The 116,975-nt window shown below is 29.8% G+C and overlaps 3 protein-coding genes and 1 long non-coding RNA gene across 4 annotated transcripts; all 4 read right to left on the reverse strand.

The window, feature by feature from the left end:
• Positions 1–1,335: 1,335 nt before the first annotated feature.
• Positions 1,336–36,584, reverse strand: LOC129962801 (uncharacterized). The gene is made up of 13 exons (XM_056076797.1): positions 36,473–36,584; positions 22,726–23,022; positions 17,976–18,081; positions 15,680–15,777; positions 14,928–15,070; positions 12,109–12,278; positions 10,527–10,625; positions 8,489–8,588; positions 7,723–7,798; positions 6,545–6,593; positions 6,408–6,436; positions 4,806–4,881; positions 1,336–1,509 (listed from the first exon to the last, which is right to left on the reverse strand). The coding sequence occupies exons 2-13, from the start codon at positions 23,010–23,012 to the stop codon at positions 1,336–1,338; spliced, it is 1,407 nt and encodes a 468-aa protein (XP_055932772.1). The 5' UTR covers positions 23,013–23,022; positions 36,473–36,584.
• Positions 36,585–42,792: 6,208 nt separating this feature from the next.
• LOC129962994 (uncharacterized) lies at positions 42,793–47,338 on the reverse strand. The gene is made up of 4 exons (XR_008783944.1): positions 47,298–47,338; positions 45,741–45,789; positions 44,027–44,055; positions 42,793–42,868 (listed from the first exon to the last, which is right to left on the reverse strand). It is a non-coding gene; the product is annotated as an uncharacterized LOC129962994 (long non-coding RNA).
• Positions 47,339–48,733: 1,395 nt separating this feature from the next.
• On the reverse strand, positions 48,734–61,431 carry LOC129962802 (uncharacterized). Its single transcript, XM_056076798.1, has 7 exons — positions 61,151–61,431; positions 59,475–59,580; positions 56,520–56,617; positions 53,192–53,334; positions 51,410–51,579; positions 50,548–50,646; positions 48,734–48,919 (listed from the first exon to the last, which is right to left on the reverse strand). Exons 1-7 carry the CDS (start codon positions 61,429–61,431, stop codon positions 48,734–48,736), a joined length of 1,083 nt encoding a protein of 360 aa, XP_055932773.1.
• Positions 61,432–70,212: 8,781 nt separating this feature from the next.
• Positions 70,213–104,068, reverse strand: LOC129963808 (glycerophosphocholine cholinephosphodiesterase ENPP6-like). Its single transcript, XM_056078375.1, has 7 exons — positions 103,521–104,068; positions 91,370–91,753; positions 84,037–84,146; positions 81,939–82,094; positions 80,163–80,306; positions 76,199–76,286; positions 70,213–73,112 (listed from the first exon to the last, which is right to left on the reverse strand). Exons 1-7 carry the CDS (start codon positions 103,756–103,758, stop codon positions 72,847–72,849), a joined length of 1,386 nt encoding a protein of 461 aa, XP_055934350.1. The 5' UTR covers positions 103,759–104,068; the 3' UTR covers positions 70,213–72,846.
• Between the last annotated feature and the right edge of the window lie 12,907 nt (positions 104,069–116,975).

Genomic DNA, 116,975 nt, shown 5'->3' on the forward strand with positions numbered 1-116,975 from the left:
GATCACTTCCTGTCTGTTTGAATTATAAAACATATCTATCGGAATAGAAAGACAAAAAAGAAATTCGAGTGTGGTACCTGGCTAACAACCATTTTCATTTCTTTATCGCTTTTTCTTACTCTTTTAACATTTCTTTTAAAAGCAAGAAATTAAAAATCATTCCAAAATCATTATATCTTCATTTATGAATAGCCTCCTTTGGTGACCAACTAGTTCGCTAAGGCATAACAAAGTGTTAGCGTAAGAAATTCAGGAACATTAGATTTGATATATGCTAAAGTTGCATAATTTTAATAGCATTTTATCTGTTTTGTTTATTCTATACACGAACCTTCCAAAGAGAGTCAAGTTTTAGATATCATAACTTCATATAAATTCAAATTTAAATGTCTCGTTAATTTACTTCATATTCTTTTTGCTTCGTTTGTAATATAATTAATTTCCCTCTCCGATTCGTCATGTAAATACAAACAAATATACATACAGATAATAAGCGAAACTTATTTATCTTGGCTTTCAAACCTCCGGGGGGGGGCACACCTCGAAATGAGGATGAGATGCTTCCGGCATGGTGGTTGGATCTCGCCACCCTGGAGGGTACACTAATAGGTGGGGGATCTGACTCCTCCCATCGATGACGGGAAGTACTTCCTTCGGGGAGGGTTGTACCGTGGCCGGTGGCGGCCCTTAGGACTCAACCACAGTTCCCGCCAATGTTGCTGTTGCGGCGGTCCGGTCATTCAGTTTTATGGTTTAAATCCATGTGTCTTCGGGCTGGTCGGAGAGTTAGATGGTTGACTTATCTTGGCTTTCAACAATAAAACAAAATTATAAGTTTAAATGTGAAATTCAGGAAAATTTTCAAGACAATTAAATTGGTATAATTAAAAATTCATTTTTTTAAATTTTGAAATGATGTCAAAATCTGGTTCCTGTATTAATATTTTCACCAATTATAGATGGAAGAAAAGCCCAAATCTCGCTTAATTTTTAATTAATAAAAGCTCTGTTTTAAATTTTAAAAAATGCGGAAGAGTGTATTTTCCAAGTGTCAGTTCTGTACGTGTCACACACACACACACACACACACACACACACACACACACACACACACACACACACACACACACACACACACACACACACACAAGACATGAAATGTTACGAGACAGTTTTAGAGAGACCACAGCCACTGGTTTAATTTATTAAATCGTTTAATAGCTAATTTACTACGAAAGTCTGAAAATTAATTAAACAAGCTATTCGATAAAATTGTTTTTGGTGTAACTGAAATAAAAAATTTAAGCATAAGCGTACTATAATAATTTATTATGATCAATTATTGGCGAAGTTTCGATGAATCTTTGCCTCAAATTTGGATTTCTTTCTTGATTCGTAGATAAACTTCAAAATGCGAGCCAAGGTCTCGATGAAATCCGTCAACTGTATTAAAGAAATCCCCAGCCAAATTCCAATGAAACCGCCTACTGTACTGAATGTTTCAACGTACTGAAAAGAAAAGAAAAAATAAAATAAACACAAATAGAAATTCTTATAAAATTACATTCCACGCATGCGTAGGAAAAAAAAAACCGTTCGACTTTCTAAAATGCACATTCATCTGTTTGATGAAAAGAGTTTGCTACGATTGAAATTAGTTTGCTTTCCGTTAAGGAGTTTTTATTTCTTTTCCAAAAGATATTGAACACAAAATGGTGACAGAGAATATTTGTGAAAATTGTTGTAAATCGTTGCGGCATATACTATAATGTTATATCTTTTCTTTCTTCTTGTGCGACGTAGATAGAAAGAAGTATTGTTATCGTAAATGCAGAATCCTGAAGTTTCGATGAATGTTAGACTATTAGACCTCAATCAAAATAGCACTTTTGGAATCATGTCTAGTCTTCTGTTATAATTGAAAGCTGATTAACCATAAACTGGATTAATTGTTGTAAATCATTGCGACATATAGGGTAATGTTATTTTTTTTCTTTCTTCTTGTGCGACGTAGATAGAAAGAAGTATTGTAACCGTAAATATAAGATCTCGTAGTTTCGATGATTGTCAGAGTATTAGACCTCAAGCCAAAAAGATAGCATCTTCGGAATCATGTCTGGCTGTCTATTCACAAGATGATTGAAAATTCTATATTATTTCACTAAAATTCTTCACTTGCATCGAAATTCTTTAGATATCTATCCAATACTGAGTGAAATGGGTTTATGAGAAACTATATGTATTGTTGAATATAGTTGCAGATGAACACAAGAACTTAGATGAATTTTTATTGCTAAAATTCTTAATATATTTTAGATCTTGTGCTGTAACTATGACTGTCTGACGTATTGCTTTTTCATGTGTATCTGATTGCATTTGTTTAGAAACAAAACAAGCTAAATGGATGGAAATTTGGTCAATGAATTAAAAATATAGAATATTGCTGTGTGTAGAAACTTGATCTAAATCAATCCAATGATAGGTTGTCAGTTGTTTCTCTTAGATGAACACGAGAACCTAAAAATATTGCAAATAAGACGAAATAAATTTAATATATGGACTTGAGACCAAAATTATAATCGATATCTGTTTTTTTGGGCATAATCGAAAAGGAAAATTCCAAAATGCATATACCCTTTTATGAGCCATCGTCGCTTAAGAATCTACACCATCTATTTGATTTTTCCTAAATAGTAGATCATCTAAATAATTTTATGCAACCAATGAAGAATAGTTCTAACTGTTTTTAGAAATATACTTTCTCATATGTATATATATATATACGAGAAAGTCATAAAAGATAAGTTCCGCACAAACGGAAAGAACGTAGCTTATAAAACTCCGTTTTTATAAACAGATCTCGCTTATGACCGTAACGAATTCAAGATACAATTTCGAAGAAATTTTTAAAGATTGCTATGAAAATGTCTTAAAAATCAAAATTACTTAAAGAATTTAAATATCATTTTCTCTCCAAATTATCTTAGAATAATACTATTGCATTAAAAAAATTCTAGATCTTTTTAAATGCTTTCCATATATAAACGAGACACGCTATTTCCGCTAAACAAAAGAAGAGTTACATATGACTGAATAACCAGGACCGCCCTCTTAAATTTCCTGTTAAAACATGTGTTAAATTTCCTGTAAAAACATCGCACTCCAGCACTGCGACGACCAGTTTATTATTATTATTTTTTCATTTCTACCCATCAGCGTTCTTCTTGAATTAAGAATTTGTTTAAAGGACAACGATTTTCAAGTTCCGAAGAAGAGTAATGAAAACGACGAAGACACTGGTGAATGCGATAAAAAGCGGTTTGCAACAAGTATTGGCATCTTTATATGAAGAAGAAAAAAAATTTGCAATAGCACAGAGTCGGAAGTACTTCGGAAGATACACCAAACAAATAGATTCCATCTATATTCATTCTTCAATAGCAAAATAAATAAAAACATTTTAACTAGTCCTGAAAATACTTCCCTAGCAAATTTTCATGGGCGGAAAAGAAAATGTTTTGTCTTTAAGTGAATCAAGTTCTGATTTAGAAAATTTCAAAGTTTGTTTAGATGGGTTTCAGCGTAAGGAAAGGACTTTCATTCAATAAAAATATATTGTTACGGAATCACTACTTCCTTTTGGGGTTCTTTTAAGATTTGATGGTCGATGCAGAAAGAAACAGTCATTTAGTAGAAAACAACGACGGCGTTTATTTAACACGATGACACTACACAGAGACGACGAATACACAGACGACAAATATATACAGCCGAGACGAACATAGGACAGCACACAGCAGCAAACTATAGCATACAGTAGCTTACAAGTCGTAAACGGTAGTAATAACAGTCACAGCACACAGAGCGGCCAGATAGAATTCAGCAGGAGAGGGAATCTTTGTAGATTCCCTCTACACTCACGTAGGTCTCTCCAAACGGCTGCAATTCTCCAATGTATCCTCGCTTTAGCTGTATCCAGCTGCCGGCACACTACTACAAGACTGGCTACTCCTCAGAGGATTCGATGTTGCTTCCGCAATAAACACAAGGACTCGGCACACAGCTCAGTTCAACACTCGCTTGAGATCTACAAAACGCTAGCACTTTGCCGGACTATACCGTCGATGCTTCGCTATCCTCTCGATGACTCATTACTTGTTTATGACTCCAAATCCGATTCCGGTTCCAATTCCAATTCAATCCGGCTTGAGAATGCCGACCTTTTATAGTTCCCGGGGAGCGGGCCAAGAAGGTTTTCGGACCAATCAGGCGTATCTCAGCTCCTATTGGATGCATCGATAAATTTGTCGACAAGCTCTTAGATTACTGATACGGCACCCGACCAGCACCTATAGGTCTGATCGTAGAACAGTCTTTCTTACAATGACACTATTCGTGACGGAAAGCACGAATTGTGCACGAATTACCGGTTTGTAACAATATTTATAATTTTGGTTATATATTGGCGATGACTGATGATTTTGAATGGAATAAATTTTTAAAACACTTGCTTTGGTTTAAAAATTCAATAACTACTGAAGAGACGTTAATTTTCTCTAAATGTTTGAAAAAAGTAACAATTTTTAATACTTCCTCCTCCATTCTCCTTTCACAAATTTTTTTCTGAGTCTGAAAACGTAAACAGTCTCCTATAAAATGTCCTCAGAATACAGGAACTGCTTAATATTAAGATCTGGCGAAGTCAGACTGTAATTTTATAATTAGAAAAAGGGAGTAAGGGAAATGGAGACAAATTAAGGGAAACAAATTCAGATTATTCTTAGAACGAAAAATAACATGTTTACCAGATATCGAGGTCGATGACGAAATGTGACAACTTCAGAATCTTTCAGATAGATTTCTACTTTAATCAATTTCTTTCTGAAATAGAAAAAAAAGCATACATCGTTATGCATTTTTATATATAAAATAAATAAATAAAAACTTCTTATTTTTTGATGAATTAAAGAATGTTTCTAGTATTTGTTTTTTCTTCCAAATCAGTTGTAATATTTGATTTTAAATACAGAACTATACTATTAAAGCGATCCATTTGATCATAAATTTTTGCAAGAACTTACAAAAGTATTCAGTAGCTAAATCACTAAGATGAAAAGAAGTTGTAATAGCCGGTTTCGGAATCGGAGGGTTTGTGATTCGATTCACCGAGGGACCGTCATATTATTGTGTCTGGTGCATGTTAAATCCGTCGGGGTCAAACTCGCTCCTCCCCCCCTCCCTGATGTGATACGGAAGCTTGTAGGGGATGGGGATGCCAGCTCAGTGTCGTTGTCATCATCTAACCGCGATTCAAAATTAAGAGGTGCATTCAAAAATAGTTCTAATGTTGCTTTAAAATGGGGCGTTAATATAACTGAACTGAAATCCAGAATGAAAAGGATTAATTTTAAATAAGATTTTTAAAATAAGATATTTTTATTTTTATTTATTCATTTATTTTTACAGTCACAGCTTCATATCAGACTTAAAAATTGTCTCGGTCCTAACTGCTAATGGTTCATGGTCCTAATAAATCGGAAAACAAAGTGACCAATTTATCATTAATTAACAAAATCAAACGATTTTTAATTTTATTTATTTAGAAAACATTTACGAAATGTATTAAATCAAGTTGAAACGTATCGAACATTATTATTACAGAGTAAAACTTGACTGAAGTTTCTATTTTCAAATGTTTCATGACAATAAAATTCACATAGACAGCTTGATTTGAAGTTGGTGGTTCATAGTTAAAAAAAATCTTCACTTGAAGTTCTTAAGAAATTATTAAGTGATTTAGATATTTTGCGGCATCAGGCAATGCATATTATGAGATTTCTTTTTTTAATAAGATGATCAATTTAGTTTCACATTTCAACATATTTTTGACATGCCAATTATTTATTTTATGTTAATATTTTTTTACATTAAATTTACGAATGTGTATCAGTTTTTGTTTCTCTATTATGATGTAGATTGCCGTTTCCACGTTTATGCATAATGCAATTAAAACAAATGTCCGCTTTTCTAAATATTCCAATGAACGAAATTAAATGAACGCAATGAAATAAATAGGAACTTGACAAATTATATTTGTTTACGTGTTAGTATTATTCTACTATTTTATCATTCGTAGTAGTTGTATTTTTTTTTTTTTTTTTTTGCAAACGTATTTATTTGGTAACCAAAAAAATAAAATTTCTTAATTGACCTGTGCACGGCCCCTTCTCAGCCTCGCAATTCTAAACAATTGCCTAATTGGAAACTTGCCATTGAAATTACTTAAAGAAATGAGCAAATTAAAATAGTTTTTGTATCATGTTTTACTTTTTTCAATATAAATTTTTTTAATAATTTAAAAAAATAATTAATGATGATGTTAGACATACAATAATGTGCATACTTACGCATGCTCATACTCTTCTTCATTTCGGGTCTGAAAATAATTAAAATATTCTAATAATAAATGGAACAAATATTTATTAATTGATGTCCATACTAAATTCACGAAATATGTAAATGTATTTATATTAAATGTGCTTACAAGTTCGCTAATGAATTGCTTCTTGACAACTTCAAGGTACTTTGTTTTGCTGAAAAAAGAAGGAAAAAAATATTAGAATATAATATAAAAAAAAGGTTATACACCGTTGAACATTGAACCGCCATCATGCGATGCATTTCTGTTTTTATTTAAAACTGTCATTTTGAATGTTGTAAATGTTCTTTTATGCGCGAAAATTATTTTAGGTATACTGATGTGAACAATTTAATCAAATTTGAGCCGTTTTTTATTTTTTTATTTTACGAACAAAATTATCATTTTCTTTTTCAGTGGGTCATCATATTAATTCTACATTATTGAAAATTAGAGAATCTATGAACAAATTTTCTTAACAACGTGTCAAACAATGTTCGCTTTTATAATATTCAATCAGATCAAATGTTTCATGCAATCGTGAAGTTTTACAACTGCCTTAGACGAAAAAGTGAATTTTAGACTTACGAAAAAGTGAAAAAGTGAAGTATTGCCATTACAAACTTTGAAAACTCTCTAAAATATAAGTAAATTTAAAGAATATGAATAGATTTTAATTTTTAAAAGGTTCGTTTAAAGAATTTAAAGGGACTCTACAAACATGGATTAAATAATTTAAAATGGTGTCTAAAGAATTTTGTTTGCTCGAGTATCAGAATTCTCACATACCCTTAGTTAGTCATTTGGATGCTTTACAAATTGATTTGACATTTGATGTTCACTCATTTAATGAAATTCACATCATTCATATCAATTTAAAGTTTTAAAAAATTATTTGTTTGAGAGAAAAATACATTTATTTGCATAAAAGATATTTTATAAATTCAGAAAAAAAAAATAACAATTTGAGCAAGTAAAGCCAGTAATTTGAATAGTAATGCAGAATTTCGAACTAAGTATAAGATAAAAATTCTTTTAAAAAAGGGAAAATTCCCCCCTTTTTCTAATTTTTTTAAATAAATGTTTAGTGAAGTCAGTAAGCATACGAATTACATACTGATGTACTTTTTTAGGTGTACTGCTGCTTACACCTATATTGATCTTTGTCTCTAAAGCAATAGTGATAGCTTTATTGTTTTAATGAACGATTGTAAGTACAAGATAGAAATAGAAAAAATTATTTTCATAAATAACAAAATATTCAAAAAAATATTTAAAGTAGCAATTAAGCTGTAAATACTTACGCACAATCATCTTTACAATTCTGAACACAAGGGTAACCATATTTCAAAAGAATCTCCATATTATTTTCTATTTCTTCTGCAAAGAAACCCATTCAAAAAAATATTTTTAGTTGATTTGAATTTTGATCGCTTCATTGTTTCATTTATTAATTGTATCAGGAATCGAATAATAGATTCGTATTTATCAGGAATCGAATAATTAGAAAATCGAATAATAGATTCGTATTCATCAGGAATTGAATAATCGTATATATCAGGAATCGAATAATAGAAAAATAGATTCGTATTTATCAGGAATTGAATAATCGTATATATCAGGAATCGAATAATCAAAAAGTCGAATAATAAATTCAGTAAAAATGTTAGATTCAAGCCAAAGTTCAAGATTTTTAGAAACTGCTCACCAATGCTGTATTCGCGGCCTTACCGAGGGCCCTCAATTTTATCAAGAGAAAAAGGGAAAATACCTTCATTAGAGAGTTTTCAAAAAATATCTTTGGGAAAATCCCTCCCGCTGTTTCTTAAAATCTGTTGCCGAATTTAAGAATCTCATATGAATAGTGGATAATAACTACAATAATTACTCAAGGATGTGAGAATATTTAACACTTTTATATCTTAAAATATATTCCTTTAGAATTTCATATTGATTTCATTAAATTCCAAAGTATTTTTACACATTTTATAGCATATGTTTTGGATGAATATTATTGAATTAAAATTGACAGAAAGTAATTCGAACACTCCAATATAACGGCTAACTTACCGTGACTACATATTCTGAGATTATGCGGATAGAGGCCAAATATCGATGAGCAATTCAGAAACTTGGAATCAGTGTCCAATATGCACTTATGTTGGCACATCTAAAAAATAGTTACGTAAAAAAAAGCAAAATTATTGAAATAAATATTTAATCTTTCATCCATGATTACACAACTGATAATATTTCATTTGTTTATAATTGCATTATAAGTATAAATGTATTTAATAATATTGACAAAACTAATAATTCTTCTAGCCATAAAATAAATTGAACTTCAATTCTTTTAGTAATGAATCAGTTGCATAAGTCACTGGAATTATCCGTTGAGTGTACAATGAATGAGGTCCAATAAACTGTACAGGAAAAAACCATACTTTATTCCACCAAAAATAGAGGAAGCTTGAAGTACGAATAAAAACAGTTCAGCCAAGATGTTCACTCACTAATTACAAAACAATAATAGCGCTCAGTGTAAATTGCTCATTTTGAGAACACAATATCAGAGAGAGCTGCTCGTCGCCTCCAATCTTATAAATTTTTGACTAAGAATGACGTTGCATGAATTTCTCCAGAAGAATTTTAAATTCTTGGTTACTAATAGAAATAAATCTATAATTCTTGCATTTCCAAGAGCCTATATTTTTGTAGCTAAGTAGTCAAATGGTGGTCAAACTTGCCTCCATAGTTGGGATTCGTTCATGCGGCATCCATTAAAAATAATCTATCCTTATGTCTGTATCTTTATATATATATATAATAATAATTCTTGATAACGAGGCAGGGAAACGGTATTATAGATTCGTAAAAATAGGATGCAAGGAAATTCAGATTACCTGCACAGAACACGCAGTTTTGATGATTAAAGAAAAAAAAATAGCACTGAAATTCGTTTATGGGAGAAACTCGGGAATGTAATATGTGAGATAATATATAGATAGACGGTCCTAGAAATATGTGATAACGGTTGCTGAAGATTTTGTGGAACATAGTCTTAACCTCTGATGTTATTACTGACTTTTTATTCATAATTTTCCATAAATAAATTTCTGAGATACCTGAAGTAGTATTTCAAAAACTTTTCTAGCCGTTAGCTTTACAAATTTCAATGTAATGGAATTCTTTTTCACTTGATTATACTTGAGTAAAACAGTAAAAATATAATCGCTTCGGATCCTTCCTCGATTTTCAAGTGTTTTACGCGACCAGAATTCCATTAATAAAATTCATGTACATGAGAAATGGAAGTGGTGTAATGCAACTGAAATAGCTGCTTATCAAAACATTTTAAATGTGTGGTTTTCTCATCTATTAAATTAAATGGACATCCTTTGCTTCGGAAGATGATATTGCACTGGTTCAACATAAATTTCATGGAATATCTGAGACTTATGATTTGGAAGATTTTGTTTATTCAAATCGCAAGTGTCATTCAAGTACCACTATTTAGTATTTAAATTTGTAACTCGATTAAAGTTTCTTAAATACTCTGTTAAGCAAGTATACATTTATTAATAAGAGATTTAAATGAAGCTTAGTGAAATAAAACTAATAATGCCAATGAGCAAGCTTGTCTGCAAACGCCACTAATTATCTAATAAATTTGCATGCATTATTGAAAAGTTTTACATTTGTAGTTTCATATAGTAACAAAGTATACACTCACATATTATATATGCAGGATCAAAATTTACATATGGTGACCATGTTATTATTTTATTACAATAAATTTACGTATTTTGTTAAATACTCATAGATTTTGTTCAACCAAAATCTATATATTTTACGCATTTTTGAAACTGCAACTATAGCTCCAATGTACAGGTACTCCCAAATATATATTGTACTTATTTCAAAAATTATCTTCTAAAAAACACTGAAATCTTAGCATCATTTTGTATTCACTCTGTATATACCAGTGAGTTTTCCTTTGTTTTTCATTTTTGCTTTTCAAACTGAAACTATTAGCGTTTAAATTTAGCTAGATTTGCGCTAATAAATATTAAATAAAATATTTAAAAAACACATAAAGAGCTCTTACTTCTTGTATTCTGGGACCAGTTCTGTTATTATTTAACCACAATTCCGTGTAATTCGTGCAGTTGGTTTGATATGGCTCAGGTAGCAATATTTCCTTTTCCTAAAATCATAAAGCATGTCCAAAGAAATTTCATATTATAGATATTAAAGAACCAGCGGAAATAGAGCAATTCAGAAAGAGGCACATATAGTATTACAGCGATTCTTCCATTCTGTGTTAAAATAATATAATTTTAATCTCACTGATAAAAAAAATTACATATTTTTTCCTTATTAAATGTTTAAGTATAAAATAGTATTTTTAATCCTCAATTCTCACTCCTTACGCAATGCTGAGGAATATTAGACACTTTTTCATAAACCTGCTGCAACAGAAAAAACATCTTTAAAGATACAATTCCCATATTTCAGCGAAAAAATGAAATTATACAATAATCTCCAAAAATTCAAATTTTATAAATATTCATGCACTTTATCGAAATAGTATGATTATTCTTATAAAACACAAGAGTATTATTAAAGAACAATTTTAATATTTACAAATTTTCCCTAACCAAAATCCATGCTTTATGAATTTGCAGTCCATTAAATTTGTGTGCATTATTCAAATGAGTCATAAGATGCGAAACAATCTAACCTGTTTTCAAACAAGTGGCTGATCTTTGGTATTGACCTACAGCGAGCTTTTGGAACATATTGACCACATTACTATTTCACTCGATCCTCCTCTCCCTCACCTCCAAGGGGAGTTCTTGAAAAATGAGGATGGTGGTTGGAAATCGCCTCCCTGGTGGGTGCTGAAATGGCGTGGGATCGGCTACTCTCTACCGTCAACCGGAATTGCCTTCTACGACAGGGTTGTACCATGGCAAGTGACGGAAATTAGGATTCAACCATAATTCTCGCCTGTGCAATAGTAATGTTCCAGCCATTGAGATTTTTCCAAATGTTGGAAAAGCCAGTTATGGTTACCGTTTAACTCTTGTGGAAGACGAAGACAGCATGTATTTTATTTTATATAAAACTAAACTATAAGCAGATATAATATTCTTTCGGAAGAATACCCCTTTGTCTCTTTTGTGGAATATATACTCCTGAACATTAGGAGAAGAAATATGACATCTGTTAACGCGGCCTTATTTTAAGAAATGCTAAAGATTGCGATGCCCAATGATAGATTTAACCATTGAAATATAATAACCATTGTATATATTTTCATGTAGTCTCAAAGTAAATAAGCCTTCATCTAAAGAGGAAAGAACCATAATGGTTGTCAGACTAGCAGAGACACAGTCCGGACTGGATGTAATTCAGAGAGGATTACTGATACTCAGCCATGCGACCTCTTTCCGTCTTAAACTTTAAATAAATAAATCTCATTAATGTGAACTGTATATATTTACAATGTATATATTTAAAATTAAACATTTATTCTTAATTTAATGACTGTGGATCTTTTTTAATTCATATTTGCTTCTCGTAGCTTACATACTTCCGCACATGCATGCGCAAAAGAATGTGTTTTTGTTCGCAAAGATTAAAACGTTTATAATTATGTGTTAAATAATGTGAAGAATTCTTACCATAGAAATGTGCATCTTGTAAACTCTTCCAGGTTTAAAAAAATGTCCATTTTCATAGGGATTATCATCAACAAATGGAGAATGGACAGAAAAGTAAATGCCAGCCTTTTGTCCAGGAATGAACTGGTCGTCGTTACTCAAATCGAAGGTTAATTTGGCAACTGGCTCATCTAAAATTCAATAAAAAATTAGTGGAATTTATTTTCTAGTTAAAAGTCATGTTGCAGAGTATATTTGAAAGCGCCTTTGCCAATACAAAGAGTAAATTATTAAAATCAATCCTAAATAAGAAAGAAATTCTAAGCTACACATTATTTATTTAGTCATATTTTATTACTTTAAATAGATATGTGTTTATTTTTATCAAACCGAGCATCTGAATGTTTTCACTAAACTATGTCAGATCTTAGTTAGTTCTCTATTTAATTATCTGTGGGCACTCTTTTCGAATCACGAATAATCACTGCTTCCGTTACTGGTTCTGACAAATATTGAATATTGCGATTATTTTTCTTTAAATATTTTAAAATGTGTAATACAGATAGTAATGCAAAAATTGAAATTTCATTTCTTCTACATTCATATATAAATCCTTTGATAGCACTAACGTATTCACCCTGAATTCATTTTGGAAGTTGTTAATCCTTCATCTCCCTTCTGAAATTCACATAATTGCCAAAATCTTATACTCTAAATATTGTGGCAAATAAATATTCATTGCTTCCTTCAGGTTTTGCCTTGGATGATGAGTTTAATTATATCAAAAGAATTTTAATAAACATTTTATGCTATTTTAAATAGTTTAAATCATTAAAAAACGTGAAATTTTACATAAATCGATAAAGGGGAAGATGTCGTCAATGATCCTAAAACGACCTGACAAGGCTGAACCAATTCCATAAATAATCAAAAAAAATCTTTAAATAAAAAAGTATTTATTATTGCATCATACAATAAGCAAGAATAAATCGAAGAAGATGCTAAACTGAATTAGCATGAGTTGAAAATATTAGGTCAAAATTCGAAATGTAAGGAATTTAATTCTATTGCTTTGAAAGCAAAGAAAAGTTGTTGTCTTTTGCAAAGATAAAAAACAACATGAAGAAGAAATCTGTCCTGGTTATATCAAGACCTTAGGGCAATCCAGATTTCGTTTTTTACATTCTTTTAAAGGAAAACTTTTTTATAAATGGTATTTGAATCGGTATAATTTGATTCAGTAAAAATGTCTTGCCTTTAGTGACTGCAATTTCATTTTTTTCCAAATCAGTCCGAGAAGGACTTTATTGCCAAAATATTGTTATGAATTTGTAATATTACTCGCCTTGTAGGTCTCCTGGTAAATAAAATTATTTTTATAGATCTCTCTGAGGAAGGCTGAATGGATGCCGAATCAATTACATCCTGCTTTGGCAACATTGGAGGCAAAATATAAGATTCCAGAAACTACAAGAGACTTGGTGATAGTACCACTGAGACTGGCTTTAAGTAGTTTATTCTAAAAGATTCTGTGCATTGTTTCTTAAACTATAAAATAATGAGAGAGACTTTAATTGTCAATCAGTTGATTTATTGTCAGTTCAGTTTTAGTTCAATTGAGAGTAGCAGACAGGTCGAAAGACTCGAATAGTTGAATGAAGTCTCTCTCCAGCGAATTCTTTCCTAGTTCTTTGTTCGGTTACAATTGTTTCTTATCTATTTGCCGCTTTTGTGCTATTGTTTACAGCAAGTTCCACTTTCACATCATAGTGTGTCGTAAGAAAGCAAAATGGGTAAATGAACGGATCTTAATTGTTATATTAACTTGTTACAAATTTCAAACAATAATACATGAATCTATTCAATAGTGACATTGCTTGACATCCATGCATTTAGCAAAAAACATATTTCTATTGATCTTAGATGTTAGCGAAACAAGAACATTTCTTTATAGCTTTATCTATTCTCTTTTAATTGTTCATTATGAACATAAAGTTTTCATACATAGAAATTTTAACCTGTAATTACTTCCATTAATACATCAAACATAGATACATTTTCTGTATTACAGTAGTGACCAAGGTTTGAATCTATTAATACCGGAAATATCCACCAAAGGTCTTGCAAAGAAGTCGAAGAATGGTGAAGAAAATGCTAGATATGTTTAAAAAAATTAGCTGATCTAGATAATTGCCATTATTAAAACTATATTTTGTTAGTAAGTCTTTCATTTCTTTCTAAATCCACTGAACGCTATGGGGAATTCCAAATTTTATTAAAATGATCCGTTTACTAAAAATTTTATTTCAGACTTTTAGCAGCGACGTATTTCGATGAAATAGTTAAAAGCCAACATTACTTTAAAACAAGAAAGAGTTTAATTAAAAACCATGCAACTATTTATATTATATGGCTTTCTAGGTGAATCATAGCTTGTTTACTTAACCTTTAAAGGGTCATTTTTTTTCTAGTCATATTATGTTAAAATATTTTTAGGCTTGAAATTAGAATAAGAAAAGGGATTCATTTAGCTTATTAGATAAATTTAATTTGATTAATTAATTAATATAGTTAATTAATAATTAAGTAACAAATCAAGACACGTCATTTTGTCTGAGATAAAGAACTGAAGCATCTAAGTTTCTGACTTACTAAAAAAATTTGTCAAAACTTATGCCAATCTACATAATTTCATACAAAGATTGATAAATTTGGTGGGAAGCATACTTCCCAGGCCCTAGAAAGAGTTAAAGGACTTTAAAAAACTGTATCATATTTATCTCAAATTGTAGAAATACTTAAAATAATATCCCCATATATCCATTTTCTGAGACACCTACGTATTACTGAAGTTCTGTTGATCATGTAAGGATCATCAGGAGTGTCAACGACAGTTAACCAGCTGTAGCATCCCATTCTTCCGTATCCTTCGATTGTTTTTGCTCTGATAAATGGCCCTTTTAGATCTGTATCATTGAAACCACTGAAAGGAAGCAGAAGTACTCTTTAGAAAAAAGAAGGAAAAAAAAAAAAGAAAGAAAGAAAGAAAAGAAGAAGGAAAAGAAGGGAAAAAAAACGGAGAGAGAGGGACAGTTGTCGATTGAAGAAATTCAAGAGCATAATTAATAGCATAAAATTTTTTAATGTAATTAGAAAGGATATGTCATTTAAAAAATTATTTTTATACAGTATTGTTATTATACATATGAGTATGCACGCTTGGATGTAATTTTGACTTGTATATTCTATTCGTAGAAGTGCTGTAACTGATGATAAAATATATTGCGTAACGATGCATTTCTAGAATTTACTTCGGCTTTTTTAATTAATTTTGAATAAGTTAATAATTAATAAACAAAAATTAATACTTAGATTTTTATTTATTACATGAGAATTTTTAATAAAGAATATTAATCAAGCAATTATTAATTTATATTTAATTTCAATTAAAGTTTTGTATTCAAAATGAATGTTTTCAGTTATTTTTTTCTGAATTTTCTATTGAATTTTTCGAAAACAATAAATTTTATTATGTTAAAACACTTTTCACAAAATAGTAATTCCGAACAATGAGCAGGATCGTGCCATTTACCTGAGCTTCCGGAATGATAATTCCACTTTATTGCCAACTTCCAAAAATTCTTCTAAAGTCATTTCGTCTATCTTGCTGAAAGATGAATTTTTGGGAACCTAGGAAATTAAAGAAAGAATGTAAAGAAAACCTTATATAATTTCTTTTCTAAGATCTAGACTTCATGTCCTAGACATTGTCTACTTTGCCTATTTGTAATTCTGCTCTGCATACAGAGTTTTGAAGGAGTCTGGTAAAAAGGACTGGTAAAAAGAAATAAACAATCCCAAATAATAAATTTTAATAATTTCTAAGATGCAATTGGTTTGATATTGTTACGGAACTACGAATTGAATACGATTTATAATATTGCTCGCCTGAGCAGTTACTTCCCTAATAAGGAAATGAATTTTAGACATCTTTAATGGATGCCGGGTCAATGACCCCCAGTCTTGGCGACGAATTTGGTCTATAAAAATGATGGATAGAGAATAATCTAGAATCTTGGAGGTAGATCCATTAAGGCTCGAGTTCTAGAATAATCTATACCTTGTCTTGAGAACTATGAAAAAAGAAGACAGTAGTCGAGTCGAGAGATTCAAATAGTCGTGCGAATTCTTTCTTTGCATTGTTGATTTTCAGCAAGTTCTCTCTGTGCGCTTTGTGCTGTTGTGACTGTTTAAGAACGATTTCTGCTTGTGTGTTACTGATTTTTGCAATTTTGTTTTGTGAGCTCTTTGTAAATATTGTGTTATATATTTCGTATTTTCATGTAGAATAGTGGGCATTATTGATTGCTGACCCTGTTAGACCGTACAATCCATTGGTGGACATTGGATTTTTTCCCCGTGTTTCAAACTTTTCCCGTGTATTCAGATTTTGTATAACTTTGTTATCACATTGTATATCAATTATACTGGTAATAATTCAGAAACTGTTTAAAAAAGACTTCTTCTCAAGGAAAAATCCTCATGTGTTTATGGCTTATCTAAATGAAAAGTAAACACACGTGGCAATGTCATAATTGAAGCAGACAGCAACGCCTTTATTCAGGGTTGCAATAGAATATTCGAGGAGTTCATATCATTCCTTAAATTGAAAATTGACATTTAAAACAAATTTAACATATGGTTAAGACGGATGTATTTGTAAGGAACACACATAGTATTACAAATGGATTACTCTGACCCACCTTGAGTCAAAAGGCAAAAATAAAATTGACCGGACCACCACTACAGCATTGGTGGGAACTAAGGTTGAATCCTAAGGGCTTCACCACCCACGATACAACCCTTCCCGTGGGAGGTAAGTCCTGTCATCGGTAGTGGGTAACACACATATTATAGTTTTTGTAGTGACTCACGAACTCTGTACAGAGTTGAGTTTGAGTAACAGAATGGTGCGATTGATCATCTGCAAATATGTTAGTGCAATGGATTCCAAACTGTGCTTTCATAATTTTTTGTCGAATAGAGTTTTGCTTCCATTACCCAGCGCTTTGGATTTTCCACTGTATACCTTTTCTTCACCGTGATCTGGGACCCGGGTTCGAGTCACGGTTCGGACATGGTTGTCAATCTTCTTCTGTGTTATATCTGAGGTGTGTGAATGTGCCCCACCCCCTGTAAAAAGGGGTTGTGCAAGCGAATGCGTCGCATGAAGTAGCTAAGTCATACTCTTGGCCCTAGTTGGCGCTGCTGAAAAAACAAGAGACGCTCAATCGGCTTAAATCACTGACAGATAACTGTCAGCGGGCTCGTAAAGAGTCATAAGTCACAACACAACCTTTCGGACAAATTTTTCCTTAAAAATATTAAAAAACATCAATCATTATGAAAAGTTTGAAAATCATATTGAAGTTGTGATTGAAAAGAATCTGGTCTTAGTGCTGGTAGGAACCCTCCCCCTCCCCCCTCCGAAAGAAAAGTAAAGGAACCATTTGCATCATGGGATGATTATCGTTCAATTTGTCTATGGAAAAATTTTACATGTCACGTAAAACTTTATTGCCTTTATGGACATCATTGACAAAAAAGGAAAAATTAACTTACAATTGATTTAAAAAATATGGTGGAAAGAATTTTATTCTTTTATAATAATTTCTGATGAAACGATGCAATTGAGAATAACAAAAAAAATTCGAGCTACATTTTGCTTTGCTTCCTGAAACTAATGATGTCGGCATAAAGATTATATCAAATTATACAAAAAAAGCGTCTGTATCTACTTTGCAATTCACAGTTATTTCTATTGATCTATCTGTCAATAAAATCTTAATATTTCAATGTAGATACTCTATCTTGTGAGTAACTCTTACCAAAGTTTTGTTTGCCTTGCAATATGAAGGATATTTGCTGCACAGGGATTTGCTTGCTAAGTGGCATTCCTCTGGATAAACAGAGCAGAATTTCGTTTTGTTGATTCTGAAAAAGAACAACGTTCAAAATTTAAAAAAAAAATTAAATAAATTTATTTCAAAAGAATCAAATTACCAGAAGCTCTTATAGTAAAACTTATCGGATTACTAGGTTATTATAAATCTATTAAAATAATATCAATATTGGTACGAAAGGTGCGTGTAATATTACTTCCTACAATGTTAGTATTATTATATGGAAGAAAGATTTATAAATATTCTTAATGGGAGCTGAATATATGATTCAGTGATCCTTCGATTTTGATTATATGACTTGGTGTCAAAAAAGGAATGCTTTTGAAAATTAAAGAATTATGATCTTGTCTCTATTAGGAAATGAGATCTAGAGTATCATGGTACGGCTAATCAAACGAACTCATAAATGATGGTTTTCTCTAATATTATGAATTCTCTCTTCGAATTTTATTGATCGCTAAGAAAGCTCTCTTGTTTAATATAGAGAATTATTAGTGTTTCCTATTTAGCAATTTTCTGTTGTTTTGTGTTGTTAGTGTTTGCAAGGGCTGTTCTCTGTTTGAATATTGGCTATGTTTTGGTATCGCTGTTTCCTGTTTTCTTGTGGAATAAAATGCCATTTTCAATACCCAGAGTATTGGATAATTTTCATATTACACTGCCAGGAAATCTACCCTAATAGTATTGTTACAGAACTACAATTCCACTAAGTCCGTAAAGTCACTGGATTCGCTAGTAGTGGGTGTATGGTGTGAAAACAATCAGCAGGCCTCAATAACAATAGACGGCGTCTATTAAACACGAAGACAATAATACAAAGACAACAAATGTACGGTTGAACACAGACAACACACCGCAGCACACTCCAGAAAACAGTAGCCCACAAGCAGTAATCGATCACAGCACGCAAAGCGGCTAGACAGAATTCAGCAGAAGGAGGGAATTCACGTAGCTTCACTCTACAGCCTCTCCAAACATCTTCAACTCTCCACTGTCTTCTCTCTTTAGTTGTATCCAACTGCCGAAACACTACTGTCTACTCCACACACAACTCGAGGCTGCTTTCAAAATAAAAATCTGGACTTGGCACACAGCTCAATTGAGCATTCACTTGAGCTCCACACAGCGCTAGTTTTCGCTGGACTATATCGCCGTTGCTTCGCTATCCTCTCAACGACTCGATGCTTGTCTACGACTACGACTACAATACTCGCGACCGATGGAGAAGTTTAAGGAGAGCCCGCTTCCGTAGAAGCTATCTCCTGTAGATGGCAGGAAGTTGTGGAAATTAACCTAGCTTTAATAAATGCCATGGACTTTTTACATCGAGAGGAGCGGTCCGAAGGACCGTCCTCTCTCGTTGCAAGAAAGAAATGAAGCCTTGGAAGGTGGGAACCGGTGAAGCAGGAAAGGCAAGGGGAGTAGGTGCGGCGGTGACCAATCAGGAACGGCTAGCTGGGGGAGTGCGGGTGAGGGTGTTGTTGACAGTTTCTAGACAGTTTTCGGAGCCAGGTGGTGGATAATCCATTGTTTGAGAAGAGCGAATCAGGAACTTGGTTATTGGGGGTGGGCGGGTAGGTCTGGACTTAGCCGAGGAGTGCATTGAGGAGGATCAGTTTTCTTTCATCTTTGGATGAAGTTTCCTTTAATTTAGCTGCAACTGTTAATAGGCCGGGAAATTCTTTCAAGAGATTCCTTATTTCTCTAAATACTTCAAATAGATCTTTCATCTCCTGGATGTTTATTTGAGGGCTGTGGGCTTCTAAAGTCGGGGTAGCATTAGGTGCCTGTTGTTGGTGCTGGGGTCTCTGTCTGGGTGCAGGTGGGTTTTGGGCTGTTTCGGTGGCTTTTTCAGAGTTACTATTTCTGTTTCCAAGGATGTCTGCATATGATCTTCTATTTCTCGACGTTGGGGCTGTTGTAGGATAGGCAGGGCATCCTTTCCAGGAGGCCAGGTGACCTGTGTTTTTGCAATTAATGCATATAGGCTCTTGGATTTTTTCCTTCAGTTGGCATTCGATGGTCATGTGATCCCCGTTGCATTTTATACAGCGCGGATTGCATCTGCAATTCCTAGCGCTGTGGTGAAATCCAGCACATCTAAAGCACATCGTGGCCTTTGCCGGTCTCCTGTATGTTTCAATTTTAATTCTGATGTAGGATAGGTGGGTGATGTTATAAACGTTATTGAAGTTCCCAGTTTTCTTGATTTCCACGAGGAAGATGGGGTAGAAGGTCTTGTTTCTGTAATTTTTTAGCTGGGAGATGCGTCCAATTTTAAATTGTAGAGCTTCTAATTCTTGTTTTAGATCATTTATGTCGTGATTTATTGGCAGTCCCTTGACGATGATTTTCAGGGGTCTTTCGATAGGGTCTTCAGTCAGTACGTACTCAAGCTTCTTTTCGCTAAGGATTTCCAGGATTCCTGATCTTTCTGATTCTGTGTTGGGGGCGATTTTGATGAATCCGTTACTATAAATATTGTCGGTGTTTGGGTATTTTCTCTTTATTTCCTGTAGCACCAGGTTATATCCTTCTGTTAGCTTCATGTGTATGGGGAGAATTTCTTTCTTAGGTTGAGGGGTTTCCTCCTCTAGGATTTGAAATTTGTTACAGGTGGATACATCAGGGTTTTCAACAGAGTTTTTCCTTTTGGCCGTGTGTCTTTTGTCAACAGGTTGGAAAGGCGATTCAGATTCGATATCCATTTGAGCGGGCTGATCTTCGTCCTTATTATTCTTTTCTGGTGTGTTACCGGTATCCATGACTGTAATTTCTCTCACCATTGTGTGCTCTAGGTTTTCTGTTAGTAGGGGCTGTCTTACGTTGTCAGGGGTATGCCTTTCGCAGTTATCAACAGAGCAGGGGGTTACGTCATCTAGTTCGTTTGCAATTTGCCTGATCTCCGCTTGTATTTTCTTCAGTTGGGCGAAATCATCAGTACTACGACTACAATTGATATTGCCGGTCTTTTATAGCTCCCGGGAGGCGGTCTGGACCAATCAGGCGTATCTCGATTCCTATTGGCTGAATGGCTAAAATTCTCGAAGTTTCCAGTAATATCTATTTTGCCGCCAAATTGGTCGCTAAGCTCTGGGATCACTGACTAGGCACACGAGTAGCTGATCGTCAAACTGTCTTTCCAGCAATCGAACTAACTGTAATGGAAAGAAGCATTACAGGTTTGTAACAATATTAAATTTTACAATAATGTTCCTTTGATAAATTAATCATTCTATTCTTATTTTCTCTTTCATTTATACTGAAAGCATCCTGGCTGGCTGTTTCTCTTTTAATAGTAAAGCATTCAGCAATTTTAAAATATCTCAAATTAGATCTTAGGAATAAATAAAATGATATTTGTTTTTTATTCATGAAAAATAAAAACACATTGGGAGAATATCATTGATTACAACTAGAAATTCAAGTATAGATGACACTTTTTAAAAATAATTCTTGACATTTTCCATTTCTTAAGTGAAATTGATAAAAAAAAAGCGATGTGATTGATATGAAAATGACTAAGAAAGAAATGGATTCCAGATACCCCAGATAAATACACTCTATATTATATCTGCTAACGAAACAAAAAAAAAATGCATGGAATAAATTAAGCTTCGAGATATTTTTCAGAACAAACGATAATTTAATAAATTTTTGTAGCAAATGAAATGCTATTACAGATTGTATCTTCAAATTAAAAATCAACTTATAAATTAAATAACTATCAAATTCGTTCAAAATAGATAAATAACAATGCATCTAATAGCGAACATATCCAGTTTATTAAAAATTATCCTTTGGTATAGGGGAAACTGGAGAAAACTGATGATTCTGTCAATTGATCATTTTTAATAATTCAATTTTTGATGAAAAGCTCCTTTCTTTGCATATATTATTAGAATAATCTTTTATCGTTGAATAAATTTTTATTTTAATATCATTTTGCTATTTAAAAAATAATGTTAAAATATTTTCTTGCTTCAATAAAATAGCAAATTCAGTATGATCGGAAATCCTCGATCGGAAATCTTTAAAAAAAATCATTGATTTTTTTTTGGTAGAGTTGAATAAATGAAGATTTAAATAAATATTGACTGTGAAAAGCGAATTGTCTAAAATAATCGTATATAACAACGAATAACCATGTTTCTTCGTTGCTAGTGTAGGAAATCTTACGTTGAGGATCGTGAAAATTGCAACATGTCAGGTAAAATAAATTAACTTTATCTAAAGGTGCGTTGATACGGGGCTAGCCACTGCGTACAATAATTGTCTTTCTGCTGTTGTCTCGGTATTACCCTAATGTGAACAGTTGAGACAAAATGATCGGGACAGTGGCAAATAGTTGCCCTTATGAGATAACTATTTTCTATTGCCCCATTGGGGTCATGTGATCTTCCTGATGTAAGCGTAGCATTCTAATACGCTGTAATAGTTGGCCTCATGGGAACACTGCTTAACAAACAACGAAGTGTAGGTAGTAGCTCCACAGTGCGAATTTATAGTGGTATAGAATGCTAGATATATATACATACGGATTATCAAATTTAAATTAAAATGAAATAAATTAAGTCTTCCCTTATTTTGCTCCGATCTCTTCTATTTCTTTTCTTCTCGCAACTTTGTTATTTAAGAAAAAAATTATGAAATTTTTGAACAAAATAAAATTTACCCATTTGTGTTACAAAAGGTAATTCCTGGCATTTCAGTATAATGAGGCTTTTCTATGTAAGTATCCACAGAAGTAGGATACTCGTAGTAGTAGGAGAAGAATGTGACAGATTGGAAGAGGAATCCCACCAAGCAAAACAGCAGGACAAGTACTTTGAATACTTTTTCGGAGGTGCCTTTTGTCGACGCGATGCTGGAGACTGCTGTGAGTGAAGTCTTTCTCAACATTTGTATGGACTGCTTCCGAGTCCATTGGCGTTCAAGTTGTGACTTCGTCCGACTTTCCATCTTATAAAACCTGAAGAAACAACATGAAAAGAAACATTAATTGAAAAAAAATAATCAAAGAATTTATTTTTGTTTTTACTACGAAGTTAATATACCAAGAGAAATTGTTGTTTGTCAAAAAAAGAATCGAACTCCAGTTTTTGAAGAATCTTTATAATTTAACCCACCTCCACTCCCGAAATTTTTAAGTTTCGAAACACTTTGAGTTCTAAAAACAAATGTTAGGAATTATGTTTAACTGTATTACGATAACTCAAAGCCATACGTATGAAAATGATATACGATCTTAGTATCAAATTTGCAAATTTTTATTAAATTTTGAATGAAGTTCATTCACAGAAAGTTTGTCCCAATAGTTTCCCAAGTACAAATGAACATGATAACTACAAAACATAAAAATCCAGGTGGATAAAATTTGAAACATAGGCTAATTAGAAGAGAGTGTAGTTCTAACTTGAAATGTAAACTGCATGGTCAATATTAGAACTAAGGCAGTTTGTCGATCTGTACATTCGCATGTATGTAAGAAGCTTGGTAGTTCAAAAACACTTCAACTTAATTGAACTTTAGAAGGTAATCTCAATGTTAAAATTTTAATTGCGCGTCAAATTTCGATTTTAATTAATCGGGACAATAAAGGCGACTGAAATATATATTCGGTTTTATGTTAGTTATGTATTAACCACATATTAGTGATTAATTACCGAATAAAATGGCCAAGGATTATTATTTGATATATATATGGTTCCGAAAAAGACATGCAATTAATATACAAGGACCGATTTTCTTAACTGTAGTACGAGGCACAAAACTCTCGTGTGTGGGACTGAAAATAAAAATCTGAGCCTCAAATGTGGATTTTGTATTCCTTTTTCCAATCGAATGGAATCAAAATTGAAAACAGAGCAATAATTGTAGCCACAAAATAACATAATACTAAATTTCATAAATTTAAGTCATTGCGTTTTTGAGTCGCAGCATTTACATTCTTGTGAAAGAACGGACTGACAGACGGTCAACCTCTTTATGGAGTTGGTTCCAAATTTGTTACTTATCTATACTTTGAATGTGAAAACTTTGTGTCAACTTTTATACATCTAGCTTTCTTCGTTTTGTAGTTATTGTGTTAACTTATATTTGGACGGCCGGGCAAATAAACTTCGTCTGTCTGGATTTTGCTCAAAATTTGACAGAAATCTAAAAATTCAGTTCTAAGACAATATACCAAATTTTGTCCTTCTAGATGAAAGTGTTGTTGAGATATCGTATTCACAAATAGACAAATAGACGGAGACGCAGACATAATTTCAAAAACGTATTTTTCGGATTCAAGGGGTTCTGATACGTAAAGATGATTTTTCTAAAGATCATTTTTCTTTGTATACTTTGTATATAAGAAAGTAAAAATGTTTTTTCTGCAGGTGAATTTATTCTCTGATAATAATAAAGGACAATGTATATGTGTTTGCTCAACGCGTTAATTTTTTTAATTTCAATAAATTAAAAATTCTGAATGTTACAAACGATAAATAAATAAAATACATGAATGAATACATAAAAATAATTTTTATGCTGTTTTAAAATAAAAAAAAATATTAAATAATACTAATTTCATTGCAATGATATTTTTTCTTGAACCATTTTGACGATTTTTTCTTAAAAATTCTTATTTTAGGTTGGTCTTCCTTATCTATCAAAAAACGGAGAGGTCTGTACAAAAATAGCTTTCATGTGCCTCCAAAACAAGACACTAATCTAACTAATTAATCTATCTGTATCTCATGTACCCGAAAGTAAACACGTGCTCTAAGAAAATACCAGATACTGATTTCAAGTGATTTGCTGATATCGTCTAACTTCTGTTTGTACAATGATAATAAAATTACATAAAATTTATCTTCACTATTTTTATGTAGTATTTTGTTAGCTTAGAACAATAAATCTTGAAGTCGCAAACGTAATACTGATTGGAAAATATATGAGGAGGAATTTGAAATATTTGTCGAGAAACAAGCACTATACTCTTATTTTATATGTGTGGTATGTTATAACTTCAATGCAAAATATAGAAATTTTCGATAATATTCTATTATATCAGATGAAAATCGATATAGATCTTTGAAAATTTTAATCAATTCTAAAGACTATTTCCTCTAATGAAAAACATGGTCTAATCAAAGAGATAATGATCATATCATCTAAAAGCTATGTACGCAAATTCAGTTAATTATTTTTAAATTTTAAAATACTTATTTTCAATTTATATAACTAACTATGCAACTTTGAGCTCTAATTTTTTCATCGGGCATTGCCAGCAGGAAAGAACAAACATTTACGAAACAACAGAAAGAAAAGCCATGGACTTCGAAATTGAATGAGGTGTTCACGTGTTGAATATCATGTTGTGATTCGATCACGTGATGCTGTTGATTATGACTGTTTCATGTTGGCACAATTAAAGCCAATTAACAAATAAATTCATTTTGTGCTTTCTCTAGAGTTACAAGATCCGAGTACTTGAACATACTCAAATTTAAATCTCGTGTCGTTTCATTTCCACAACATTAATATTAGCATTTTTTCCCTTTCTTTTCAATTCTTTGGTTAAATTGCAAATCGAAAACTGTAGCAACTTTGTATTTAAGAATTTCGAATTTTTTTTTCAGAAATTTTGTATTTTTTTAATATTTTGTTTAAAATATTTGCTGTGAGAGGGCATTAGTTCAGCTTCGTCTTCATCATTTAACCCTTAACTGGGGACGTGCGGTCTGTGAGACCGCTAGCGATGGATTTTCGTTTACCCCTATTCTATTTTTAGCTCAATTGAATGGATTGACCCTGTAACTTCCTGTTTTGTGACCTTCAATACACATGCACTTTTTCAACCGATTTCAGCAGATGCTTTTTAAAATAATTCAGTTATTTCTTTGGGCGCGGTCTCTAAAACCGCTCCTCCCTGTTAGTGTTTCAGTAATAAACCAGGCTTAGCAGATGGCGCTAAAGCTTGGGCTCCGAAATATTATCCAGTTTACTAGTCCTATTATGAAGCAGTGCTCCAGACACTTTTAAATGAAGCAGAAAGTTATTTGAATGATAAGAATAATTATACAGAAGGTTTTTCGATGAAAGTTCGCATTCAACTGATTCTGTTATGTATGTTCAAAAATAATTCATTTTTCAAGTGATAATGTATTTTGAAAAATTTATAAAATATATTAATATACCAAGAGATATACATACATAATTTATAGGTGGATTTTTATATTAGTTCTTAACCTGTATGTTTAAAATGCGCTAGAAAACGTGCTATGAAAATCACACAAACAGGTAAAAAAAAGGGCCAATTTTACCCATTGTCAATTTTTTTATTTTTCATATAATTGTTGAATTTTACATTATATGGTCTTCTATATACCTTCATATACTGTAAAAATAAATATGGTTTAAAAAGTTAAAAGTAATATGTTTTTTCAAGAATATTATTTATTGTAACATGTAATTTGTGTAGAAAATGTATATTCCAACGCATTTACTTTTTTCAATGATAATATATTTTGAACAATTTCTAAAACATATCTATATATCAAGAAAAATATCTGTAAAATATATTGGCAGCTTTTCATACTAATGCATTCATTAGAAAATTGAATTTAAGTGTAAATGAAATGCAGTCTCGTAGACCGCACCTCCCCAGTTAAGTCCTAAAATTTCACCTCCTCAGTTAAGGGTTAACAGAATCCACACCCAAAATAACCCAAAGAACAAAACGTTAAAGTAACTAATAAAACAACTTTAACTAGCACACTTTAGTGCAAGCAAAGTGTTTTAGGAAAATACGGTTGCAATATTGACTCCAAGAGTGATAGGCTTACAGTGTTACCTTTTGTGTATTTGCTGAATGTGTGTGCGCGTATTTGTGTTTGCACTCTACAGGTCAGATTGTTTGACCTACAGTTACCAAATTTGACACATGTATATCTTGGAGGTCGGGAATGTGCATCTCGAAGTGATTTTTTAACATCTTAATTCGAATTTTAAATAATCAAAAATTAAACGAAATTTCGGCTTTTTTCTTGATAACTTCCAAAAATATTATCGCACAAAATTAAATTTTACACTCTTTAAAAATTTAAAAAATTATAATTTAATAGTAATGCGTCTTTTTTTCTTAAATTATGGCAATTTTTAAAAATATTATTTTTTGTTTAATTTCCAACAATAAGTTAGGTAATTGTCCTTAAGTTAAAATCATTTTCTTTGTTCCATTTCTAACAGATTGCGAAATTTCTGTTCCATTGTTGAAAGCTAAAGAAGAAATATTTTGTATAATATCTATGGAATTTACGAGCCGGACAAAAAGAGGAAGTTACATCAATGCGAAATTTAGCAGACTAACAAAACGGACGTTTACGCTTTTAATAGAGTCATGATGTCACCGGACTGATCTCTATTCACAATAAACAGAGCACATATAAGAAACAATTAAAACGAAACGAGTTTAATGTATTATACACTCATGTCCATAAATTAAGGATAATTGAGAGTCATGCGGAAATCGAACTCTAAAATACATATATCCTCCGTAAAATGACTACATACATCTTCAAAAATCATATGCAAATTGCAGGAAGCCACCAGATGACACCGATAGTACATCACAATGACGAGAGTGTAAGAGAATGATGTATAAGGAATACAGGCAAAGAAGAAAGATTGTTCGCAAGTGCTTTATAAGCCTTTCAGTGTAATACCGCATAAATATAACACAAAGGACGCATTTGGATGATTTTTTTTTTTTACGTGGTAGAATTATCGGCCATAATGTATCTGGAATAAGGGCGTACCCAGCTGGAAGTATCCGAGAAACTTGGAATCGCCCAGAGTGTCATCTCCCAGGCCTTGGCAACTATCCTAAGATGATGGTAATGTGAGTAGACGTTACAGCACAGGTCGCCTCTGAGTTACAACGCCGAATGAGAACCGGTATTTGTCAGTTGCTGCCAAAAGAAACAGACGGAGCACAGCATGAGACCTGTCTCGTCAGCTCTCTTCGGCCACTGGTACGACAGTTTCCAGGCAGACCATGAACAGACGCTTAGGGCAGATTGGTCTATATGCTCGTAGGTCTGTCAGATGTGTTCCACTTACTGCAACTCACTTTCGCCTGCGGTTAGCCTGGAGTAGAGAACATGCATTGTGGACACCGCAACAGTGGGCTTATGTGATGTTTTCCGACGAGTCCAGGTTTAGCTAGCAGTCTGATTCTCGCCGGACTTTCATATGGAGAGCGCCAGGTACTCGATAGCACATCATCATTGAACGACACCGTTACGGTAGTGCAGGATTGCTCGTTTGGGGAGGAATTATTCTGGGTTCCAGAACTTACCTGCATGTTCAAATTGGAACCATGACAGGCCAAATCTATCGGGGCGTCATTCTGGAACAACATGTATGTTTGTTCCGGAGCACCATGGGCGCAGAATTCCTGTTTAAGGATGACAACGCCCGTCCTCGTAAACGAATCATCTTCATCGTAAACGAATACTCTTCGATCAGAGGATATCACCCGTATGGACAGGCCAGCATTCTCACCGCCGGACTTAAATCCAATACAGCATGTGTGGGACATGCTTGGTCGGCGAGTTGCAGTCCGTCAACCTCCTCCTACATGTCTACCAAAACTTCGGAGAGCATTGCTTGATGAGTGGTGTAATATTCCCAAAATCAGATCGATAATTTGATACTCAGCATGCCTAGGCATTGTACGGACTGTATTGCATTGTCTGGGAGACATACTATGTATTAACCATCATACCAACCATGTAATTTTGGTTTCTGTAAATAGATTTTTTTTTTTCTAATTTTCTCCAGGGAGCAAAAAATCGCATTTCTTAATAATGATATCAAACCTATAGCATCTTTTTTGCTCTTTACCTTTTGTTTAATAAATAGACTTTACAAATAAGTCACATTTTGTTTTGCTTCTGATTCTTTCTTTTCCTTAATTTATGGACATGAGTGTAATTTGGCGAAATCATGGACATGAAATTATATATACACATTTAAAGAAAATTAAATAAGTAAGTATTCCCAGTAAACCAGTTAGTCGCCAAAGGCAAAAAGTTTTAAATAAAGATAAAAACTTAAATTATTGCGTCTAAAATTGAGTGAGTTATGAAAATTTTAATATTTCTATTTTATAAAAACGTGCGATTTTCGACCCATTGACCTTTGAAAAAAACGCTCAGTGTTTCCTCAAGGCTTTTTAGTCTAACATTATAAAAACTTTAATTGTTCTGAAATTGCAATCTTCAGAACTTCATAATTCGGTCATATTTGGCCACAAAAGCCAAATATTTTTTTTTATTTAAATGTTGTTGTGTTAATAAGGTTTCTCTGAATATGATTCTTCACAATAAAAAAATGTATAAAATTTAGACTTCAGAATTTTTTCTGAACTGAAACAAAATAAAATATTATTATTTAGATAATTTAAAACTTTTAAAAGCAAAGCGAAAAACTGAACTTTATGAAGAAATAGATAAATTCTTATTGAACAATACTTTAAGATATTGCATAAATTATTTTCGGCAGTAGTGCACATAAGACTTCAAATCCGAGAGATTCTGTTTCCTGTACTCATATTTTTAAAATACATCACTTGGATTCAGCAAAAAATGCCTTTGTGTTAAGTGAAGTTTAATCACTCCCATTTTAATTTCAAATTGAAATTTTAAGGGAAACAGAAAATTAGAAAGAGATACATATTACAATGAACAGAACGGCTTCAGATCTCCATTATAGTATGAATAAATTATAATGATTGAAAATATAAGGTAAATGGATGAATAAATTGCAAAGTACTTCAAATTATTTTGCTGAAGAAGTTATTAAATGACTATGTTACTTAAAATATTTAATTGAAAATTATAGCTAGCATTAATTTCTGCGAACTATTTGATCGTTAAAGACAACTAGTATATGCATAGTTGGCGTCCTAGCATAGGGGTAGAGCGTCTTCCCCGTGATCTGGGCCTTCGGACATGGTTGTTCTTCCGTGTTCTACCGGTGAGGTGTGTGAATGTGCCTTCCTGTAAAAAAGGGTTGTGCAAGCGAATGTGACGCATGAAGTAGCTAAGTCGTAGTCTTGGCCCTAGTTGGCGCTATTGAAAAAACAAGAGAAGCTCACTCTGCTTAAATCACTGACAGACAACTGTCAACGGGTTTGTAAAGTACCAAAGGCGCAACACAACACAGTACATGCATAGAATTTAGCGTTGCTATTTTTATATACTACTTAGTTTACTTAAGATGTTAAGCTTAAAAGATTTAGTTCATAGAAATCGCACCTAGCATTAAATGTGGTCACTGAGCTCTTAGCTAAGAAAGTAAAAAAAAAAAAAAAAAAGATTGAAATCTCAAAATACAATTATCTAAATGTGTCATCTCATGTGTGATTCCTTTATCATTAATGATAAATATATTAAAATATTCATTATACAGGTGGTTAACAAAATAATGGAAACCCCTGTGAATAAAAGTGACATTTTTTAATGCACTTCGTAAGTATTAAAATATAATAATAGCCACAAGTTCTTTTATAAATAGAAATGTATATATTTTGGTAGTATGTGTTATTTTTATTGAAATTCTGTAATTCTTCGATTTTTTTTTTTCTTTTTCAAAAGCGTAAATTGTAGAACCTCTCAGATTTTCAGAGATGCCAAATTGTAGGAGCCCGTTTAGCTGGAGCAAGTGTCACCGAAATATCCCAACTTTTAGGCGTTTCTAGAGGTATGGTTTTCGAAATTCAAGACAGTATACACACAGCGCGGCAAGACAGGCTCGGTAAAGCAAAACAGTGGTATGAAAGAGAAGCTCAGTGAAACGGGTATTGAAGAAGATTGTAATGTCTAAAAAGCGAATAACTACAGCAAAAATGACCTCAGAGCTCAATGCCATCTGGATTCACCATTGTCCAGTCCAAGGATCACTGGAAAGAAGTATAGAGAAATTTTAGCTGATCAGGTCCATCCTATGATGTAAACCTTGTTTCCTGCAAAAGATGGAATTTTCCAGGATGATAATGCACCTATCCGAAACTTGTCCATAACACACGTGGATAAAGTTAAACATCTGCTTTGGCTCGCACAGTCACCCGACCTCAATATAATTGAATTATTATGGTCTATTTTAGAGCGTTCAATATGGAATAGATGTCCTCCACCGTCGTCTCTCCCAGAACTTTCACAATATCTTCAGGAATAATGGTACAACGTTCCTCTAAATACTATTCAACACTAGTATGAATCGATTCCTATTCGAATCCAAGCTGTGTTACATGCCAAACAGGGTCCTACACTGCACTAATAAAGGATTCTTTATAAATCTAAGATGTTTCCATTATAATGATAACCACCTGCATATATATATATATATATATATATATATATATATATATATATATATATATATATATATATATATATATATATATATATAGTCGCTGAATATGACACCGCCGACGCCAAACGGAACATATTATCTTTATAAAAAATAATGTATATGAACCTTATGAAAAAAGTTGGAGTATCAGGAAACTGCGAAGGAAAGCACGGGATGATGAAGCTTGTTCAAGTGGTTCTAGTAACTTTCAGATCAATAAATTTCTATTAATATTTGACAACATTAAATCAGAATTTGGGAAAAGGATAATTGCTTACTATATTATATGCTTCGCAAAAGATCTAATGTCATTACAAAATTCTAGATGCTATCTTCTCTTAAGAAGAGAGAAGAATCCTACTTTTGGTTTTCGAAGATCGTCAAGAGTTCATTCCAGCGATACACTTATCCATCTGAAATCAAGTATAAATTACTGCAATAAAGAATCAAATAATAAAGATCATAACAATCTAGAAATATTATCCCAGAGAAAGCCATGCATAGCACTGGCGTTCAATAGTTGCGAAATACTTATTTTCGGCTTGAATTTAATAATTTTATTGAATCTATCGTGTCATCTTTGGCGAGGTTTTTGCATTTAATCTCTGATTATTGCATAAGTATATTTAAAATAATAATAAGTATATTTGCATCTGCTTTTATTATTATAATTTTGCTGGGTTTTTTTGTGATAAGATGTAGGACAACAAAACTGATTGAAATTTGATTGACATGAATAAATTTATCTTAACTTAATTTCGATAAATATAAAAACGAAAGAAATAACTATTTTCGATTATAATTGTAAGAAAATAAAAGATCATTCTGATTGATAAGCTAGACATGCAAATTGGCGAAAATCAGTTCAGTTGTTGAAATTGGAGCTTCTGTTTAAGATTTATTTTGTAATACCTCTTGGATATGGAAGAAGATGAGGCAAATGACTCATGGTGACATATTTAGGAATCCTGAATTTTTATATAAAATAAAAATTGTATAAATCTATTCATTAGTTATTTTATTTTGTGGCCGTGATTACGAGCTCTATCATAGTTTCTTGCCATAGAGAATGGACAATAAAGAACATTTTTACAATATTTCTCAAAAATAAACAGTAGTTCAGAGTAGTGTACTTTTGATGATATATTTATATCTTAGCAGATTTCATATAAATTAAAAATGGGGGAAATCGGTACTGTGATTATAGCCTTGAGAAATGCATCCAGTTGTTTTAAATTAATGGATGGTGGACAAAAAGTTGTTTGTCGAAGTCAGCTAATGGTAATTTAAAATTTACTCATCAAATTTCCTTAAAAAAATTGAATACACAATTGTGAGTTTTAGGCTAGGGCGAAGAACTGTGTTAATTTAGCTCTATTTTATCATCAATATTTTTTGCATGCATTAAAAAGAAACATAGTTGCATATCTTGAAACAAACGTTGTTGCACTTTTCGAAATAAAGTTCGCAACAGTGCTCATATTGCATTACTAGCTCGAACTATAAACTGTCTAATGCAGAAATATCGAAAATAGATTCTGAAAAAACATTAAATATTATTTCAATATTTTCTTTAAATTAAGCAGTCTACAACATTCAGTAGAAAGTAATTATTTTCATTTATTTGGTATTTAACTATAAAAAGGAACTATACAGAAAAATTTTGAAGAAAAAGTTTCATTTCAACACTTTCGGTTTTAAATATTAACCTCTTAGAATGAGTCGTTGATTTGTGTAAGTATTTTGTTAATTAAAGTATAAAGTTAAATTAAAGTACAAAATAAGCAATTAAAGTATATTTGTTATTTAAATTTATAGTAAATCAAAGCATAGATTTAGAAGTCTGTCCCTTTTTTACTCTTTTGGCCTCAGATGCCCTTAAAATATTTTTTATACATGGAGAGAAAAAATGCGTCCTCTAAATAAGTTATATAACAAGTTATATAAAATCATAATTCAGGAAGTAAAATAACTACTATAGTAAAGATTATTTGAACTTATGCTAGTAATTTTGAATTAACTTCTTACATGAAGAATTTATTTTTATTGTATAACTAGCCGCCTTTGGCGACCAGCCGGTTCGCCAATCTTAATGTTAGTTAAAATTTTAATAATTAAATATTTTATGCAATTCCTACTTTAATAGCTTCTTCATCAAAATATTTTAAAACTTCAAATTTTAATTGTCATATAATTCATTCATAATATTATAAAGGCCTTCAGTCATAACGTAATATGTATCTCTCTAATTTTCTGTTAGCACCCATAGAATTTATGCTTTAAATTAAAGTGGAAAGAATTAATCTTCAATTAATATAATAATATTTTTTACTGAAACAAAGCATTTTTTTTTATAATCTGATTACTGAAAATAGAGTCACTCAGCGTTTAAACTTTATGGGCACTAAAGAATATCTTTTTTAATTTATGTAATATCTCAAGAGTTTGTCAACAAAATTTTCTTAGATTCATTATGAGCAGATCGATTAATTAACAATGTTTAATTTTAAATGCATCAAACATTAAGAAAATAAACAGAATCGTTTGAAATAATCCGCCGAAAAATGTTAACCCTAACCTCATTACTGTTGGGAGAAAAAAAAACTGAAGCCTTACTCATTTGGCGGTGGGGAAAATGGAAGATTTTTTTGGCGGGAAAGTTAGTTTTTAATTAGTAATTAAAATTCTAATTAAAAATTCGAAAAAAGGAACCCCAGGTGCACATTCCCAACTTCCAAGGTATACATGTACCAAATTTGGTAGCTGTAGGTCAAACGGTCTGGCCTGTAGAGTGCCAACACACACACACACACACACACACACATTGAGCTTTATTATAAGTATAGATTAATCAAAATACTTTTCTTATTAAAACAAAAAAAGATTGTTATTTTTTTTTTGAATAACAATTTATTAGTTATTTTCAAAAGTCTCAACCTTCGTTGATGGGACTTTTTTCTATTATAAATAATTCTTAACAGATTAAATTTTCTAACAAAAATAATTAAATTAAAAAAAAATGTTACCGATAAAACAAGTTAACAATGGCACATATTTTAATTTTGTCAAATATAACACTGTCGTGTATACTTCTACGTATCATACTTATTTTCTCCAAAATTGTTTAAAAGAAAGATTGCAAATCATTTTTAAAAAAGAGACCACATTCATTATTTATTGAATATGCTATTTTCAGCAAAAAAAAGCTATTATTTTTATATTTTTGAAATTTGTTAAATATTAGCAGTTGCGATGAAAATCAGATGTAGAAACTGTCTGATAGAAGTCGCATTTATTTTCTCAGTAACTAAAATTTCAAGATAATTTATTTCCGTATGAAATGAAATATGAGAATTTTTCAATCCCAGCTGTAGTAAGAAAATTTTGAAATAAATGTGAGGATAGAAATATAATGCTTGTGAGAAAGGAAATTGTAACTATATAATTTGACGAAGTTGCGATCACACTCTTTTTGATATGATAGCTATACAGGGTATCCTCAAAAATTCGAACAAGCATGTATTTCCATGAATATTGTGCCCAGATGCTATACTTCCTATTGAAAGTTTTTAAAATAAAATGGGGAATCGTATGAAAAAATTCAGATTTCTGTGGAGGTTGAAAACAAAATATGAAAAATGAAATTTTTACACAACACTCATATTACGTGAAATGTCAATTGGTAAAATGTTTCTCCTACATTCGCCCATGAACACACACATTTTCATGCTTATATCTACATGATATTCAGAGTTTTGCTGATTTCAAAGTTAAAGGAATTTATCACAAATGTGAACGAAAAGCTTTATTTTAGAAATGCAAATTTATTCATAAATTGGAAACCAAGAATTTTAATCAAGAATATAAATTCTAAATACGGTCAAACAGTACATTAAAAGAAAAAAATCTGCTAATTCCGCTTGTCGTTGATCACTTTGATTTGTCGAAAGTCGCAATTTTTTAAGAAGTTGAAAGAAACTTTAGAAATCCAACATTTAAGATATGTCAGAGAAGTAATGTAATTCCGAAAAAGAAAAGAAAATTCTTTGCCCGCAGTTGTACATGTGATATTACGATTTCTTAAAAATTGATGCATTTAATTTATTTTTAAATGCCGATTATTTAAGCTATAAACACTCGTAAAGCACGTGTAATGCAAGTATAGTTAGAAGAATTGCAGATTTCTAAACGCATAAAAAACGTTTATTTTTAACGCGTTTTGTAAACTTATAATCTAATGTACTGTTCATCCATTTTTAAACTTAATAAGAGTGAATAAGTGCATTATTATTTTCTGATCACGCCCTTTTGATAACCTGTTTTGATGTGTGTATTATCCCTGAGATATACACTGAGATTCTTTTAACTGCCTTTAATACTGTTTTTGGCGCATTTTGTAGATAGAAGAGTTAAACCTTGTATGGGTATAAAAGAATAAAAAAAAAATTTACAAATTGGTAATTTTGCATTAAGAGGGTTGTATAAAAAATTTTTCTTAATTTTTTAATAAGCCAAAGTATATTCATACAATTTTCCATTGTATGACTTGTATAAGTCAATACTGTTTGCAAATTGAAAAAATAATTATAACAACCGTTCGAAGCGCTTTAAAGTATAGACTGTTGAACCCTACATCTGCTAAATTTATCACGCAATTGTTCATTATGAAAAAATTTCTCAAATTTTTAATTAGATTTCTAAAAGAAAATCAATCGAATCCATTTTTTTCTCAATAAATTTGAAAAATCATTACAAAATAAACTTTCATTTCTTCTTAATAGCTTTTCGCTGAAATCAATGATTTCCGCTCAATTTTCACTTTAATTTTACCAAATTCTCAAAAATATTTTATATATATATCGCAATATTATTTCATATTGTTAAAGTGATTCTGTTTATGCATAAGCTGCTTTACGGCAATATTAAATGCATTTTTTGTGTACCCGTAACTGTTGAATAAATATTATTATTATAGAAGGCTTAGAACAGGGACTTTAAATTTTTAAGAAACTTACCAATGAATGTTCTAATAACACAAGTTATATAACTTCTCGTCAAACGCTGCCAGCAGCAAACATTAAATTGTTGATAAACAAATGGTAAGAAAAGAAATGACTTCCGAAACTAAACGAAGTTGTCTTGAATTAAATATCCCGATAGTGGCGCTATGTTGTTATTGTTGTTAGCACAAGTGGCCAAGATTAGTAAGCAGATAATTTAATCTTGTTCTATCGTTTGTTTAGCTGGGAATCGAATATATTCAAATTACAATTCGGTGTTTAAATTCTAGTACATAGTTGTTAGATTTCTTTTTTCATATTTTCAAATTCGCTTGCAGATCAATGTAGTTCAGTATATTTTTTTATCATGTGAGGACATGATGTTGTTTTGGTTTGGGGTTTTTGAAATCACAAAATGCCCGGGCAGAAAACTGCCGATTTATTGCTTTTAAAGCATCAATTTTTCGCTTTCAGGATTATTATAAAATGATAAAGAAGGTTGACACATTTGGCGACTTATCGCCAACAAAATGTTACAATTTGGCAACTTGTTTAAACCGGTTTAAACTGGTTTTTCAGGAAAAAAATCTCTGGCTTCCAGAAAAAAACTCGCTTGATTTTAAGGTGGTCAAGAACCATTGTTTTTCTAAATGCTGGTGATTGATGAGTCATGTGAGAACATGATATTTTTCGGTCGGATTGATACCACATGACTTTAAAAAAAAAGTTTCGCATATGATAACTTGAAATTTGCGATAGCAGATTTCAATTTTTTTTTTTTTTTTTTTTTTAGTTCTCTGGAAGAGGCAATAATTAGATCAACGTTTTATTTCAGTATTTTATCGTGTTAAGAAGAGTTTGTACTTTTATACCTTTTTATTTGAAATTATACTTAAAATTTCTCAGACTCAAGCTACTGAAATCACAGCTTACTGTTTGCTTGCTTGAAATAATCAATTATTTAATTTGTTATTTATTAATTATTTTTTTATTCATTAATTTAATTTTAATTGTTAATATTTGTTTTTATAATTAAATCTATATCCTTTTGTTTTCTTTATGAAAGCATTATTTTAATATATCTTTACAACTGATATTATTTATCATCTTTATATTTTCTGTATCATAAATAGCAAATTTAAATTTGTAGAATGAATAATTTAGCTTCTATCATCGTCGCTGTTAATTCAATAAAAAGTGAAATATAAATTTATATAATTGCGTTATTAAAATATTATTAAATTGTATTCATTTTTTATTTTCTTAAGATATTATATTTTCTACTAGTCGCCTTTTTTAACTAGATGAGAATATTGCTGAATATTGCAGTGTTGAATTCCAATTAAATCCGTTATGGATAATTTAATGCTTATGATTCCTTTAAAAATATTTTTAAGCGAAAAATTGTGTAATATAAAGCTGCTTTCAATACTCTTACATTTATTCTATTCTTTTGTGTAAACGAATCTTTCTAATACTAACAAGTTCCATGACAGCATAGTTCTATCAAAACTTACTGTTCGGTTAATTTGCCCTCTAATTGTACATTATGCTTTGTTACATCGTAAACTGACTTTCTTAGCTCTCATATCAATTTAACAAATAGTAATCAGATTCTTTCTTAAGCTTTCATCAGCTGATCAAAATTTCGATAATTTGATAAACAACGAAAACTGTTTGAATTCCAATTTAATAATGATATATATTATTAAAATTGGTGTAAAAATATTTTTTTAACTGTCGAAATTTTTTTAAAAAAATGCAGAATATATAAATTAATATAAGCAAAACTAACTTTGGGAATTGGAAACAACAAATCTTATTTAATTTTTAATCAACGAAGTTAATAATTGCAGTTTCAAAAAAAATCGACTTTGGGTGTACATTTTCAGTTTCCAAAATATATTGATTTAAATAAATAATTCTTAATAAAACGATCAGCCTGTAGGATGTCAACAAACACACAGATAACACACAAAATAAATTTAAAAAGCACGCATTCTTATTTCACTTCGAATATGCTGGAGAAAATAGTGTTAACAGTATTGAAAGCCACAGTGAAGTTTCATTTTTCTTAGAAAAGTTGAAGAATTTATTGAAAGTGACATTCTGCCAATCAGTATAAGCACAAAAATATCACGAGTAATGCGCTGAATGAGTCGATTCACGCAATTTCAAAGTGAATCACGTACATAATCAATGCACATATAATCGAATATTTATACATTGTTTTACTGTGTGCAATTCACATATAGGGTAATTCAAAATGAATATAGCAATTACAAACGACTATAACCGTTTAATGAAAAAGAATTTATCGACAAGATTAACGCATAATGTAAACAGAACTTCCAAATTTTGTATACATACGTCATAGATGTTTAATGGGATTTCCCTTGGTCACACGAACAATATCTCTTCGGTAGTCCATTTCACGCCATACATTTGAAGCATGTCTGCAATCACCGACGCAAGCGCATTGCAAAAGTGTACTTTGAGTTATTCAATTATTTTAAGCATGGGAAGCACATAACCCTATCTACATTCTGTGTTAATCTTATCGATAAATTCTTTTTCGTTAAATAATTATAGTCGTTTGTAATCGCTATTTTCATTTTGAATTACCCTATATAATCCGTGCACAAGTAATTGATTATATGTGCAATTACTTTTATCAAAATAATTGCACATATAATCAAATACTTATAATTTTTTTTACAATTTTTAATGATATAGTATCAGTATTTAGCATTATTGCATAGAAATGTTTTACGCTTATCCTGATACTTTTAAGCATAACATGTTTAAAAATATTTGCATGGGTATTTAAATTCTTCATGAATTTGTCGAAAGAAGGCATCAATTAAAGTTTAATCTCCCATTCAGCTACAGTTAAAGAAAAATATCTCATAACAAAATTCCGAAGAAAAAATTATTTATTTTCAGAAATCCTTATTTAAGTGTATATACACATGAGCTGAATATCAATGAAAAAAATCAACAGTTTTCCTTCGTCTTAACATTTTATTTTAAAAAATTGCAATACTTATCTTCTTTTTGAAGAATAGTTGCTTCCATTCTTGTTTGGAACAGATTATATTTATTTGTACTGGGAAGCTATAAGATTTCTTAAATAAAAAATAACATTTAATACTTACGCAAATAAATTTAGAGAAACTATGAACACAAAAAATTCTGTGAATACAGCAGAATAATTTAACGTTTCATTTCAATTAAATTCATACATAATTAGGAAAGTTATTTGTTACATTTTCCATGTTTTCAATTAAGAATGTCCTTAAATTTTCAATACGTTTGTAAAATTTTGAATTCCCAAGACATTAATTTCCTTAGAAAACAGTGTTTAAGTGCTGACTATATACGTTAGGGATCACATATTCTATGTTAATTCGATGAAATTGGTTTTTGCATTTGAACTGAACTTTTGTATTTTGTACTGAAACAATTTTTTAAATGAAAGTAAGGGAATAATATAAATAACAATAATCCTCAATCAAATTCTTGGCTGATTTCTGCTTTAAATTTGACATCCTTTTTTGATGTGCAAGAAAACCTCAAAATTCGAATCAAGGTTTCGATGAAATCCGTCAGTTGTATCAAAGAAATTCCCAGCCATATTCCAATGAAACCGCCGATTGTACTGAAGGATTCAATGTACTGTAAAGTAAAGAAGAAAATTTGCATTAGTAACAATAAAAAATTTTTAAATTTTTAATTCTACGTATGATGAAGAAAAGAAATAAAATTGTTAAAGAAGAATTTCGAAAATTAAAATTTATTTGTGTATTTATGCGAAAAGTGATTGCAATAATAAGTTTGTTTACCGCGATAGGAAAGAGAAGATTTTAATTTTTTTTTCAAGGGAATATGAAAAAGAAAAAATAACAAACTATGAAAAATGATATGTATGTTGTAGACAATTAAATCTCTATTGATAATAATGAATGCGTATGTGTTTGAGCATGTTTTTGGCACTCTACAATTCAGATCGTTTTTACTAAAGTTAACCAAATTTGGTACATATATATACCTTGAAGGTTGAGGGATGTACATCTTGGAGCGAATTTCTTGAAACTGTAATTAGAATTTTAATTAATTGAAAATTAAGCTGAATTTTTGGGATTATCCGCAATAATTTCCAAAATTATTATTGCAAAGAAATAAATTTCACAAGATTACAAAATTTAAAAAATTATCTTTTTAATGATACCAATTTAATAATCATGCACATTTTTCCCGACTAATTTTTTGATTAATTTCCAACAATAGATTACATTGCTGCCCTGAAATTCAAACATTTTTTATCGTTTCATCAAATATTTGATCACGGGATTTTATACCATAGTTAAAACGTACGGGAGAAAGATTCTATATAATGTCTGTGTAGTTTACAAGATAAGAAAGTCAATTTGTGGTTAAATATAGAGAATTAAGAAAGTTAAGAATTAAAAAATAGGAACGGACAATGGACCTTTTAATGGTATTATATCTCCGGACTTTTTTTCTTTAGTAGACCTCACGCAAAAAAAAAAAAAAAAAATTATAGTTAATGTTTCAAAAATTACATATATTTAGTCATTTTTCCTATTATGTACCTATTATAAGAATAAAAATATTTTCACAAAGTAACTAAAGTAAAAAATTAAATTAAAATTTATTTTATTGCGTTAATTAAGTACAAAAAAATGTGCTGAAATCTGAACTAAATTGACTATTAAAGCAGAATACTCATAATACACAGTCATGGGAGCTGCAATATACCTAGATTCACTTATCAATCAATGGAAAATGTGTATATTCTCCTACTCCTACTGATTATCTGAAAAAATAACACATTTAAAATTCATCAGACATCACTAATAAATCAGTTCACTTATTTGAACACAAAGACTGCAACACAGAACTTCTAAAAAAACATCCATACATTACTGTCAAGAAACCATCATACCACAACATTCTAAAAATAAGTATTATTGTTTACACTTTTCAATAATAAGAGTGTGTGGCTGCTTTTACATAATTACATCATATTGTTACGAATCTGTAATGCTGCTTCCCAGCATAGTTGGTTCCATCATCAGTCAGAAAGTCTGTTTTACAGTCATCGGTATTAGACGGAGTCCGGGTGTCGCGTCGGAGGTACTAGAGATTGGCGACAAACTAGGCGACCATTTGGCGAATTTGGCGACTTTGGTGCCAAAATAAATTATACCCGAAACATCGAGAATTTTCCCGATCCGTCCATTGGGAACCGAGATACACCTCGAAAGTTCCTGATTGATTGAGAGGCTTCTAGCCCCGCTTCCTGATACCTACAAAAGGAGGCAGTCTGCAGCTGCCGGGAGTAGTCGGAATCGACGGTGAAGAACGAGTCTTCCAGAGATTATCAGAGCGGCGACGGAGTCAAGCTAGTGCTGAGCTAAGCTGTGCGCTACTGTCTGCAGTAGAGTCTTGTTGTGTGCACGTCTCGGCTGAAAATAATTGTCTTCTCTATGCTGTATATAGTTGTCGTCTTTGTGCTGTCCTGTGTGTTTTCGTGTAAATAAACGTCGTTGTTTTATTTTCTACTGCTGCCTGCTGATTGAGCGTTCTCCACACCATATAACTTCAACTATCCAAACGAACCCGGAAATTTCGTAACAATATGACAGTTTGTTAAAATTCATTGCTGAAAACTTCTGTATGAGGATTCGGATCTTGAATTTTCCGAAAAATGTAACATTATACCGAAGTTTCTCAGCATGCCTTTATCTAGTGTGAAAAAGATTCCCAATAAATAAAATGTCAGTGCCTCGTTATGTGATTTGGTATAATAAATTGAAAGCGCACAGAACTTTATAATAATGAATTGATTTTAATGTTGCTAAAAAGCTTTCTTTTGTTGCCAGATTTTATTAGTTTTAGAAACTGAAAGAAACTCGGTTCAGTTAATAAAAAGACAAAATCTTTGTCAAGAAAGGGTGATATTAAATTCCATACGTTTTTAGAATATAATTGTTGCTTAACAATTTTCAATCCCAAAGAAGAAATTTTATTTTTCTGCAGAAATTTAGCCATCAATTTTACAAGTTATTTTTTTTCTGATTTCTTTTCTGGTATTAAAAATTGAAATAATCCTAGCAAATTGCTTAATATTAAAAATTAGTAACGCTTGACTATCGTTTCATAAGACACAAAAAAAAACGAAAAATATGTATTTTGAATTTTTTTTAAGAAAGAAGACAAACCTCAATTTAAGTCAGCAATTTATGTTTAAATAATTAATCAGACATTTTAGCGAAATCTGAGAAAGTAAATTCAAAATATTCACTTACCAGATATTGAGGGCGATGACGGAATGTTACAACTTCAGAATCTTCAAGATAGATTTCTACTTTAATCAAATGGCTTCTGAAACGAACAAAAAAAAAACCCGCAAATTGTTATTAAGATGAAGCAGTTGAAAATACACTAAAATATTCCCCCCCCCCAAACTGAAAAAAAAGAGAGAGAGAAAATGTTCGTAGTATCCATACTTTGTATTCAAACTCAACAATTTTGTTTAAAGTATTACTTTAAATCTCATGCTTTTCATTTTGCAATGTCTTTCCAGCATACGTATATAATAATATTCGACAAAATCAAGAAATTAAAATAAAAAAAAATTTAATCGGAGTTTTTAAATCTTTCTAATCTTGATCTCGCATCTTTCCTAATTTTTTTTTCCTTCAGCCCAAATAAATTTGTTTATAAAAAGCATTTAAGCATAATAATAATTCCATGATAACAAACTTTAACTACATTTTTTTTAATAAACTTGTTTAGTATGTAACTATAATGCTGTTATTTCCGAATATGAGATCCGATTGAGAGTCGGTGATAATTTAAATTTATAATTTAAAGGTTTTACCTTCATCTTAATAAATAGGAATTCTAGTAAGCAAAAAATAGTTCTTGTAGCTTGTTTACTTTCTATATGTTCTTAGGAATCTGTAATTTTGCTTCCCTGAACAATTAAGTTTATGCAAAGAAGAGACTTTTACTAATATTTTATCGGATTCTAAATAGATGCCATGTTGATGATCTACTAGACGATCATTTGGTAACTTTGGTAATAAAAAAAGATATCGATTATTCAAGAAACTTGGATATATCCCTTGGATATAGGACTCCTGTTCAGGTATTTGTTCTAACACACTGCCCTATCTTAGGAGCTATAAAAAGTGGAGGTGTATAGCAGAGATAGGCAATACTTTTATGAAAGAATAATTTAATGAAGTCTCTCATTAAAATGTTAGTCATCAGCAAGTTCTCTCTGAGCGCTTTGTGCCATTGCGATTATTGTTTAATAGTGATTTTCTACTAGTGTGCCACTATTTACTGCAAATGAAGTACTTGCGTACCTTGCGACTGTGTTTTCTACTACGTATTCGTGTTTTGCCTAGAATAAAACGTCATTATCCCTTACTGAGCTTGTTTAATTTTTTCACCGTTCACCCACAGTAACAATATGACTAAATTTTATAATGATTGCAATGATACAAGATATGCTTTGAAATTTATACTTACTCGCGTTCGTAATCTCCTTCATTTCGAGTCTGAAAATTAAAAGATACAAATTATGAGTGAGGTATGTTGTAATGTTTCATTAGCTGAAGTCATTATTATATCAGCTGAAGAATTAATAGTATGCTTATAGATTTCCCTAAATTGAAAAAATTACAACCCCCTCCCCCCAAAAAAATAGATAAATTCCTTGTTTGTATTTAAAATAATGCATAAAATTAAATTAGACTTCTTATGGTTTTTACGTTACAAATCTGAGTTTTTATAAAGTTTAAACAACAAGCATACTTAAAATTTTATCTAATAGACCTCAAATTCGACTGCAAATAATTATGATAGCAAAACATTATCAAGAACAATTAAACGTCGTTTAGATGAGAAGCTCTAAATGAATTTGTTAATATTTTCAGGTAAATAATAGAAATACTGCATTTCAGTATAAACTACTTGAGATACGACTACAGATCCTGAGCTACAGAATACGAAATATATTCATTTAGAAATATTTTATAGTTGTTTTAATTCTTCAGAATGCCAAAAAAATTCAAAAATTTCGTGTTATTTTATCAGTTGAAACCCAATATTTAAGGAATGGATAAAAATAGGCTTATTATTTAGTTCAGAAACTAGATCATATATTTCCTAAGCTATCTACAAGATTTTAAATCCTTTGATAAATCTTTAAACTAGAAGAATTTTGCTTTATACCTCTTTTTAGACAAAAAAGCCCTTTTTCCCATTTTTTTTTTTTTAATTTCCTTCATAAATAGTATATTTTGGTTTCAAAAATTTTTTCAACCCTTTTTCATGCAAATAATTCTTAAAAACATAAGTATTTTCAAACGTTTTTCAAAAAAATTTATCCTGATCGTAGTCACATACCTTAAGGTAGGTGAGAAGGGAAATTCCTTGTCTTTATTTGACACTGGCGTTAAAATTCAAGATAATTAGTTTTTAAATACGTTATTAATACCTGATTTAATCAGTATTTTATTCAGATCAGTATATTTTCAGCGTTTAAAAATATGAAGATTTTACATAAAAAAATATTTTTTTAATTAATGGCAAAGAACGGCATTTATTTAATATTTATGGCCTAATAGAAATCTGTCTCAGTTCCAATTCTTAAGCCAATTTAGGAATTTAATTATTTACAAATGACTAGACAAGCATCACTTGTAAAATTGATTATTCTTGCTGTACATTTTTAAGAATGTGTAATAAAATGTAATATTGTCTAAAATCTTAACAGTTCCTGCTCTATTTATTTCATTTTCTTCCCTTTTTCAAGAATGCGATTATTTTCTAAAAATTTTCTTGTGATTTTTTTTTCTTCTCGTTTTTGTGAGACCAGTGTTTTTACGTAAAAATCTATTTTCTGCCTTCTATTAAAGGAAATAAATGCCAGCTCGAAATCCATTAATTTTCTAATGATTTATACATTTATTTAGGTTATATTTCATCTACTTGAAATAAAATGCATGTTACACCCATAACCTATTTTAGAATTTATAATGAAATTATAATACCAAGAAATACTTAGACAAAATTACAATTATTTATTGATATATTTTTTGAGGAAATTAGTAGGCTTAAAAATATGCTTTATATAATTAAATAATATAATAACATATAAATTTAAATCGAGTTGAACATGTAGTAAATAGAATGCAAATAATTTAAATAATCTTTGAATGGTTGTATTAGTAGTACTTACAAGTTCGCTTATGAATCTCCTTTTTACAACTTCAATATATTTCGTTTTGCTAAAAGAAAGCAAAAAGTTATTCATTGCTGAGCAGAGAAACATCGATGATGATATCATGGGATACATTCTGTTATTCATTTAAAAACAAACAGTGATTCGATTTATGTTACACCTATGACTTTATTGAAAATTATTTTGAATATATCATGCAATTAAAAATGCTTGAATGTTGTAATTGGTGTCTATTTGTTTATTATTTTTATTATTACGATAATTTGTTTAGATTATAATGGATTGTTAGTTGTGATCAAATTATTATATCTGAGCTATTTGTTTGACTGATTTTCTAAATAAAGTTGTCATTAGGTGTTTTGATTTATATTACTCTAATAAAAACCAGCAAACCTATAAAAAACCTTTCATTAATTTATTCAATTATCCAGTATGATCGAATTAATTCCATTTCTTAACGTTCATTCAGAGCATATGAATAATGCATTCAATGCAAACATTTTCATACATTTCGTAAAATCTCTTAAAATGTAAGCATTTTTTTTTTATTGTTTGAGTTTCTTTTACCTTCTCTAGGTGTTTTGATTTTGAAGAATAGCAAGACGTTCTCCATGTCCATCCAAATCCATTTTGATATTTGTAATTAATGCATTTTGTAGCATTTGTTGAAAAATTATTTAAAAAATTATTTGCAATTAAATTTTTTAAATAAAAATAGATATGCCTATATAATTTTATAAAAATATATGCCTATATTATATAGAATAGATATTATATGCCTATATTATATAAAATAGCTATTATATGTCTATATTGTATACCTATATTATATAGAATAGATATTATAATAGAAATTTCTACGTAATTTTATTGATAAAGAATGTTAATTTATTTGAGAGAAAAACACGTTTGTTTGCTTAAAATTTATATTCCTTGTTTATTTTCAGAAAAAATATTGAACTTCGAACCAATTTATCATTTCTTTTTCATTTAAAACATGAAAAAACAAATTATAAAGTTTTTTAGGATATGTAATTAAAATATTTCATTACGTCATCAAGCATGCAAATAAGAGTTTAATTTCATAGAAGTTATTATTTTTTATATAAAATTTATTATTTTTTTACATTTGCATTACTTTTTATACTTAAATTAGTAGAACCTTCAAGAATTTTTTTTAAATGCTTTTATTCTCTTACAAAAATTTCTGAGGTTTAAACAAATAAATAATTTAAAGTTGTTGTTGGTGTTTTGTTTTTTTTAGTTCATTTGAAACATTTATAAGCTAAAAATTAAAGGAACATACTTGCTCATTTTAATTCGAAATGTACGGAAAAAAAACACCCATTATTATAGAAATAAACACCAAATTTTGTTTAAAATTGCTTCAAAAAGTTTTTTAAATATTCATTTTTATAATAAGAATTCCAGATTATTAAGCTTTTCACGGTAATATTGCTTTAAATAAAGTCTTTGATTGTTAAATCTATAAAAAGATAATCTCATTAACAACAAAATTTTCAATTTTTTTTAAATTAATTAATTAATACTTACGCACAATCATCTTTGCAATTCTGAACACAAGGATACCCATGGTCCCAGAGCGTGTCCAAATTTCTTATTACTTCTTCTGCAATAAAATGAGTTAGGAAGAAAAAAAAAGCATAACCTGAGCTTATTTGAATTTCAGTACTATAATAAAATCAAAAACTCATTTTCTAACATCAGCTATTTAATATAGTATTAGTATACTAAATAGCTATTCATAACTGTCAAATTCAGTATTTTCCTGGTTCATTTTAAGGAAGCCCAGTGTGTGAAAAGTAGCAATTATTGCTTTTCAATAAAAAAAAATAGATAAAATTTCTATTTAAATTCAGTTACATTGAGTAGGTTAAAAATTCGCAATAGCGAGCGGAATTCCATGACCTCTGCATCTTATCTTCTCTTTAATCTAATAACTACTATTATAATTTTTTTAAATTAATTATTGCTTTGACGGGTAAGGGTTCCTTTATACAAGTAGCATATAATGATAACTAATTTTAAAAATTTCTAGAATTCTTATTTAAAAAATGTGAAAATGTTATTCGAAAGAAATACATAATATTTTCATATTCTAATTTTGACATTTTTTTTTTAAATATTTGAAAATTTTTATTTTGACTAATTCATAAATCAAACACTCAGAATACAGCCATAATAAATAATCATAAATTATTTAATTTTAAACTGATTGAATCAAATACTCTTTCTTTCTAAAAATAAAGCAAGCTTTCTTTCTAAAAAATAAGCAATATCACCATTTTTCGAGGAATAAAAAAACACAAACGGTCAGTAATGGGGAAATTATTATTTCAAAAATAATTCTTTTTATTATAGATAATTCATAAAAAGTATTTTTATGTGAAAATATTATCAGTTTTATTTCATTTCTTTTATTTTTTCCCCTTCTTTTGAAAAGAAAAATGTATCGAAAAATTTTATCTTCAAGTAAATAGTTATGACAGACATTACAAAAATATTTATTGATAGTTATCCAGTTTTTAATATTGATTTAATTATAATTTTAACAATGATTCGAGAATTAAAAAGTTTTTTTAATATTACGTGTGTTTTTTTCCTTGTCTGAATCGCAAGACAGATAAACAAAATTTCAAAATGAACATCAACATTGAATAAAATAATTGGATTGTTTCACTTTCGAAGAGAATCTTTTTATAATTAAAAAATTATGTCATTGGCATGAATTAAAGTAGTACAGAGACATCAATGAGAGATGTAATTCAATATTTTTGTTTCTACGTATCTTTTGCCTTTTTAAAAAAACCTACCAATGAAATTGACATCTCACTTCAATTATAAATAGATAAACATAATATTTACTTACAGAAAAAAACAGATGATGCGAAAAATGTATTTCTTAAAATATAATTATCTGCCATTCCTTCGTAGATTTCATTCAATTAGTGACTTCTTTGCTCATTTTTCTACATAATATGCCTTCGATCAACATTATGGAATTGAAACCAATGATAAAGCAATTCTAACCCCTTAATATAACGGGCTAACTTACCGTGACTGCATATTCTGAGATGGTGCGGGTAAAGACCAACGATCGATGAGCAATTCAGGAACTTAGTAGTAGTGTCCAACATGCACTTATGCTGGCACATCTAAAAGTGGATAGAATTACTGACATAAATATATAATGCCCCATTAATAGTTGCTCTGACTGATAAGGTTTTATTTGCTACAATTATATCATTGACATATATTCGATTTAAAATTTCCATACTGGTGGACATGAAATTTACAGAACGTATTTATACTTCTGTTTCTCTGCTTGGAATATATGTATTAATATCTAAAGAAATAAATTTGAAAAAAAAATTAAAGCGCTCTTATATTATTGCTTTAATGTTAGAAATTTTTATTCCTGAGTTTTTATTTATAATTTCCTGTCATAAATATTTTTATAATTTCCTGTCATAAATAATACGCAACATTCAAATCTCCTTTTTACGAATTCGAAACAGATGGCATCAATCTCATGGCTTAGTTTTGCTCAGTTTAATCACATTAATGTCCCGATTTAACCCTTTAAAGAGCCATTTTTTTCTAGTCATATTATGTTAAAATATTTTTAGGCTTGAAATTAGAATAAAAAAAGGGATACATTTAGATTATTAGATAAATTTAATTTGATTAATTAATTAATTTGGTTAATTAATAATTAAGTAACAAATCAAGAAACATCATTTTGTCTGAGATAAAGAACTGAAGCATCTAAGTTTCTGACTTTCTAAAAAAATTTATCAGAAATCATGCCAACCTACATAATTTCATAGAAAGATTGATAAATTTGGTGGGTAGCATACTTCCCACTGCCCTAGAAAGGGTTAAAGCAACATTAAGGCTGGCTGTTTTGGGACTGGCCGCGTCATTTTGAACAGCTGTCTGATGAAGACGACATCTGAGCTGGCACCCACCCTTTTCAAGTTCCAAACCATGGCAGCGTCAGGATGTTTGGTCCCGATGGATTTAACTTGCCCCAGACAGGCTTACACGAGGGTCTCAAACCAGAGGCCCTCCGGTTCCGCTGCCGAGACCTTTCCACCAGGCTACCGTGGCTCCTTGCCATTTTTATGGAATCGTGTATGTATGCGTGAGAAAGTGAGAGGCAAATCATTTCATCTAGAGCTGCCAAAATTAGCGCATATGTCATTACAGATTGGAAGTGTATATCTAGGAGGGATTTTTTACAAACTTTTGATCAATTAAATAAGATTTTGATTGAAATAAGACTATATCCCAATGAATTCTACTTTTTTTTTATTTATAAAAATTTGCAATGAATACAAGTAAATACAAATTATTTTAAATAATCATGAATGCTTTTGTGATTATTTGCAATAATTTTTTTTTTGTTTTATTTTGATGAACTTAAAACCGTTTTCACTGTTTATGCAAATCTTTACTTGCATTTTGTTCTTATTTTTTTGAAAGCTAAGGAAATATCCTATTGAATCTTATTCTTTTTTTTATTTCGTCAGTTTTTTTCTGAAAATCTTTAGGAATTAAGCTCTAAGGTGGTAAATATATTTAGTAAACTCAGAGATGGTTGCTAATCTTTAATATCTTTCCTCGGCATGCTTTTATTCATTTATTATTATGTTTAACTTAAAATGTAATGGTCTATTTTAATATCGAAATCTAAAGTATATATTACCTGAAAAATAAGTAATAATTTTTGTAAGTAATAATAAGTAAAAATAATTATTGAAAATCTTAAATAGCTTACTTCTTGTATTCTTGGACCAGTCCTGTTATTTCTTAGCCACAGTTCCGTATAATTAACACAATTTGTTTGATATGGATAAGGTAACAGTACTTCGTTTTCCTAAAATGAAAAATCATTTCTAAGGAATTACATAAAGAATATTGCTAAAAAAATCCATAAAATCATTGCTTAGTTATCCAAGCAATGATTTTATGGACAGTAATGAAACAACTTGGAATTGCATTGATTCTCCATTTTTAATCCACTAATTCAAATTCATCCATCTAAAGTCTTTAAAACTTTCGTTAATAATTTTTCAGTTTTATAATACTCAATGTTTACTTCGGATATTTTAGGCAACGCTAAGGGTTATTTTTCATACAAAACTGCCAATAGATAGGAAATTTTTGAAGAAGCAATCACATACTTTGGTAGAAAAATAAAAACACAAAGCAATTTCCAAAAAAATATAAAAAATTAATTTTATTTTCAAAAAATATAATTCTATGAAAATTCTTGCAATTAACCTAAACATTAATAACTTTCTTATAAAAACTGGCATAAAATAACTTATAACAGTGTAATCACTAGATACATGAGGAAAAATTTTCTTGAAGACGAAGCAATCATTAGATAGATCGACAACCCATTAATATTGTTATTCAATAAGCGATAAATAAACTGCAGATATCAAAAACTACTGATGCGAAAACATCCAGCAAATTTTGAAAGAAATGCTTTATTTTTTTATTTTTCTATTACATTTTTCTTATTCTTATATTTAATATGTAACTTCAAAAATTTAATTAAAAAAAAGTTATTTTAAAAGTATTAGTGGTCTACAATTAAACGTTAAGCATTGCGAAATGCATTAAGTTCTTACCATAGAAATGTGTATCTTGTAAATGTACCCAGTTTTCAAGAAATTTCCACTTTCATAAGGATTAGCAGCAACAAACGGAGAATGCACGGAAAAGTAAATACCAGCCTTTTGCCCTGGAATGAACTGGTCGTCTTTGCTCAAATCGAAGGTTAATGTGGCAACTGGCTCGTCTGAAATAGAGGAAAATGAGTGGAATTTATCTATTGGTTAAACAATCATGGCATAGGTGATATTTGAAAACGTTGTTGTTACCTAGTTTTACTGGCGTCTGAATGCTTTCTTCAAATTATGGGACCATTTTCAAACTACGTCAGTCTAATCTTAGACCCATGTGATAAATTCATCAAGTACTTCGACTTAAAATTATAAATCATTCTCTTTTCTTTTCTGATAGTTATAAATCGTAAAAATGTTACAAAATACATACCCTGTTAAATAAATACTTGCAGATCAGTATAGGTTTAATGTTGGGTTGAAGAAAAAGGGCAAGGTTATGCACGATTGAATCATTTGCTTTAAAGTTGTTAATAGTTATGAAAAAATAATCAATTTTTATCGGAACTGCAATAATTTTTAAATGAAGGAATAGGCATTTTGTTTAATGGTGTTCATGACTAGTTTTTCGCCAGTCATTGTTCCAATACAAACTTTGGTATCATTCGATCATTTTTTGTCAAAATGTTCAGTTCTAAACTGCAATGGTCAGGCATATTACAGATAAATTTCACGATTTTTCACTGGATGAAATGTGTAAGCCCTTGGATATGATTCGAAAAATTGTTCGAATGAACCCCTGTCTATGTCTCAATGAAATACTACAACATAATACTATCTTTTTCATCTAAAATGAGAAAACGAAGATTGTTTACTTACTATTGACTCACGGGTTATAACTGACACAACGAATGTAAAATGTACCATTTTTAAATTCCTTTTTCAAATTAACTGTTAACAAATTTTAATTTCTTCAATCATTGTTCATAAAAAATAAAACACCAAGAAAAGCCAAAATAATTCTTTCATATATTCCATTCTTATGATATATATATATATATATATATATATATATATATATATATATATATATATATATATATATATATATATATGTCTGTGTGTGTGTGTGTGTGTGTGTGTGTGTGTGTGTGTGTGTGTGTGTGTGTGTGTGTGTGTGTGTGTGTGTGTGTGTGTGTGTGTGTGTGTGTGTTTGATTTGACAAAGTCACCTTATTTTAATAAATAATTTCCATCAACAACTGCAAATAAATGAAACTTCCATTTATTAAAGGAATTTTTTTTATTTCTCACTTATAATGAATGTAAAATTCGTTAATTATTCTTAGAATATTATACGGTTCTTTCCATTGATATTCTATAATATCCACATATTGAATATAATATATCCATATATTATATCCATAATCTATATATCCATATATGGAATATTGAATAGACATTTTTAAAACTTATGTTTTTTGATTTTATATTAAAATATTTCAGCGTTTATAAATTGTACTTTAAGCTTCCATCAATTACACATTTTGATAAAACAGTTAAATGACATTAATGTTTTTTAAAGGGAAAAAAATCCATTAAAGTGCCAAACAATTGGTTTACTTTTTATATCATATGCTTTATTAAATGAATATCTACTCAAAAATTTAAGAATTTAGAGAATATATTTATTTAAACAATAGAAACAGTATTCATTTTATTCAGTGAAACTTTAGATTTAATTCAACACAATCAAATCCTATGAACACAAATTAATTGAAGCACATACGTAAAACTGAAGTTCTTAAAATCATGAAAGGATCATCCGGCGTATCAACAACAGTTAGCCAGCTGTAGCACCCCATCCTCCCAAGTCCCTGGATGGTTTTTGCTCTGATAAATGGTCCTTTCAGATCAGTATTATTGAAACCACTGAAAGGAAACAAGCATAACAATCACAGAAAAAAGATAATAATTATTTAAAGATAATCTTAAAAAATCTTTAAGAACATAATTAACTAATTAATTTTAACCGTATAATCTACAAAAGAAACCTTGCATCCAAGCCAAAACAGACCGCATTGGCCTAATGGTAAAGTACTCGTCTCATAGTGAAATAATTCCAAGTTCAAACCGCAAATCGACCGAAGAATCATAGTCTATGAGGGCCCCGCTGAGGGCCTAAAATATTTCTCCACCACCAGTACAGCCCGGAAACTTAGAGAGAGAAGAACAAGTCAATGCAAACGCAAGCTATCAGGTCACTCCCCCAAAATAATTTCGGTGTTACCTTAAAATTAAGATATAAATATGTTTAAACTAATCCTACAAAAAAGAGCGACTTTGTGCTCGCTTGCACATTCATATGCAGTTTTGACTTGTGCATTTTAATATTGGAGTAATTGTAATTAATAATAATATACAGGAAAGGAATGTAGGTTACCATAACTCAAATTCTGCTTTTTTAAAAAATCGTTTTAATAACCTTACAATTAATTAAGAAAAAAATGATATTAACTTTATACTGATAAGTTTTAAATTAAAACTAAGTAATTAATTTAAATTTAAAGAAAAAAATTTTAATATTTTTTGTGCATTTCTTAATTTTTTTATAAAAAATTATGCAATTGTGGTAGAAAATATAAAAAATTAAATTGTTTAAGGTGGTTGGAATTAATGTATGCAAAGTTAAATATATTTAGGCTGATCGTAAAACTTACACAAGATTTTTTCATTTATTAATTAGCTTATATTATTTCTTTTCTAACTCAATTGCTTTCTTTCTATTGAAGTAGCTGCTCTTTTTTATTGAATGTGGAATATATATTCCTTTTATATATATTATAAAAATAATCTATACATATAAAACGCTTACGTGGACGCAAAATCGGGCCGAATTTGTTAATCGCCGTTTGGTAACACTTCGACCTCGCCCGGAAACAGCAACCCTAGATTTTTATAAGAATTCAAGCGAATGTTAATCTTGCATCGGTTTGAACATTTTTTAAGCAAAAAATTAAAGGTCAAAAAACGCACAAAATTTTTCACGATGAGTTTAAGTCGTGCCGTATAGATTTTAAAACGAAGTTGCCGAAAAAGTGAACACAGGTCGAATGAAAATGCTCAAGAATCGTTCATAAGAAGATCCTGTCGTAACGAACGAGATAGGGTAAAACGTTTACAGAGACGCGTACAGAGAGAAGTTTCCGAACTACTGGAGCATAGTTGTGAGACTATGTCAAGACTGTTCTTTTTGCCAAGCACGTTACTGGGAAAAATAAGTAAATTCAAGTGGCAAATTTGTTTTGATTATTATTATTATTATTATTTTGTAAATATCAATTTTTTATTCTGCTTCTATCGCATAGTTCCCAAATTTAAAAAATTGTAAGAAAAACACATTTTTTTTAAAAAAATTGTTTTTTGGTGGATGTATATAGTTGTTTAAATGAAAGGTTATTTGTGTTTACAAAGAACTTTGATGCAGGTGATTTTTGAGAGTGCACTTTTTGCTTTACATTTTTCATTTCTTTCATTGTTTTATCATATTTTGGAATAAATTGAATTTGAATATATCTGTTGCTGGACTAAAGTGGTTTAATGGATGGCGAGCGAAGCGAGCTTGGATCGCGAAGCGATCTGAGAGGAACTACATTAGCAGTTCTTGGGAATTGGCAAGCGTAAGCGAGCAGGGGGCGGAGCCCCCTAGTAAAATTTATTCTGTAATACACCCAAAATTTCAATGTTGAATGATTTTTCTTTCTGTCCACATGTTTTTTACGAATTCGCTTCAATTCAGTAAGTATTTTACGCATTTAGTTGAAATTAAATCGCATCGCTTTCCTCTCAAAGTATTTTGTTAAGGAAGCCATAATGTAATCAATAATTTTGTCAAAATAACTGGTCGGCAAAAGCGGCTAGTTTTGAAAATAATCTTTCGGTTTGTTTTATACCTGAAACTCATTTTATCAATCTATTTTACTAAATCAATTAACATATAAACATTTCTGGGACTTATGTTAGAACAAACATTAAATATTAAGTTAATTATATAGTAGAAAACGTATACTGCAATAATAAAAGCTGCAATAATATAATACTGCAATAATAAAAGCAAATTTTATAGTTATTGAACAAATAGCAAATAATGAAATAGAAATTAAACAAATAAATCAATGGAAAATAAGAAATACTTTAAAAAGAAAACATATTTACTAATCTACCTGAAGGAATAAAGCAATAAGATTATGAAACAAAATAATAATGCTGAACTAATGCAACTTTTTGAAATTTGCTTCAGTTTAAAAAATACTGGAGCATTGAGAATTAATATGGTAAAATAAAACAATGCAATGATTATATATGTTGCAATTAAAGACCAAAATTAGGGAATTTCAATATTCTCCGGCATGCACCAAGTAAGTCGGCAAAATATCGAATATTTGGCTGTATCCTTTTAAATTCAAAACATCACTAGTGCATGTCGGTAAACATTTGTAAATTCTATTAAAAAGTAAATCAGCAAGCCGAGAAGATGTAGATAAAGTACCAAATATAGGCGTTTATAAATAAAATGTTAACCTAAATATAGGTGTTATGACGTAATAAATAAACTTGCAAAACGTTAATCACATAATTCGTCTAAAATATTGCTATTATAGTCATTATTTTCTCTTCTCATTTAGAACGTATAGTTCGTTTTAGGTTCAATATTTTACGTATAAGTGTTAGATTTTCAGTTTTCTCCATTTTTGAAATCTATAATAGTGCATTAATATTAAAATATGATTTTAAAAACTTGCTTAGTTTTATCTTGACGTAACAAAAACATGTTTAATTAACATTCACCATTAGTGCATGCTTAATATAAACAATTGCCGTCGTAATTGATAAACAATATTTTGCAAATATTTCGAACACACACCAAGCGACTAATCGGAAGACTGGCATTCAGCATTTGCCTGATATATGTCCTTCATTGTAACATAAATAGCTGAATTTTATAGTAATTTAAACTGATAGCATCGGTAAAATTTCCCCAAACGATTATTTCATTATATTAATATACATTCCACAAAACAGTTACGTTAAAAAATTAGTATGGTTTTGCCACATACCTCAACTGTGGAAAAGCTAATTCCACAATATTTCCCACATTCAAGAATTCTTCTAAAGTCATTTCGTCAATCTTGCCAAAAGATGAATTTTTAGGGACCTAGAAAATATATAAATGAAAATACAGAATATTTTATAGAACTTATTGAAAAGAGACAAATAAAAAAATCATCGATATACAGGTGGTTATCAAAATAATGGAAACGCCTGTGAATAAAAGTGACATTTTTGAATGCGCTTCCTAAGCATTAAAATATAATAATAGCCACCAGTTTTTTTATAAATAGCAATATATATATTCTGGTAGTATGTGTTAGCTTTATTGAAATTCTGTATTTCTTAGATTTTTTTCAAAAGTGTAAAATGTCGGACCTCTCAGATTTTCAACGTGAACAAGTTTTAGGAGTCTGACTCGCCGGAGCAAGTGTGACAAACATCCTAACTTTTAGTCTGTTCTAGAGGTACGGTGTCTAAAGTCATGACAGCATATACACAGCGCAACAAGACAAGCTCGGCAAAACAAAATAGTGGGCGGAAACAGAAGCTTTGTGAAAGAGACTGACGGGTATTGAAGAGGATTGTAATGTCTAAAAAACGAACAACTGCAGCAAAAATGACCTCAGAGCTCAATTCCTATCTGGATTCTCCAGTGTCAGTAATTACAGTTAGAAAGCATCTTAACAAACAGAGCATTTATGGCAGAGCAGCAATTCCCAAGCCACTTGTCACAGATGTTCATGGTAAGCGTCGTCTACAGTGGTGTCACACTCACCAAACCGGGTCGATTGATAAATGGTAGAAAGTAATATGGTCTGACGAATCGTATTTCACACAACAGAACGAGTGCACGTTTGGAGGACACCTGCACAAGCATATGATCGTGATTGTCTCCTTCCCGCTCTCAAGAATGGAGGTAGATCTGTCATGATATGGGCAGCCATGTTGTGGTTTTCTGTTCGACCAATCGTAACCCTGAAAGGAAGGATCACTGGGGAAAATTATAGAGAAATTTTAGCTGACCAGATCTATCCTATGATGCAAACTTTGTTTCCTGCAAGAAATGGAATTTTCCAGGATGATAATGCACCTATCCATACAGCGAGACTTGTCAAATCATGATCTGATGAACACGAGGATCAAGTTAAACATCTGCCTTGGCCCGCACATTAACGTGAATTCAATATAATTGAACCGTTATGGTCTATTTTAGAGCGTTCAATACGGAATCGATATCCCCCACCGGCATCTCCTCCAAAACTTTCACAATATCGCCAGGAAGAATGGTGCAATATTCCTCTAAACACTATTCAACATTTGTATGAATCGATTCTTAGGCGAATCCAAGTTGTATTACATGCCAAAGGCGGTTCTACACCATACTAATAAAAGATTCTTTATAAATCTAAGAAGTCTCCATTATTCATTATTATTTTTATTAACCGACGGTCAGGTATAATTTGTTTCTACTTTCTTTTAACTTTCTCATACATGAAGTGTATAAAGAAAAGGTAATTGTCAAAAAAACTTCTATTTCGAGATTTTGACTAATCTCCGCCTTTCAAACCTTCCTTAAACTGAAAAAAAATATTTTCGAAAATATGTCTGTCTGTCTATGAATAAAATGTTTTGAGTTAGGAGAATGAAATTTAATGTGTGATCTTCACATGAAATTGGTGGATTTCTACTAAAATTTGGATGAAACCTACAATAAGTAATAATAATTTGTTTGTCAGTCAGAGTACAAGGGAATATGATAATTATAAAACTTAAAGAATTTAATTAAAAACTCTTTAAGTAGAATTTAAAATTAAAAACAAAGTTTTAGCATCTAAAGTGCAGATCTATATCAACTTTTAAATCAAATTTATCAAAGGAATGACCATCTGTTGGTTTGTACTCCCCCAAGCATGTATACGTGTCTATTCAAAAATGCTTTAACTTAGATATATGAATTTGGTAAGTGAGTTTTTCACTGAAATTGTATTTCTGTACCAAATTTTGGTTTCAGTTGGTCTAAAAGAAGGCATCCAAAATTCATACACGAATTTCTTCACTAACAAGGAAAAATAAAACGCTCATGTGCTGTATTTTGGAATAAAATTTTGACGGAACGCGTATCATCGGGTCAGAAAAAGAGGTATTAGCATTATTTAAGATTAGCATTTATAACGATTCCTAAGATAATAAAAATCTGCGTATTAATAGCATTCACGATCCTATCCAAAGTTCACAGTTTTCATGTTAAGAACGAAGAAGAATACTTTTATTAGGGAGTGACCGAAAAAGTTTCATAGAGATCGTTCCTTTGGATCCTACTAACCAAAATCAACTTGAAAAACTATCAAAATTTTAGAGCAGGAGTGATTTTTCATCTTTTTTATTATTCATTTTGCCGATCGAAAAACTTTCTTATTATATGTTGCCTGAAATAAAAAAAAAACTAACAAACTGCTAAATCAGATAATAAAATAATTAACTCAAAACATTGATTTATATTTTATTTTATTTGTCACTAAGAGATGCAAAAGAAATTCTTCGTTTAAAAAAATGATTAATATGTCAAAAACTTTAAACTGTACGGAACTCCTACAGAACCGATGATATTAACAAGTTGAATGATGTAATGGTTATGTAGCTGAAATTGAATCTTTTGACAATAATTTAATTTTCTTTCAAAGTTTGCTTCAAAAAATTAAAAGAGAAGAGGACAATCAAATTCCAGAAAAGGCAGAAAATTATAAAGGACATCACAATCGATCAGTTCTTAATTAACTAATCCTTAAATCAAGGTAAAAAGAACTCTAAATTAATTTTATATTCCTCTCATTCTTTTCTCATTGATTTTTCTTCCAGTCATAGATGAAAAAAAGTGTGTGGAAACAATGAGATTCAATGAAATGAGTAAAAAGAATCTGAGATTCAAAAAATTAGCCTTTATAATTACAATCAGTTCTTACCAAAGTTTTATTAGCTTCACAATATGAAGGATACTTTGAACACAGGGATTTGGTCGCTAAGTAACATTCATTTGGATAGACAGAGCAGAATCTCTTCTTGTTGATTCTGAAAGACAACAGCAAATAGAAAAGAAAATAGTTTTCAGAACTTAAATTTTGGTAGGAAATTAATACAGGTGACGCGGATTTAAAAACATAAACTTTTTAGCAGATATAAGTCGATTCAAATACATATGGATGCTAGGTTTTACAGCAGTGGTCTTTTGTTATATAAAACATTCTGTCGTTATTTAATTTTTTCTTCGAAAAGATTATTTATCTTTCAAAAATAAAGCGCACTCCTATCATAAAATGGTTAAACTCATTTAATAATTTAAAAAATGGCGTTTATCTGGGAAAAATAATAAATAAGAACTTGGTTTTTAAAAAAATCTCATTGATTACAAAAAGAAGCTCAAATACAGTCAGACTTACATACATCAAAAATCTTAATATACCGATATTTTTCGGGTATATTCGATTTTTATTAAAGAAAAAGTTTCTGTAAATTTGATAAATTCGACATATAGAGCAAAATTTTCCTACGCCAATTGCAATCAAAGATCAATGGATAGATCACAGTCATCATCATGAATGGATCAATGGTCTATTGTAATCAAGATCTCAATTAATAATTTAACATAATTTAGTTGATTTTTAATGCTAAAAATAATTTCATAATACTTTTTAGTAAAAAATAAATAAATAAATAAAAACCTGCTGCGCATATTTCTGTATTTTTAATTCTTTTTTCTCAGGAGTTACAAATATCGATAATAGCATAATTTTTTTAAATAATTGCTTGTTTTTAGGTTCGTTTGGTAGATTTGAATTTATATTTAAAATTCAAAAGTATGAGATATGAAATTGTATTTAAAAATTTAGATTTGAGGTATCAGAAGAAAATACGCTTTACAACATTTTTAACCCTTTCACAACTGGCACGGCCCAATCAGCCGAGAAAATTCAAACCTGGCAAAGCAGTTTTTGTTGGAAATTAGGGGTGTAGGATATAAAATGAGTTATTATCAAGTACGTCCTCTCTTTACATCCTGAAACAAAATGCATCCCCTCCACCAGTATAGAATTTGGGCTAGGTCAATAATGAAGGAGTTAAATATGTTAATTACCAAAGTTTTATCTTTATAAAGAAATATTCTCTTATTTAATAATCCCATTCCACTTTTTCTACTTAATTAATTCAACCGAAGTTTTGTAAAAATGCTTAGGTCGGTGGTTCCCACACTCTGAGTGATGGGATAAAAATTGTCCGGCCAAGCACATTCTTTTTAAAAGATACCTATATTCCCTTACCTAAATTGACACGCGTAAAGAAATCCCTATCAAAATCTCACACTATATAAACACTGGGAAAAATAATTTCTCCCCTTTTTTAGCTTTTCCTCATTTCGCTCTTGTGCAGTTATATATATATATATATATATATATATATATATATATATATATATATATATATATATATATATATATATATATATATATATATATATATATATATATATATATATATATATATATATATATATATATATATATATATATATATATTCTTTATTTAAATATATAAATTAAAAATGTAATTATTTATGAAAATAAGCAACATAAGTACAATTTACCCATTGGCATTACAAAAGGTAAGCCCTGGCATTTCTGTAAATAGGGGCTTTTCAATATCAATATCCACAATAGCAGGATACTCGAAGTAGTAGGTGAAGAATGTCGCAGTTTGGTAGAGGAACCCCATCAAGCAAATAAACAGAACGAAAATTTTGAATATTTTTCTAGATCTGTCGTCAGTGGACATGATGTTGGTGACCGCCGTCAACGACGTCTCTTTCAACATCGTCATGGACCGTCTCCGAACCCATGTGGCTTCAGGTGGCCTCAAGTGATCCATCTTCTGAAATTTGAAGTTACGCAGAAAAATTTTAATTAAAAAATTTTGAGTAATTTTATTGTAGCTTTTAGAATGGAACCTTACCATATTATCATAATCGTTTAAAAATCTCGTATTCATTTAAGGTCATAAGAATGATTACGAAGTAAAAGCGAGCATTGTGAATTCCTCATAATAGGCCACATTATGCCATCATTACATCATTATGCCTCATTTACATCTTTATAACTCGAATTGTCATCAGTAAGTGAATCCCTAACATCCCTCCCCGTATTTTGTTCAGAAAAATATAAAACTGTAAAATGTGATGATATTAAACTTTCATGCGTTCTCCTTATAAATAATAAATATATACTAGAACTATCAAAATTAGAAGGCTTACAGAGTCGCTTTTTTACAAAACTTCTTCAATTCATTTTTCTACTTATCTTCTTAATAAGTTTATTTATTTACTAGTAATACAATAGAGGTCGTATGCTCTGTTCATGGATGTAACAATCAATCGGTTATACTGATAAATATAGTAGAAAATGGATATTCCGTATTTAATTGTGTACAAAATTTGCCTGTTCTAGGGACCAACAATTCACTTGTAGGGATCAATTTCTGTGATTGGACGGAAAAACTAAGATCAGCGGTAGGGATTGCAATACCGGTATACCGGGATACCGAATACCGGTATTTTGAGCCATTTTACAATTTCGTAATACCGGTATTCACAAGTTTAAATACCGGTTTTTCGGTATTTACTAGAAATATTTTAAATTGTCTCCACAGAGATCGCCAACATAGCAAAATAGTATACGTTTTTGTTTTTATGTCTCCCCAACTGGCGAAATTAATTAGCTAATTAATGGCTTAATTAATTGCTTAAATCTAAATTAGCGAAACATGGATTATCCCTAAAAGAAGATATTGTATCTATAACGACTCATGGAGCAACAGTTATGAAAAAATTTGGAAAGTTGATTGGTGCAAATCAGCAATTGTGCTTTGCTCATGGATTTCAATTAGGAGTAAATACCAAATACCAAATATACCAAAAAAATAAAGAATTGAAGAATCCAAATATTGTGGATATAGAAACTTCGGATTCCAACATTGAAGAGAGTAAGAGTGAGAGTGATATTGACAATGAAGATAATGGCAATGTAATTGTGGAAGAAGATATTGCTAATGAGGATGAAATATTAACCCATCAAGAATTGCTTCCTATAATTTATAAAGTTCGAAAAATCGTTAAGATATTTAAACTTTCCCCTACAAAAAATTTCATATTAAAAATATATATACTAACTGAAAATAAAACAGAATATATGTCAATAATATATTCTAAGACACGTTGGAACAGTTTACACCTAATGATGGAACGGTTTTTGAAATTTAGAAATCCAATCCAAAAAGCAATAATCAACTTAAACATGCAAATTAATTTTTTCAGACAGTGAATTCGTCTTAATATCCAGAACTATACCAGTTCTACTTCCAATAAAACTGACTATAGAGGCATTATGTCGGAGAGATTTTAATTTATTAACAGCTAATGCAACAATAAATTTCATGTTGCAATCATGAAAGAACAGCACAAATCACTATCTGAAGAACGTAGACGTAGATGCCGAAAGAGCGTTTACGACAGCTGGTCATTTTTACACAAAATTACTTTTCAGCTTTAATGACATTACAACTGATGCATTATGTTTTTTAAGATCATATTTCAAAAATTTGTATTAGTACCACAGACTGAATAGTGATATTTACAATTTTTTTTTTTTTTTTTTTGTGATTTAAATAAATAAGTTGTTTTTTTACTTTTTTGTGATTCTTTATATACTGTTATAATTTATAAGTTCCATATTATTTTTTGTGATATTACACTCTTTTATAAAACTGGCAAATAAAACAAAGAAACACCTTGTTTTCTTTCTTTTTCTAAAATTTCTAATACCGGTATTAAAACCGGTATCCCGGTATTAAGATCTATAAAATACCGAATACCGGTATTGAAATTTTGGTCCGGTATTGCAATCCCTAATCAGCGGTAAGGTTAAAAAATATCGATCACCATTTTCAGTGAGTCAATCCTCACTCTGTATTTCCTTCCATTCAGTGAGTTAATGGTTGTTATAAAAGCATATTGTCAGTTTCATGATGATCAAACTTCGCATGTTGAGCATGAAAGAAAAATTTGATCTCCTGAAAGAATGTGATAAACTTTCCAGAACAAGTCAGCTGGAAGCTTGCGGGTATCTTGAAAATTTCTGAACTATTTTTTTAATTAATTGTTGAAATGTAAGAGTGATGCTGAGTTGTTAATCCAGAAGAATAGCAATTTGAAAGCTATGTGGGAAGAGTGGAGAAGTGAAATACACGTTGAAGGAGTGATTTATCAAAATGATGGAAAAGGGCGTTGCTTCGCAGAAGATCAAAGGCATTTAAGATCCTTTCGACAGTGTGTTTAATCTTTTGATAAACATTATTCATATGAACGGTTTATTCAATGGATTTTTGATAATTAATCTCGATAATTCTCTTTAAAGAAAATTTCAAGAATTAGATATGTATAAGTCTTGTTTTCAATTCTGAATATTATTTCAATATGTTTAATTAAAACAAATGAATACTAAAAATGCTGCTGCCTGACCTGTTTTTTTTTCTGACATTCTTAAATTCCTACAAAGCTGAATAATTTCTATGAGATTCTGGTTATTCCTCAAATGCAATGATCAATTTGGTTTGGATTCAAAGTGATCATTGCAAGGGTGATCATTGCCATGATCATATGCAAAGTGATCATTGCTATTACATTTCTCTGATATCAACAGAGATAAAGAAATATAACATTTTTTCTTTTATCATTTTATGAAAAAAATTACAGGTAATTCTCAGTAATGAATTTAATCATCTAGCTGAAATTTAAATAGAAAATAGGAGAAATTCATTAATGATTCATAAATAAAAGAAATAAAAATAATTTGTATAAAAAAAATAAACTTTAAGTGAAAATATTATAAACTTCAAAACATCGACTACAAGATTTTGATAAATTTCCACATTTCAAAAATCCTTGAAATTAAAAAAAAATCGGTTTTCGAACTATGTCTGTGTATCTGTCTTTATGTATGTGAGTCCGATGAGTATGATTAATGAATTTAAGGGTATAACCTTCAAGCCAAACATGTATGAAATTTTTGTCAAAATGCCGTCAGCGGGCCAACCATCTATTTATATGTGAATTAGATTAATTAAATTCGAAATTTAGTATTTGCACCAAATTTATAGGTTTACATAGAATTTTATATTAAATCTACCGATGAAAAAAAAATGTACATTTCTAACATATATATCAAATTTTCTTCTCTATTTGATGAAATTAAGTATAAAATTCACCACATTGCATAAATATTTAAGTAGATTGTAGAAAGATTTTTTCAATTTAAATTCCGCTTGTTAAACAGTTTTTATAATCTTAAAAAATGTTTCCGAATTACTTGCCAATGTATTTCCCTCTTGTAATGGTATGTTGGTAAAGCGATGTGTCGTATATTTCACTTTATAAGGGAAAATATTTTAAGTAATCATTGAAATGATGGAAATTTTTTTTCATAATTCTTGAAAGTTACGTCAGATAAAAAGATTCGTTACTTACCTTAGAATTACAAGAAAACTCTCGCTTTATCTATGCTTGGAAATGAGACAATAAAATGAATGACAAATTAACTACTCGAATTCTAGTGTAGACTAAAAACAAACAAATAATCATAGACAGAAAAAAAACCCATAGAATGCTTTATATTCTCTGCAGTATCTTTTCACTTAATTGTTTAATACATTTTGCAGAATATGTTATAATCTACTTTGCTGTCCACACTAATACTCTGATGAGCAATTAATGATTGGTTGTTATTTCATTTTCTGTTTCATTTTATTTCTCTTTTACATTTAATTTATGATATATATGTACGCTAAATGTGCTATATATATATATATATATATATAAATAATAAGCACGTTTTTTTTATTCCTTAAAAAGGACTTCTTAAATGCAAAGAGTATAAAAGGGGCAAAAACATGTCTTTTTTTATTTTGTCATACTTTCTCCTAATGTGAATTCTATTATTAAATATTCCTTACTCAATAAAAGTTTCGAAGCGTGTTTATTGGCTTAAAGTTAATATAAAATTTTAAAACTTTTTGAGAAAAGAATATTTCTTTTAAGTATCACTCAATTTTTTTAAGAAAAGAAAAACTATATATTTCGGAACAATAGCATACATTTACTAACAATTTTCCTACTTTAACTCTGAGAAATTGTTTTAAGAATATCGTTTAAATTTTTTATTAACTATATCTTTTTAAGCATTGTTAAATACATTTATGTAAACTGAATTTACATAATTAATTTTACAATAAAGGCAATTAAATCAATGAGAAAACTTCGTATATATAAAATAACGAACAAAGAAAAACTAAAGTTCAAATCAATTATAATACCGGCCTCTATGTTACAGGGTTATGTAAATCTATCTCTTTGTTTCTTTCTGAAAGAACATTAAAAGGAAAAACTCATAAATTCACTTGAATGAAAAAAAGTTTCTTTTACTTATCAATTATATTCCTTTATTTTTTATTCTTTAATCATAAAATGTACAAAACAATTGCAGCTCTGGTGCAAAACATAAATAGAAATGTCATTATAGAATTAGCATTTAGTTCCAAGATAATTTCTGTTTTTATATAAAAAAATTATGATTTTTTAATCACAATTAATAAAAAAAATTCATATTATTCATCAAGATAACAGTATTATAATTATGAAGAAAGAAATTTTCGATAATATATTTTATGGAAATTCTGATCATGTTTTTCAAAAACTTACCAATGTCCCTAGAATACACAAATCGAGCTTTTCCTCATCAAACACTACGAGAAAGAAAGGTTAAATGCGGATGATACAACAGCAAATAACACATCTGTTGTTGCCACGAGCATCTAAATTTTTCATCTCATAATGTACATCTCGTTCCCGTCCATAAATTATTCCACACAATTCGTTCTTATGTGGTTTTTGTTTGGACATCAATTCCTATTAGTCTTCTGTTTGTCACGAGAGTGTATATATAGCCGGCGTGTATTTTACATATTTTGTTGGTGATATTCTCTAAAACATCCTCTAATTTTTTTCTATCTCTGATATGGTTAGCTTCATAAATGAAAACATTTCATTTTGGAAGTTAATCGCATTAACTAATATATAATAAATAAGAAAGCAATTCTTTGTCATATCGTTTCGTCTATTGGATATGTCATTGCTTATAATGACTATTTTCGTATACGCAAGCAGACGTTTATAAAAAAAAAAAAAAAAGAGGAAGAGACATACTCTGCAGGAACAATATAATTAAATGCATTTTGCCGCAGGAAACAAAATATAAAAAAAAATAAAAATAAAAATAATAAAAAATTGTGTTATCTTTACTGTTTTTCTACGAACATATTTTGTTTCAACATTTTGACAAATCTGATTAGTTAATTGATAGGGATTCCAGTTTTGAATCTGATTATCAACAGGATCAAGAATTTTACTGATTCCATATCGTCATTTTTAAATGGAAACGTACGGAATTCAATTATTTGTTCTTTGTATAGCAATCGTCTTAAATCACATTATAACGAACTCTTTTTACTGTTTATGATTACGAACAATAAAAATTTACATTGATTGTGATTTACCAACGAAAATACAGCTTCATTTAATCTGATACTTAATATCTTACTTACCTAAACTAGTACTTCTTGTTCAATGTTATTAAACGAAGTTTACTATTTTTAATAAATTAATCAATAAATTCTTGTTTTCCCGTACAAATAATAAAGATGTGCGTGCGTGCATGCGCGTGCGCGTGTGTATATGTGTTAGCACCGTCAGGCCAGACCGTTTGTCTTACTGTTACCATATTTGGAACACTTTGGAGTATATCGAAAATTATTTTGAAGATATCGTTCAGTCAAGAAAAATTAATATCCAATGAAAAAGAATAATTCGGAGTTATTTTTGAAAATTTAAATTAATTAAAAATTGAACTGAATTTTACCGTTTTTCTACATTAACTTCCTAAAATATTATTGCACAAAAAATAAATTTTAATTAAATTTAATGACAAAATTCAATTTGAGCCATCTTAAAATTAAAAAAAATTATCTTTACAATGACATTCATTTAATATTTGTGCAATTCTTTTCTTATTTTTGTTAATTTTTAAAAATATTTTTAGCATAGTTTTCAACAATGGATTGCATTTTTGTCCTAAGATTCCAATCAGTTTCATTGCTCTTTCGAAAATTTAATCGCGTATTTTCTTCTATTGTTGAGAGATAAGTATAAAGGATTTTGTTTAGTATCTGTGTAGTTCATATGACGGAAAGAATGCAAAATTATAGTACCGCGAAAGTTAGAAGATAGATAAGGCGGATATTTCTGTTATTAATAGCACTAGGATGAGCTGGATTATGAGACTGGTTTCTATTAGAAATATTCATATATATAATGAGTACAGCATATACAATTCGATGATTCATAAAAGTTTGTTGACGGAATCATGGACATGAAGTTTTACCTAAAAGATCTGATTTAAATTAAATGCATCCATTGTTCCAGTTAGCCAATCGATATGCGGATAATCTATACTTATATATAAAGCTGAATGTGTGTGTGTGTGTGTGTGTGTGTGTGTGTGTGTGTGTGTGTGTGTGTGTGTGTGTGTGTGTGTGTGTGTGTGTTGGCGCTCTACAGAAAAGACCATTTGATCTACAGCTACCAAATTTGGTACGTGTATACCTTGGAGGTCGGGAATGTGCACCTGGGTTCCCTTTTTGTGAAATTTTAATTATTAATTAAAAACTATCTTACCCGCCAAAAAAATCCTTTCATTTTCCCCACCGCCAAATGAGTAAGGCTTCATTTTTTTTTCAACAGCAATGAGGCTAGGGCTAACATTTTTCGGCCGATTATTTCAAACAATTCTGTTTATTTTCTTAATGTTTTATGCATTTAAAATTAAACATTGTTAATTAATATACCTGCTCAAGATGAATCTGAAAAAATTTTGTTGACAAATTCTTGAGATATTACATAAATTAAGAAAGATATTCTTTAGTACCCATTTACCCTCGGGGGGGGCACCTCGAAATGAGGATGAGATGCTTCCGGCATGGTGGTTGGATCTCGCCACCCTGGAGGGTACACTAATAGGTGGGGGATCTGTCTCCTCCCATCGATGACGGGACGTACTTCCTTCGGGGAGGGTTGTACCGTGGCCGGTGACGGCCCTTAGGACTCAACCACAGTTCCCGCCAATGTTGCTGTTGCCGGTCATTCAGTTTTATGGTTTAAATCCGTGTGCCTTAGGGCGGGTCGGAGAGTTAGATGGTTGACTTAGTACCCATAAGGTTTAAATGCTCAGTGACTCTGTTTTCAGTAATCATATTATTAAAAAAAATGCTTTGTTTCAGTAAAAAATATTATTATATTAATTGCAGATTAATCATTTCCACTTTAATTTAAAGCATAAATTCTAACGATCATTAAGATTAACGAACCGACTGGTCGCCAAAGGCGGCTAGTACTTAATAAAAGGCAAGCAATACAAATGAACTGCCATTTTTATTTAACAGAAGAAAAGGAACCTAAAGTCAAAACGCGTAACAATGATAGTAAAAAACAACCAGTAATTAATTTTTATTTTAAAAAATATGAAAATTTGAACTCGAAAAGTATCTTGAAGATATCATTCAGTCAAGAAAAAATAATATGCAATGAAAAGAGCATTTCATTTTTCTCGGTGTCCATGTCAGGAGATGGTTTTCGCCGGAAAGATGTTATAACTTGAAAGACTTAAAATTCCCTGTTGCATAAAAAAAAATGCAGTGAGTATCATCAATTTAATAAATCTTTAGACATAAATACTTACTTAATTTTATGAAACAATGCTATTGCAAATCGAAATTATAGCATAATTATATTAGATCAAAGTTTCCCAAATTTTCAAAAACTGTGAACCACTTTTTAAAGATATAATCTATGACGATGCACTTCATTCGTGTAGCATTGTATATATTTTATAACAAAATATTTGAAATGCGTTATTTATTGAAAATGTAAGCTCATATTTTTTTTATTTATTTTGTAAATTGTAGAAAAATACATATACATTAAAACTCTTGATGCGACATATCAAAGATTGACTTGAGATTTATCAGTGTGTCGGACCCAAGATTTAGGAACTCGTGAATTAAACTGATTAACAAATGTCTAACATAAGTTATTAAAAACTGGAAAGGTTAAGGTTAAAGGTTAAGTTATTAAAAGGAAAGGTAGCAAAGTTTCGTTATATAATATGTAAATTTAAAACCTTCTTATATAATATGTATAGATACCTACGTAAATCTTTCATTTGTCTTAGATTACAATAGATAGTACAAGATTATATCAATAAGAAAGCATGAGAAATAAATTTTTAAATATACCTCGCAATTCTGATTCGTGCTTTTCTCTAAACTTCCACGTCTCAAATCCACGCATATTTTTTTTATTTTAAATTTCATTTCATCGAATAAAGAAAAATATCATGCTAATTGGAAATTTCTTGAACATTCATTTCGAATATGTTTTATTGCCATAAAGATTTCCGGAAATAATACAAAACAGCATATTCACATACAAATATGTTTATTCATTACACATATAAGCGAAAAATATAATATTCATCTACAACTAAAAACAAAGAAATTAATGTATATTAAATAAAATGCACATGATATGAATCTTGAAATAAAAATCCATAATAATTGTACAACTAGATTCATATGCCTGAAAACATGCAGAATTTCATTAAATTTAAGCTGTATATTGTCTTGCATAACAATTAATTGCTGTATAATAATTGTACAACAAGTAATTTGAGGAAACTATTCATCAAATAGCGACTATTTTTAAGTGACCATTTTCAAAATTATCTATTCATTTTACAGTATTATTTCAGACCTTTGCAACGTTGTTCGTTAGTTTTTGTAGCAAACGTAAAAGTGAGCGAATTTCGATCACCTAAGAGAGTTTTGTAACAGTAAATTTTTACTGACCAACTTTTAATATCCATTAAGTGTAAAGTAGCAGCAGTTCTTTTTCGTTAAATCAATTTGCTTTTTTAGAATAATCAATTTTCAAAAAAGTTTATTTACGCGGTATTACCCCCCATTGGTAGATAATTCCGCACATATGGCTTTTGCCTAAAACTTTGTGAAGTAGGAGTAAGAACACTGTTTTTTATAAACTCCATAAATATAAATGTAAATATTAATTTAATTTGGTTTAAAAATCGAACATTTTATTTAAATAAAGGATAAAATTTAAAAAGCTTTATTAAACTAATTTAAGATAATAAAGTTGAACTTTGCTTGCCTAGCAGCTTTTGACTTCTTCTTAGTTAAAAAATGGATACAATATGTACTTGTTGGATTTTTTTTTTCTTTTCCTTTTTTTTATTAATTCAGTTGAATTTAAGAAATAATGTCAAGCAATTCAAACTGACTCTTTATGTTGATTTATTGTTAGTTGACTTCAGCTATATTGTACACTTATTTTCGAACGGCCGTAAAATGGCCTGGCTAGCTTCTCGATGTGTTCAAAGAATAATTGTAAAAAATTCCGATTTCCTTTCAAAGTGATTTCCCTAAAAACTGAATTGTAGAAACTCTTGTATAAGGATTTCCAAACATCCCTCTTCTTCCCTGATTTCTGCACTTATCTCCATGATCTCTTTTAAATACGTCAAAAATTTCTAGGTATCTATTAAATTTATAAAATATTCGTTTATATAGTGATAAAGCAATGCAACAATTATATGGAATTTCTCTACACGTAATGGATTCATTTAATAGTTCTCATTTCAAATGAATGTCGATAAAATCGCTCAAAAAAATAGTCTATTTTTATGAGAAACGCCAGATCTGACAATATTTGCAGATGGAAATTTTTACCATTGCTTTCAAGAGGAGGCTTTTCTAAATACAGTACACTCCCGATTATCCGCGGAATTGGGTGGCGCGGCCGCCGCGGATAACATTAATCGCGGATAATCCGAAAAAAGCTAAAAACGCGTATAGCAAAAGAGAAAACAGTCATTCCAACTTTGAAAAATCGTTTTATGTACAATAAAACGTAAAATAAACAGCAGGAAATGTTTCACTAACGCTTGATGTTTTAGTATATCACTCAAAACTAACCTAAAATGCATTTTGTTAATGAAAACAGAAAAGTGCTTTGTACTTACGAGAGGCGTCAAGGATGCACAGAAAAATTAATACATATGTACTGTTTTAATACTGTAATGCATTATGTAATTACAAAAGCATAACTGTAAAACTACACCTTTTTGAAGAAATCAGTCATTTGTGTTTGCTTCTTGCTTTGGAAGCATTTTCTCTTTGCTTGGAAGGAAAAAAAAAGAAAACTTAGTGCGGCAGGCGCGGATAACCCGCAAAAGGAAGGAAGTGTCAATTCCTTTCAATGTCTGAGAATTCTCGAACAGTATGAGAAACAAAATTGAGGGATCTATCTTGATATATGTCCCTACCACGATATAGGAATGTGATCCAAAGCCATTCCCCTCAATTTTACCGGCGAAGACGCGCGTTTTTTTTTTTTTTAATGTTATTTAAAGATACGCATCCGGTTTTGCAGATCCAGAGAATTTAGAAATAAAACTTAATTATGGCCTTCTTCTAAATAATCCAACATTGAAATGTGAGCTTGCGCATCGGACATTAAAAGTTCAGAAATCTATCTGTTTTCTGAAACAAGAAAATAGGGGACATTTCGAAATGCCTATAATCATTCGAAAGGAGTTTAAATGCTGTTATATTGAAACTGCTGTTATTCTGCTGAAAACCCGATTTGCTGTCATATATTTTTTAAAATCTCGCGCTTTGGAGCCTCATGCGCATCCTCCTGGGTTAAATTATTGGAATTTACGTGGAATTGCTCACTGCACAGTATTTTCCCTTTCACACCTATTAAATGCAACATTTTTTCTGGTAGAAAAAAATTAATAATTCTATTTGCATTATAAATAACAATTATAAAATTTTTAATTAATAACATAAAATTATAATTAGTGATAATAATGAAAATAATAAAGTAACATCTAATAAATAACCTATGATATTTTTAAATTCTTTCATGAACACAACAAAAGAAAGTTTCTCTATCTCAACTTTTAATAAATACAACATTATCTATATTTTAATGTCAATTGTTTTATACAGTCATCTTTTGCTACACGCTACTAATCTATTTAGTAGACGATTTCACACAATTAATGAAGTATGGCAATTTTATGTGGAATATTGATGGAATATTTACAGAAATTTTAAAAACATCATTGTAAACAGAGAAGAGTAAATTATAATCATGGAATGTATAAAACAGGAGCTACTTTTAGCAGATGAAGCTGCTGATGTTATGGATATTGAATTGGGTGATAGGTTTTTCTTTCTCGTAAACATGGACTGAACACGTTCCAAAGACCCGTTATTTGGGAGAGGTGGAATGTCAAGGACGTGACACATCACATTATACATATCAAGAGTGGATAAAGGCGCAGTCGTGTGTCCTTTTCGAAAATCTGAAAATAATTAAATTATCTGTAAATTTGATTTTAAAGATGATATTATTAGAGATCATAATCCATCAGAATTGTTTGAAAATTAAGCCATGAAATATTTATTTAGAATTTAATATCCAATCAAGTATCAAATAATAGCAAAAATTAATTGCTTAAGGAAGATTTATTAAATCATTATCTGCTTACTTATAATCAAGAACTATTCGAAAATTTTTTCATCGAAAATATTACAAATTATTTTTATCTTGTAACGAGTTTGAAAAAATATTCAATTTTTGTGTAATTGAATTGCATGCAGATTTTTATAAAAGAAAAAAAAAGACCCTCCCTCAAAGACGTGTTTTTAGTAGCGCAAACCATTGCAACAATCATATACAAGAAAAAATTATGGTTCTGTAAATATTATTACAAAACTAAAAAATAATATTACAGAACAATTCGAATAGAATAGAACAAAATAATATTCAATTAAGCAAATTTAATAATTTTTCTGCTGATTTCAAATAAATGACAAATGAAAGGTGACTAATGAATATCAATTAATTTTCGGAATAGAACATTATTTGTAAACCATTTAAAATTATACTGACATAAATATAAAAATTAAATCAACGAATAATAAATTTCTACAATATTCACACAGTATGAAATATATAGCCAAAAGGAAAAGCGAAACACAAATTAAATTATACCTTGTTCTATAAAAATTCTTATATTTAAACATTTCTTCTGCCTATCAATGCAGCATTTTTTATTCTGACATTACTTGATTAAAATTCTAAAAACTCTTGATGATAAAAATTTTAAATCCTTGAAAAGTTTAGGCATTTAAAATAATTGTTTATAAATCATTCTTAGCATGCTTATTGAACAGAAGTTCTGCATATTAATTTATGCAGGTTTTTGAAAAAATTAATTAATTTTTAATTAATTTAAAATTAATTTACTTTTAATAGTAATTAATTTTTAAAAATTATTAAAATGTTATTATAATAATGCATACTTATATTGCTTTTATTTTTCAAGATTTCATAGCAAAAAAGGCATTGTTTTATTTTTATTTTCACAAGGCAATCTCAGTAGAAATATAATATTGTTACGAATCTGTAATGCTGCTTCCCAGCATAGTTGGTTCCACCATCGGAAAGAATGTTTTACAGTCATCGGTATTGGACGGAGTTCGATGTCGCGTCGGAGAGTCCCGGAGCTTGGCGACAAACTTGGCGACCATTTGGCGATTTGGCAACGAATTTGGCGCCAAAACAGATTATACCCGAAACATCGAGAATTTTCCCGATCCGTCCAGTAGGAACGGAGATAAGCCTCGAACGTTCCTAATTGGTTGAGAGGCTTCTAATCCCCGCCTCCTGGGACCTATAAAAGGAGGAGGCCGCAGCTGCTAGGGCAGAGTAGTCGGAATCGACAGCAAGAACTGGCCTTCCAGAGATTAGCGGAGCAGCGAGGGAGTCAAGTGAGTGCTGAATTAAGTTGTGCGCTATGGTCTGCATTAGAGTCTGTTGTCTGCACGTCTCGGCTGAAGATAATTGTGTGCTGTATATAGTTGTCATCCTTGTGCTATCCTGTGTGTCTTCGTGTAAACAAACGTCGTCGTTTTATTTTCTACTGCCGCCTGCTGATTGATTCTCCACACCATATAACTTCCACTATCCAAACGAACCCCGGAAATTTCGTAACAATATTTTATTCCTTTTCCACTTCGAAATTATTTTTATTTCATTTATAACTACAATTTTTATAGATTAAATAAAAAATAACAATTATATTGAAGAAGAAAATAATCAATTGTATTTTATTAAATTAAAGAGCATTTGTTAAAAGCTTTAGAACTTAGGTTCTCAAATCATTCTCTCATTCGATGTGAAAAACAAATAAACTGCTGAAATGATATACTGAAAATTCGGAGTCAGGCCTTTTGTGACCTTAGCCAGTGTACTATATTATGAGGATTCTTTTTTGTCAGTTTAGTGTCATACCTTTGCACATTTTTAGTTTAAGCAATCTGTTCATTTTTTTCTTACTCCCGGTTAACTTTTTCCAGTAATTTGTCATAAGGTTTTTATTTCCTTATTATGACTTATAGAATAGTAAATAGTATCTTCATTTATACTCATTTTCATCTAACCAAATGCTTGTTGTTTATAAAAATTAGTAAGCATACTGAAATGCATAGGAATCTGGCCATTTATATTTAACAAAATGCTGGGATTATTCTTTTATTTTATAGTTCAGAGAATTTATATTTTTTTACTAACTTATTTATTTGACATTAAGATTAATTACAATTTTTAAAATCGAATTGTCCGGATTACCTCCTCCTCTTTAAACTAAGCATTTTGATGCGGTACGAGACGCGGGAGGATAGAACCTGGGACCTTTTGGTTAGCATTCCAGTAACGATCCGATTTTACCAAAACAGCTGTTCGGGTAGAAGCGCTGTTACTGGCTTATATGCAATTCACCACAATCTCTAGGTATTTACCTAGTTTGCTTAGTCAGAAATTCGCCACTGGATATATTCATCCACGCTACTGAGGAAATAACAGCATTCTGAAGTTTATCGTTGTAACTTCGTTTGTTACCTCATGTACTAGTATAGAGTCGGAACAATTTATGTACTAGTAATCAGCCAATATACCAGGACCATGGCATCCAACTAATTTAATGTATGAAAAAAAAATCTGTCTAAGGATTATTATCAGACAATAATGTATGTTGCCGAACGTAACAAAATAGGATGTGAAAAGTTTATGAGTAATTAAGTGAATATATCTAGATCCGCGGTTTTGTCTCTAGATTTCTTCATCTGTATACCATGAAGTATTTGATGGACAAAACATCTTCACAGTGACCCTTTTCCTTCCTCGAATAAGAGATCAAAATAGAGAGGAAAAAATTTCATTTTCTGCCTTCAGTTGATTCTCAGTGTTTGCGTTCCTCTATTTTGTTTTTCGTTTGTTTTGCTATTTTTGTAACGTTTGTGGAAATATGTATGCTTCTTAAAGATGTGAGGTCGATTTTGTAACAACGAAAAACAAATTAACACTATGAGTTCAAAAACCTCTTACCTGGTCCTGAGGCAAGAAAAATGGTTCTCATGTCCGGTACTTCTACTGGATCATAACCATGATGGCCTTGCATTTTTACTTTGCTTAGCTGAAAAGATAACCAGTTATTAACTATAAAATAGAGGTTTAATTTCCTTTATTATAATTTTTCATATGAGAGGTGTAAAAATAAATTGATGCATGAAATTGACGAATGACAATTCATGCATCAAATATAGCTAATATTTCAATGAAAATCAAACTGGTAAAAGTCGTGGAAAAATTCCAAATGTTTATGAGTATTTCTATTTGAACATTGCTGAAATAATAATTGTCTATGAAAAGTCTGTTGGCAAAGATTATAATAAACTTTGAAGTATTAGCAATTTCAGTGGGGATGGATATAAATCGCTGAGAAATGGATTCAAGAGAATAGTAAGCAAAAATGAGACGAAGCTGTCAGTATTTCAACCAAATGACTTGAAATTCAATAATATAGATTGTTCATCAAAATCAAACTGTATTAGTAAAATTCTCCACCAGAGTTCATTCTCGTTATGTTGTTATAAAAAGCATTACAGAAAAAACATGCTTCATGTGTTCTCATCATGATTCTGAGGAATGTTAAATTGAGCGTCTAATTAATTCATCATCAAGACAACGCATAGTTAAGAACATGGATCATAGAAAGATATTCTATCCTCTAGCTGCTCTCTTAATTAGTATATAGTAGCTTAGCTCATAAGAATAACATTAAAATCAATGCATTTATACACAATCAATCATCTATAGAACCATCAAAAGAGTATATTCAAAATAAGAATTTGTTCACAAAATTATTTGGAGTGTCCTGACAGAATCCATATGTCAGCAATGAGTAAGCAAACCGATTGACCAAATAGATCATAAGATCAAGAATGAAATTCGATTTTCATGTGCCTATAAACTTTTTTATATAAAAATGATTAATTCTTTTATAAAAACTTGTTCTAAACTCGCTCACTACAAATTGATCAGTTTTGAAACCAAATATTAATTTCATCCCAAATCAAAATTGGTTTTTCACTTTTTCTAGGCTTGATAGTTTTGCCATAGTTCTACTCCCTTATCATTAATATACTTCATATTTTTGAATTTTATCGGTACTAAATATTTTAAACCTTTTTAATCGTGTTTTATGATGAATTACTTTTTTTTTCTTTTTGTGGTATTTGTTTTAAATTTATTCTTTATGCTTAATTCAGTAGAATGGTGATCTTTAGAGTCTTGATTTTCTATGACCCTCGCATATGTCATTTCGTTGTTCAATGTATCTTTGATATTGTCTATTTGCCGTTTTGATGTTTGGATTTTGTATCTAGTTGCCTGTTATCGTTATTTTTATTATTTTCATGTCCTATTTGTGTGGTTTAGAGCACTTAGTCAAAATATGCATTAGTATTTTTAAAAGAGATTGGTACATAGTAGTTAAAGTTTCCCAGCTTCTTAAAGTTTTTTAAGGGTTTTTTTATGTATTTCTAACTTGGAATTGAAATTTAATTTATTTTCTGGGTGTTCGATTGTACTTTTCCTAGGTATTTCATCATCGTACCTTTTTTAAGATGAGCTTTCTCATTTTTAATAAATTTGTTTTTAAAATTTTTTATAATATTAGATTTAATACTATTTTATCTGATTAAATAAAAATTTTATTATATTTATTGAAAAATTTTGAAGTTATTTTATTGCTTTATAAAGTTTTATTCATTCAGTATTTTTACTCTGTAGATAAAGGTTATCATTTCTGGGTTTAAGAGCCCGGGTGAAGACGATTCGTTCTTATGTCATTTTGAGCATTAAATTTTACCTCGCTGACTCGTTCACAGGCTTTCAGAAAAACTTGGTTTATGAGGGGGTTTTTATCTCATGACCTATCATTTTCTCAAAACTAAATAGACCTGTCTGCTTTTTAGCAATATTGTAATTAAATGAATTGCAGCATGTTTCATTTCATGTGAAAAATAAATGTGGTTCAATTTCTCTTGAGACAAGCTTATGAAGACATCTTACCTCTACATATTATAACTAAATCAGAGATAAACTGAGGAGTACTCGAGGTTGCTTTGACCAACAGAAGCTGACCCACTTCCAGCAAAGGACGCATACCATATAAATTAATACCGGAACCGAAAATTAAAAAAATAATATTTCGCCCGATGATGGTGCAAATTATATCGGGACATGGAATATTTCCTGAATGCATCTACAAATTTGGAAGGATGCAGGACAACATATGTAAGGGGTGGCCATAATTAAACTGACAGTGCTCACAGTGCTCTGTAGCGCGATCTATTTGCGAGAATGACGCCACATTTTGTAGGAAGATTAAACAAGACGGGAGACAAAGGATTCCGCAAAAAAAAAAAAAAAAATAGTTCCAAAAGTCACCGCTAGGGGAATATGTGGCGCTGTGTAATAGAAAATAGAGTGTTAACAAATGCAAATCAATACGGAAATAAAATTACCTTTTATTTTGCACATTTGCTGATTTAGTTCAAGTGCAGTATGGCAACACTTTTTAAAAAGCCAAAAACTTACGTAAACACCGATAAAGTCTCTTTATCCGCAATTTCACTTACTGGGTAACAGAGAACGCTGAGCAGAAGAAGAAGTTCTTTATTCAATGGCTATGGGGTTACCTTAAGTCCAAGGTCTATCAACGAGTTGTCCAGGACCTGGCTAAGTTGAAGGATAACATATCACGGACTGTACTGGAGATTCCTGCAGACATGTTACTTTCTGCTGTTGTGAATACTGTGCATAGAATGCAATATGTGGTCCACAAACACGGCGGCCACATTGAACATGATTTGAATGTGCAAAATAAAAGGTAATTTTATTTCCGTATTGATTTACATTTGTTAACACTCTATTTTCTATTACACAGCGCCACATATTCCCCTAGCGGTGACTTTTGGAACTTTTTTTTTTTTTTTTTTTTTTTTTTTTTTTTGCGGAATCCTTTGTCTCCCGTCTTGTTTAATTTTCCTACAAAATGTGGCGTCATTCTCACAAATAGATCACTCTGCAGAATACTGTGAGCATTGTCAGTTTAATTATGGCCACCTTGTATATGTGGAGAAATAGGCTCAGTCTGGCACTATATAACAGAATGTGATGAACTCAAAGAGATTAGAGGAAGACTCATTATGAATAGTAATTTTAACACAATATTACAGTACCTTGAGAATTTAGAAACATCAAAAGAAATAATGAAGAAGATGTCTAACATTTTACCAACAGTTCGAAGGTTATTTGAACTTTTGTCGGTCGTTGTTTTCTTGTGCAAAAAATTGGATCGTTAAGGAACATAAGAGCCAGTCACAATAATCCCTGTTTATGCGGCTTAGTTCTATGGCTAATGGAGTTACTGTCAGTAATTTAAAAAAAAAAAAAGAAGCTGACCCACTTCCCTTTTATCCCGAATCCTTAACGCATGGATTTGGCAAGATGAGCTAAACCAAATGCTATTAAGATCATTTATCCCACTTGATCTAAATAATTAAAGAAATGCGAAAAATAAATAATAACTACAGAAGTCAAGATTTAAAGCAATGCATCTCCAATGAAAGCAATTAATAATGAGAATTTTCAGTTTTCCGGTTCTTGAGTACTGATTAATCTTTATTCAATTTCCCATAGAGTAGAAATAAAATGTCTCAAATTAAAGGGAAAAACGTAAAAAGGAAAAACTTTTTTTAATTATGGATTGAAATTTGAAATATTTTCTAATGTCTTTGGTGGCGTGTAACAAAAGAAATTTTCGGAAAAATAGAAGTTGTTTTCCATCAAATGCTTTCTTCTGGTAAAGCAGTATAGATCTGAAAGGCTATTTTAAAATGGAACAAAATGTAATGTAGAAATATTATAAAAAACAGCAACGATATTGAGTAAAAATTGAAATAGTTAATCAGGAATATTTTAACAACACAGAATGATTACTCACGCTTTGGATGTAATACCCTTTATTAGCTATTAGAAGTATCGGAGCAGTCTTATAACTGCCTTTCAGGTGATAATTTTCTGGTATATCATCTTTCTTGTAGATTCGAAGTCCTTCTGTTTTATCATTAGCAATCTCTTGCACCAGCTGAAATGCAAAATACATTCAGTAAATTTAAAACTAGGCATTTCATTGCAGTTATCCACTACTGCTCAAATCCAATTAAAATAATATGGTTTAAGGTATCCGAACAGATTAAAAACATGAATTTAGATAAAAATTCGCATTCTTACTTTTTTTTTTTTTTTTTTTTTGCAGATTTAAAAAATAGATACATTTTTGTTTCCAATTATATCTTTAATTTTTCACCATATCAATTAGAAGCCAAGTTACAGTACATGTAACTGATGTTTATTTATAAGCATTTAAAAAGTTTAAATGCATTTTCTGAAAACGAGGGTTTTTATAATTCTATTATACGCCATATCTCAAAAAATAATTAAGATATCTTAATGAATAATTGGTTTTGGCTACGAAGAATGTAATGAAATATGGCTTTGATGCTGAATGCTCTAGAAGTGGATTTACGGTTGTTTAATATAAATAGTGTTGAAAAAAATTCCAAAATTTCAGACATAATTTCATATATTACATACAAAAATTTTATTTTTGAATATAATTCTTAGATGGTGGTTAGTTGCATTCTAAGATATGTTGCACATGTAAATTTACAAAGAAAAATGAAAAACTGTAGCAATTTTTTTTCTCCAGAACAATCCTAGTTTTCTTAAATAAATGCTAAATTTTATATGCATTTTTTTCAGTAGATACAAATGTATAAATAATTTCACTTTTATTCATATTTTATACTTATAGCTTTAAAAAACATCATATAAACATTAAAATATTTTTTTTAAATCCCCTCCAAATCTAGTCGGATACCTTAACAAACCATTAGTTTTCCATCAAATTGAGGATGAAAGTATACGCTTCGTCTGTATTGAATACTATGCAGTTATTATTCGCAAACAGAAATAATTACTATAAATCCTTATAAACTGAGATATGTGCATTCTTTTTTGGATTATTTCAATATTATGAATAGCAAACAATTCATCAGTTGAGCAGTACATTTCATTCTTATATTACAATTTCATATATTATAATTCTTTCTACTTTCAGTTTATATATTATAATTATATTAATTGATTTCAATAACATAATTAATTTTAATGATTAAGATTAGAATAATTGTAATAATATGAATACTTGAACACGAAAACGTATGTAGCATTTAAGCAAGCAAAATGTCAAAGAATATGCATTTTAATTTTTTCTCCTTAATTCAAACACTAATCCTAAGGGTTATATAAAAACGATATTTCTGAATAAAATCTTATTAAGTGAAATGATGATTAACTGTGCAATACTTTTAAGTATTTTTCGGGTTTAAAAATCTAATCATGACTCAGGTATATAAATTTTATAACCAGAGATGACAAAAAGCTATTATCAGCTATCGAATTTACGGATTTCATTTTTTTCAAATCACATTTTTGAAACAAAAAACAAAATCTTATAATCCCAATATCTCAAAAATTACGTATCCTATTTCACATTTAATTAAGATTTTTATTGAATTTGTATCTTTAGTGCTATTTTCTAAGAGGATATTCGCATAGGATATTTCATTTTCAATGATTCAAATCGGTTACAAAATTACATCTTCATAACATCGAAATAAATGAAGTAAAATAGAAGCATTTAATAATAATTTACTTTGTTTAGCATTCCGGGTTGGGGAACGATTCCAGACACAGCACCGAAATCCAGTTGGTGTTTTATTTTGTCAGCGTATTTTGTCAAATCGATATACCTGAGGACATTTTCTCTTGCATCTGTCATGCCATGGTCAGACAAGACCATGATGTTCACCTGGAATATACATATGAAATACATATGAAACAGTTATATCTCTTAATTTTTCAAATCAATGATCAAAAACTTTTTTTACACTTATAATTCAATGCGTTAATCATCACTTGTTTGGCTTAGTTGGACTAAATTATTTTTTAACAAAGCTCACAAAAATAATATATTGAACGCGAAGCAAGTATGCCTCACGCGATTTCCTGGATCAAACTACTTATACAGAAGGTGAAGCGCGTGTAATTCCAAACCCTAATGTGTCTGTTTTTTGCTTAATTTGAAATTGAAAATATATATTTAACTGCAATAGTTAAAAAATCTATTTATATTAATGAAAGGAATAATTAATGAATGAAATTAATGAATAATATTTTAATACGACGAAAAGGACGTTGAATTCCATGGTCGTATTCCAGAACAAAAGCTCGAATTATTCAACGATTCGGTTTTTAATATTTTATTTGAGAGCGATAAGCAATTAATTAAAAAAGAAGATATCATTAATATAAGGCCAGGCAGCTTATTTAGTTCGCTAGGTCATGTTTTGCTAATTATTATATATTTATATGACCAGTATTATAATTGAGCTATGAATTACAAAGCAAAAGATTTCATGTAAAGAATGTATACAAATTAATTCAAATCCAGTAAGGAACACTAAGACGCAATGTGCAAACAGTTTTTGCGAATGTAACTTACGTTTGTTCTATCACAAATTTTTGAACTTGTATAAAACTATTTTACATGAAAGCTGTAGCAAAACAAGTAAAATTTTATTCATTACTATTATTCTCACGTTGAGGATGCACAAATTTTTGCAGAATAAACTAATGGAACAAAGAATATGAAAATATTCATGTCAAATTGGAATATTTCCACGACTTAATAGAAAGAATCTATTTAAATTTTAACTTCGCGAAAGATTTTTTTTTACCAAGTCTACTCATCTCCTTTTATATCAGTTGTCTATGCTTAAAAAAGGAAGTGTTTGTGTTTCGTCTATAAAATCCAGATAAATCTATCTTACAGTCATGAAATTTGACATACCGGTAGTCATAATGGTGAAAATGGCAATTCAATAGGGCACAAAGTTTGAATTTTAGAATTTAAAGTAGAAAATTTATTTAATAATTTGAGTTGTTTCACGTAATGTATCTCATGTATAAACACTTACCATCGTTTTCTAATCATTTTAGAAAAAAATATGTCCACAATCAAAGGGAACAAACAATTATTGTTCTCAAGAAGTCAGTTTTCACTTCTGAACATAATGTACTGAATTTTGAGAAAATTTCACTAAATAAATACATTTGTAGTTAATAAAAAAATAAGATTGTAAAAAATAACAACTGTGCCCTACATTTTAATTTTTTTTAAACTTGTTGAAGTCATTATTCGAACATTTGTTTCTAATTTAAAACAAAAATTATCAAAATATCTGATCTCAAAGTTTCTTTCTCTTCATTGAGTCGGACAAAACCGCGAACCTGTAAGAAACAATTTTGCTTCTAATTTAAATTAGCAAGGAGACAAATTAGAAAATGAAGAAAATTATTTTTATAAAATTTAAATTAGAACAGAATCGGTTATGGCTAACTTTCTAATTTAGTTGTCACTCACTTTTTTTAGCACATCTTCATTTGTAGATATTTGCTTCGATTTTTACAGTTTGTAGTTTGCCAAACGATATTATTGTAAATAAAAAAGAAAATAAAAGTGCGAACTCAAAATATTTTCGTACTTCATTTTCGAAGCTTTACGTTATTGTCGTTTTGACTTTTCTGACTTTTGTTATGTTACGGGTAATGCCATCCAGGTACAAATGCCTTATTATATTGGGCATTCAAGAAAAAAATTGCAATGTGCTAATTTTATCCTATTTTATAGTAACTCACTCTCTTTTTAAAAAATTTAATAAAAGAAATATATTCAGTGCACACATTATTACCTCGTCTTCAAGGTGAGCATCCTTTATTTTCTGCTGCATTTTGTTTAAAATCTCATCAATATCTTGTAGAGCTTCTGTCACTTCTGCTGACTTTGGACCATGCATATGGCCTGCAATAAAATTAAAAAAATATTTTCATCTTAAAAACTTAATAAAGAAAATATTTTTGCCGTAAGTTATTTTAAAATTAACTTAATTAGAATACAGCGAAAAAAATAATTTAATTCATAAAAAAGTATTTATTGTAATTTAATGGTGGGTATTTAATATCATTTGTGGATTGCGATAAAAATGGGCATAAGTAAATTTTGCCTTCTCCTGAATTTAATATTTTATTTGGAAACAACACAAAATACTCATGTTAAGTTTATTTAAACTAAATTTAAACTTACTAGCGGATCTCAATATAAATGTAGACGAATTATAATTTATTTTTTGCATAAATATTATACTCATTATGAAATCAGCATGCTGATATCATAATGCATACCTAATCATATCAGCATGCAATATCTAAAAAGATAATAAGTATCAGTCAAGATTTTACGAAACTTATTTTAAGTTCTAAAAGCGTGTATAACAACTTCATTTCGATAATTGATCGAACTTAAAAAAACTGCTGTTTGGAATTGAAATTTTAATTTGTTTTTAAATTATGAATTAAAATTTACAAATGATAGCTGTTTTTGCATCTTCCGCCTATCTATGCATTAATTTAAAATCTTATATATTACATTATTTATCTAATTTCAAATTAAAGAATTATTAGTAAAGAATAAAGAAACATTAATTAAAGAATAAGCCTTAATCACAATTTAATGCATATAGATGAATGGCATCATATTTGCATAACTCTTTTAGCTTTCTCTTTATTAGCTCTTATTATCCTCACCCAATTATTATTATCTCTAGCTCTCTTTTATTAGCATTATCTCTTTCACTTTATTAGCTCTCTCAGATCTCATAAACCATTACTTTAGTTAATAGCTTATGAGATGGCGGAACCACTAAATCAAAGAGTTAAATAATAACTGTGATGCAACTGATCTATTGTTCCAAACAGTACTGACAGGAGTGTTTTTAAAGAAATTTAAATCATTCTCTTGATAAAAATTAATAAATTCAACAAGGTAATGCACGAAAGTAATTTTACTAGCTCAGTTAAAATAAGTATAGTCGATAATAAGTACAAAAACTTAGTCGATAAGTATAAAAGCTTGATTTATTATTGTTATAACAGATAGAATGCATCTTGAAATCGTTAGAAAATATTCCAATAAAAATATTTAACCTTAAAAAATACCACAGCATCCTAAATGTACTATCAAAAATTATTGTGGAATTTAAAGCAAAATTGAGGAATGTTTATTAATCCAACAGAAAAAAAAATCTTTTTTCCGAATGAGAAAATACAAAAATTATCTTTCATGACTGGAATTTTCTTATGACATAAAGATAATTCCTCTACGTGTCTGGCATTGCACACATAGAGGCACAGGGTAGACCTCTGAACTTATAGCCACAGAATTTAACACAAATATGCTTTGGAAAAAGGAAATATGCATCTAGAAGCGATTTTTTTTTAATTTTGGTTAATTAACTTCTCTCCGCAATAACTTCAAAAATATTATTGCACATGACTAATTTTTACAATATTTTAATTTGCAAAATAAATTTTTAAAATTTATGTTTTAATATCAGCGGTTTAATTGCATGCAGTTTTTTCTTTTAATTTATTAAAAATATTTTTACATAATTATTTCATTGCTGCAATGATATTCAAACCGATTTCTTTGTTTCATTAAATATTTAATCTTGTGATATTTTGCCATTATTAAATGCAAAAAAAAAAAAAAAAATTCTTATTATCTGTGCAGATTGAATGAGGAATAAGAAAATAGAGTAATATAATATTTTGTTGAGGAAATAAAAAAGACTTCGTAAAAGGAATCATAGATATATGGTTAAACATGAGAGGTTTAATTAAAATAATCTGCCAATATTCCATTTAACAAAAAAGGCGGCTAGTTCTGATCCAAAACCAGTTTGAAAACATTTTGTTGTAATTAAATTGATTAAATTAAGATTCAATAGAAAAGAAACATTGATGGAAACATTGAGATTTTTTTACATGCCTGTTATTGGCTTTCTTATCCATTGCAATTGTAAAATGTCGATAACTGACATCTTTTTCTCTATCTTTCAAGGATATTTGCTGCTCAAATGTTTTTGTAAATAAATACTATGAATTTTTGTATGATTAGTAAGATATACGACAAAATATCACTATTTTTTTATGTAATAATTAGCCTAATTTTAAAGAAAGCTGGTAAATATCTAAACCAATCACATCAATTTGAATATTCCATTTTCCGTTACAATATCTTTACATATTCTATTCCTCAGTTTATATGCTACATTCCTCGAAAATAAAATATAATTGGAAAATAAGCCCTCATAAATGTGAATTAAAGTTGCATATAATATCAATCTTATCCCTTAAGTTAGATACTTACAATTAATACTTATTGGTACTTATTTGTTTCATTTGGACCCCACAATAAATCGCCAAAAAAAAGCCAAACGTCGCCAATCGTAGTTGCCAATTATCTTGGCGTAATCTGAAAGTCTCTAAGTAAAAATGGGAATGCAATAATCTTGGTACCTCATATATATATAACGCAGTAGTAAACCCGAAGACGGTAAAAATAAACAGGTACAAGTTAGAACAATTATAAAGCATTAACAATAATATATAATTAAATATAAATGAAAAATATCATTATTATAAATAATATTTAAAATAAATGATAACGCAAATTAAAATCACAATTCATAAATATTTTCGCGAATAAAGTATAATTTTAGAAAATGAAATTAAAGAAAATGTTTCTGTTTATTTTTTTGAAAGGAAAAGTAAAAAGATCATAAAGAAACGCACACAGTATCACTCTAAAATAAAGATTAAATACACAAATTAAAAAAAGTAAAACACGTACAGGTTCTGAAAATTTCTGGGCAATTTTTACATAATGCTGCCAAAAATAATTTATGTTCTTTTATTTTTATTTATTTGACTGCATTTTTTCAAGTTACTAAATTCTAACCGTATTAATCACGCGCCTTTAATCACTTTTCAAATAAAAAGTTCGATTATTTATTTTTTTAATGCAGAGATATGTTATTAAATGTCAAATAAACAAAGATAATAACAGAATGAAGCATCATTTAAAAATAAAAAATAAATCGTTTGAAAATAAGTGTTCTTTTCAGCAAAAAAAAAAAAAAAAAAAAAAAAAACATTATAAGATGCCTTTCTGCTGACGACATTCATTAAAGGTTGTTGAGCATAAAATTATTGAAATTGGTACACACTTATTTTTGATTGGGACAATGAGCATCTTTGGGTAATTTTTAATTAAATACAGCTTTAACGAATTTTTAATTTATTTAATTTCGTATAAAATTGCAAAAAAGATGGCCAATATTATATTCACACCAACATTATATTCCAAAAGTCCCTTATCGAACTGAATTGAATATTCTGCATTTTCCTTCAATTCATCTAAATAAATTTTTTGGAAAGTTTGTTTTTTCTTTATTAATTAATTATTAATTAATTAATTAATTCTTTATTAATTAATTATAATGAATAATAATTTTCATTATTGTAATTTTTACTAATAATCAAACAGAATATGCATCTGTATCTATACATCAGTCGTATTCTAGAGCTATTAAAGACCATGTGGCTTAGAGCTTTCAAATTTGGATACAATGCCTTGGAGGGGGAGAATATGCACTTCCAAACAATCTTATTGAAATTTGAATAGGAATGTTAATTAATTAAAAATCAAGCAAAAAGGTATTTTTCTGCGATAATTTCTGAAAATATTATTGCACAAAAATTATTTTTATATTGTTTTAAAATCCCCCACAAGCAAATGTTTTAACTGTATCAATTTAGTTGCCACCCAATTTTTCTCTCGTTTTTTTTTTTTAAATTTTGCATAATTTTCAACAATGCATTTCAGTGTTACACTAAAATTCAAGCCTATTTCAGTGTTTAATCAAATATTTAATCGCATGATATTCTGTCACTGTTAAAAACTGAGGGAAAAAAGATTCTGTTTATTATCCACGTAGTCAGAAATTAGAAGAGGGAAAATTTAATTTCGCAAAAGGCAATGTGTGTGCAGGTAGAAAATAGATGAGTGGACAGTTACTTTTTTGATGGTACTGAGGAGTAATGTCTTTTAATACATTGAGAACGTTTATATACGTTATATACGCACAAAACAGAAGAGATTTGAAACTATTCAAATAAAACTGTTTTATGTCTATCATAATTTGATATTTAAAAATCCTTTGTTGAGGAAATCATGTACAAATGCACAAAAGATTTAATTAAAACCAAGCATAATCAGTATCGAACCAACAGCTCACTAAAGGTAAAAAAATAAATGAATAATGGAATGAATAATGAAATTGTAAATTTATTTCTCATATTATAATGAAACTCAAGCCAATTCTGTTTCTGATTAATTCTGTGAATCGTATGATTTATCACTGTTAAAGCTACAGAAAAACCAGCGGTAGTGATCTTTCCAAAACTTTCTGCCATACCTTTTAATAAACTTGTCCTGCCATAGAACGCCCTACGTGGTATCGGCGTACAATAGTTGCGAAATATTAACTTTTGGCTAGAAATTAGCATTTTTACTGAATCTATTGTGTTATATTTGAGGAGTTATTTGGCGACGTGTTAATAGTATCCAAAAATGGAATTTGAGTTTTAGACACGTTTTTCTCAACCGATTGAAAAAAATTGGGGTGGATCCTAGCACAACCCACCTCTTAGAGTCTTTTTGCATTCTCGCCAAACGAGTGGCAATAACGTCACAATAATAAATAAATTAATTAAAATTAATTTAATTAATTAAAATTAATTTAATTAATTAAAATTAATTAATGTTTTAAAAAATTATTATTATTTCTGGCCTTCAAGTATCGTTTTTTAATTGAAAAATAATAATAACAACAAATATTCAATTAGTAGTCAACTTGGCGAGATTTCAAATAAGTCGCCAAGAGGTGGGCCCATAGGATTTTACCAAAATTGAAGCCAAACTGCACTGGTAGTCACAAAATCTCATATCAAATCCTAAAAATACAGGGTGTCTATAAATGATGGACCCGATTTTAAAAAATCATATTTTCAAAAGTTCTCGATGGAATAAAATAATTAATGCTTAAAAGTAACGAGAAAAGCACGAAGTTTTTTTTTTGTTACCAACAGATAGTTTTTTTACCTTATAAATGTTCGATATGGGACCCTTTTGTCACACGGCATACGTCCAATCGATAATCTAGTTCATTCCACACATTTTGTAACATGTTTCTGGTAATGTTTTGTAATGCTGCAGAAATGCGTTGTTTCAATTCTGGGAGTGTTTTCGGCATTGGCTGTACGAAAACACGGTCTTTCACGTAACCCCATAGAAAGAAATCACATGGGGTTAGTTCAGGAGATCTTGGTGGCCATGTTAATAACGTTAAATCATCGTCACCCGCACGGCCTATCCATCTTTGTGGAAGCACATTGTTTAAGTAACTACGAACCGTCAAAGACCAATGAGGAGGTGCTCCATCTTGTTGGAAGATAAAATCGGGACTGTCCTCAAGCAGTTGAGGAAATAACCAAATTTCCAGCATGTCGAGATAATTGTCACCTGTGACAGTTTTTTCACCGAAGAAAAAAGGCCCATAAATTTTTTCACATGACATTACACAGAAAACGTTTACTTTGGGTGAATCTCTCATAAACTGTTGAAATTGATGAGGATTTTCACTTCCCCACACTCTCACATTGTGACGATTAACATGTCCTGATAAATGGAATGTCGATTCATCTGAAAATACCAATTTTTTGGCAAAATTTGGATTTTGTAATTCTATAAGCATGCGTTCACAAAAGTCTAATCGACACACTTTATCATTCTCTGTTATTTGTTGTAGCAACTGTAAACGATATGGTTTAAACTGTAATTTTGTACGCAAAACTTTCCATACCGTTTGATGTGGCATTCCTAATTCTCGGCCGGCAACTCTCGTCGACTTCCGCGGGCTGCGAACAAAACTCTCCCTTACCTTCTCTATTGCGTCATTCGTAAGGCTTGGCCGGCCGCTGCTTTTCTTTTTGCACAAGCAACTTGTTTCTTTAAACTGCTTATAGCATCGCAAAATGCTTTTGTTAGTTGGTGATTCTTTACCGTATTGAATTCTAAAAGCACGTTGAACAGTAGTAGTCGAAAAAACCCTTGCGTACTCCAACACACATAAACTCTTCTCACTCAATGTCGCCATTTTGGGCTTCTTACTCTCAGCGATCGTAAATGGCTGCCATCTGTTAGTAACAAAAAAAACTTTGTGCTTTTCTCGTTATTTTTAAGCATTAATTATTTTATTCCGTCGAGAACTTTTGAAAATATGATTTTTTAAAATCGGGTCCATCATTTATAGACACCCTGTATTTAAATCACTGCATTTTTGGATTATCGCGTTTACATTTTTATAAAGGTAAAGACCGATAGACCGTCAACCTATAGTTGTATTTGAAAAATGTCTACAATATTGGTAGTAAATTAGTGTACCAAATTTTATATATCAAACTGTCTTTGTTTTGTAATTATCGTGTATTCGTACAACCGAACAGAAGAACTTCCTGGGAACATATTTTGCTCAAAATTTGAGAGAAATCTCAAGGTTTAGTGTAAAACCGTATACCAAATTTCAGCTGTGAAGCTCAAATCGTTTTAGAATTATCTTTGCTACAGACAGATGGACATTTTCTAAAAGTGTGTTTTCCGAACTCAGGGAAATCTAAAACGTGCAGATTCGTCAAAATCTCGAGTTTGTATTTTTTGACGTTTACTCTACTTTCTCTATACTACGTATACGAGAAAGTAAAAATATTTTCTATGAACACTAACTCAACTGAGATTTTCCCGCCCACTGCTCAAACGTGCCTTTTAAGTACAGTTTTTATTCTTAGTTTCATAAATTTAAATTTAAATAATTTAACCTCACTTGCTTTTTCTTATATTTTTAAAACTCTTTTCCCTTTATTGTCATTTTTTTTTATTCTGTTCATATTTGTCAACTCCATTCTGTCAATAAAAGCAAATTTTACCTGCACCTCGTTTGAATCCCAGAGAGTCAAAATTCCTAACAGCAAACTGGTTGACAAAAGTTATTTTCTTTCATAATAAGATATTTACATTAAGATAATTTCTACCGGGGAAATAAGGCATATGACAGTAAATTATCTTACCTGCATAATCAACAGAGTCGTAATACATGAGAACTAACGATAACCTATCGGCTGAGAACTTTTTGGATGGTTTGAACAGTTGAACGACGTCATCAATTCTTTCCAGAAAATCGGTTCTTGTTTCTTTTGACGGGAGGCCCTCGTAATTCGTGGACCACCTCTCACAAATAGTTGGATGGGATCCTCTGATCTCCACCTCGCATCCGGCCCACCAGTACATCGCTGATCTTTTGCTGTTTTTTTCGGCGGTTATCCAAATAGGTTCGGCATCGTTCCACCAACGCGCATCATCCGCACCAGGTTTCGGGAGCATTGCGAAAACGCTGTCAGAAGCGTTGTCGTATATATGATTACCAACAAAACCATGGTTTTCAGGATACAGACCTGTAAATAGATGATAAAAAAACAAGAAAAATATTAAATGAAATGCTAATCACAAACAAAAAATTTACTGCGTATGTGTGAGGCAATACTTTTTTTCCTATCTTTTTGACTTAGAGCTATCAAATTGGGCTTAGATATACTCTGGAGAGTGAGAATGGGCATGGGAAGTTGATTTTCGGAAATCTTAATTATTTAATTAAAACTTCAACGATATTTTGATAATTTTTTATCATAATACCCAAAACACTTGAGATGGAAACAGCATGGAAATTCGTCAAATTTTTGATGATTTCAATAGCTTTGTTGATTACAGAATAGAACGCCATCTCATGCGATCGTATTCATAACCATTATAATCACTGAACAGTTGGGCATGACACGTTTTTTATTAAAACCAGAATATTTGAGGAAGATATAACAGAAATAAATATTTACAGAATTTACAGTCGTATAAAACGAAATAAAAAAAAATAATAATAATACGTAACCGTGTACTATGATTTTCTACTAAGCAACAGGATAGAAAAAAAAATATCTGGAATAATAATAAAAAGAGCGATACAATTGACTATTACAATATTGTACAAAATTCGCATATGAGAAAGTAACAAAAGCAGACATGAAAATCCTACTTTGGAGTTAATGCTAAAAGAAGGTAATTAGAAATTTTTTTTGTTTTATTTTAACATTGATAAAAACACGCGGTTGAATGGTTTGGTGGAGCAATGAAATGAGTTTGAATTTCATTATAACAATAAAAGTATTATTGTAGATTGTGATTAGATTCAATTTTAAAAATCTATTTTTTAAAAAAAGAAGAAATATTTGCATGGAAATGAAATTGGTTTCATTAAAAAGGTAATTCTAGTTATATCAATCAATTTTGTAAGATTATATTTTTGGAAGTTATAGCAGACTATCATCAAGCTATTTAATTAAATTAATTAATTTTTAATCAATTTACATTTTAATTGGCCTTTGGACATTGAAAAAATCCATTGAAGAACTGGTGTGCCGAATTTCACCAAGATGGGTCAAAAATTTTAGATTTATATAAAAGAATTTACAGACAAACACCAATTTTTATATATCGAAAGTATATAATTAATTATACTTGGAAACAAAAGAGTAATAGTAAATACGCATAAAGATTTTATTAAGCGTAGATATATCACTTTTTTATTGGAATGTATATAAAATAGAATAAGTCAAGTGTTTAGATTCAAATTACAAAATTTATATTTAATTTCTATCTTTGACAAAACTAAAAATTTTACATGCTGATTATTAGTCGCATTTAAATCATATTACATTTGGAATATGTATATCGGAATATATACGCTGGGCACATTCAATAATTAAATGCTTTTATTTTTAAGTGCCAACCCTTTGCGTAAGAAGAGCTAAAACAAAAACATACAAACTTTTTAATACTACATTAATAGCATTTATTATCATCAGTTTCTTCTTTTACAAAGGTAAATGGAAAAACTAACTTTTAAAATACTATTTCGCAATCTATCAAAAACAATTATTCTGTGTCGGCATTTAGGTCTAAAAAACGAAATCAACTATTTCACAACATATTTTCAAAAGTCACGTGATTCCGGTTATGAGTAAGTAGCCTATCCTTTTTTTTTATTTATTACGATATAAAAGTCAAAGTCACTTCTAAATATTCTGAGTCATTTGAACATTTACATAAAACATTCCAGACAATCCTGTTAGACGATTTATATACGAGATCTTGGAACCACTTAATTTGTTGACACAGGTGCGTTTCTTTCGAAATCGATGCAGAAGAAAAACAAAAAATAAGACTTTAAGGAGAATCTGACGGGATAAAAACTATCAACATTCGTTTTGCAATCTGTATATGTTAAGTGAAATTTCATATTTGTATATCTTGTTTTGGTTGTTATGGTCTATCATATCAATCAAACTAATGTTCTACATTTAATTCTAAAATGCCTTATATTGACTAGGAAATGATAAATTAGAATCCATAACAATAGAAATTAGGTAATGCTCAACATAAAAGTGATACTTTTAACAAATAAAGCAGTATATGTAATCTCTACTAATAATAAAGGAGTGTGTGTGTGTGTGTGTGTGTGTGTGTGTGTGTGTGTGTGTGTGTGTGTGTGTGTGTGTGTGCGCGTGTGTCGGAGTTCTAAAGGACAAACTGCTTGACATAAAGCTACCAAATTTGGCACAGATATACTTTGAAACTTGGATATGTGCAAGTCTTATAAAAAAAATGTTTGAAATTTTTAGTGAGGTTTTTGAATTTTTCCTCGATAACTTTCAGAAACACTATTATACAAAATTATATTTACGCCATTGTAAAATTCAAAAAAATTGTCTTTTTTAATGATGTCGCGTTAAACGTTTTGCAAATTCTTTCTTACTTTCTAATAATTTTCGTCATTGTTTGCAGTTTTATTTGATTAAAAATTAAGGAAAATAATAGCTGCGATAACTTCTAAAAATATAACACTACGAAAAGTATTTTTAAATCATCTTAAAATTGCAGAAACAATTTTTTTCAACAATACCAATTTTTTGTACTATAATTTTTATCGAATCTGAATTAATTTCTTTAAATATTTAAAGCGCATTTTACAGCTATATATTTCATTATTGAAGTGATTCAAATTATATTCATTGTCTATACTTTTAGTTCATATTGACTTTTGTTTCCGTTCTTGATAGTCAAGATGTGACGATATATTTTCATGTTGAGAAGGTTTTAGAATAAAGTAGATTTTTAATGAAATGTTCGAAATTTTGTTGTGCTTATAAAAAAAAAATTTAGAAATAAGCGTAAAATTAATAAATAAAAATTAGAAATAATAAAATGGTGAATAACGTTAAAGCTCGTCTATTCTTAAATGCTTGTATTGTTTCCTATGATATAATCGGATATATATATATAGATAGAGAGAGAGAGAGAGAGAGAGAGAAAGAATTTAATGCTGTAAAGTTTCTGAAATAGTATGAGTTATATACCTAATAAAATTGGAAGTTTAAAAATATTTTTCGGGGAAAACATTAAGACAATGCTTATATTACACCTAGTATGTAATTGAAATTTTCAGTAACCATTAATTCCATTGAATCAAGACTTCAAAAAATACTAAAATTTTATAAATCGAATTCGTGATTCAGCAGTTTTTCGTTATTCATTTATAATATTCTGTTAATAATTTATATAAAATGTTACATAATTTGCATATCTTGTTAATAATTTACATAAAAACATGTTTCTTGAAATTTAGTCGTCCTGAAACGAACTATACTCAGTGAAAATGAAAATTACCGGTCCCGCATAATTCCAGACAGACGGCAGATACTGCGAATGGAATACTCGTTTGTTTTGTTTCCTGTCTGGATTTTTTAATTAGTTTCATTCCTGTCTTGAATGATTCAGAATTTTATCAACTGTAATTTTCTTTTTCTTCAGCTTTTATTTTTGTATACTAAATCGACGTTATGAAATGTGCCTTGATCTACTTTGTTGCTATCTTATTCTTATTTTGTTTCGTATGAAGAGTATTTTTAATCAGAATCTAAATTGTATTAAAATTTGTACATGAAAGAAAACTGTAAACTGTACAATAAAGTTTCAGAAAATACATATTTTCTTAATTAAATCTCGTTTGTCCGCGTATTCGATTACAATTCAATCTAAAAAGGAATATCTTCAGCTTTTTTTTTATTAAATTGACGATTCTTCGACAAATAAACAAAGGAAAACGGAAAATAAAATAAAATTTCGAATGACTTTTGGATATTTTCCGACAATCAAAAGACAATTCTTGCTTCAATATTAATTTTGAGGAGGCAGTCACAATAATGGCCGAGGTCATCTGCTGATAAAGCTCAGCTTCAAAATCTGAAGATTTCAGGTTAGAACTCTATTCCACCAAAGAATTGCTGTTTTTAAAGTCGTTTTGATGTATATTAAATACGTCGAGACCGATTGTTCCTCCCCGTTGTTGTGCAGAAATGTAAAGAGTTGTACTTTCAAATGCTGTCCTCATCGTCTGACCTCAATTCAAAATCATGAGATCCATCTCAAAACAGCTCTAGTGGGTTTTCAAATGAGGCTTTAATGTAAATAACTCAAAATCAAAACCATATAAGATCTACCCTCGCCCTACCTAAGCGTTGAAAGTAATCTGAATAACAATCGTCGTCACAACGTCACCGAGGTTAGAACTAGGTATAAATCCTGAGCACATTGTTCTACAAACCACCTATGACGATCAGTTGGTTTACCGGGATAAATGTTTGCTCAACATTTCAATCAGATATTATGGGTAATTAATGCTTATATCATAATATTCTTTTTCAGCAAAATTATTCAAAACTTTAAATTTTGATAGGCATATAACTCATTATATTTAAAAGTTTTATACGTTTCGTTTATCATGCAATGCATTGCTCTAATTTTTTATCATCTCATTTATAAAGGTAAGTTTTAATTTGAGAAATGTAAGTGTTTAAGCTCCAACAAATAAAAATAAACTTTTTTGATGAAACTAAACATTTTTATTTAAAATATAATTAGAGACAGTAGAATCATTCAGCATTCAAGTTTTATGTGTACTGTACTTCAGAATATTTTTCATTGCTTATGCCATAACTCAGTATATTATTCAATAAAATTCTCTGATTTAACAAAAAAAATCAGTGCATTAAAGTAAGAAAATAATTTGCAAGCGATAAGAAGGATAATATATTTTTATACAGCAAATTGTACAACATTCCCCAGCGTGAATGGTTTCCTCAAAACTTTCTCGCATGCTCTCTAATAAAGATGTTATTCCAGAAAATGCCTTGCATGGAATTGGCATACAATAAGATACAAAACTTAACTTTTTGAGTAAATTTAGCTTTATACTGAATCTTGGCGAATTATTTGGCGATTTAACACTGGCGTGCGGTTAATAATATCCAAAAATCGAATTTTTGATTTAGACTTGTTTTTCTAGCCAATTGAAACAAAAATTTGTCACAAAACTACACTTGCAGTCACAAAATTCCATACCAAATTTGATATATTTAAGTGACTGCGTTTTTGAGTCACCTCATTTACATGTTTCTGAAAGTACAGAAGCAACAGATGGTCAACCCCTCATTGGATTTGACTCAAAATTTCATAGGTGTCTACATCATAGATAGTAAATATGTTTAATGAATTTTATCTATTTAGAACGCTTCGTTTTGTAGTATTGTATTAACATATATTCGGACAACCGGACAGACTTCCTCTGAACAGATTTTGCTCAAAATTTGATAGAAATCTACAAATTTGGTGTAAAGACTGTATACCAAATTTCCTCCGTTTTGCTTTGTTATCTTTGTCACAGATAGATAGACAGACGGACATTTTCCAAAAATGTATTTTTCGAATTCAGAGAGGTCTGACATGTGGAGATTCTTCAATATCTCAAATTCCAATTTTTTTTTTTTTTTTATACGATTATTATACTTTCTCTACATTACGTATACGAGAAAATAAAGAAATAAAAAAAGTAGAAATATTTATAAACGGAATTACATTTCAAAAACTTTTCATTATTTCTTATTTGTGAAGTTAAATCTTAATTGAAACTACAACGAAATTTGAAAATTTTTACTTAAAGCATGCATATTTTAAGCTGGGACCAACATTTAAAAATAAATCGAATCTTCATATATTGATAATCAACAATAGAGAAAAGGCTAGAATTCTATACTAGAAGTAGCAGAGAAAACGATTCCAGATACACTTCAACATTGAAACAAATTCTTTTAAAATATGCTTAAAATATCTTTTTTTTTTTAAATTGATTGAAAATAGAAAAAAATATATATTATATGGCAGAAAATGGTGTCATAATTTCTAGAATTTTAAGATGATATTAAAATCATTTTTGTGTTATATTTTCACAAAATATTACAAAAAAAAGACAAAATTTCGCTTAATTTTTATTTAATTATAAATCTAATTAAAATTTCAAAATCTCTTTCCGAGATGAACATGCCTATCCTCTAAGTGTTTATGTGCCAAATTTGGTACTCAAGATCAAATGGTCTAGCTTACTGAGAGTCAACATACACACACACACACACACTTATATGAACAGTAGAAATTAAATAGCATATCGATTAAAGTATATAACACTAAATTTTAGTTAGCTACTTTTAAACATAATACAGCAGAACTTTTAACATTACTCAGTGACATATTCTTTATTTTGTAACCATGTTTTCTCGAGAACTTTACAATGAACTAATAAAATATTTTGCTTTGACATTGCACTTTTTTTAATTAATAATAGAAAAGCAAGGTTTATAAAGAATTGAAAAATAAAAGGTTAACATAAATAAAAAAAGATTATTATTTTTCTCTTAGTTTAATTTACTAATGGCTTCTGCTTCATTGCAAGTTGTTTCTTAATATGAGTCATCGTATTATTGGATGAAAGCAGCTGTCTCCAAAAACAAATCATTAAAGATCTCAGTAAGAAGAAACGCGATGTACACTCGGAAACATGCAAGAGGTAAGAGAAAAAGCTTTTAAATATCGATACTAAAAAGCGTTCCTCATACACCGTCATAAAAATACTAGGTCTCGCTTTCTAAATCACATTTACTAGAAATGGTTAAGAAATAAAACTACTGTAAGCACTTGCATTTTCTTATTTTTAATAATAAATGAGCAAATATTTATATATATTGGAGAATTTGATTCATTCGGAGCTGAAAGAAACAAGATTAAAAATAAAATTTATCCAAAAATACGAATTAAGAAAATTTGTATTTAAAATGAGTACAACAAGAAAAATTCCTATTTCAAAATTAGAAATGATAATAAAGATTTATTTTTAATACTCAGTACTGTCAATAAATATTTGCTAAGTTTATAAATAAATTATAATTTATTTCAGTAAATAACACAATAATAATTTTAAATAGAACAGTCTAAAAAAATAACTAAACTTGTGAATAAAAAATATGCAAAATTTTAAATGCAGATACACAATAAAACTTCAAAATAAACAAGAGAATTTACGTCTCACATTCTCGGAATTCTTTTTATAAAAAATTATAATTTTTTATTGTTTTTGTGATTAAATGCATTTTATGTTCTCTAAAGAATTACAAATTAATTACTTGTAATCAGTAAAGACATAAGAGCTAATGTAAGTAATTCTGAAATGTAAACAATTTTCTTTGCATTTTTTAGTTTAGACTTCCAATTTAATTAATAAATCATTTACAAATTATTAGTGACCATTAATTAATCATTTTGTTAAAACATTAACAAAACTTTCAAGAGGTCAGAGAAAAATATGAAATAAAGTTTGTCACTTTATAAACGCTAAAAATTCTAATTAATCAAGTGTCAAAGTATATGACCATAAAAAATATTAATAACAACAAAAAAGTATTGTTTTATAAATATTATTTCAATCTCTAATTATAAAAGATAAATGTCTGTATGTCTGCGTGTGTGTGTTGACGCTCTACCGGCGAAACCACTTGATTTGGAACTAAAAAATGTGATCTAAAACTGTTACATTCCAGAACTGCTAATATTTTGGAAAGAGGAAAAATACAACCAGAAGATATTTTTTTTTTTTTGAAAATTTTTACTGAGATTTTTATTAATTAAAAAAATATGCAGAATTATAATATTTTTTCACTAAGACTTCTGGAAATCTTACAGCACAAAAACGATTTTTACGTCTTTTTAAAATAGAATCACATCAATGCTTTGCTGACGAATTTCTTTTCATTTTTAATTATTTCCAGAAAATATTTTAAGCGCATTTTCCAGCAATATATTTCATGTGAAATAAAAATAAAATATGCTTGCAAAATGAAAATTATCTTTCACCTACGTATTGCCATCACGTTGTTAATAATTCAAATGAAAAGATTAACTCTATAAAGTAAACAAAAAAAAAATCACAAAACGAATCTTTTTATTTATTCTTTTGTAATTTTTAACTGTCGGTATGCGCTTTTAAAAATCGTCTGAATTCTTACTTTAAAAATCTTCTGCAATGGAATTCCTTGCAGTTCTCGTAATTATTTTTGTGCTTTGATGGTTATCTTGATAATTTGTTATATCGATAATTGTGCAAGAATGGATGTCTGGTGAATGGGATGGCAGGAACTATTTTGAATCTGCAGAATAGACGAAGGGTGAGTGGAATATATATATTTTTTGACGAGTTGATGAAGTTAGTAAAGGTTGTTTGTTTGTATTTACTGTTTCTTTTATCCACTCAGTCTTATGTTCAATGTGCTAGCGAAGCTACTAGTTTCCCGCTCCCACGGCTGGCGAAGCCGTAGAACTTTTTTTTTTTTTTTTTTTTTTTTTGTAAGTTAAAAAATTCTGGTGCCTTCTTCGGATGCCGAAAAGCTAAATTTTGCTCTTTATACAACAGACCGGTGCAGCCGGTTTGAAAAACTTTTTTATTTCAAAATTGTTAAGACAATCAGCGATAATGATCCTAATGATTAAAAAAAATTTTAATAAAAATCACTAACACAGATTAAATAAATCACAGATTAAAATAAAAATTACAATATTTATCAGAAAAGATCATAATTTTAAGGCAGAAAGTGGTAACCACAACTGTTTCGTAGAATTATTTGTTTATTTTGTCCGGCATCTTTAATGGCGACTTGGCATCCTTGGCGCAGCAAGGGGCACACTAAACTACACTTTTACCCATTAATTTTGCCTAAAAATGGTTAATAATCTGAATAGTCGATTATATATAAACGCTATAGTCGATTTATTATAAACGCTATCGACAGCGACGTGCAGTTGAATATTCTGAAGCTGATCGTATTTATCGGCAAAATAACTGAGATGTAATTAACACACTGCAAAGAAATGCTCGCAGAAGAATTGAACAGTCGAGATGTCTAAATAAAATGTCATGCGTGCTTCGGTAACGGAAATTAACCTCCAGCTAATGCCCTATAACCTACTTTACCTCATGTCGCTTACTTAGTATAAGATATTAATTTATTATTTCTTTGTTTTCTTATGATATAGTACAATGACTCGCTGAATTCATTCAACCACTACAGTGTACTTTTAAAAAACAAACAGAATAAATTGCATTGATCTCTTGTTTGCGTAGCAATTATAAGGAATCTGTGTGTTTGGATATGCCATAACTCAAACTCAAAATGAATTAGATGGATAAAATTTAAGAGGAAACATTTATATTTAATACTGATTTAAAGTTTGAATTCAATTGCTCACCGTAAATCGATTCTTTTCGCCTCACGATAGTCCTAAATCAAGAAAAGCCGTTTTGTAGAAGTATGCAAAAAATCAGAGAAAAAAAACTCCTTTTTATTTTTATTTTTTTATCTTATTTTATTTTATTTTTTGTAAATATTGCCGAGAAAAATAAGTTACAGTTTATTCATAGAAATTTTTTGACTTTTATTCCGTTCGATCATTTATTTTTTTTAAAATGAAATAAAGAGCATTATGAATTTAAATTACTGTTCTGGTAATAAATTAATTTTAAAATATTTTTTAAATTGTAATGAACAAACACTATGTCGTTGAGGTGATGTTTTCTCGGGGGTTTATTTCAAACTGGGCAGCTGCCTAAACCACTGGGCTGGAAGGAGGACACACATGAAGATTAAAAAACGCTATTAACCAAGAGGCCTAAATTTATAGAAAATTTATGTTTGATGAATTGTAAAATATGAGAATAATATTAAGATTTCGTCAAGTATAACTGATCGGGTGAGTATTGTTTCACTAGATTCACTTATTTTCAAATATTCATTGTAATTTGAAATATACTGAAAAAAAAGTACTCTCATTTAACATTAGGAATTCAAATCTTCAATTACTTGTAATTCGGAAAAAAATTTACTCAAAATTTCAAAATATTATATGCATTTCAACTATTTTAATCTGGTTAATTCAAATATATGTTTGAAATCAAATGCCCCTATTCGAAAAAATTGCTTTTGAGTAGAGCTACATATGGAGACGACCCCTTATAAGGAAAAACTATTTCACACGCTTACGGAGAACTATTTCCACAGAGACAGGTTGTATTATGTGATAATTAGTTTCGGAATAAAGAGTAGTGTCGAAATACATTTTTGATGATGATAAAAGTGATAAAAATAATGCACAATCAAAGATTGGTTTACTCAATAGAAAAGCAAATTTAATGATGATTCGAATACTTTGAAATATATGAATGAATAATCAAGTTTATGAGAGTCATAAAATTTATTGCAGCTGCTAAACAGTAAATTTCTGTTGTTGAATCACTACCATGAATATGTATTGTCATCGTTGAATGAATAATTCATTACTATCCATGAGTTTATTGTGAATATCTTGCCAACTTTTCGCAGGAATTTAAGTATTTGTGAACTAGTGGCCAAGCGAGAAATGGGCTAGAAAAAACATAAATACATTCCTATTATATATTCATAAAGTCTGAAGTCTCCAAGAAGACAACAGCAACATATATGCATATAATGAGCATTTTTAAAGCCGACAGAATCTATAATGTAGCAGAGGAAAAAAATTTATGCTCCCGGTACCATAAACTTTTGCTGAACCAATGTTCGGTGTATTCATATTTGTTGGGTTTTTTTTTTTTTTAATTTTTTTTTTATTTCAGTGTAAAATTTCATCATATTGCATCAGTTTTTGAATAAATAATAAGAAATTCGTTGAATGTACAGAATATGTAAGAACTTAACAATATTTGATTATTAGAGCTAAAGATGTTAAAAGAGGCATTGGTGGCTTCGTTGAAAAATCTAAGCTTTGAGACTAAACGGCTACAGATTCAAAACTTCATGCCGAGCAACCACTCAAGTGGTCTTAACCACAACCCCCGATGTCTATCGGGGGTTATGTCTTAGCTCACGTGACCTTCAACAGGGATATATGCGAGTAGCCGCAATTTCTATCTGGCAGAGGCCCGTCTAACAATAACTCTAGCGTCGCTTCAAAATGGCAGGAAAATAAAGATGTATTAAAAATACCATGAAATTTAAAATGAGAACATAACTAAAATGCATATAAATAGTTATTGTGATAAAGATGATATAAAAACATAGATTATAATGTTTTTATATCATCTTTATCACAATAACTATTTATATGCATTTTAGTGATATTTTTAACATTGGAGTTAAATATGATATGGAATTAACATTGACAGGCAATTTAAACTTTGTAGTGTAACTTTAAAAATGTAAAACCCGAGGAGATTTTTTAAAATTTTATTTAGAATTTTCATTCAATAAAAATTAAACGAAATTTTGGCATTTTGGCAAGCGAACTGATTATAGATGTAGAAATCGTTTGTAATATATTTAATTAATTAAAAAAGCACAGAAGCAAGATTCTGTACAAAATACAAAATTTATGTTGCACTAAATATACGAATAAATAAATTATTATTGAATAAAATACGCACTGTACATAACATTGAAGTCCTGGCTATCACTTCCGTTCCAAAATTTTCGATTCTCATAAAGAAGATAACCCCCAGAAATACAAAAAAAAATCTTGCATAATTTTGTACGATTTTGAGCAATATATTCTAAATTGTCAATTAATATAATGAATTGTAAAATAATATCATGTAATGCTCTTGGCTGTTCATACCTTCTTATGCAATGGAACAGAACGATATAATATTTCCAGATATTGCATTGAACCAAAATTTAAAAATAACATTCATGCGCTTACCTGTAACTAAAGTTTCCCAGTTAGGATACGACAGAGATGGAAAAACAGGATTTACATACGGAGCTCTTACTCCATTTTCCATTATGCGACGAAATCCTTTCAAATTTTTGTCGTTTAGATAATCCCATCTGACTCCATCAACTAAAACAACGATTAATTTGTTAGAAGCTGTCACTTCGCTTAAACAGTGAATCAAAAACACAAAGGCAACTAGAACAACCGAAACTTTGAACTTCATGACTTTCTTTGATAAATAAATAGTTACACTCTATTGACACCTCTACATAAACCGCTTAAATGCACTTTAGTTGTTCTTTCGAATCTCTCTAGAGCTAAAATTGCTCTGTATGCAATCGCTCTGAATAATGTTTGAGTTAATAACAGGTGGCGAAATAGACAATCGACAACAGAAATGAAGGCACCAGTTACGTCAAGGTTAAACTTCCGTGGAAAGGATGAAGTGCTTTTAAATAAATCCTTTTGTCATGTATGTGATTTGTGTGTTACTGTTATAGCTGCGGCTTGTAGGTGAATTCTGGTCCTGTTTCAACATATAGTGAATGATAAGGAAATTGGGATGGATCGTTTCAGAACATACACAGGAAATTGAATGCTCTTAGAAACATCTGCTAGAAGCATACTTCCGAATTCTGATAAGAATGCTCGCTGTGGATTAAATAAATAAATTGTTCGTTTAATATTATGAAGTTTCAAGAACGAATGAAAAAGGATATTACCAATACAAATTGTTCTTTATTTAAATTACGTGAAAAAAAAATTTGAATCTATTTCAGTATATTATCTATATGCCAAATTCTATTATTATGTTGTTTGATATTTTCCAAGAATGTTAGATATTAATAATGTCCAACTCAACAGTCAAATAACCAACAATGAATTGAAATAAAATAATTGGCGTGTTTATTACTTTTTTAATATTTTTCTTAACTGATAATAAAAGAGAATGCCTGTGTTTCTCTATATGTCACTTTTCAGAACACACTATTTGACTTAGAACTTCCAAATTTGATAAAGATGTTATTTAGAGAATAAAAGTGTGCATTCTAGATTGATTTATTTTATGGTCACCTTTCACGAGCAATTGGTTCGCTGATGATATTTAATTTCAGTTAATCCTTATGCTCATTTTGTATAGTATACCATACATACAACTTTATAAAAATATACTACCACTATAAACTAACTTTTAGCTTAGTTTTATTAAACACATGACATTTCTAGATGTTTATTTATACTTCAAAAATATCTATTTTTTTTATCTATTTATTTATTTCTAGACGTTTATTTATACTTCAAAAATATTTATTTCTTTTATTTATTTATTTCTAGACGTTTATTTATACTTCAAAAATAAAAATAGTAGTTTATCTGTCATAATTTTAAATCAGTTGTGAAAAATAACCGTCAAGATGCGCCATTTTTTTTTTTTTTTTGCAAGATGCACGATTTTTTTATGTTTTTTATAGCGTAAAAAAGCTACCTATATACATTTTTTTTTCTTTTCTTCAAAAAAGCAATCTTGCCACGATAAGGGTTAAACAGTTTAGATAAAACTTCATGTCCATGATTCCATTAAATTGTCAGGCATAAATATGTGTTATTTTAAAAATCGTACGTACGTTGCTCATCATCCTATTTATGAACTTTTCTAATGGAGACCAGCTCTGATATCATATATCAGATACCGTCATATAGCGAGTCATTTATCTTCTAAATTTGCCGAAATTGTAATTTCATTTTTTATTCGTCCTCTAAACAGCATAAGTATTAAACAGAATCCTTCTTCAGTTTTTAACAATGAAAGAAAATCCAGCGACCAAATAATTGATGAAAACGATTTCGGTTCTATTAATAAGAATGAAAGTATTGTTGTGAAATATACTTGCAGATATGTTTGTAAATTAATTAAATCTAGATTAAAGTATTTTACAGCAACTAACTTACCATTAAAAAGAGGGGGGGGTTCTTTTAAAAAGGTGTAAAATTCATTTTTGTACTGGAATATCTTCGGAAGTTATTGCAAATAAAATCATAATGTGGCTTAATTTTTAATTAATTAAAATGTTAATTAACTAAAAATTTCAAAAAAATTGCTCAGAATTACACATTTTTCCCTCCAAAGTATATCTGAATCAAATGTGGTAATTCTAGTTCAAACGGTTTGGCATGTAGAGGGCAAACATTTATAAACGCATATTTACCTTCATTATAAGTAGAGATTAATTAAAAATTAAGCGACATTTTGATATATTTTTTGAGAAAACTCCCAAAAATACTATAACATATAACTAATTTTTATACCATTTTAAAATTTAAAAAAAAGAGTTTTAATCATTCAAATTTAATTATTTTGAAGAAATTTTTTCCTGGATTTTAGAAATTTGTTTCAAAAAATGTGCGAAGTTTTTAATAATGGATTTCATAACTGCAATGAAATTCAAAACTTTTTCGTTGTTTCCGCGGGATTTTTCTTTCATTGTTGCAGGTAAAGGGGAAAAAAGATTTTTTTAAACGGCTTGTTTAAAAATAAAATAAAATCATAGCAAAAGATAACGTGCAATTTGAAATGAGCTCCATTAGCTCTTAAGTATTCAATGGCACTGTGATGTCATGGGACTCGACACCATTAGGAATATTTATATACATAAATAGAGTTGGAGTAAAATTATTAAAATAAGGTGGTTTTAATGTCTATCTGAATTTGATGCTTTAAAATGCTTTATTGAGGGAACCACAAATATCAGATTTCGAATAATAGTTTCGATTGAAATTAAAAACAACCAATATTCCTGGCGAATCAGATAGTCGCCAAAGGTGACTAATTTTAAATAAATTAACAACTTATTTCAAAATTAGCCATCCTGGGTGCCGAGAATTTGCTCGCCGGGATAAATTCAAACAAATCTTTACGTATAATCTGATATTCATGGTTCCTTCAATAACATGTAACAAATTTTAAGTTTAGATAAAAATTTTAAAAGGATTATTTTGGATGACTTACACCTGCTCATTGATCCATGAACCTTCCTAATGAACAGAAGTCACGTGAAGCAATAACTGAATGCAAAATGCAAATCTTCATGTCATTTTATAACAAAATTCTTACGCCATGTTCTAATTTAAATTTTAATTCTCATATACAATATACAGTTTATTATAATATTAAATAAATGCGGTGCAATGTAAGACCATTGTATAAGTGTGTCCAACAGCAAGTTCGCTGGATTGAACCAGACTGGATATATTTCCGGATCTATTTCTTAATTCAGTGAACATATTTGAGAGCGTTAATTATAGATTCCGAAACTTACAGAATATGAATGAGATAAGATTGAAAAGAAAAAATTCAAATCGATAAGCACAAAAAAATATGTTACGAATCTGTAAAGTTGCTTCTCAGCACAATTAATTCCATTGTAAGAAAAATAGTGTTACGGAAATTATATTGAATGCTAATAGGATGCCGGATCATTGACCCTAGAGCTTGGCGACCATTTCGCAATCTGACGACGAATTTGGCGATAAAATGGATGATACTGGAATCTATCTGAATTTTGGCGATAGGTCCAATAGAAGAGGAATTATAATGATTGTTGCAGAACTTTCCGTGCCCGGCTTCGGAAACTATAAAAGGTCGGTTGTCTAAGCCGAAGTCAGTTGTACAATCAGCCAATCCTATAGTGAGAGTTAGTGCGAGTGAATGTGTGTTAATTCGTTCTATTTCACTGCTTTATGTGGCGACTATAGTGGCTATTTGTTACCGATTATTACTTGTAAATGCTGTTTGTTGTAAGTACTGCTGTGTATTGCTTGTATGCGTCTCGGCTGTGTATTGTAATCTGTGTATTCATAACTTTGTGTTAATGAAAGTCGTTATTTGTCACTGATGCTTGTTGATTGTGACATCATGCACCCACAACAGCGAATGTGTTGAGTTTACGGAACATTTTGTGTGCTCAGAATTTAATTTCCGTAACAATATAAACATTCTAGCATAATTTTTCCTCCAACTTTTAACAACAAAATTTTTAAAAAAACAAAGCATTAAATATTTTTTAAAAACAATGAAAGTAACTTGAGGTGTATTGCAAAAATAAAAAATGTTGTCGCAAATTATGCGTAAAAATATTTTTGTTATCAAAGATAAGAAAAGCAATAAACGACAAGTAAGTATGCTTGAAAATATAATTTTTTAAATGTTGGGATTGTATAAAAAATATTTATTGCGCAACAATATTTTCGAAACGTTATGAAGCAGAAAAGAAAAAAAAATTATATCTTAGACAAATAATAAATTGTTTAAAATCTCAAAGAACTCATAAAAAATGTGCATATTATCGCCACTCAAAATATATTTGTGTCCGGTTTGTTAGATATAGGTTCGACAGTCAGTTCTATTAAGATCATCAGACTGGCAAACAAACATGTATTAGTTTTTAAAGATAATTTATCTTACACTCTGTCTGTTAGTTTTTGTAATATCATCTTTATATTGGCTGGAAAATAGACTGTTATGATTGAAAATTAAAAATGAAGGGTTTGTTTTTATAAATATAATCTTTTTAATTTTTCAGGAATAACATTAGAAAATATGAGAAATCAATATGGGGAGTGTTGTTGGTAATAGAACAAGTTAAACTTCGAGGTGAACATTCTGAAATTAGTATTCCGGAAACGAAAGAATTCCGAAACCTTATGTGTAAATCATTAAAATAACGATACTTTTTTTTATCTGAAATACTTTTTACATTTATGAACTAAAATAGGAGTATACAGAATAGGGTTAGGAGCATATAAAATCTTTATGTTGTTTAGGTTTGAGGGTTTTGAAGCCACAAAATGCACAAGCAAAAAAGTGGCGATTTTTCGCTTTTTAGGCATCAATTTTTTCGCCTTTAAGGTTATTAGAAAATAATAAATAAAGTTGTCACATTTGGCAATTCATCGCCAACAAAAAGTTACAACTTGGCGGGAATGTCCGCAATGTACCTGATTCCCTGAGCACACGCGATCTAATTGTCACGTGATTCTTTAAAACTGATTTAAACTAGTTTTTCACGAAAAAAATTCTGACTTCGAGAAAAAAATTTTAGAACTCGATTGATTTTGAGATAGTCAAAAACCATCGCTTCTCTAAATTTTGTTGATTGCGAAATATGAGTCATGTGAGAACATGATGCTTTTTATCGGATTGACATACCATGTGACTTTAAAAAAAATAATATTCTCACATAATAACTTAAAATTCCCGACAGCAGATTTCTTTTTTTTTTTTTTTTTTTTTTTTTTGTATACTGGTTGAATGTTATTGAAATTTTTGGTTATAAATAAACTTCGTATCATTTCGAAGCAAAGGTGATCATTAGAGAAATAAAATTGATTAATGTTTAGTTAATAAAGGTCAACGTAATCATTTTTTCCATTTTTTCATTATTTATTTATGTTCGTATTCTTAAATTATACAATTCGCAAACCTGACACACGGAGAGTTCTTTTAATTGCTCATTATATAAAACTGTTTTCTCAAATCTTTTATTGCAGCAGATTTCAATTATTGTTCGCAAAATTTATCCTTTTTTTCCCAAATCGTTTTTTTTTCCCATAATTTTTTTCTATTTGCTACACGGTCTTAATTTCATGTGTTTGATGCCATGCTTTTCAGAAGTTATACAATTTTAATGATTGGATCTTCAATGTTTCGAAACTATGAACTAAAATCCGTAAATTTCTACAGCTTTCATATTTTTTTATCCATTAACATAATATATTATTTAATTTTGACCGAATTCCATTCATTCTAAATTGTTTTGTTTCCTAAATGATTGATTGATGAGTTTTGTCTTCGATTTAAGATTTTCATTGAGTAAATAATAGGACTTGGAGCTGATTTTAAATAACGTTTGTGAAAAAAATATGACACAACTTTTAATTCAATTTCTTTCTTTACATCCGGCTAAACAAGAGTTGAAGAGATGCGAAATCACTGAGATCAAGTGCAGATAAATGACTGTTTCTCGTGGATATTAATGATTTGTACTAATGGGTGGAGAATTTATTCATTTTAATAATTATGTATTGAACTTTAATTTCGGTTTACGGCACTGTTAGAGCACAGATTTATAATACATTGAACTCACGATTAGTTGTGCCGATCAGAATTTATAGTTAAATATAAAAAATTCAAAATAAAATTATACAAAACTTTTTAAAGGAAATTGATTTATTTTCGGAGTGCATAAATGATTTGTAAAGCTGTTGCTTATTATTAATGGTCTACGAAAACAAAATTAAATTTATACATAATAAGTTTTTTTTATACCAACCGCCTTAGGCTTCCATGTTGTTCTCCCCCAAAATATTAACTTTTCCAGCTGTTAAATTATAAGTACGATATACTTTTATTGAAAGTTTACCTTGTGATTTAATAAAACTGAAACATATGAATTAAATTGAATCAAACAAACTACTATTCCGGCAAATTAAAATGTATATACAAAGAGGTAACAAAAGTCATGGGATGCTTCCAGATAACGTGTCGAACCTCTCTTTGCCTGGCGAAGAGCAGCAATAGAAATTCTCTGCAGAAATACTGAGCCATGCTGCCCTCTGTAGACGCCCATAATTGCGAAAATGTTGGCGGTGCTGGATTTTGTGCACGAACTGATCATTTAATAATATCGAATAAATGTTGGATGGGATTCATGTCAGACGATCTAGGTGGTTAAATCACTCGTTGGAACTGCCCAGAATGTTCTTCAAACAAATCGCTAACTTTTGTAGTTCGATGACATGTTTCGGTCAATGGAGGGATTAAAATGGCTTTTATAAAATAGTGAATTCAAATTTTCGCATTTCTTCAGTTTTTATCACAAAAAAAGAATAACTTACTTTTATTAGTGTCGCAAAAAATATTTTATTAACTAAGACTTATATCACTAAGGTGCCTGTCTAATGTTAAAAAAGATTATCCCAATAAATTCAAAGATACAATTTTCAAAGCATTCTTCTTTGCAGCCTCTGAGAATGGTTAAACTGATATTATTAAATCATAAAATGCAAATAAAAAGTAGCCATAATTTTGATATAAAATGCATTAAATGCAGTACAATTTGCCTCTTTGAATATTTTTCAAATTTTAGCCTATTACAGCTAAACTAATAAAGAATTATTCCTAAATTATCAAGGTCCTTTATGTCTTCGTGCATCTTTTTTCAGAAAATTAATGCAATACTTTTATTTCAAAGAGTGAATTGTAACAAAATAAATAAAAGACAAATTAAGCAAATAAAATACAGTAAACCCCAAATATTTATTTCTGACAATGATGATTATAGTGTCAAAGCTTACAACAATTAATTCTAAGTGCAGTCGCGCGATTCTAAATCTATTATATGTTTCAGTGGTTTCAATTACCTATGATCTAACAGTTAAATCTATTTTCTATTTCTCAATAATTCAAATATCATTAAACATTGAATGGCATTTATCGACGCACAGGAAAACACGCACAAACACAAAGATGTTCGTAGTTACATTTCCAAATAGAAATTGCAAAATCTAAATAGCTAAGCATAAAAAAGGAAAAAAGAAAAATCGGTATCAAAGTTCTAGAAAAACTGCGCATGTGCCGATTCCTATGACGACCACAATTGGAATGCGAAAAAGGTGTGCCTACGACGAAAAAGGCATATTAAAAGCTAAATGCTTAAGTCAGATTTAAAACCAACGAAATTTATTATTTCTTGTTTGGAAATATGGTTAATGTGTGTAGTTATTTTGAGTTATGTAAAAAATATATTTGCTGTAAGATTTTGGAAATTACGTATGTTCGCCCTGGATCAGTTAAGAAAGTAATCGCAGCCAGCAAGATTTTCTCTGAAACAGAAGAATTGATAAAAGAAAAGAACCATTTTTCAGGAGGAAAATATTGATTATATTTGTTGAGAATATCTTTTATACTTTCTTGAGAATAAATATATATGTATATTTCTATGCTTTTCCTAAAATCAATACGTATATTTCTACATATTCATAAAATAAATATATAAATTTTCTAAAAATGTATGCTTACAATGAAATTTTTTCAGCTATTTTTGTCCCCCTAATGGTCTACAATATGTAACAGAAAAAAAAAATAATCATCGTCCAAAGGGTTGCTTTGCTTACTTATTTCACTTTATTTACTGTTTACTTTTGCTTTATTTTTAGAAGCTTAGGTAATAAAATTATTAATTTATTTACTTCATTTATTGCTTTATTTAAAAATATAGATATATAGAATTATATATAATTATATATAGAATTTTTAGATTTTTTTATTTCGTTTTTACTTGTGATTCAAAGCTTTTATGTTTTTGTATGGTCTTTCATTTTTATTATAGTTTATTATTTATATACAGAATGCCCACTCTATACTAGACCCAACAGGTAATTTCCAAATCATTAGAAATGAACACATACTTTCAGTTGCAAGAAAATGCTTTAAACGGCATAATAAACTATATTTTATATTTAGTCTAGGAATTAATTGTGCGATTTTACAAGAGATGGCGTAACTAGCTTATTGTCCCATAGTTTCGTTTGTTCAAACATGCATTTAAAACTACTGTTTTTGCGCATCTAGTTTAGTATATGCCATTTGGTTTAAGCGTAAACAACTACAATTATTATTCAACTGAAAATGTCAAATTTTGTGCCTGATAAAGTGTTTTTTTTTTGGGGGGGGGGTCTTCTTTATTACTTTAACATGAAGAATAGTGCTACCGAACGTCATCGTATTTTGGTGAAGTTTATGGTGACCATGCTCTAGCTGAGTGAACGTGTCAGAAGTGGTTTGCACGGTTTAAAAGTGGTGATTACGGCTTGGAAGACCAGGAACGACCTGGACAGCCAAAAAAATTTGAAGATGAAGAATTGACAGCATTGCTCGATCAGGATTCGTGTCAAACGTAGGAAGAACTTTCAAAATCATTAGGAGTTGATCAAACAACAACTTCCAAACGCCTCAAAGCAATGGGAATGATTCAAAAGATGTCACATTGGGTTCCATATGAATTGAAAGAAAAAGACGTTGAAAGAAGAAAAACCGTTTGCGAAATGCTGCTTCAAAGACAGAAAAATAAGGGATTCTTGGATCGGATTGTTACTGGTGATGAGAAATGGATTTATTACGAGAATCCTAAACGAAAAAAAGCCTGGTAATGCCAGGTGAACCAGGTCCATCACAACCGAAACGAAATATTCACTGTGCAAAGGTTATGCTGTGTGTATGGTGGGATATGAAAGGTGTGGTGCACTATGAGCTTCTGAAACCTGGTGAAACTATTAATGGAAAACGTTATCGACTTCAGTTGATGCGTTTGAAACAAGCTCTGGCCAGAAAACGACCAGGATGGGATAACAGATATAATAAACTTATTTTTCAACATGATAACGCTCTACCACATATCTCAAAACCGGTCAAAACATATTTGGAAAATGTCGGATGGAAGTGTTACCCCACCCGCCGTATTCGCCAGACATTGCTCCTTCAGATTACTACTTGTTTGATTGCATGAATAACGATTAGCTTGGACAGCGGTTCACTTCTTCTGAAAATATTGAAAAATGGCTCTCTGATTGGATCGCTTCGAAAAGTGAGGAATTCTTTCGACACGGAATTCGTAAATTGCCTGAAAGATGGGAAAAAGTAGTGGCTAGAGATGGACAATATTTTTGATAACGTATTTATGTATTTTGCTTTTGAAATAAAGCTTTAATTTTTTGTTAAAAACCGCACGAATTAATTCCTAGACCAAATATTATATGTAAATTAATCTCATTCTGGTGCGGTGGTGCAAGGTTCTCATTGAGTTGCTGTTACACCGTTACTTTGACTCTTTTGCAGGCCTAAATTAATCTTTATATAGGTTTAAAAATTTTTAAGTTTAAATGCGGGAGTATTGTTGAGATGTATAAATGATTCTGCCATGAATTAAATTACTGTTCTTTCATTTTTACAAATTACTGTTTTTACATTAGTATATTATAAAAAAATCTGTATATCCAGATATTTATTCATATTCTTTCTATATTATTAGCGACCTCATTAAATTCAGCAAATATATTTTAAACTTTAATTTGTATTTTATTTACGTTTAGCGTCTATGCAAGTTACCTAAAATGAGTTTTACCCAAAAGTTGATATTTCAAATAAGGGAAAAGATTCCTGGAAATTTTAAAACTCTCAATATTTTAAACATAACATATCAGTTCTAACGGAATGATGAAACTACGAGAAGATGTAGTGGAAAAGTAAAAATGGCGGCTACTTTGAAACAGTTTTTGAAAGAGAAAATATCATTTATAACATGTTCGGAAGAATACTTCCTTTTATTTCAGAAGATTGTTTAATTTTTTCCCATTAATAATAGGTTTTAGCCAGAATCTGTTCAAAAGAATCCCCCACTTTTGCATTAGAGATTGATCAGCAGTTTTATTGGTTTATTTAAAGAATATATAGTTCAGATTATTAATTTTTAGGCAATGGATATTTTATAGGTTATTTAACTGAAGAAATAAACACTCTTTTATAGTTACATTTTTAAACAAACAAGAGGATTCTCCCAACAACATTTTCATATGTTTAGACGATATAACATTTTCTTTTCTATCATTCTTATAAAAATCTGCATCCTTCTAATATACCATGGTGGAAGAGAGAAAGAAAACAATCTAACGAACCGACATATCGGAAAGAGCAAATCCCCGCGCACTAACCCGATTTCCGAGCATTATGATTCTATATAACATTTTATGTTTCATAGTAGAAAGAACAAAAAAAAAAATGAATTTTGCACGTTTTGCTTTCAAAGTATTAGGTCCAAATTTCGGTGACAAAATGTCATACCAAATTTCATTTTTCTAAATATTTATAGTTTTGTATTATCGCATTCACATATATATGAATAAACAGTCAGACAGATGGCTACCCCATTGACGAATATAGCTGAGAATTTAATACCCATCTACATTATCTCACTGGGGGAGGGCACCTCAGAGATGAGGATGAGAAGTTTCCGGTAGGGTAGTGGTTGGTTCTCGCCACCCGGTGTGTATAGAAATAGTGAGGGTCTACTATTTCTTATCGATGGTGGGACGTGCTTCCCACGAGAAGGGTTGTGTCGCGGCCGGTGATGGCCCTTAGGATGCAACCATAGTTACCACGTGTTGCTGTCACGGCACTCCGGTCAATCAGATTTATCCGTGTGTCTTGGTGGAGGGTTGGAGTACCAGTTAAGGTTATATTACATTTCAGATAATATAATTATGTACCAAACCTTATTCATCTAACTCCTGTATTTTAAAACTGTAGCATTTACAATCACATGAACAAACAGATAGGCAGACTTTCCTTCAAAGGAATTTATCCAAAATCTTAGAAAAATCTACAAATTCGGCGTTTATGTTCGATGCACGATGCTCTACAGCTTGATGCGTTTCTGACCTATTGTATTCACATACAGATAGATTAATCCTTTTCTTTTCTTTTCTTTTTTTTTTTTTTTTTTTTTTTTTTGACTCAGGGAGACAAATCAAAATCACGAGATTGAATTTTTCGTAGTTGCAGTGCTTCCGAGGCATCCAATTTTGCCTTGAATTACTACATATAAAATGTGCTCAAATTGCTCGATAATGCGAGTTCGCAAATTGTACAGACTAAGTCTATGGCAAAGGATACCGACGTGTTCTGATTAGTTTAAGCCTTGGCATCTTTTTGGCAATATTTTGCCAAAAAGATGCCATACCGAAATATATTTTTATAAAAATAAATAAAATTTGCGAATTTATCTTCCCTCCTGTTTTTTACGATTTACATGTAATATTAATCTGGAACACATATACAGCAGAAAAGATCAAATCCTGAAACCTAAATTCAGGAAATATAAAAATTACAATTTATTAAAAATATTTTTTTGTGTGTGTTTCTTCTTAATATTATTTTGATATAACTAAAAAAATTAGTTACGAAATCACATATTCCGTTAAAGCTTACATATTTATACGTATTGGGCATTAAGTAATCATCTCCCCAAATGTAGTTGATGAAAAAGTAACAAACGTTCAGCAACAAGTTTCAATGACTGCATAAATTATCTAATAAAGGCACGCAAATCGTACAAAAATAAGAATTATTTAATTGCTGCATCATATGTTGAGTAATTACTTTCATTTAGTTTTTATACTTCTGTGCATAAACAACATTAGTTACTTGTATTATTAGTATTATTAATAATATTTATTATTATTATTATTAATTAGTATTAGTAGTATTACTAGTAGTATTTAGAGAAAACAATTATATTAATAAAAATTAGATAGTGTTGATATTCACTCGCATCTTCCATTAAACTAATGAAAGGTACAAAGTTTGATCCAAATAAACGAAAACTACACTTTTATGAGTGCAAAACATTGCCAAGAAGATGCCAAGGCTTAAACCAATCAGAGCACGTCGGTATCCTTTGCTATAGACTTAGTCTGTACAATTTGCGAACTCGCCTCGATAATATTCAAATATGTATTTATACATGGCATCAAAATAAAAAAAAGGGAAAAAAATATTTTTACTTTAGAAAAATTAGTCGGTTGCTCAAGATTTTGTGCATTCTCTCAAACCTTACCGAAAACCTTGCTCTGACCATTTATATGCATGTGTAGTATGTATGTTTATATGTAGTTACTTTGCGGGATTTTTTGAATGCTTATGAAGTTTCTCCTCAAAAATTTTGGAGCTTAGTACCACAAAATAATTCCTCTTTTTAAAATTTGAATAACAAAATTTCTAATTATATCAATTTAATTTCAGCTTAATTCTTGTGACTAATTTTAATTTCAAATTACTAAAATTTTATTTTTAAAAACATTTTAAACATGTTTTACCACAATATTTTTCTTTATTTAAGTAACTGAATTTACATTTACGCGAGTAGTGGCAATATTAAATACAATTTTTGTGAGCAGATTATTACTGCTTTATAACTAGAAGTAAGTTTTAAAAATAAAATAAAAATAAATGAATTAAATCATACTATATGATTTTTCGGACAAGGAATTTGCATCTTTTCCTTTAAGTGTGTGTGTGTGCGGGGGCAGGGAAAGAGATTAGAATTTCAAAATCTTTTGGCGATGACGTTACATTACATTTTCAAGATTATCAGTTAAAATTTATTAATTATTAAATGATTCTTTTTTATTCTCATAATGTAACATGATATATCTACGAATAGCATTTCATTTCTTTCTTTTGATTGAAAGGCTGTAATTTTTTTAGTCGGTGTTTGACAGACTGGTAGAAACCTCCCAAATCAATTGTCACTTCGTGGCAAGTACAGAAAAAATTGTCCTCCCAAAGTTGGAAATCGGAATTGAATTCGTCTGCTTTTAATATAGAAT

This window comes from Argiope bruennichi, chromosome 3 (genome assembly GCF_947563725.1).
Source record: "Argiope bruennichi chromosome 3, qqArgBrue1.1, whole genome shotgun sequence".
NCBI classification, from domain to species: domain Eukaryota; kingdom Metazoa; phylum Arthropoda; class Arachnida; order Araneae; family Araneidae; genus Argiope; species Argiope bruennichi.

What these genes read in the sequence shown, in the direction of transcription:
- LOC129962801 (XM_056076797.1), bottom strand. Translation starts at nt 23,012, where the DNA reads ATGGAAAGTCGGACGAAGTCACAACTTGAACGCCAATGGACTCGGAAG. An exon ending in GCAAGGCAAACAAAACTTTG is followed by an intron (nt 15,778 to 17,975) that starts GTAAGAGTTACT and finishes TTAATTTCCTAG; the next exon opens with GTTCCCAAAAATTCATCTTT. An exon ending in AGCAATTCATTAGCGAACTT is followed by an intron (nt 6,437 to 6,544) that starts GTAAGCACATTT and finishes AATTATTTTCAG; the next exon opens with ACCCGAAATGAAGAAGAGTA.
- LOC129962802 (XM_056076798.1), bottom strand. Translation starts at nt 61,431, where the DNA reads ATGGATCACTTGAGGCCACCTGAAGCCACATGGGTTCGGAGACGGTCC. An exon ending in GTGAAGCTAATAAAACTTTG is followed by an intron (nt 56,618 to 59,474) that starts GTAAGAACTGAT and finishes TATATTTTCTAG; the next exon opens with GTCCCTAAAAATTCATCTTT. An exon ending in CTGGTCCAAGAATACAAGAA is followed by an intron (nt 48,920 to 50,547) that starts GTAAGCTATTTA and finishes ATCCACTTTTAG; the next exon opens with ATGTGCCAGCATAAGTGCAT.
- LOC129963808 (XM_056078375.1), bottom strand. Translation starts at nt 103,758, where the DNA reads ATGAAGTTCAAAGTTTCGGTTGTTCTAGTTGCCTTTGTGTTTTTGATT. An exon ending in AAGGGTATTACATCCAAAGC is followed by an intron (nt 76,287 to 80,162) that starts GTGAGTAATCAT and finishes TTATCTTTTCAG; the next exon opens with CTAAGCAAAGTAAAAATGCA. An exon ending in TTTTCTTGCCTCAGGACCAG is followed by an intron (nt 73,113 to 76,198) that starts GTAAGAGGTTTT and finishes AATTATTTTCAG; the next exon opens with ATTTTCGAAAAGGACACACG.